Raw genomic sequence first — 113,251 nt, forward strand, 5'->3', positions numbered from 1 at the left:
CAATCGTGGTGCTTCAAAAGACGTATATAAGATTGTAACAGGTGACGAATCATGGATATATGCATATGAGCCGGAACGTAAACAGCCGTCGACTGTTTGGGTGTTTCAAGATGAACCCAATCCAACAAAAGTTGTTCGCGCTCGAAGCACATCGAAACAAATGGTCGCCTGTTTTTCGGGAAAACTGGTCATGTGGCAACTGTGCCTTTAGAGGAACGTAGGACGGTCAACTCTGAATGGTACAAAACAATTTGTTTGCCAGAGGTCTTCGATCAAATACGGAAAACAAACAAACGCCGTCGGATCATTCTTCATCAAGACAATGCCAGCTGTCACACATCTCATCTAACAACAGACTTTATGAACAGTCAAAAAATCGAATTGATGGGTCATCCACCATACAGTCCTGATTTGGCACCCAATGACTTCTTCTTGTTCCCGAATGTCAAGAATAAATTGCGTGGACAACGATTTTCGTCGGCGGAAGATGCCGTTGATGCATTCAAAAACCATATTATGGAGGTGTCTCAAGAAGATTGGAAAAACTGCTTTGACAAATGGTTCGAACGAATGCAAAAGTGTATTGACCATAAAGGAGAATACTTCGAAAAACAATAAAGCAGTTTTCAATGCCAAATTCCTGTTTTTTCATTGTTAGGCTCAAAATATAAATAGGGACCCTCGTAATAACCGTAAACTACAAGAAAATAACTAAATAATTAGTTTCATATTACTGTCAGTATGCAAATCTAAGCAGAAGCAATCCAAAACAATGCCTAGCACTTTGTAGCTTCTTCGTTGGGTGATGAATGATCAGCACATGCAGTCCCCTTGCTACCTTTTACTGGGTTTCAAGACCAAAGCCCACTACTTCTTTTCAAGCAGCTCCCCAATTCTCCTCATGATGTTGGGTCAATGCTGAAATTTTGGGGGCTCCCACCTGGAATCAAACCCAGGACCACTCACACCAAGGGCAAGAGCACTAATCATTTGGTTATGCAGGAGCCCCCTAGCAATACTAGTGGAGTGTAATAATGTCTCATGTAAAGTGATCACACTTTTTGCTTTCAATTTCGTATGGTACAATTTGAGTAAATAACAGATAAGTAACTCTAAATGCTTGGGAAACAATACACCTGACCTGCCACCCAAAAATGTACCCTGTGCATATAACACCCTACCATGAAGGCACACTTAGGGGATGTGAGGGTAGGGCAGGATGCATAAGAATCATGATTTTTATTTAAAAAATAATTTTTGTTGATTTTTCTTTATTTAAATCGATTTTCTTAAAAAACACACTTAAAACTGCTTGTGTTTTTTTGGTACCATACATATAGATATACGAGGGGGTACCCAAAGAAAACAGGAATAGCGCTGCCCTGGGAGGAGCTTCCGTAGTAAAATTTTTTTCCGCTAAGCAAGCGTCGAGCAACTCTTTGCGAGTTCAGTGCACCCAGTGGCTTCACCGGGGAAGGTTGTCTCTGGTCAAGGTGATTTTTTTTCGTAAAAGCAGTTTAGCTTGCACCTAGTTTTTTGTGATGGCCGATGTAAGAGAACAGCGTGTGGCTGTGAAATTTTGTTTCCTAATCGAGATAAATGCCGCAGAAACTGTTGGAACACAGCTTAAAAGGACAGCGCTATGGGGAAAACTCAAGTGTACGAATGGTTCTTCGCTTCAAAAAAGGTGACATGTCGATTGACGACAAACCTCGTTCTGGACGTCCGTCAACTCCCAGAACGGACAAAAATGACGACAAAATTCGTGCTCAAAGACTAACGACCATTGAAGAGCTGGGGACGTTACCTGGACTAGGTTGCTTAACAGTGTGCGACAAAAAAGACCTGATTTGTGGCAGATGGGGGACTGGTGTTTCCACCACGACAATGCACCTGCGCACACAGTCATCTCAGTGCACAAGTTTTTGGCAAAAAACAGCATGACTCTCTTGCTCCATGCCCCTTACTCACCTGACCTCGCTCTGTGCAACTTCCCCCCCTCCCAGAATGAAGAGGGACAGCAAAGGTGAAGAAAGAAACGAAAGGAGCTGTCAGCCATCACAACAGATGAGTTTAAAAAATGTTTCCAAGAATGGAATCACAGATTGGACAAATGTATTACGTGTCATGTACAGTACTTTGAACATAATAAGGTTATTTTGTAAAAAAAAAATATCCGGTTCCAGTTTGGGTGCAACCTTGTATGTTTTTTATAGAAAGGCTTTATCTAGTAATCGGTTCTGTAAAATATTTGAACAGTTTGATTAAAGCAATTAAAAAAATTACATGTATAAACATTTTTTTTCTGTTTCTACAAGGGTTGATCAAATGAAAAGGTACGAAACGTCGTAACAACGGAATCGTTTATATAATACCGATGCCGCGATGGGAGAACGTAGCGTGATATGTAGGGGTGCGATTAGAGTCACCACGTGGCATCGGAGCACGCAGGGGAACGCGCATGCGCAGGAGAGAGCAGAGGCTCCGATACAGAGCGCGGTCCAAGTGGAAGCATTCCTCGTCACCTCCCCCTAAAAAGTTCAAAGCCGTGACGTCAGCAGGCAAGGTGTTGCTTACCGTGTTTTTCGATGTGCAAGGTCCGCTACTTGTGGAATTCCTTGAACACAGACGAACCATTAACTCTGATGTGTACTGTGAGACACTCCGCAGCCTAGGCAGGTCCATCAAGAACAAACGACCGGGGCTGCTCATGGAGGGTGTGGTTCTGCTCCATGATAACGCACGTCCACACGTCTCCAGGGTCACACACACGGAACTTGCCAGGTTCAAGTGGGAGCAGCTAGACCATCCACCCTACAGTCCGGACTTATCCCCCTGTGACTTCCATGTGTTGGTCCCCTGAAAAAGCATCTCAAAGGAAAGCGCTTCACCTCGGGCGATGAACTCAAGGACGCTGTGAAGGACTGGGTCGCGTCACGGCCAAAGGAATTCTGGGAAAAAGGAATCATTCGGCTCGTTCATCAATGGGATCAATGTGCTCAGGCCTATCGAGGATACTTTGAATAAAGTATTCATTTACACCGACAGTGTCGTTTTGTACCTTTTCATTTCATCAACCCTTGTAATACTGTATATATGAACCTACTATGGAAATATTTGTTGAATGTATTAATGAAACTACAATAATTTTCAGTAACTTTTCTTCCAGTAATAAACATTCTGGATCTGCTCTATAAGTGTAACTTAAAATATTAACTTAAATACTTTTATAGTCTTTGCAGCTAACTTTTGGAGAATCTTTTAATGCTAGTTTCAAAAGTTTCAACTGCCATGTTTATTTACAGTTCAATGATAATGACAATATTTTTGGTTTAACATGATTAGTATTTTGTACTCTATTGGTATCAGCCGATATAGGCATATATAACGATAAATATTTGATAATTTAGTGCAAAATTCTGCCATTTTGTTGTAATTTTTATGGATAATCTCCATGCCCTACTTTTTTTTTTAAAAAAAAAGCTAAATGTCTAAATATGCAACTTCTCTTGCACTGCAGTCACCTTGAAACACACATTTATTAAGGAGGTCAATGAACCTTTCAGGTTCTTCAAGGACCATTTCTAATTTTGTATCAGATTGGTAGAATATCGGTATCTGAAAATTTTATATCGGTACTTTATCGGTATCGGTCCATCCCTAGTATTTTGTATACTTTTCTACACAAAATGTTTACTATTTTTGCCTATAAAAGTTATTGAATTTTAAATCAAGAGAAATGTGCGTTTACATTTCCCTTCGTATGAGCTTTACACCATCAGTACATATATTTTGTTTCCTTTATTTTCCTATCTTCGAGTCTAATAAACACCATTAAATGATTACGAGATTAATGTACTTTCTCCAAAAGTAATTGTGATATCTAAAAATTATTCATTTAAGTGATTTAAATTAGTGTTTTTTTTTTTTTTAAATCAATCCACCTTGGGGTAGGGAAATTTTGGAGGTGATGTGATCAGCAACATGCTCTGGCCACCTTTACTTCCCCCACCCCCCAGGTACCCATTGATTTGAAGCTGGGTTAGTCCAGAGCCACTTTATGCGAGGACACGGCCAGATAAATTTCGGCCTTAGATCATACACCATGGGTCTAGAGTATAGCAGCCAGATACCCTACCAACTAACTATGTTGGCTCTCCACAAATGCACCTGTAAATGTAATACCAAATAACTTACATTGTGTGTCCGTGTGTACTTTTTCATGAGCAATGCAAACATTATAATGTTTCACTATCCATCAGCATATAAAAAATAATCATAGTTAACATTCATGAACATTACAAAGGTGCGTTTTACTCACTATCAATTCAAATAAAAATATATAAATAACTTACGTGAGTGAGTAGGAATGTTTCAGAATGACATTTCAGAAGTCTGTACTACTTCCTTCATCAGGTAATAAAATAAAAAAACTTTAGATGCCAAACATGGTACCGTGTTGTTAAATCGTAAGTTGAGGATTCAGGTTGAGGATAGAAAAGGTAAAAAAACTTACGGTGACAGCATAAAAACTCCAATGGAAGTCTTCGCTGGTTAAAAATTCCCTATGTTAAAAACAAAAACCACAACTAAAACAAATAAAAATTGAAGACCTATTACAGTCCCCTAGTGACTTCTGTCAGTGTTGGGTAGAACTCTTGGACCTCCATTCAACAGCAAATTTTAAAGAGCTCAAAAATAATTTATTCTTTATTCAAATGCACACATATAAACAAATATCAAGGTAAAACATCACTCTGATTAAAAAAAATAATACTATACACAAGATTGTTACGTGACTTAAAATAACTTCATAACTGTATCTATAAAAGGTGTACATGAACATTATCACAGAATGATTTCTGTCTTGGTAAATTTGCAAAATCACACTGAATCAAGTTCATATATTGAATATACTTTCTGCACTTGTATCACAGCAGAATCAATCACAAGTTACAGTGGCTAAACATTTCTCACAGTACATAAGTGATGTGGAATGTATTTTGTCAAACACACGAATTGTCTACAGATATTTTGCCTTTAACATAAGTAATGCACATAGGTGTATAATTAAATACAAACATCACACTGCATTCTTAAAATATCAGGAAAAAATCCATTTCAACTACTTCACAAAGCAATATTTGCAAAACTCATCCATTGGTACTATTAGATTGTGGTAAATCAGTGGCTTATTGTCCCATGTTCTTTGGTTTACTGCTCGTAATCCAACTTTCTTTCACACATATAGACATTTCTGGACTTCTGTTTTGGTCTTATTCATTTCTATTATATCAAAATAATACATACATATAATAAATACAAAATAAGAATTGTTGCGGTAAACCATGCCAATATTACAGAAAAATACCACTGGGGAAAATAGGCAATTCCTTCCATGTAAATTTTTGAATTTTGCATTTATGCATTTGCAACTGAACCACTCTGCACATCTTACTAATGAATTACATGATTTGCATTGTAAAAAATAAACACTAATGTGATTCTGAACATAAAAATACATGTTCCATTTTCAAGGTCACACAGAAATCAAACTACCTGCATTTTCTTTTCTTGCAATGATGCTGTTTGAACCATTTTGTGTTATTTTTTAAATTGACAAGATGTGCATTGTAATACAAAAAAACAGTCAGTCATGCAATCACTTAATTTAAAAGTACTTTAGCAGGTAAGATATGTGGAATGCATGGGAACAAACGTGAAATTTACAGGATCCTTGTTAAGAAATCTATTGGTAGGAAGCCCGCGAAAAAGCATAAAGAAAATTTTGAGATGGACTGGATTGATCTTTGGCCTTACAGTTCAGTGGGATCCAAACCACTATGTGCCTCTGAGTATCGAACCTGGGCCCCCCTTGCTTACAAGGCAACAACATTACCATAATACCATCAGACACACCTGAGAGCCTTTGGTAGCTGTGGCAATAACTACTGGGGATTAGGAATTGCAGACAGTTGGTTATAAAGAAAAAATTAGCATAATCACTGATCCCAATTTTCCACAATAGTAAGAAAATGTAGCTGGAATTATAACTGAAGACTTTGAAGTTACAATGGAGAATGGGAAGCAGATGTAAAGGGAAGGTGTTTGGGGTGTAATTTCAGTGCAATTAGTACGGTCCGGACATTTCATTTAAGTTGGAACTTTTAGTTTTACAGGGTGTTACAAAAAATAAAATTTAACAAAGTACGTTTTGCATACTTCGCAACACCCTATATTATAAGTAGGACTGAGCTGATACTGATGTACTGAATTAGTTTTAAGTCCACGTTATGCACATATAGGCTAATCGAAACTGACCTTACAGTTTAGTGGGATCTGAACCACAATGTGCCTCCACCAGGTATCGAACTCAGGTTCCCTTTATTACAGGGTGACAACGTTACCACTACACCATCGTGGAGGCTGCTGATGTGTTGATATTGGCCAATACTTGGTATTATAATACTTTGATTATCTCATGTGTGAAATTATCATCTTCAGAAAATATAAATGGCAGATTAATATGGTATAGTTCAAATGGAATATATGCATATTAAAATATATAAATATCCTGAATTATTTTAAGTTGTTGGAATGTTTAGGTATCAATATTGCTGGGAACTGGAAAGAGTAACAGCATCTGTATCAGTACAGGTTTAAGCTGGCATTGACTCAGCTCTACTTTAAGTACATTGTATTATAAAATTTTTAAAAATGCCAACAGGCGATGATAACCATAATAATTTTTTGGTATCAGGCATTTCAAGTACATACAACACTGCAGGATTGCATTTGACAAACAGAACAAATAGTGATGAGAGATCTGTTTTTTGTTACTGTTCTGTTGTTACTATACCAACTAAACAAATATAAACATGGTTACAATTGAAAAATCATACTTCCGGATAATGAATAAATCATACAATTTCATCTAGTTCTATTCAACAAATACTGAATTTGCTTTATCAACAGACTTAACAAAATAAATAAATCTTCATCTTGAATAAATATTCCCTAGTCAGAAAGACAACTCTTATAATCACAAACAAATCTACCTTCAATACAGGGTGATTACAAAAAACTTAACACTTTTAGAGAATTAACTGTGGAATTTTATTTCAAAGAAGAATGTCATGTTGAACAGTAACTCTGAAAGTTTTGTATTGAATGTGGTGGTGGTGTTTCAAGTTCTTCTCATTAGTTGGTGCTAATTGCTGACTTTTCAGGCAAAGACATTCTTTTGCTACATCCACCAGGTCTCAAAAATAGCAACTACTGCTATGGATAGCTAGAAACAAGAAACTGCATTTGCAAAGGCAGAAACAATTGCTTGAGTTAATGTGGATTTCCTACAAGCATGAAGAAGTCAAGTTAGTTATTTACCTTTTTCGGAAATGGCCATCCCTATCCACTGAATGATCACATGTGGTTTCTTTTTGTGAGGTTACATACACGATAGAATGTGGAATAGTCCACTTCCCAGTTATCCAAATAAACTAAAGATCATCATTACTGCTGCACTGTCGACAGCACTAGAATACTGAAAAGGTTCAGACTGGTTGATTTCCTGCCAATTTTGGTTAATGCTGTGATGAATTGGTGAAGAGATACTCACAAAAAACGCCCATGCCCCGGTCGAGATTCTGCCCCTTGCATAGCATCGTGCTGTGATAAAAACCCTGATACAGAGGTCAGCAAAAGCTTGAAAGGGTCCAAGCTGTGAGTATTTGAAGCCATTGAAAATTTGTCAACGTCCAAAAAGATCAACAAACTTTCAGAATTCCTATTCAACATATTGTTTTTTACAGGATAGGACATCAGCCGTAAAGTTCCAAAAGTGTCCAATTCTTTTGTAATTATTCTGTATATTGAAATTTACTGCAGTTAAAAATCAAGTCCAGAATTGTCATTTCTATTAATTAGGAACTTCATTGGAGATTCTTGACTATTAACAGAAATAAAAATTGTGTACCCATAACTACCTAAGAAAACATAAAATTTGATTAATGACATATTTGAGAAACACAATTTTCTCAATTAATGCAACATTCTTCTTGCACCACATTACATACTGTGGTACTTATTGGTACCCTTTCAACAATTTCTGCACTGACTGAAACTTAATGCTTTGAAGAGTTTGGGCACCTCACAGATATTCAAAATTCTGACTAACAATTTTATGAACTTGAAAAAATCTGTAAATTGTGCAATACACATTTTTGTGGTGATAAAATCATTTTGCAAAATAAGTATTGGCAGCACAGTTTTAACTTTCTCTCCCATTTTAATACATTTGACGTGACATTTTCATATGTTTTAAGCTTCTGGGAAAACCTGAGGGAGACCCTGAAGCAGGGCCGAAAAATCAGAAAAAAAATCGGGATCACTCTGTACGCTTTTTTTATTATATGTTCTCACTGTTGTATCTTGAAAAGTTGTGATGTAATAAGTAATACTACATAAATACTAGTCATAACTAGTGATCATATTCAGATAAAAAAAAAATTAGTACCCTTCAAAACTGGTTTGTTATGGAGACATGAAAATTATCCATAGTTGTTCTTAAGTTCTATTAAAAATACTGTAGTATGTTCATAAATGATTATGCATTTGTGCATATTTCTTTGCATTTGTTTCATCGACACGAACAATTACAGCGAAACCTTGATTGTATGTTCTTCAGGGAACCAAGCTAAAAAAAAACCTCAAAATGCAGAAAAACGTAAAATCGAGGAAAGTATTTAATATGTTGTGACCATCAAGATTGAATGCATAATGCAGGAATATGTTAAATTCAGGAATGTGAAATCGGGGTTTCCACTGTACTTGTTGATATTTATCAGTTATTAAAAAGGCAACAGTACATCATACCACTATATACTAAAAAAAAAACAGATTATAACTAACTCTGAAAAATGTTTCAATGCTCCAATGTTGAAGAATTGGTATCAATGTCAATCAGTAACAGAATCAGCATGGTATAATCAGTATCAAATCAGCTCTAAAATACATACGTATAAGAAAAAGTGATTGTCACATGATGAATGCAAGTCAACTATAAGGGACAAAAAACAGTAAAAATATCACCACATAAAAATCGAATCTCAAAATTATTTCATCTTACCTTTTGTTACTACTCAACCGTAAGCATGTGCAATACTGCAAATACAAGGTGTAGCAAATCTTACAGTAGTGTAAACTGTAGTTCATTCAAAACAGCCACAAAAACTACAAATGCAAATCAATCGTTATCCCTATCATCGACATCATCGATGGGTGGAAACTCATAAGGATTCTCCAACTGTTGTTCTTCGACACCAAGCAAGTGGACGATTTCTCTGTAAACAAGATGAGTTCTATGTGATACTTATGTTACTGGTGAACCTATATGAAATTTAATGACAACAATCAAGCACTGTCATAAAATCATGTTAAACTCTGACTTACCTTGGAGCCAGAAAGTTAAGAGACAGCACAAAACATATTAAAAATTCAAATCATTAGGGAGGAAGACATACAGGTTGGGGCAGGAAGGAAGTGTTGGGGGCATCATCTTAAAAACTGTATACTCACATATTCCTTCATTACAGCTACCATACATCTTTGACACAGCCCTCTTAATACTCAAGGGTAATCATTGAATTTGTAAAAAAAAACCCTGAGAAGGGATTGAAAGTTTGAAATTTGAGTTTTTAATTTGTTTCATACTGTATCTTTTAACAGTGTGGTTGGTTACAAGGTAATTCATATCTTAACATGACTGTCCTGGCATGTGTGCAAGATTTTTTTAAAAAAAATTCAACTGCTATACATGTTTAAAAACTTCATATCAATGAGAGAAAAAAAACAGAAAGAAAATATTGTACAGGGCGAGCGAAAAGTCACCGGACTGAAGTTTAAAAAATCATTTTCAAAGTTTGGTTCCGTTGCGTAGGACCAAACGTGCACGACTTGTTTGGACAACCCTTGGGAAGGGGAGGAGCCTATTTTGAAAGCGAGGCTGGCGTTGTAACTGCAGCAGTGGCTGTTTGTTGACCGTGCAGTGCAAGGTGATTTTTATTGGCGAGAGGCATGTTGCTTTGTTGGAGGCTTACTTTGAGCTGTAGACATATACTTTGTGTGTGGATTTCATTTTGTGCATTTGTTTTCTTTATTATCTTATCTTTTTATTTATCACACTAAGATCTATATTAATAATAGTAATAATAACAATAACAATAAATAGCAAATTTCAGGAACATGACATATTATTGAATACAGGAAGATACATCCTACATTGTGCATATTTCAATCTGTTGAATTTATAATTTATAAATAATTAGCTATGAAAAAAAATCTGTAGAGTCTGGTGACTTTTCGCTTACCCTGTATTAACCTACATCTTCATTTCTCAATATTCTTCAAAACATTTCTAAATTACTATTTAATAAGGACTGACTTCCAAATAATGACTGTATCCAGTAAATAGCAAAATATGATTTATTCAATTACTTCATTACTTTATGGGTGATTCAGATGTATTTTGTTTCAGAAAAAGAAGTTGCATATTACGAAGGTATTTTACATAATCAGGAAAGATGAATTAAGTGCATACATGCATAAAAACAGTTACATCATCACAGAATTGTACTCATCAATTTTTTTTTTGGGTTGGACCAACATAATTTTTTTTTTTTCAGATATTTATAAAATGTCAATATAAACTTTACTGATATTGGTAGCCTTAATGTTTTTGGGACAACACCCTCTCTGGATGCAAAGTTTCCAAGTGCTAGCTTTTCAAATGTACAGGGCTGCCAAAAAATAATACACGGAAAACTATTTACCATATTCAGTTTTTTTTTTTTCTCCCTCTCTCTCTCACAAAGAACTGTGCTCTCATGAGAAAGGAAATTCTGGTATCCCTTCCCAAAAAACACAGAAGAAGAAAATTTTAATTTCAAAAAGTTTAGACACTTCTGAGCAAATAAAAAATTTAGAAACAACAATTCAATTAGCATTATTAATTCTCTTATGAATTCTCTAACATGATCCCAGATAAAACGTACCGTAACATTTTGCCTTCCTTGGTGTCCTCACTCCAATCACTGACATCAGGGTAGTCAATTTTATCAGCAAGTAGCTTTCCCAATCGTGATCTTAGATCCTGAATTAAAAATAAAATGAAAGTGAAATAAATAGATTACAAAAAAAATCCCAGGTTTATTCACACATAGCAACAGCAAATACTTCACACAAGTTTACTTTGCCATTAATATTAAATACAATAAGCTGCTACAATTATGTACAGTATTTTCCTTTAATTTGACATTCTGGTTCTTCACATGTTAACCTTCATCAGGAACTCCCCCCCCCCCCCAACTCAGGCCCGTAGCTAGAATTGATTGCCAGGGGGTGCTCATGTGTTATCAGGGGGGCGGGGGGCTTTGTAAACCAAGTCCATTTTTCAAAAGTTTAACAGTGTTAAATAAAGGTAAATTATGTGTATGGGGGAGGGGGTCATTAAGTTGCATAAAGTTTAGAAATATTACGCAAATACTACATTTTTCTATTTTATAAAATATCGCTTGAAGTGTTAATTGGCTTCTACTGAAAGCATACCTTTCTACACACCCATACTACGTTTGATGATACACATATTTATATTACACAAGAAAAATGGACAATATTCAGTCATACCGTCTATAGTGTGTCTCAACCTTAAAAATTTGTATGGAAGTAAATGGAGTACTTCCCTCCCTCTCTAATACGTGAGTTTTGCCAATAGCTCTGGCCTTCTCTACCACCGCTGCATTACGAGATGTTACAAAATTTACAAAATGTAAAAGTCAAAAATTTCAAACAGTGAAATAATTATCCTGTAGAGTTTTTTTATGCTCTATTTACTGACGGCATTATAAAACCTATCATAAATTCATGTGATCTGAATTTTTCATAATTATGCAATTTTGCAAAACACTTAATTTTTTTCTAGTAAATACTTCAAAAGCCATAAATATCAAACTGCTTGAACAACTTCGCCAGTTTTTTTTCTACAGGATCTATGATGATTGTACATATGATATTCTTTGCCTGAGTGAATTAATTTGTTTACGAGGAGAGTTATATATATATATATATATATACACATTGGATATTTTGTATAAATCATCAGACCGTAACACGAAAAAGTTGGTTAGCGAGAAACTTTTCGGTTTGTCGCGATACACGTGCAGACCAAGCAAGAAAAGTGTTGACCATTGTTTGAAGTTATTTTTAGAATGCATTGTTACTCCACGGCACAGTTATTTATTAATGTTTGTTTTTGCATTTATTTAATTCTGTTTATGTAAAGGATACAACATTCAACGAAAGAAGTAACAATAGTTGCATGTATTACACATATAAAAGAAATGTAAAATAGTAGTTACGTCGAAATATAAACATTTACATGCAAATCTTAACTATGGTTTCTTTTTCCAAAATGCATGAAATACATAGATTTTGATGATTTCCTATACGATATTAAGGAAGTAATTTTGTCGCAATCATTAGCAATTAACAGCAACTCGATGCGACTCAGTTTGTTGATCTGGCAACGCCGCGCTCCATTTAACCCATACTGACTTTTAAGGTTGAGACGCTCTATAGCGCACATTCCATTCCCCCGGCCGAAACAATAAAACTCCCCTTCGTTCCCAAAACTTGGGAGCTGTTGACCTTTGACATAGATGCAGAGGGAATTAGCATAATGACGTCAGTCACAGATTTCTGTATAAATGGGAGGTCGCAACAGGGGCAATGAAGGTACAGATAAAGAAGCTCCCCTATCGAAGAACTTTCTAATGCCTAAAGAATCTTCTAAATGCTTGCCACTACTTACACTTCTTATAAATAAGATGAACGAATGTAATAGCTGCTGTTCATGCTCTGTGAATTTATCCTTCACCAAAGTTGTGAGCAAAATAATATCAGCGATCAACGTTTTCACTCTTCACTGCAAACAAATTACGCAAAATAGTTTTACCTAATGTCAAGGGGGGCAGACCTCAGTGCCAGGGGGGCTCAGCCCCACCTGGTACCTGCCTGGCTACAAGCCTGCCCCAACTATAAGATAAAGTTTAAGAAAGCTGTAAAGCAAGTTTAACATGTTCTCCGACAGGGTGGTTTTATCAATTTTTTTCCTCCTGCACCAAAGTGGTTATTGGACTTCTATTTCGCAAATTTCTCTTTTTTCCTGTAAAGAATAGAAGAGCCAAAGCCTTTTTATGTGCATGCCTTATGCGCATCATTGTTATATTCATGATCGATGGCACGTTAGGAAAACCGAAGTCCAAGCCACATGCTTCGGTCATAATGACCAACATGGGATGATTGGTGTGTGTGCCAGTTTCGGTCATTATGACCGGCGTGGGAGAGAATGTGTTAAAAAACCTTAGATAGGAAATCCTGATGTTTATAATTTGTCCATATGTTGCACTGGCCTGCTTCACTAGGTGCGTTGTTCATCAGATAAGTAAGCCAACCTCTGTGGCAGAGTGGTTAGCACAACTTACAATTCCAGGCATCCTGGGAATGGGTGTTCTTTGTAAGCAAGGTGCGTAACCAGGGGTCCGGACCCCCCAAATTCCTTTATTATTTAGTGGATTCTGAAAATAACATCCACAGGGTGGATACAAACAAGGAGAAATTAAATTCCCTGACTTTTCCACGTTTTCCAGGACAAAATTTACAATTTTCCCTGACAATTATAAACTAAGTAAAATAAATTACTACTGACATTCTTGTATGTTCAATGAAATGTGATACCACAGCAGACAAACTCAGATGTACAAAGCTCTGTTTATGCATGCCATTTTCGTCAGATGTTGCAGTCTGAAGACATCCAAAAGTTCAATGTTAGTCGGACGGCGATATCCGACAAGAACCATATGCATCAACCGAGCCTAAACTGTTCATCTGACAAATGCTGTACCACAACATTCGACAAATTACAGGGTTGCATATTACCTTTATTTGTTTCCATGTTCCTTCAGAATGTCCGACAAAATGCCATACTACGATGTCCAACAACTATCAGATGGTGCTACAGTGGTATGCCCCCCCACCCTCCAACCCCTATATTTGTTGACAGTCCTGTTCCCTTACTACTCCCATACAGACAAGAAAAAATGATAATTCAATGCATTTTCCACGCAATATTTAGGGGCTTATTATAGTTTCTGCCCCTCCGAAAATCAATCTATCTATCTATCTATCTATCTATCTATCTCTCTCTCTCTCCCTCCCTCCCCACCTCCCATCACTAATTTCTGGCACTGTAATTGTTGCCACGTCCCGGAGAGGGTGACACCAGTCCGGCTTAGGCCAGGGTAAAACATGAGATTCTCAGGGCAACTAAAAGTGATTGATAACTTATTTTAGAAGGAAGAAAAAAAAAAACTTGTTTAACCTACTACGGAAGGTATATTCTTAATTTTCACATTACATTAAATTTATATACAGGATTGTATCTAAAGATGTCTCTTTGTTTCTTGGTCACATATATCTCTATTCAACATATTTCAACCACTGAAATGCTTCTTCTTCTTCTTTCTGGATACGTGATGAACTACTTCTTCTATTTGGCTAACAAGCTTCTTCTTCTCCTTTCTGGATACGTGATGGACTTCTTCTTCTATTTGGCTAACGAGTTCCTTCTTCTTCTTCTTTCTGGATACGTGAAAGACATCCTCTTCTTCTATCAATTAATCGGCTGATTCATCTATTGGTTAAGAGGCTTCTTCTTCTACTAGTTGATAGTCATCTTCTTCTACTAATCAATATACTTATTCTTCCATTCGTTAGTAGTCTTCTTCTTCTATAAACTTATTCTTCTATTGTTCAATATACTTATTCTTAACTTCTTCTTCGGGCCTCCCAGATGGCGCAGTGGTAATCAAGGGGTCCCGGGTTCGATACCCGGTGGAGGCACAAGTGGTTCGGATCCCACTTTAAACTGTAGGTCCAGTCCCGATTAGCCTTACTGTGCATAAAGTGGACTTAAAACACCAAATCAATCAATCAATCTTAACTTCTTCTTCTATTAATATACTTATTCTTCTATTTGTTAGTAGACTTCTTCTACTAATCAATATACTTATTCTTCTATTTGTTAGTAGACTTCTTCTACTAATCAATATACTTATTCTAGTTTTATTCTTCTAGTAAATATATCTCTTATTTACAAAGGCACCTCTATCCAAAATTCCTTCATCTATTAGACATTGGATTGATTCCCGTATCTTCCCTGCTATATTTCCCTTCTTTTTTTGGGCTTTATCAAAGATACAACAATAATTCAAATCAATATTTTGCTGCGCAATAGCCTAATACAAGCAGAAAAAAAGGGGATTAATCGAAGGGTGCCGCCTGTCCTGCACTCAACCTCGATCCGGGTCAGCAATAGATGCACCGCAACGGAAGTGCTTGGGGGCCGCCACTGGGTTGGCGCCGCACCGGGGAAAATAACCAAAAAGGTCTAGTGGGAAAACTCCTTCCCACTAAGAAAGTAGAGATATAAAATTGTAATCGCTTGTTAACTTCATTAATCTTTACATAGAATCACATATGCTGCACGTGTCGATCATTTCTTTATCTCACCTTTATCCATCTCCATTGTTTATCTCAGTTCATAAATTTATGTAAGCACAATTAATTTCAGTTCACCAAACATATTCATTCAATTCGCGTGCGCATTGTTACTATAATCTGCGATCCTAATATTTCTTACACGTGCTGCCATCTATGATTCCTTATTTCAATCATTGGCCATATGGTTTACATGCGCAGGTACGTAACATTGTGTCATGCATAAAAGAGCCCTAAAAGTTGATGCTCAGACTTAGCAACAAGATTTCCTGTTCCCATGTAGCGCTCCATAACGACATCTTACAAAACAAACGCCTGGCACATTCATTCCATCGCATAAAAAAAAAAGTCGATCAAAACAAAATTCCCTGACCTTTTTTGACCTCATAAATTCCCTGACTTTTCCTGGTTTTCCAGGTCTGTCACCACCCTGCACTTTCTTAATTGTACTCTATCTGAGAAATGTTTTTCCGTTTTACTGTATGGTCGTCAAAGTATTGAGAGCCCTCATCACAATTTAGCCTCTGCTCATTCTTACCCAAGAGACATAACAGAACTGATTCAGACGTCGTGAAATTTCAAATGAAGAGTTCAGTGAAATATTTCATACTGCTTCTGAAAAGTGTCAACAGACATTCAATTCTGAAATTACGATTCGAAGAATAACAAAACACAATAATAATAATAAACGAGATACTATCATCATATTAGGGGGACATGCCATTGGCCTTGGAGGAAGGGCACCCCTGGCTGGATGGCTCCCCCCATTTTCTTTCTGTATACGCCCATTTGTAAGTGTCCCTCCATCAATTTCATCACTCATCCTCATCATTGCGATTAGCCAAAAGTGGCAGAAGTCACCAAAAGCAACACGAAGTAAGAAAGAAGTTCACCAGTACAGAATCATCTGCATAAGACTGTAGGATGCAAGATAAAAATGAATGAATATACTAATGGGCGAATTGTGTCCATACATCTTTGAATCTGACTGTACTAACGACTAGCATACAACTTTGGACTGCCACCACCTGCTTATTCAAAATGTAATTATCTTCAGTATAATTATCCTGAAAGTTATGTAAAATTTGAACTTTCCATTTATTTTGCACTAATATTGTGTGAAAACCTGTTTTGTGATTATGTAACAGAATATTTTAAAGCAAAACTAGTGGGTTGATGCTTCTTATTGCAGTGGAATATTCACCCATTGAAATTTATCATAATCACCATAATCTTTATTTATCCGTTGACCCATTTTTCGTGGGTATGGATATCCTCAGATACAGTAAATATAGATAAGATATAGTATAAGAGATATTACAGTATAAAAACAGTATAACGCACATATGTAATACACAAATTTACATAAATTGAACATTTACAATATTAAAAACAATGATAAACAGGTATGACCATAATAAAAATATATAGTGTATGCATGATTTTTTTCCTTAACTTAGATACATTATTCCTTAAATTTATGTGATAGTATTTATAAACACTAAGGTCTATGAGATTATTAAAGACAGTCAAAAAAGTTTTGCATCAGAACGGAAAATGACAAAACATATATGAAGCAGAAGGTTTATTGCCAATGACAGTGAGAATACAAAAGAAAAGATGAAGAACAAGACATGTTGGATGAAAAGGGAACAAAAAACGTACAATTTTCTCAGAAATGTGTTTAAAACGAAAATGGAACAATTCATGATGGAGGTGAAAAAACAAAGAACTGTCACAAGAAGACTGTTCGTCATAGCGGATCCACCAGAAACATTGTCTACCACCTGGTGTGTCCTCGCCTGGCTGCAAAAAGGTTTTGAACACGCTGTGGCATACTGAGGATGAGACGATCAAGGTGATCTTGCAGTAAGCGATCCCATTCGTCCTGTGCCGCAAGAAGAACTTCACGAAGATTGGTGAGAGCCACAGGACGGTTTGCAATGGCATTTTTTAGCATTGCCCATGCATGTTCGATGGAATTCATGTTGGGACCTTGCGCTGGCCAGAGCATGCGACGGATATTCGCCGCCTGCAGATAATCGTGCACCATATGTGCGTGGTGTGGACGGGCATTGTCATCTACCAAGACAAATTCGTCACCAATTTCCTGATGAAATGGTTCCACAGTCGTCTGGAGAATGTCCCTGACATAACGAACAGCTGTTTGTGTCCCTTTAATTGGAATTAGGGGCATTCGACGTCCGAGCATGATCTCTGCCCACACCATGATTCCTCCTCCTTGGTATGGATGGACCCCTTGGACACCATAAAGCCACTCCTGCAGTCCAGGGCCTCGCCACACCCGTCCTCTTCGTGAATCTGGCCTTAGACATAGCCTACATTCATCGGTGAAGAGCACATGGGCCCTATGACCAGGTCCCCAATTTCGATATGCATGGGCCCAATGCACACGGTCGCGCCGATGTCGTGGCAACAGGTACTGGCACCGGAGAGGTCTTCTGGAACGTAAACCTCTTTTTGGGAGTCTGTTACGGACAGTTCGGTTTGACACAAGCACACCAGAGGCTGCCTGGAGGGCATGAGTAATGTTCCTTGCCATCATGGTATTCTGTCGCCGAGCTGAGAGTCGCACATAGCGGTCTTGTGCTGGTGTTGTGACCCGTGGACGACCTGTCAGTTGATGATCTGCTACTGTTCCTGTGTCTGTATACCGCCTCCAGGTCCTACAGACATCGCTTTGCACCACTCCAACAGCCCTAGCTACAGCCAGTTGTGACATGCCAGTCTGCAGTAGCGTGATGATCCTGGCCCGATCAAACTGCACTATCGTAAGCCTAGGCATGCCTTGCACACAGCTGCACTCGCTTGCCTTCGCTAACTGGACACAAGGAACACCTAACTAACCTCCGCCGACTACCGTGGTGCTACGCTCGAACACACGCATGCGCTTGCCGACTCCGGTAGTCGTCTGTGGTGATCGGTATTGCACGTCGACCACGTTACTTCGAACAATGAGCTCTACTTCATCGTTTCTTGTCTGCTTTGGCATGTTGTGGATGCTATTTTCATCACTTCTCGGGTGATGCAAAACTTTTTTGACTGTGTTTATATGTATATTTTTATTTACATATTTGACAGTTGTGCCCAATCTATTTTACAATTCATTTATGTCATACAGAGCTCTTTCTGAGAGATATTGCTTGACTAACTGCATTTTTTTAAAAAAGGAATGATATTTTTCAGCCAAGAAGGAAGTTTGTTGTAAAATTTTACATCTGCAGAATGTGGTGATCTGTCTGTCAGAGTTTGCCTGGCCATGGACATTAAAGTTTTTTTCTTTGTCTTGTATTATGTCTAGGGACACTGAAATTTCGCGAACACTTTAAACGCGAAATTATTTTAAAGTGTGTATAATTTTGTTTAGAGTCAAGTGGATGTGAGTTATGACCATTTTGGGCTCCAATTTATTCACGTAGTTCCGCGAAATACAAATCAAAATGCGAAATGAAACGAAAAGTGTCGAAGTTCACGAAATAACACCGAAATTCAGTTGTCAAAACAAAAAAAACAACATTGATTTACCTTCTTTCATAATAAACATTGGAATGTTATTTTGTTGTGAAAGTTCAACATTTCATTACAGGTGACAATGACTGCATGAAGTAGTTTTACATCATCAGAAGCGCAAAGCTACAGCGCCTGTAGCAAAGCCGCACAGTGCAAACGGTGTCAGTGATAAGTATTTAGCCTCTTTCTTCTCCGTTTGTTCATTTCTCCATTCCTGCAACTCAGGCTATCTCGCTCCAACGTAATGCGTAAATATGTTGCTGTCATGCAGAAAATATGGAAATTAGTTTTCTGCTGTTAATGTTATGTTTTTGTAGCTAAAACACAAATGTTTTAGTACGACTATTTTATTTCAGCCAAAGTTCGCGGTCCAAAAAGTTCCAATCAGAGGCCTACAGAAGATCGTGTGTAGTCTGAGTCTCCATTACGCGACACACAAAAATACGAGTTTTAAAGATTTTCGTGACCGTGCTTCTTGTGCGCTTGTTCATAGTTTCTTTACATCCCCAGTCTCTTTGATAGTTTCTTTGGCGAATTACAATGCCCAAAGTTATTTCAGTATCTGAACGTGCTCGAGAGTTCGAGGAAGAAGGATTCTATGTCACAGACAAGTTTAAAAAAATTCTGATGTGCCGATACTGCGATCAACGAATTGACTGGTCACGGCAAGATACATGCATAAAACATTGCACTAGTAGCAATACACACAAAGAGAAAAAAGCTTCAGCACTCAAAATTGGTAACAAGAGGCAGGTAACTCTGACAAAATGTGTGGATAGAGCAGGCCCATCAAAAGCAGCTAAATCGGATAAGAAGGACTTCGTGCTATCAATCATAAAGGCTTTCATGGCAGCAAACATACCACTAGAAAAGTTAGATAATCCTGCACTCCGGGAATGGTTGGATGAACATGTTGAAGGTAGGTAAATTTTCAATCTTTAAATCTTTTTTCTTTTATTGGGTTTTCCAATGACGAAGAACTCACCTTTGCTTTTTTTTTTTCCTGAGGTGGTACGGAACAGTGGCGACGTAGTTTTCGAGGTGCAAAAATGAATAGTGAGGAAACTATACATGTCCGATATTGGGACAAAACATTGTTTTTCAAGCATTTACATCAAGCGACTTTTGATCCTTTCTTTCTCTGTTGCCGGGTGGTATGTGGAACATATAAGCAACGATTTTACCTCAAGTGTAATTAGGTTAGATATGTCAGGTTTTTTTTATATAGTAATGTAAATTAGGCACACATGAATTACCACCTTTTGTGGATAGCAAACTAGACCTGCCTGATCTAACCTAACCTAATGGTAAGGTAAATAGAGTGTGTATACTTGAAAACTTATATATTTTATTTTTTATTTTAAAGGGTGCTGTAGAGAATATTCCATTTCAGCTTAGTAAAATACTTCATGTTGAAACAGTTTTTTTTTTGTTTTGTTTTTCTGGTGATTACCAAAAAGTGCAACTCTCAGGCACCTGAAATTCATGCTCAGCAGGATGCTGATGTTAAAAGCAAAATTAAGGGGAAAAGGTAGCTGTATGCTGTGATGAAACAACAGACCGAAAAGGACAATGTGTGTTCATAATTTTGTTCAAAACTTTGTGTCCAGAACCTGAACTATTTGTTGCTGGTGTGAAAGTGTTAAATAGTGCAACAGCAACAGAATGTGCATGAACATTAATGGATTGCTTCCACAAATATGAAATAGCTTAGGAGGACATTGTGTGCAGTGACGAAGTGTATAGACTCCCTGAAGGTGCTGCTCTCTGAGGAATTTATTCATGTTCAATGTTGGGATAAACTGAACCTTGTACAGTCACAGTGGCCTTCAGCATTACCTGAACTGAATGAGTGTATTTCCAAATGTAAGCTAGCTTTTCAAAATACTCGCAAAAGAAAACAATTATGTTACTTTCTTAAGAGAGAAGTATCCTAATGGTGAAAAAGCCCCTAATATGTTTCCATCCCCAGTTTTAACAGGATGGAATTCCTGGTATCATGCTGTTAAATATATTGAAGTATATCTTACAGATTTGGTTCAATACTTGTGCTCACTTCATGGTGAAAGTTCTAGTGCAATTGATTATTTCAAGAATCTTATTCAGACTGAAATTTGTGCCATAGAATGCCAAGCCACTTTTTTGGTAGAACATTTTCAGCAGTTTGCTGCAACCATTACAGAATTTGAAACATCCAAGAAGCCAATGTGTCACAGACTTGTGAGTGAAGTTGGTGAGCTAAAAAATACAGCCCAGTTTGTGGCTGATGGTGTGTTAGGAGAAAGAACATCAAAGGTTCTAAACAAAATTTCTACGCTGAAAGCGGCTGCTCTAAAGGGGCAATTAAGATGTTAGGCAACAAGGCTTGTACAAAATTAAATGACTTGCTCCGCGAAGATCCAGGAAATATTTTTTTTGAAAATGTTAATGTTTTATTCAGTATGCGAAATGTTGCAAGAAATATTGTCAATGAAGACTTGTACGACATTTGCAAGAATGTGCCTATTCGAAGAGCATGTTCACAATTAGATTTTTTGAGAGGGTACAAACCTTTTCAGGATATGGTAAAGAGTGATGTGAAAGAGTCAGGTGCATCTTTGAATATGCTGCTAGCACTTAAAGAGGATCACGAAAGGTTTGTGTCACTAGCTGTGCAAGTGTTGTGGTTTCCTGTTAGTAATGTTGACTGTGAGTGTGCTTTTTCAGCTCATGACCAACCAGAGATATAATTTAAAACCATGCAATGCAGAGGTTATGTTAAGAGTACACTTTAACTGATAAAAGGTAGGTGCAGACTACTTAACTTTGACTTATATTTACCGCTTTTCCAATGAAATGATCTTTTTTCACCGCTTTTATATACCAAAATTGTAACTTTTTAAATGCGAAATTCATTAATTTTATTTACCATAAATCATTGTCCCTAGTTATGTCCATGGATGTGTTCATTTCTAACTTGTGTCTCGTCATTTAGTATGAAAATAATAGATTTATAAACATGCAATGAATATAAAGTCAAAATTTTGTTTTCGCGGGCAATTCTGCATGTGGATCTGGATGGTATTTTGTGTATAAGTCTAACAGCCCTTTTCTGTAGTGTAAATACTCTTTTTGTATGTACGCGAGCTGCTCCTCCAAGCTGTAATACAGTACTCTAAGTGAGTACTAGATAAGACCATAATATAGATTCATGTCGATTTCCTTGATATGATACTGCGAAAGGATTTTCAGCAGGTATAGGTTTTTGGTGAGTTTATCAGAGATATAGTTAGTATGACATGCCCAATTTAGTTTATCATTGAATCCTAGAAATTTTACCTGGTTAACATACTCTATTTCATTTTTATCTAAGTAGACCATCAAGTTATCGAAATTCTTCTTCTTGCCAGGGTTTAAAATCATGGAATTTGTTTTTGATGGTTCACATTTAGGTTATTAGTGCTTAAGTACTGGGTTACTTCATTAATCGAGATGTAAGCTTGGATTTCTAATTGTTCTTTTGTTTTTGCCCTACATATTATGTTAGTGTCATCTGCATAGGTGATAGTTTGAGTCATGTTGTTCTTCGGTATGTCATTGACGTAAAGGATGAATAAGAACGGGCCAAGTATAGATCCTTGAGGGACACCTACCTTTGACGATTTAAAGCTGGAAAAGGTTTTGATAGATGAATTATCTATGTGGTCAATATGAGTGCATTGTATTTGATCAGAGAGAAATGACTTAATTAGGTTAAATATGCCACCTTGGATACCTAAACTATATAGTTTATGCATGTGTGTTGTGGTTGAGAGAGTCAAATGCTTTAGACAGATCTAGAAAAACTGTGCTTGGAATTCCATTGTCCTCCAAGGCTTCGGTAATTATTTTTATAAATTGTACAGTTGCAGAATTCGTTGATTTGTCTTTTTGAAAACAGTGTTCATATTGATTTATAATACTAAATTTGGAGCAAAAAGCATGAATTTTATTGCAATTTTTTTTTTTTGTATTTTCGAGAAAGGTGACGTAATTGCTATTGGTCTGTAATTTAAGGGGTCCGTTTTATGCCTCTTTTTGTATACCGGTTTTAGGACACACTTTTTCAAGATCTTCGGGAATATGCCATTCCTTCTTGATGCATTTATAGCAAATTGCAGAGACAGAAGCAGAGAATGTGTACCCTTTTTTGTTAGTTGGTTAGACCAACCATCTATATCACATGATTTCTTGTTATTTAGGGAATTAATAGTTTTTCCTAGGTTGATAATACGTATTTCATATAGAATGATAGTTTTGAATGCTATTTGTGAATCGGCTCAAATTGTTAGCATATTTCATTTGCAATCTAGTGTTTGGGATAACATTCACGCTTCGGTATTAGTGGAATTGGTAAGATTATGGGCATCTGTCTGGGTCTCGGCTCAGTCCTACTTTAACCCATTAGTGCCCATTGCCCCTAAAAATAGGGGGTGCACTCTGTAGTGAGTTTTGTTTTCCGTTCTTCAGGGATGCAAGTCTTGCGGCTTTTATACTTCTGTTCTGGCATCACTGAATGCACATAGCACATTGCACTAGTGATTTGTTTCTTACTTAGAGTGTGGGGCTGACTGCACGTTTTGTGTTATCGTCAGTAATAATGGCTGAGCAGAAAAGGCGAGTGTATAGGAGTGTTCATTTGCCTTATGTTAGAACTTACGTAGTTTAGATGTTGGTTTTTCCCACTTAATCAGACTTGGAAGATGCCCAATGGCACATCCGGATATATTAAATCTTAATAAATACCAACAGATATCGCCAAACATGTACTCAAGTTCGATGTGCACAATGTCACGAAAATACCACAAAGAAATGCAGAAAATGTATTGTACGATGCCATATCAATTGTTTTTCATCCACTCATAACTTTTATATGTAGTGATAAATATATAGAAGTTTAATTTTAAATTTAGTTTTAAGTATTTTTGACTACAAGAAAATATATTAAAAACACAACAAATAAAAAGATTTACGCAATATTTCACAACTAATATGTTTTAATTTCCAAAATCCTCATGCTTAAAATGTCCATCCCTTTCATGCCCACTGCCCCTATTTAGGGGCACCTTATATTATACAATATAACAATTCATTTTCAGTTTTTATGTCAGGACTATGTTACATACCTTACCTACATGTAAAAAAAAGTGTTGTGAACAAAATTCACCCATAAATAAAAAGTTGGGCAGTAATGGGTTAAACGTATCTAATCTGCTATAAAATTGATGGAATATCAATCAACAGCCTTCTGTAAATAGAGGCTACATGTAAACAAAATCAACAAGTGAGCAAATTATGTTTTTTCACAACTTAAACAGAATTATTATAAATTTGTGTAAGAAATGAATAAATTATTACCTCTGTAGCCTGGACTGTGCTCAAATCACAGCTGAACCTTAGAAACTTGTCCGCTTGAATGTCAACCTTTGAAGGTGTTTGTTTCTTCCTTTGTATGGACTTTGCAAAGAAGAGAAGAGGCACCGACGACACGTTCGTCACATCATAAAGAAACACATCACTTGTTTTCATCTTGTTGTAGTACACCAAAAACTTGTAAGTAAGTTTGTATGGATCAACAACAGATGACATCTTGTGAATTCGAACGGAACCATCCTCCATGTCAAACACTTTTCTGTAGAGACAAAAACTATATAAATCACACTGCCACGTGCATCTTAATTTTTGCATTGTTGGAAGTGACAAGCTGTATAAACATATAAAGTATATGTTTTTCCAGATTACTGTTCCCCTATTCCCTTAAATGGTTAAAAATGTCAGATAAATGATACCTTATGGGAAATGAACCCGGGTCCCCTGGAGCCAATGAACTGGTAAGCAAATATTCACCAAAATTTATCCCCTTAAGTGTGGATGGCATGGCATATTAATACCCTTTGAGTGTCAGTGGCATATATATTCACACACACGTTGAGAACATAGCAATCACATTAGGTGAGATTATGCTAGGTGTAGTAAAAACAGAGACAGAAGAATGAAAAAGAAGAAGAAGAAGCAGAAGAATAAAGAGAAAAATAATATAAATGAGACATAAGAAAACTTGTGTGGTGTATTTCATGCGTAATAGAAAATCAAAATATGGCTCACAAATGACGTTCGCGTGACACAGACATTAAGTTGCACTTGTTTCAAATACTTCTATACCAGAACAAATTATTCTGCATGAGCCTGAAGTACATACATGGGTCGACATGTTGTGTATTATTGTATAATTGTATTTGCGTATTATTGTTTTATTTACATTTGTTATGGAACATGAAAGCAATTCTATATTAAAAAAATACTGCACAAAAGACGAATTATAACACCATTAAGCCTTGTTTCCATGATTATGAAAAAATAAATATGCTGACCAAGGCAATAAAGAATGGAAGAAGGTGTTAGAAAGAGTGGAAAGGACAAGAGAGAAAGAGGAGAGGAGAAGGAAGAAAATGAAGGAAAAAGAGCGTGAGATATAAAGCCCAACCACTTTCTATATGGAAGTAAATATGTTTAGCCTTTTAGGTGAAAGTACAGTTGACAAGTGAAAGCCACCTGCTAGAAAGTTCCAGAACAACTTTCTAATAGTCTGGAGGGAGTAATGTTTTGTGTATATATAATGCCCTGTTTTTGTATCTTGTTACTTTTGTACTTGATACAGAGTCTGAAGAAGACCTTGCTAGAAGGTTGAAACGTTACGTTTAGTTTATGTTTTTAATCAAATAAATTACTGCCTTGGTCAGCATATTTATTTTTTCACAAAAGACGAATGCTGACAAATAATGGGTGTTTTATTTAAGTTAATTTTGTTCAACAGAATTCTGCTTTGAACCTACATTTTCGAGTGCAGACTTGTTCAGAAAATTCCACTTATTAATAAAATGTAGAGACTCAGTGGTCCAGTTGATAAGGTGCCTTGGAAGTATCACCAGCCTCAATATAAGGTACCTGCAAGGGGGGGGTTAAAACTGGCTAGAGCATGGTGCTAATCACATTACTTCCACAGTGGCTGAGATTGTTATACACTGTTACAACCAGGTGTAGAAAAACTTAAAATAATTCAGGCACCAGCCCCTTTTACTCAGGAGTCAGCCTTTCATTTTTCTTCAAATAGAGTCAAAGAAGACGTGAATTCAATGAACAAAGCTACATATTTTGAAATATTATCTTAAAATATTTAGATTTATTAATTACTACAATGCTGGATTAAAAGTAATTAATTCTTGTGCTAGAGTGACCTTCCTACAGAATGCTCTACTGGTACCAGCATGAATAACTAGATTATACATTGTACTATATGGCAGACTCTACCATATCACCACAGATTTTAAAATTCGGCTACCAACAGTGCAAAATTTCATAAAGCACATATTGTACTAGTTATTTTTTTAAAAAAAAAATATAATGGAAATTTCCATTACCGAACTCCAAATTAAATATATATATATATATTTTAGAACTGAATTTGAGAATTCAGGCATGATGGTGACTGGGTGTCCTGTATTTTTCTACATGTGGTTATAACTGTAAGATTAATCAACTAAAAATAAATGTCTGATGAAGGAAGCGTGTGTTCTCCTGAAACATTACATTGAAAATTGTGTTTATGTGCTTATGAGAACCTTAAAGTAAAAGAGAAATAATTCTAATTCCAAGCATACATACAAGAAAAATTATCAAAATGTTATTTCTATTACACAGCATAGCTACACATCAAAAGTAGAAGAAGAAGTGTTCAGCAATGAATATTTCACGACTGTGTTAAATGAAAAACAACACAATTCTCTTGGATTGGTTGATTTGGTGTTTTAAGTCCACTTTATGCACATTAAGGCTAATCGGGACTGGACCTACAGTTTAAAGTGGGATCCGAAGGATCCGAATCACTATGTGCCTCCACTGGTATAGAGCCTGGGACCCCTTGATTACAAGGAGACAATGCTACCACTGAGCCATCGGGGAGGCTCACATTTCTGTTGGAATGCAGCATATGACTCTCTCAGATGATTGTTACCACATGAAATGCTTTGAAGTCAGGAACAATGCCTATGTATCAATTCCTCAAATTTATAAGCTTCTTTGGTATTTGGGTCTTCCTTACTATAGACCAGTAGCGCACGCAGGATTTCATCAAGGGGGGTGTTATTTCGAAAAATTTCTACAAATTCACATTACCATTGTTTTATTATACTTTAATTAATTAATAATAATAATAAATTATTTAATAATTCTTATAATTAATTAATTAGTTTAATTACTACTAATAATTACTATTAATGCAGTTGCTATTTATGAAAGAAATAGAACAAAATTACATTTCTTTTGTTTCTTTGTTACAAAATAATTGTCTAGTCAACGGTTATTTGTATATGATAAGTGAGACATTTTAAGTGTGAAGAAAATCCATAAAAACAAGCAAATATATTACATTTATTGAAATAATCGAAATATGAAACTCATTCAAGGAGCCTCGCTGGTCTAGTCTGACAACTTCGTGGGATATCCGGGTTCGATTCCCGGAATTGGTTGGAATTTATCCAGCCTTGTCTCCGCACCCAGCCTCATATCAATGGGTACCTGAGAGCAACCCTGGGCGATGAAGGCTGCCGGAGCATGATGCTGATCACATCACCTGCAAAATCGTTCGAGATCGAGAATCTTTGGGGCCCAACACACCACTACGTGTGCCTTCATGGCACGGTGCTATATGCACGGGAGAATTTACATTACCTTTACCTATGAAACTCGCCCAGGATGATGATGAAGCGCGAGAATACATGTTGCTAAATTCCACTGAGTCTATGTTTTCATTGAATAGTAAGTTTATAGACATTCCAACACATTTATCACTTCTAGGTGATTCACAAAGCACTTCTTCAACAGTACCGGGAAGAACGTTTGCAATAAGGTCGGCACACTGCGACGAAGCAAGGAATTTTCACAATTCTCACGAGTCACTGCGCGACTTTTTGCAAAAAAATTGCAAAATTGAACTTTGCGGTCGCTTAGATTGTGTTTGGAATGTTGTGTTTTTCTTCATGCTGCATGGAAATAATAATTCAAAATATTATTATTAGTAGTAGACTATTGTTATTATTATTCTTACTGTCGCAGATCTTTGACTTATAATAAATTAGCCATTTTTAATTTTTTCTACAGCCTTTTCCATAATATTTCAAAAGCTCAAGGGGGGGGGGTTAAACCCGGTAACCCCCCACCTTGCGTATGCCACTGCTATAGACCACCCATCCCAATGGTGAGAACAAATGATGATTAGGTGAAGGGACTTCTTACAAAGGAATACAATATCCAGACAAACATTCGAACCTGGAACCTCTGCCAACGACACTACGGCCACTGATGATGCAATAACTTGCTCGAAAATGAACGCAGAGCGATGGGACTAGGTTTCCTGTGATGGCCACGTGGTGCTCTACCATGTGGTTTTATGAGTAACAATTACATGAAGGGTCTCCCTGATGGCATAGTGGTAACATCCTCACCTTGTAATCAAGGACTCCCAGGTTCGATACCTGGTGGAGGAACGTGGCACAGTGGTTCGGATCACGCTTTAAGCTGTATGTTCAGTCTGGATTAGCCTTTCTGTGCATGAAGCGGACTTAAAACAAACTCAATTCAAATCAACAATTATACCTAGGTATGAAGCCAATAAATATGATTCTCAATTTATTTATGAAATATAAATAAGTTGCCCAAACATTTTTGGGGTTTTACTATTATTATTATTATTTTTGGTCAAAGTTATGTACCCAAGATACCACAGGCTATTAAGTTAATGGGTTAAACTACAGAAATCAAGCTATCAACCTACGAGGTGTGGCTAGAAAAAAACCCGGACTGTTGCTACAAAATCTTTTATTGGTTATTTTGTACAATATGAACGTTATCCCCTTCAAAGTACTCCCCTGCACTATCGATACACCGCTCCATACGAATCGTCCATTGCTGGAGACAGTGCTGGGAATCATTTTGCGAAACCACGTTCATGACCTTCATCAATTTTGTTTTCACACATTCTACGGTTACCCCCACACCCCCTATACGTCTTCATGGCGTGGTGCTATGCACAGGGAAGCACTTTACTCTTTTTTTTTTACTTTACATTCTACGGTCTTAAATCTGGTTCCTTTCAGTGCTGATTTGACCTTTGGGAATAAAAAAAGTTGCATGGAGTGAGATCAGGTGAATAGGGTGGATGTTCTAACACTGGGATCCCATACTTGGCCAATAAAGCCTTGACTGACAATGCCGTGTGGGCAGAAACATTGTCCTGATGAAGAATCCATGATTTGCTTTTCCACAAATAAGGTCGTCGTCTTCTTACTTGACCACGAAGGGTCGTCAACATCGTAATGAAATATTGTTGGTTGACAGTTTGACCTTCGGGTACACAATTCGAATCAATTCACCGACATTTGCAATGTTTGATTCCATTTTTGACGTGCAAGACCGTCCAGGATGCTTGTCATTCACAATCACTTCTTGTCCCTCTCTAAACCTTTGAAACCACTCAAATACTTGAGTGCGTGATCAACACACATCTCCGTACACTTTCTTCAACAAACCATAACTTTCTGTGGCGGATTTTCAGAGTTTGATAAGAAACTTGAGATTGATACACTGTTCCACTTTCACACTTAATTTCCTTTCCGACGGAGCACCGATGTACGGTTCACTTCATCCACAAACTACAGAAGAACTGAGCACCGTGCACCCTGGGCAATCACACAGCTGGTAGGCAAGATATCATGTTATACACCCATGCACCGCTTATCCTTGACGCGCTTGCCGTTTGTCGACAGCAACATCAATCCGGTTTTTTTCTAGCGACACCTCGTATCTTAACAATAGATACTGATATATTTATGAGAACTGTTTGATAAAGAAGTATGCATAAGATTAAAAAATTAGTTTCAGGCATAGAACTAATACACAATTACACATAAAAAATTGAAATTAATATTTTAACATGACTTACTCCTTCTTAAGATCATAATTTCCACTATCTAAGGCAACGTTTGGATACAACCCAGCACATATGATTGCCTTAACAAGAGGCACATTGTAGGAGTTCATATTATGAGTTGGGTCCTTAGGATTTATGCTCTTAAGAATGCGAAGGCGGTACAAGTATTCACAGAAGTCCCACTTCATGAAACTGATAAAGAATAAAGGTATTAAGTATAAAAACTGTGGCAATTACAGGGTGCGAAATCATTGGAGATTGGGGGGGGGGATCTTAATTCACACACAGATATATAAATTGTTATTATATGTTATACATATTTATTATTACATGCAAATGTAAATCACAAAATGTTTAATATGTATATTGTTAAATATATATATAAATATAAAATAATTCACTTGAAACTTTCATACATATCACATATTTATAAGTGGCAAAGTAATTAATTTACCAACTGGTCAAAAATGTCAATAAATTACAAAATAATTGAAATAGTTTCATTGTATATATGTTTTTGTTTTCTATTAATATTAGGGATGGGACCGATTAATCAGTACTCTATCGGTATCAGCCGATATAGGCATATTGGTGTATTGGTAAAATTAGCGATTATTTTACCGATCCGATATATCGAGAAATATCTGATAATTTAGTGTAAAATTCTGCTATTTTGTTGTAATTTTTATGGATAATCTCCATGCCCTACTTTTTAAAATAGTAAATATCTAAATATGCAATTTCTTTTTCACTGCAGTCACCTTGAAACACATTTATTAACAAGGTTAATGAACCTTTCAGGTTCTTCAAGGACCATTTCTAATTTTATATCGGATCGGTAAATTTTATATTGGTACTTTATCCAGGGGCGGTTACTGATATTGTTACAGTGTTGCACAATGACCGGATCTTTTACCATGAAATTTCATGCTTTTTGTTGTATTTTTTCATTGTTTTCCTATAAACTATATTGAACGTAAACAAATATGTTTACCCTTGATTGCTTCAAAAACGCAATTATGATCCGTTAAAAAGAAGAAACCAACCTGCAAGATTTCACAGTATATGTATGAGTAGACGTACAGGTCGAAGTTGCAGTGCCGAAGCAACGGCCTGTTCTCTACAGCGAGGAGTGTTGGAGCGAGGTTCTACACCGTTGTTCTTATCCTTGTGCCTAAGCCGACTCATCATTGCAGAGACTGTGCAACTAACCAAGATCACCCACCAGGCACAGACAAGGAAGAAGACTTCACGATGGACCGGCAGGAAACGCTGCGCTGGGTTGCTAATTATTTTTTTACGCTGTTAGAGAGCAACAGCGTGCGAACAGTAGGCAAGGTCTTACTGTCCCGTGTCAAAATGTCCACGTTAGGCAAGGATAAAAATTTTCCTTTGGGGAGAATTTTAACCTAATTTACTAACCTTACCACCAATCACCAATCAAAATTCAGTTTAAAATATAACTTATCGTATATAAATCGAGTACTAGTTATTTTCCCTGATCTTGTGGCGTTGGTGCTGGACTAATAGTCTATTGTTATAGTTGCGATATGTTGTGTACTGCTGTTAAGTCGTGTTCCAACCGGTACCGATACCAATGCTTGAAAATTGGATTGAATCAGAACATTAAAGTACTTCTTACGTAACACAAAAAACACAATTCTGCATAATATTGTTGCCGAATATATGGAACTTCAATTTTGCATGAACATTATTAATTATACTCCTCGAAAATGTCACGTGGCATTTTGCGGATCCTGCGAAAGACCAAAATGCCTGAAAAGTATCGGTGAACAAAATACAACCAATACTATCCGATACCGATACATCGACATCGGCTCAGCCCGAATATAAACCAATCCTTTTCATAAAAACACTCTTGCAATTCTTTTTGGTGTGAATGCACCTAGCATAACATATAATTACATTATAAATATATAAAGTTAAAATTATATATAAATATTATGCTATATACAGAGGTTGTTTCCAATCTATGGTGACAAAATTGCACACCTTGTGCAGCACCACCAAGCGGGAAGAGAACGAAGCTTCCAGTCGTGTGGGCACGTTGGACCGTTGACTGTGCGTGACAAGTGTGGTCATTGCATATCGGAAAGAATGCCGCAGAAAATCAGTGCATATTGGGAGGGTTACATAACTGCACTTTCCGACATAAACTACAGTTATAGTGCCATTATAAAACTGTGCAAGGAGTGTGGATTCACTGTGTCCAAAAATGGCATATCACAGGTGTTGAAAGGGGCAGGTAAGGCGAGGTGTGAGATGATTTCTGTGGGGCAGAAACAGGCCTACCCCCAGCCTGCCACTAGCCGCACAGCAGCTACAATTCGGGACTTCAGGGCGCTGGTCACCAGGAAGAATCCAGCCACACAGAGAAGTATCGCAAACTGGATACAGTGCACACCATCATTCACCGCAATTTGGGTTTGGAAAAGCAACACAAGGGCGTATGGGTGCATCAAGACAAGGGGTCAAGTCACACATCTTGCTCAACCTGCCTCTTCCTCTAACAAATGGCAGAAGAAACTGGAATTCATGCCATTCCCCTTTCACAGACATTCCAGTGAAGTCACCTGATGCCTCACCGATGGACTTTTGCACCTTCGGCCTACTGAAATGAGCCTTGTCTCAAAGGAGACCCCGCACCATTGAAGGGCTATGGAAAGCCTGTCAGGAGGAGTACTTGAGGCTGGACTTGACTGCACTTCGTGCCAGTCTCCTACAGTGGAAACTTCACTGTCGGGCACCAAATAGAGCTCTCTCGGTAGTGGTGACATGGTTTCTCTTAAGGTAGGTGGTTTGAAATCGTCACCATAGATCGGAAACAACCTCTGTATTCGCTGCAATTCCCAACATTCCAAACCACGAACCGCCACTGACTTTAGTGGAATTGGCCAAAATTTCATATAGATTTATCCCTAATTAATATATATATCAATTAGATTGTACACTTTTATCTGCATTTTCGTTTCACTTTTATCTTCGCGTTAGCCAAAAGTGGAAGAAAAGTGAAGTAAAATAAAGCCGATTTACTTTTTATTATGCATGTTTTGTTAATAGTTCAGATCTTCGATCTGCCCACTCGATTTCCTCCCCTTTTCTGCCACCATGTATGGCTTCACTCCACAGATTCCATGGACAGAGTATACAGCTGCAATGATATGCTTCCTTAGGTCTGTGATATCGGTGGGACGAATATCCTCTCCTTGATAAAACCTCACAAAAAAAAAAGTCATGGTGTAAGGTCCGGTGATCTTGGGGTCCAAAACACTGAACAAAAAAAAAACACTGCAAGTGATGTGGGTGTCACATAGTGGCAGGAATGTGAACTCTCGGCTTGACAAAACAGACACACACAAACTGTTTGCATTCCTTGTTCATTCTGGACTAGTTTCATTAACATACGTTCAATAGTTTACTTGCAATAAATTTTTGTAACCCCTCAAGTATTTCTGAAACACCTGGTACTGTAGAAAGATATTACTCAATACCCAGGTTTAGCATACAAATGAAGTACATTTTTCTAAATCAAAACCTACTGTAGTCACCTGACTACATATATTACATAAGGAAGTGAATGTACTATGGATGGGACAGATTAATCGGTACTATATCGGTATTGACCTACATCGGCCTATCAGTGTATCGGTTTATTGGAAAAATTACCGATAATTCTACTGATTCGATATATCTATAAATATCTTACAATTTAGTGCAATATTGTGCTATTTTGTTATAATTTTTATGGATGTAAATATATAATCTCCATTCTTCAGTTTTTTAAAAAGTAAATGTCAAAATACCCAGCTTCTTTTGCATTGCAATAGTTTGGTTCACATTTTCATTAAGAAGGTCAAAATTGCAATTTTATCCTGGATTAGTAGAATATTGGTTATCGTGAATTTTATATTGGTACTGTATCAGTATTGGCCAAAATTTCATATCGGTCCATCACTAGCATGTACCATTCAGCTTCTACATCACATCAGTGAGATATCACTCATAAGTAAATTTGATATGGGTACTTCATCGGTATTGACAAAAATTTCTCCAGTGTTCCTTCCTAATAAATACGAGGGGGGAAAAATAATAATAAAAATCAACAAAACAACAACAACACATCATTTTAGTGCAACACAAACACAACCATGTGCAATGATGGGATCAACAAACTAGTATCACACTATGGTAAATGCTTGAATGGGTATGGCGAATATGTGGAGCCGGCCCCCGTGGCAGAGTGGTTAGCACATCATGCTACAATGCCAGGGGTACCGGGTTTGAATCCTGGCCTGGGCATGGATGTTTGCGAGTGTCCATTCATCAATGTCATCATATTATCACTCATCCCCATCTTCGCAAATTTGCCAGAAAGTGGCACAAAAGGCGAAGTAAAATAAAGCAAATCAATGGTGATGTGTGGAAAAGTAGAGTAATGTAGTTTCTGTATCATAAATATTTCGCACACATCATTTGTCGTTTTTACACCAAAACGTTCCTTTTTTTCTGGATAACCCTCGTAGTTCATTTGTTTCCAATAATTTTGTTACAGGTTCTACAAGTATAATGTCTATCATGCCAGTGACCCAGAGTGATTGTTGTGGTGTTGGTTGTTGTCTTATTCATTGTTACTACTACTACCATTACTAAAATAATGACTTACCACAGCATTTGTGAGGTCTCGTGGGATAAATAATACTTCTTGCAGAATTTCTTGGCAATTTCTTCACCTTGCTTATTAGCTTCCTCCCAACCCAACACAGCTACAGCCATGGTTAGGTGGTCACTTTTGGCTTCGGGAATTAAACTCTTGCGGATCTCAAGTGCCTTCCCTTCCTCTTCCTTGCTCTGAAACATGAAATAATTACTTTTAACTAATAACAGTCATTATTAATCAATAATAAGAAGGTACACAATCTCCAAGCTTTAGGTAACATGATCGTCAACATGCTCTGGCCACCTTTACATTTTCAAGTGAGTTTTATGTAGAGACATTATCACAAATAGCCACGCCTAAGATCACCCAGCACAGGACGTGAATCTGAGTATCCCATGTGGCATTCAGATGTTCTACCGATTCGACCTCTGTGACTCTATTGACCAATAATGGCATTTCTAATTCTTTTTAGCTTCAGTGCTACACAATGGCAATATACAGAGGCTGATCGGGTTATATCCGACTGATATGTAAAGTGTACTTACCGTATGAAAAGATGTTGCCGCCACCACCGGTTGTGTTCTATGGGACCACAAGCATAATGGACTATCACCCGACATCACAATTTCCACTGCAACAAACTACGAGGGACATTCCAAAAGTAAGTTTCGTCATTTTTTTTTCCACAGAGAAGCTGTATTACAAAGTGAGAAAACACATTGCCGTAACAAAAGACAATCTTTCCTGTATTCACGACGGGAGGAGCGAGAGCAGAGGAGCGATGGCGCATGTGCAGAGTGCCGAAGAATAGAGATAAGCAGCAGACCGACGTGCCCGAGCTCATTCGAGTGCAAACCAGTAAAGCAGAAAGATGTGTGCTGGAAATGTGGTCACAAATGGAAGTGCGGTACGCTATTGCCACACACTAAGGAAACTGAAGTCCGTCATTCGACACAAGAGACTAGGGCTCTTGAGTCGAGAGGTTTTGTTCTTGGACAACAATGCAAGACCCCACACAGCAAGGGTCACTGCAGAACACATTCGTCGTCTGGGATGGAAGAGATTGAATCACCCGGTCTACAGCCCCGATCTTGCCCCATCAGACTTCCACCTTGCTCCTGCGTTGAAGTCAGCACTATCAGGATGTCACTTCAGAAGCAACGAAGAGATGCAACATGCTGTGAAGAACTTCCTTAAATCGATGGGCACCGATTTGTACCAGGAGGGTTTCTTGAAATTGATTTCACGGTACGACAAATGTATCAATGTCGGTGGCGACTATGTGGAAAAATAGCCAAAAGATTGTATTTTGTTATGACATTGTATTCCTCTCCCTGTAATGAAGCTTCCCTGTGGAAAAAAAAATGACGAAACTTACTTTCCGAACATCCCTCATATGTTGGAGCACATGGATAGGAATTCCATCCCATTCCTCCTTACAGGCTTTCCATAGGCCTGTGAAGGTGCAGGGGCGGCAATATTATAGATGTCGTTTTAACAGTCCAAATGCGCAGAAATCCATTGGGCTTTTGACAGGAATGTCATGAAAGGGAATAACACGGATTCCTATTTCCTGCCCCGTGTCCTGATAAAATCGGAGGGTTGATCTAGCGATGTGACTGTATACTTTTTCTATGTGGATCCGCACCTTGTTCTTTTTGGCTCCGTACAAACGAGGGATGTCTGTCCGATATATTTGGGCCATAATGGATTACTGGAAGAAGCAGCATTCACCATTATGTTTTTCTCCACCTTACATACCTCTCTCCAAATTAATTCTCGTAACCGTATCTGGTGACAATCATGATTCCCCGCAGGAAACTTTCTCAGTACTGGTGGTAATAATCGGTACGTCCCTTGCCAGATGTGTCATGGTATGTAATTGCCCTAATATTACCATTACGCGTGAGATAATTGTAGGTCTCGTGACAACTGTCTTCCACTTTGACCCCGTCCAAGTGTCTTTTGTACAGTTTGCGGCAGTTGGTCTTCCTTTGATAGATTGATTTTTTTTTTATTTTACTTCGCTTCTTGTGCCACTTTTGGCTATTTTGCGAAGATGGGGATGAGTGATGATATGATGAATGGACATTCACAAACATCCATGCCAAGGCTAGGATTTGAACCTGGGACCCGCCCAGCCCTTACATACACACCGCAAGGCCAAGATGGCGATGAATGGTGTTGCTGAGTGGACTGTGCCACATTGAACCTCTGGGCCATTTCAAGTTGGGGTGGTGGATTCTCCTGGACTGCAATTCACCGAATTCCACGAAGCACCTCAGGCATCACTTTCGCTGGCAACCTCGAACAGGCCCCTTTTGTTGGTGAATGTTTCTGCATGAGCACCGTTTGAGTTTGCCTGGCCATGATATCTTTAGCTGTGGTCACTCGATTGGTTAAACCATTTTCTCGACACTGTTTCACTATTCGGTTGTACGGAAAATGTGCATGGAAAAGAGCCATGATAAACGATTAATTTTCGTTGGCATTTCACTAGCACGAACAGGAACAGTCAGTGAACTGCAAGTTCAGACACAACATTAGTTTCAATTCTGGTTTCAAGGTTCTGGCGCAACTACACACGTAGCAGCAGCGTTGCCAAATTGGTCAGATATAGCTCGATCAGCCTTCTCTAATAATAAGAGATCTAGAAATTCATTGCCTTTCTAGAGTTCATCAATGAATACAGTACACACGCAAACTTTAAACATCAAACCAATGTAATGCTATTGTGGTTGAGAGATATGTAAAAAGACAAACTGACTGCGTTCCCAATCATTTTGTCAAAACATGTTTACTCATAGGTTGATTTCCCTGACTTTTCCAGGTTTCCTGGGCGAGTGGAGACCATGAAATACTTACCACCCTATTCCGCTTTTGATTGATTGATTGATTTGTTTTATTTTACTTCACGTTTCCGCCAGTTTTAGCTAATTGTGAAGATGAGGATGAATGGTGATATGATGAAATAAATGAAGGGAAAATCATAAACATATATGGACACCATATATAGAGGTTTATACTGGAGATCAGGGTGCAAAATCATTGAATAGGGTGGGGGTGGGGAGATCTTAATCTACACACATGCACATATGACATAATATTTATGTTATTAAATATAAAATTATATAAATCACCAAGTAGTTGAAATAGTTTTTGTTGAGGTTATACCTTCTATTAACATAAAGCAATTACGAGTTCCCACCTATATTTGCCTTGCATATTGTTTTATTTATATTGTGCATATATTGCTATTCATCAGCCCTTGTGGCGGAGTGGTTAGCACATCGCACTACGATGCCAGGGGTCTCACGTCCGAATCCCGGCATGGGTATGGATGTTTGTGAGTGTCTATTCATCAATTTCATCATGTCATCACTCATCCCCATCTTCGCAAATTAGCCAAAAGTAGCACAAAAAGCAAAGTAAAATAAAGCAAATCAATCATATATTGCTATTGGTGTAGATCTATTAATGAAAGAAAGTGATAGTATGTGTTTTCAATATTATCTTTAGTAAAGTATTTTTGAAGTCAAAACCAAAGCTTGTCTTTTGTTGTTAAAAATAAAACTCTCCCCTTCCCCACTAGATTTTTTTGAGGCCAAGATTGTTTGTTGGAGGAAATTTCCCATGTCCCCCAAACCCCTCTCCAGGATTTATCACCCTGCTGACCATGTGCCCAGACGGCAGAGCCTAGATAGTCTGCAAAATGCCATCCAAGGTGTACTATGTGGAAGTGAGGTCGACATTTGGGTGTCTTCTAACCAATGAATGAGTCATACAAAACTGCTTACCCTCGGCAAGACGAAAGGCTCCTTAAAATTCAGTGAGGCTGCTGCAGAGAATACAGGATCAACACACCCAAATATGGCAGCGAGGAGAACCATTTTTGCAGTGAACGGATCCAGGGGTAGCTGTGCCAAGAACTGACCCAAAGGAGTCAAGTTCTCCTTCTCATCCAAGGCACTCAGCATTTCGAGCAACTACGGGAACAAGATTAGTAAATTTTCAATAAAAACACAAATATACACGGTGAGCCTAAATGAAATAGATAGATTAAACTCTATATAAACTCAAATATTGTTTTTGTTTTTTTTCAGGAAGCATTTAGTGCTGTATAGAGAAAGCCTTCAAGTTTACGACCCTCCACTTTTAGTTCGTTTTAGTGATGTCAACATCATGTGAGCGCCCTTCAGCAATATGGCCACTAGCCAGGTAGATACAGCTTTCTGTGTGCTTGAATTTGCAAAAACAAATTCTGTTACTGTCGTACGGAGTCATTTTAGAACACAGTATGGCAAACAACCACCCGCAAGTCAGTCCATCTACGATTGGAGCTAGAAATTAGAGGAAACTGATTGACTGCGCATGGGGAAAAGTCGTGTTTTGGGAGAATTGGACTATCACATTGATATGTGTCATGTTACAACTTCTTCTTCTTCTTTTCCCTTATGCCCACTTAGGCGTCGGGTCCTTTCAGCCACTTCTTGAAAGAAGTTCTATCCTGTGCCAGTCTTTTCACTTCGTCCGGTGTCTTCCCTCTCTTCTGTGCCAGTCCATAAATGTACTGGTTCCAGTTCAACCTGGGTCGTCCCCTTCCTCTCTTTCCTTCTGGTCGGGCCTCAAATATTTGTTTCGGTTTACGCTCTTCCTCCATCCTAATAAGATGTCCCAGCCAGCCTAATTCCCTCTTCTCGATGATTTCAATTAGTGGTTCCTGATTCAGGCATTCTCTTCTTATTGTTGTGTTTCGTATCATATCTCTCCTTGTCTTTCCTACAGTTTTTCTTAAGAATTTCATTTCAGTAGCAGTAAGTCTGCTCTCCAATTTAGTTTGCATTATCCAGCTTTCTGATCCATATAATAGCGTGGGGAGATAGACTGTTTTATATATTTTCATTTTTGTTTCTTTACTAATCTCCTTTTTACCTATAATGGTGTTACTAATATTATAGTACAGATTATTTGCTTTCTGAATTCTGTGATTAATTTCAGAATCCATTTTACCGTCCGCAGTTAGTATGGTTCCTAAATATTCAAACTGTTCTACTTGTTCTAAGGTCTTATTATTCCAATGAATGTGCATCCTTGCTGGTTCTTGTTTAGTGAAGTGCATGACTTTCGTTTTGCTAACATTGATTTCCATCTTTCGTTCTTTGAATGCTCGGCCCCACTCTAGGACAGCATTTTGTAGGCTGTTGCTATCTTTTGCTAGGAGAACAATATCATCAGCGTATACTAATGTTTGTACCCATACCGGTTTCATCTTATAATTTCCAATTTTGCATTTTCTTGTTCTTCTTTTGCATTGCTTTATAATTTGATCCATGAATAATATGAAAAGAAGAGGACTAAGCCCATCACCTTGTTTTACTCCTTTTCCCATATTAAATTCCTTGGAGGATTGTCCATTTATTCTAACCGTTCCTTTAACGTTCTTATATAGACTTTGAATTATTCTAGTCAGTTTTGACGTTACTTGGAACTGATGAAGGGCCTTCCATATTTGTGCTCTTGGTACTCTGTCGAAGGCAGACTTTAAGTCAATAAAAGCTGTAAATATTTCCCCTCCTCTGCTTAATATCTTCTCTATTGCGTTCCTCAGGGAGAAGATTAGATCTTGAGTTTGACGATGGGGCCTGAAACCTGCTTGTTCTTCTTCCAATTTATCTTCCACTTGTTGCCTTAATCTTTTTTCTATAATGTGTGAATATAGTTTCTGGGCCACTGGCGCTAAGCATATTGCTCTATAGTTTGAGCAATCGAGGGTACTTCCTTTTTTATGTATAGGAATTATTACATTCTGTTCCCAATCTTTTGGTATTCTCTCTGTTGCCCATATTAGTCTGTATAAATCCCATATCCATTTTACTATTTCCTTTCCTCCATATTTTATAAATTCTGGATGTATATTATCCCAACCGGGTGCTTTACCAGTTTTTAAGGATTTAATTGCCTCTTGTACTTCTTTTAGTTGGATTTCTTCCTCAGCTTCCACGTTCTCATTTTCTTCCCTCATGGGTCTTTCCTCATACAATTCCTCTTCTTCTCTAAAGGTTTCCGCATAATATTCATTCCACGTATCTAAAATTTCCTTCATATTGGTTTTCACCTCGTTATTCTTATTTTTGATATTCCTTATTTTCTTTCCTCGTTTTCCTTTCAGATTTTTCAGCACATGCCAAAATTTTCTTGGATTATTTTTATGATTTTCTTCTATTTCCTTTCCAAATTGTTCCCAGGTTTCCTTCTTCGCTGTTCTCACTATCCGTTTTGCTGTATCTCTTGCCTGTATATAAGCTTCTTTGTCCTCCATTCTTTTGGTCTTTAAGTATTTTAGCCATGCTTTCTTTTTAATTGAAACTTTTTCTTTCACATTATCGCTCCACCATCTTGTCTGCTTCTTTTTATTTGTTATCTTTACTATTCCACATATTTCTGTTGCAACTTCATTGAGGCTTTCTTTCATTACTTTCCATTTATTTTCCAGATTCCATTCTTGTCCATGGTTTTGTTCTTTTTCTCTAAGTTTTTCTTTCAGTTTCCTCTGAAACTCCTTTCTTTTATTTTGGGTTTCTAATGTTGATATTTTAAGTTTAGTAAGGTTTATCTTAATTGGTGCAGGTAGTGGTTTGAATCGGGTCGTCATTACTAGTAGTCTATGTTGAGTACTGAGCTCGGCACTGCAAAAAACTCTTACATCAATTACATCATAATGGGTGTTTTTTGTATACACGCAGTAATCTATTGTGCTTTGTGCTCCTCTGCTAATTGCTTCAAAGGTAATTTGATGTATTCTTTTATGCGGGAAGAAGGAGTTTCCGATGCGGAGCTCGTTATCAATACAGAACTCCAACATTTTATCTCCATTGCTGTTTCGGGTCTTTTCAGCACCATACCTTCCCAAACTTCCATGTCCTCGTCTAATTTCATTTCCCACTCTAGCATTCCAATCTCCCATTATAATAACGTTTTCCGTTACATTTCTAGCCTCATCTAATATTTGTTGGAGGGAGTTGTAATATAGTTCTTTTTCTAGTTCATCTTTATCCTCTGTAGGAGCGTATACTTGTATAATGGTAATCCTACGGTTTAATTCCAATTCCAAATTCAGTCCTATTATCCTAGAATTAACTGCTTTCCAGTCAGTTACTCTAGTGTTCAGTCTTTCGCTAACAATAATTCCCACACCTTCTTTTGCTCTACTCCTTCTTTCTACTCCTGAATACCTGAGAACATATCCTTTTTCCATGTCAACCTCTCCTGATCCTTTCTTTTTGACTTCACTAATTCCTAATATTTCTAATTTATATTTCTCCATTTCCTTTACAATCTCCACTTCCTTTCCTGAGAGGGAGGTGATGTTCCAGGTTCCAAATCTCATAGTCCGTTTTACCTTGCATTGTCGTCGTTGTTTACTCTGTTCGGCTTCTATTCCTGTGTTTCTCTGAATATGTATTATTTCACTTCATGTGGGTTATTAGCCCTACGATGAAGCTAGGGCAGTGGGAGGAGTGCTCCCTTTAAGCCTCTGCCCTTGCTTGGTTTTCTTTCTGGGTTTGCTCCCATAGCCTTCGGGTCAAAACCCTTACCACAAGGCAGTGGGGTTGTAGCTCTTCCGCCTCTTAGGATGTTGGGACTCTACAGTCTTTTCCATCTCTAGAGCCGTTGGCCGGTTTTCTGTTAGGGTTCCTTCCCTTAGCCTTTGGGGATCCCTCCCCTCCCTACAAGGCAGTAGGGGCAGTGCTTATTTGATGGCGGCAGGGTTACAACAGGATCACATATAAAACATTTGTAACTTAGCCATGTAAACTTCAGGACATACTCTTCCAACCTTGTAAGTATTTCAGCATGTTATTAAAACTCTTGTTTCTGTAAAACTTTGAAACTGTCTACTTCTATTATGCTCACCCTGTATATTTGCAAAATTACATGCTCACCCTGTATATTTGCAAAATAATTTCATCTTAACATCTTATACTAAAAAGTAGCTAAACTTAGTTTTATGAGGTATCATCCACAATTTTTGGGACTGGTGCAGTTATAGTAGCATAATGCAACGGTAGATGGTAGTACTAGCATATCTTTGAAGTCGGTGGACAAAATTTCATGCAGGTGGATGAACATGACAACTGTTTACATTACTTCTTTTTAACTCTCTTTCTCTAGTCATGATTGTGGTGTGTCAATCTTGAGATGGATCAGAGAAAGGAACAGTGAGTGTGCAACAAATTTTTTGCAAATCTTGGGATTTTTTCTCTCCCCCCTCTCTCTCTTTTCTTTAATCTCTCTCTCTCAACCCCCCCCCCCCCCCCCGCATGGATCTTCTTCTTCTCCCTCCTTCCTGAGAGAGAGGGAGAGAGGGGGGGGGACAAAAAGTTCAACAAACACCCTGGCAATGATTACACAAGTGTTCCAGGAAGATAGCACGAGGTGTATAAGAGTGTTTGAATAAAATGCATACTTCATCTTCCCAACAAAGATGAAATTCAAATAGACCATTTCAACTCACAAGATTGGGACCAGTTTCACTCATCATACAGTCTCCCATGCTTGAGCATGATACACTCGAGTGTATAGAATCAAATATCATTTCAATGAGACAATAATTGAAGAAATATTAGGGTAAATCAAAAACTAAAGGCAATTTTGAGTTCTCGCAGGAATAAACGAAGACTGGGTGTGTCTGACGTCACCACGTGTATACTTGGAGTGACGTGGAAGTAGGAGTATCCATCACTGCCCCATTCAGTCGAGTGTCGCAGAGCAAAAAGGTCACACGTATGGACGCACCACTCCACAAATGCACCATCGAGAAACAGCATGCCGTAGTGCACTTTCTGTGGTCGGAGGGAGTCAAACCAGCAGACATCCACCGTCGGCTGTTAGCGCAGTATGGAGCAAGCACCATGACTCAACGAAAGGTGTATGAGTGGGTGTACCGCTTTAAAGCGGGCTGCACAAGTGTAACAGACGAAAGTTGAAGTGGACGCCCAACGGGTGGATACCATTATCAGGGACGATCGAAAAATCACAATAGCACAAGTGGCGGAACTCTTCGACATAAGTTTCGGATCATCATTTGGAATAGTGAATTAGTGTACCAAAAAGTTTGTTCGTGGTCGTCGGTTCAGGTCAGATGACGAGGCCCAGCAGGCGGTGCAGACGTGGCTTCGTGAGCAAACAAAAACCTTCCTTGCGGACGGGATACAGAAGCTGATTACACAATACCAAAAGTGCATTGCCGTTCAAGGGGCATATGTGGAAAAGTGACATGTGTAGTTCTTCTTCTTGTGTGGAAATAAAGATGTTATGTGAAAATTGCCTTTACTTTTTTGATTTACCTAGTACATCTGTAAAAATCAAGTATTTCATTTTCATACATCGCTATGTATTGGTAAGATAGACAAAACTACATTTTAACATGGAGATAATGACTATGTTCACTTAAGTTTCAATTTGATTGCATCTTTCACTTCATGATCCACAGACAAATTATGGTTTAACGTACACTACTGGGCTTCAAGTGTATAACGATCATTTTACCCATTTAAGCATTTTTTGTTCGAGCAAAGCAGCTGTCTATTCCATAATATACTATCTAGTGTCGTCCGTGCGAAGTGTTAAGACACTCGAGCAAAAAGCCCTGCAGCGTGCACATTGTTTTGGGACAGAAAGTGCATTCTGCTTGTGGACTTCTTGCCTTAAGAATACACCCTCAATCAGGGTGTCGTGTGTGATACACGTAAAAAATTGCATCATGTAATCCAGAACAAGTGACATGGCATGGCTTTCAGCATGGGTGTTGTGATCATGACAATGCCCATCCACACTGCAGCTGTAAGATCTCATCACGACATTTGGCTGACAACAATTCAATCACCGTAGCACTAAGTGATTTTCATGAGTTCCTGCATCTGAAATTCTTCCATCCCGACAAGTGGTTCCATGATGAAAGTGAAGTTTGCATCACGAAGAGATACAAAAACTGATGGCTCAAAATGATGAAGTGCCTCAACAATGGTAGCAACTATGTCAAAAAATACTACTGTATGGCTTCATTCTTGGACAAGATTCAGCAAATGTTGATTCACTACCAAACACCATGAAAGATAAAAATATGGTGCAGTATGTGAAAATTATGGAACACTACATGTCAATAAATATATTCTTGTTTCTTCTTAATAGCCCCCTCAAACTTACTTTGTGGATAATCCTCATAAAATATAATATATATTTCTTATAAAATCATAAGCACCTAAAATGCTTTAAACATATGAAAAACCATAACAATTTTTAACCCCTTCCAACAAATGTGCTAAAATCTCACCTTTTTTTCAGCACAGAGAGAATGCATGACTGAAGCTTACATTGTGTAATTTAAAATTTCTGCACTGTCTGTACCTCACATTGAGTAACTTACGGTTTAGCCACCACAGGTTTCAGGGTCTCTTATTTTTAATTTCATATAATAGGTCATTCCATGACAAATCAAACAATATTTTTTTTTTGAACTTTTAGTATTCAGATTTTTAAGATTTTTTTTTCTTTATTCATAGTACCTATCAAGAGGACGAAAACTACAAGTTTCAGATTTTTTGGGCTCTTAGTTCTTGAGTTATTGATTTTCAAAAATGCAAAAATCCCAAACTTTTACATCATTTTAAAATCTTTAAACAGCTGTAGATCAAAAACTATTTGACCTAGGGGGTTCAAATTGGTTTTATTCTCTTCTGCTTTTATAGATGGTGTAATTTGAAATGCAACATGACTGTGTTACTTGAATTTTGTAATTTTTCACAAACTCGAAAAAAAGTTGTTGTTTTTTTAAATCTCAAAAACACCCAATTTAATTTTTCTTGAAAAATTATGTTTTGAACACATCAATTGACTTTTTGTGTACAAAATTTCATAATGGAACGGTAATGGGTTCCTATGAAAATTAAATTTTTTGTGTTGTAATATGTGTGAAATATGTTGTTGACTTCCATGTTAAAACCATAATTATAAGCTGACTGGTTGATGTTCAAATCTTCATCTTAATCTATTTTATAATTTTTGAACTACAAATAATATGAAAATTTATAATATTTATCACTTTTAATATCAGGTAAGCAAATTAAAAAATGTATATTTGTGTTTACATTTTAAAATAGGATACAAATACATGGTCTTAATATAAAAAAATATATACATATCTACATAATATTTATAATAAACTAAACAGCCATTTTTATCAACCGCACAGTAATTTAATAACAATTCATTTCAATTAATTTACTTTAAAAGCATCACTTTGAGAGTATAAAACACAGCTACTTCACTGAGCATTTCACAAAAGACAACTGACTGAAGATTGCAGTAAACAAGTGGTGATGTTCACTAAGGTATACTGAATCTAGCAGTGATAGATCAATTGCTCTCACATTTCTAATTGCAGTATTCATTGCCTTGTCAAAGGCACATTACATAAGTGACATTCTTTTGGTTATGATTTGTTTTTATTTTACTTCGTTTTTTGTGACATTTTTGGCTAATTTGCAAAGATGGGGATGAGTGATGATATGATGAAATTGATGAATGGACACTCACAAACATCCATGCCCAGGCCAGGATTCGAACCTGGGACCCCTGGCATCGTAGCATGATGTGCTAACCACTCCGCCACAGGGACCAGCTCGACATTCTTTTTTCACGTGCTTGTTAACCCCCGCTACGATAAGCTGGCAGACTGAAAGGTGCTACTCAGCAGCCTTTTCGACAATCTGCCACCAAAGGAAAACTGAAATTTCTATTTTCACCTCCGATGCTCCCTCACCTTCAACCCACCAGCCACTACAAATATTGAAAAGTTGCAACAAATTGCAATATTCAGGTCACAAATTTTATTGAAACAATGCAGTCTACCCATTTGTGTGTGTGCGGAAGGGGAAGATTGGACGATGCACTAAAGATTACCCACAATCAGTTGCTACCACTTATGACTGTAAACACTCAAGAAATATATCTAGTTATTCCTCTTGAGACTTGTTCATTTACTGTTATGACTCTGTAAAACTGACTGGAATACCTCACATATCTTGCCTCTCATCTATCATTATATTGTATTAACCCTTAGTACGCTGCACGGTCTGACGAAAGTAAGCCCAGTGTAGCCGAGGCTTTGAGCGCGAAATTTGAATTCGTATACGTAATGGAGAAAAATTGTAATAACTCTGGCACTATGGGACCAATCTACTTCGGATAACTTTTGTTTTACAGGTAGAACATCAGTGCATGCAACCATGTAAAATTTGGATGCCCCAACTGCGGTGGGGTTACGGGCGGGGGCTGCATCCCCCGAATTTCAATGAAAAAGACATAAAAATGTGGAGTTTGCCCCCTCTTCTCCAGCTACTTTGGGGAGAAAACTGGAACTTTTGCTTTTTTTCAAAGAATGGACCTTCCGCAACAGAATGAAACTTGATTCATGTTTGTGGGTGCAATACAATTTGAATAATAAGGCAAAACGTTAAACTCTGTTTCTTTACTCAAAACAGCGAATTTTAGCCAATTTGCATATTATTCATAAAATTGTTATAACTCGGACACTATGGGACCTATCTACTTCGGATAACTTTTGTTTTGCAAGTAGAACATCAGTGCATGTAACTATGTAAAATTTGGATGGGGGCTGCATCCCCCGAATTTCAATGAAAAAAAACATAAAAATGTGGAGTTTGCCCCAGCTACTTTTGGAATTTTCGTAAACACGATTGCAAAACATATTCCCGAACGAACTGTCAGTGTTTCAACCTCAATAAACAAATATAAGTGTGGCAAACCCTCGATAATTGTATCTAAAGCTGTTTGTTGCATATCTGCAACAGCGGCTACAATGGGCATACTTTTTTTGTTGCAAATATGCAACGGCGGACTAAGGGTTTTAAGAGGCATGATTTAAATGCTTTTTATTCTTCAAATACCTATAAGGGGAATTTCAGACTGAAACAACAAGTGGCAATTGACAAGCGACAGCGAGTGTTCACGCTGAAGTGACAAACAACAAGCAACATGGGGCCCCTTCAGCAAGCATTAGCCAAGCATGGATGATCAACAGCAACAGACTGAGGCAACATGATGCGCTTTATTGAGAAATGACTCAGTCCAAGCAACATGCAAGGGACAAGTAATGTGTCGCTTGTCCCTTCGGTCTGAAAGTTCCTTAAATCTTAATAATATCATACATTTACACACTGTATTAAGGTTGTTATATGCCATGATATTTTTATGCAACATGTACCATTACATTATTATTAGAAGTGATAAATATTATAAATATTCATATTATTTCTAGTCCAAAAATTATAAAGTAAGCTGCTCGTCAAGTCAACCTTGCAGCAGGTTTTCGCATATGTAGTTCCAAACGTGCGCGCAAGAACATAGTTCCACTGAGACGGGTTCTATTCCGACACAACTGCATACTTGCAAGAAAACAGTTATTTAATTTGTAATATACAGACAAAATAGTACATCCATTAGCAGGTAAGGACTTAATTGGTTGCAATCACTGTGCAGACGAACTTAGAACCGTAGATTCGCCAACTGCAATGTGTAGTGCGTTGAAGAGGCACTGAAACTTTAGAGCGAGTCGAGCGAGACTGAATGCGTTGCAGAACGCGTGAAATCGGCGATACCAGTGTTGCACATCCCACTATTTTAACCCTATGTTTATTGTAGAGCGGCGAGAATGGCTGAATCTACTGTTCAGCGCGCGGTTTTACCCGAATGTTATTTTGGACTTCGTCCGAAGGGAAATTTTCTTCAAAGACAAGCAAGTTGTTTTGAATGCATAATCCTCCTTGCGGCAACAAGATCAAAGTAAAACAGGGCGTGAGGTGATTTGCCGTCAATGTGTGCACGAATTGTATCACGGGTGTTGAATGATTTGCTGTTTGAGTTTAGCAAGAGGAAACGATTGTTTGTTTTTTGACGACAAAAGAATCTCCGCGGTATTAAAAGATATCGCAGTGAGAAGAAACATGTTTATTATTTGGACGAGACGTCCTTCAACTCGGTGGGTGGGGGAAGGGGGAATAAAACATGGAAGGATACCAGCATGCAAAACCACGCCAGGGCTGAAGAAACCAACGATGAGGGGAAGGGGGAGGCTTATTGTTTCACCCACTGGCGGCAATGAAAGCTTTGTTGAAGGTGCATATTTACTGTTCCGCGCAAAGAAAGGGAAGGGTGATTATCCACAAGAAATGGACAGACCAAGATTTGAATCCTGGTTTAGTGAAGTGATTCATAAATTGAAACCAGAGTAATAGCGACAGACAATGCACCTGATTGTATATATCACCAATAACAAATCATGCTTTTTTGGTGGTATAACTTGAATTGCGTGTGTCTTACAGGAACGGATGTATTGCGGACGAAGCAACCACGTTTTTCATAAATGTATTTCTTTCTAAACCAAAAAAAAAAAATTGTCATTAAATTCAAGAGGGCCTATCGTTGTTTACTTTTATCTTTGTTCATTTTTATTTTTGCGTACTCGAAATATACACACACGCTCTCATGTTTCGAAGATATTTCGCATTTATATTAAGTAATGACACATTTATTAAATAATCTATGCGCAGAAAGTACTTTTAAAATTTTATGTTTCAGGAGACAAAGAGAAGCAAAAATACATTCCACTTGACATGCATGCGGGTTTTGATGTGTTGTGCGGTTGGCAATACTGTGGATTTTCTCAGTGTCTGCGATGTAAGCAGTAGAGGTCTGCACGGGCCTAAATTGTAAGGCCCGAGTCCGGCCCGGCCTGAGGAAAAGAAACCCGAACCCGACCCGAGTCCGATAATAAGTAAATATGAGCCCGGCCCGAGCCCGAAAACATAATTAAAATTACTTTCCAATTCAGCATTCAAAAAAAAAATGGGCACTGTTGTACTTCGTTAACGCTGTTATAAAAAAATGTATTCTCATTCTCGAAGTAAACCATAATTTCAATAATTAAAAATTATTTTTCGATGACAATATTCGCTAACAAAATAGCGACGAGGCCCGGGCCCGACCCGAGCCCGAGAAGTTCTGGTTATTTATGGCCCGAGCCCGTGCAGACCTCTAGTAAGCAGTTCGGCGGTTGAGGAAAGACTGGCACGGAAGATTCTGAGCTCAGTTCTCGCGCGGATTGATACATAAAACCTGCTGCAAGGTTGACTTGACGAGCAGCTTAGATTGATATGAAGACTTGAACATGAACCCGTCACCTTATAATTATGGTTTTAACATGGTAGTCAACAAATTTAGCAAACTTCACATACATTAGAATACAAAACAATTAATTTCCATAGGAACCCATTGCCGTCCCATTATGAAATTTTGCACACAAATAGTCAATTGATGTCTTCAAAACATAATTTTTTAAGAAGAATTAAAGGGGGTGTTTTTGAGATTATCAAAAAAACTTTTTATCGATTTTATGAAAAATTACAAAATTCTAGTAACACAGGCTGCATTTCAAATTAAAGCTCATTAAAAGCAGAAGAGAATGACACCAATTTGAGCTCTCGAAGTCAAATAGTTTTTGATCTACAGCTGTTTAAATATTTCAAAATGTCGTCTAATTTTGATGTTTTTGCTTTCTTGAAAGTCAATAACTCAAAAAATCTGAAATTTGGAAGTTTTTGTCAACTTTACTGGTACTACCGTACCAAAATCTATCAATTTCTGAGATGTCAAGGTTCAGACCATTGGTTGATTTGACATGGAATGACCCTAATCATCATTCACCCTTATTGTCTTGATTAGCCAAATGTAGCTTGAAAGCAGAGTTGTTCAAGGTCCAGGAATTTTAAATAAATTCATTTCCGGTCCAGGAGAGAAAATCAGCAAGCGTAAATGGACTGTAAAGAATCTATTTACCTCTAAGGTATTTCAATTTGGTCCAGCAACCTTTTCCCCAGATCAATTTAAATATGGTCCAGGAACCTTTTTCCCAGATGAATTTAAATATGGTCCAGGAACCTTTTTCCAAGATGAATTTAAATATGGTCCAGGAACCTTTTTCCCAGATGAATTTAAATATGGTCCAGGAACCTTTTTCCAAGATGAATTTAAATATGGTCCAGGAACCTTTTTCCCAGATGAATTTAAATATGGTCCAGGAACCTTTTTCCCAGATGAATTTAAATATGGTCCAGGAACCTTTTTCCCAGATGAATTTAAATATGGTCCAGGAACCTTTTTCCCAGATCAATTTAAATATGGTCCAGGAACCTTTTTCCCAGATCAATTTAAATATGGTCCAGGAACCTTTTTCCCAGATCAATTTAAATATGGTCCAGGAACCTTTTTCCCAGATCAATTTAAATATGGTCCAGGAACCTTTTTCCCAGATCAATTTAAATATGGTCCAGGAACCTTTTTCCTAGATGAATTTAAATATGGTCCAGGAACCTTTTTCCCAGATCAATTTAAATATGGTCCAGGAACCTTTTTCCTAGATGAATTTAAATATGGTCCAGGAACCTTTTTCCCAGATCAATTTAAATATGGTCCAGGAACCTTTTCCCCAGATCAATTTAAATATGGTCCAGATGAATTTAAATATGGTCCAGCAACCTTTTTCCCAAATGAATTTAAATATGGTCCAGAAACCTTTTTTCCAGATGAATTTAAATATGGTCCAGGAACCTTCTTTTCTGAATCAATTTAAATACGGTCCAGGAACATTTTTTCCAGATCAATTTAAATACAGTCCAGGAACTTTTTTCAATGAAACTTGGATTGAATTTAAATTGTGTGAGGAAAAAGTTTCCAGTCCTGTTGCGGAACCCCAATAGAACCAATTAACAACAATACTTGAAAGCACTGTAAGAAAAATACAAAGTATGCACCTCAATAGAAATCCTGACTGCATCAGCACTAGGCGGACTCATAACTTTTCTCAGAAATGTTCTGATTTTGCCACTTCGCAGGTACTTTATCTGCAGTATCACCTCTTCCAGTCTGCTACGAGTCATTTCAGGAACTATAAATGGCTGAAGATGTTTCTCACGTTCCTTTATGTACAAGTGGTAGCACACTCCTGGTTTTACCCTGCAAAACACAAGGGCAGGATGTTCCCACGTTATTAAGATATAATGGCACATGCGGGAATGGACATACTGACTTTCTATAATTTCTATATTTTTCTGAATTACATCAGGATGTATCCAATTTCATAAAAACAAAATTTCCTGACTTTTCCGAGCCACTAAAAACAAAATTTTCCAGCCTAAACCCATCAGGGCAATTCATGTACTTAAGAATGCATGTCACAAGGTCAATATATTTTAGCTAACACCACACTTACAATCCAAGTTATTAGTAAAAGTGAGAAGGGAAACTGAATAGAAATGACTGTTTGCAAAGGGGTATCAGGGGGTGAGATTTTACCTAATACTTTGCGCTTATTGCCTTATGATTATGGTTTTATAAAAAAATGATACAAATATAGCATAAATAATACACAATTATAGTAAAACTTATATATACATTTCTGTATTAATCCTAATATCTAACAAGCACAATCCACAAATTGCAAAAGGAAGTGGGATATTCCAATAGTCACTTACTGTAATATATTTTTAAATGAAAATATTTGAAAACATGACTTTTCATAGACTATTTAATATACAATTTTACTGTAACTACCGGTAATACTCAGTATGTATATCAAATTGAAACACAGTTTGTCCACAAATTTTAAATTTTCTTCTTTGTTTCAAAACCTACCATTTTTCCAGAAAAACAGTAAATTTCCCTGCCATTTCCATAACTTTTCCAGAAAAAGTAAATATATTACCTACGAGTCTATAATAACCCATGGTGCGACAGCCCTCGAAGGGCCTTGGCCTCTATCTCCCAACTACCAGTCTGCCTCCCACATTCCTACCAAGAGGTGTGCGAGATCTTCAACCAGTAATGGGGCGACGTGTAGTCAGCACGTGAAACACCATCCGTTATAGGAGATAATCTGTGACCGGGTTACGTTACTCACTCGTAGCTCCCCAATTCCCTCACGATGGTGGGTTGCCACCAGTCCTATACACAGGCCGAGAACCCAGGTAGACTCGAACCCATGCCGTCCGGCATTCGGAGCTCAAAGCACAACACCTTAGACCACACGGCCACGGAGGACGACACCTACGGGTCTATGTAGAACCGAAATTTAAAAGAACCATAATTTTGCACTAGACTGAGAATCATAAGAACAAAAGGAACAAGTTTCTGAACTGAATCTTTTTGGGGAGTGGAATCACAAAAACAGAATCCAGACATTGAAATGAACCATTTGTTTATTTTGCAACTTTTTCTCTTACAGACTCCAAAATGCACATAAATTACGAATGATCTGCAAAATTCCATGACATTTCCCTGTTTCCAGAGGCGTAGCAACCCTGAATACATATCGGCTAAAATTTCTTATCAATCTATACCTAATACCTATAAATATTCTTAGTTATCTCTAAAAATGCAGCTGCTGTTAAAAATATACATCACCTTCCTGCTCGTCCTTTCCTTTGTCTTGCACTTGCTTGTGTAACAAACTCATCTTCCAGAAAATAAATTTTCCACCTAGTTCTAAAATACCTTACTTTGACTCTCGCACAGTCAATAACAAATACTACATCGTCAATTGTTATGCTAGTTTCTGCAATGTTGGTAGCCAGGATAATCTTACGAACTCCTGGAAGAAAGAAAGAAAAAAGGAAAAACATTACTCTGGGGTTGAAACTTGTCAATGGCGAAGTTACCAAACTTAGGTCTTTCGCTGCGGGATTTTGGAATGCTGATATAGCTTTCATTGCTTTTGCGGAAATATTCGGAATTACTTAACCTTGTAAGAAAAAAATACTTATAAGAATTCTTCCCCCTTTCTTTGAAAAAGGGCCTTTACCCTTGGTGTTAGATTATCATTGTTATTGAAGTGGATATGGTGACATGCCCAAGGAAGATGGGGAGCAAGGGGGAGGGGGATGGTAGGCTCATAACCCTTTCTTTTTGACCTTCATTCATAAAAAAAAATGTACTCTAACCCCTTTCACAAATCTTGGGCACGCCACCAAGCAGATAAATGATACTTGTTGCCATTGTTGTTAACATACACACAGCTTTAGGGGAAGGAAGGGTAAAGTGGCCAGTGCGGGCAAAGTGGCCATAAGAGTTTTCTTCGCTGTATAGTGCTTCTGCCACGCGGGAGCCGATCGAAATAGTCGCCACGGATGCTGTCAGTGTTGTCTGTGACTTTGAAGCAGGAGGCTGCACTTTTCTAGATGCGAGCTCATTTTATTGTTTTTTCGTAGATGTGAACTCATTTTATTGTTTTTTCACAAGTCTGATTTTAGCTAAGTGGTACAAATTGATTATAGCTAAATAATAACTAACTAACTAACTAACTAACTCTCTAGCCTTCTTAAACCCGAAGGTTTATGGCTGCAGCAACACAGGCCTTCCATCTGTCCCTATCTTGAGCAAGATCTATATACTCTTTTCCATCCCTACCGATTTCCTTTAGGTCCATCTCAACGTTGTCCCTCCATCTTCGTCTTGGCCTTCCTACAGGTCTCTTACCATCTGGTTTCCCAACAAGAATCCTGTAAACTCCTCTTTCCTCTCCCATTCGTGCCACATGGCCTGCCCACCTAAGTCTTCTTGATTTAATTATTCTAATAATATCTGGACATGAATACAAATTATGTAGTTCTAAATTATGTAACCTTCTCCACTCACCTGTCTCCTCATCCCTTTTAGGTCCAAAGATTTTCCTAAGAATCTTATTTTCAAATACTCTCAATTTATGTTCCTCTTTTAATGTAAGGGACCAAGTTTCACACCCGTATAATACTACAGGCAAAATTACTGTTTTGTATATTTTAACTTTTAGTTTCTTAGATATTAAACGAGAAGACAAAAGTTTATGAAGAGAGAAGTAACATGCATTTCCTGAATTAAGCCTACTTTTTATTTCCTCTTTAATATAATTTTCATTTGTTAATATTACTCCTAAGTATTTGAATTTGGAAACTGGTTCAAACGAGTTGTTATCAATAATTAGATTTTGATTATTACCTAACACTTGGTTTCGGCCTGTAAGCATATATTTAGTTTTCTCTTTGTTAACTTCCAAACCTATCTCTTTAGCAGTTTTGAAAAATATTTTAGCATTATTCTTAATCGTATTTATATCATCCCCCAGTAAGTCTACATCATCTGCATATGCTAACAACTGAGTCACACCATTTAATTTTAGTCCTTCTTTAGTTTCTTTTACCTTCCTTACAGCATATTCTAAGGCAAAATTAAAGAGCAATGGAGATAATGCATCTCCTTGTTTTAACCCATCATGAATTATAAATTTGTCAGACATATTATTACCCACACGAATTTTACTTTCTGTTTCACTGGTGCATATTTTTATCATACTAACAAGCTTCTTAGGTATTCCAAACTCTACTAATATATTATATAATTTATCTCTTTTGACCGAATCATATGCTTTTTTGAAATCAATGAATAGCTGATGGACATTTTGATTATATTCCCACTTTTTTTCAAGTGTCTGTCTGATGTGAAAAATTTGATCTGTAGTTGATCTGTTACGTTTAAATCCACATTGATAATCACCTATAATTTCATTAGCATATGGGGTTAGTCTTGTTAAAAGAATGTTAGACAATATTTTGTATGTTGTTGAGAGTAGAGAAATTCCACGGTAATTATTGCAGTTCATTTTATCACCTTTTTTAAACACAGGAACAATTATGGATTCTTTCCACTGTTGAGGGATTTCTTCTTTATTCCATATTAAACAAATTAATTTATGAATTTGACATATTAATGAATTTCCACCATATTTAATTAACTCAGCTGGTATTAAATCAATGCCAGGTGCTTTGTTATTCTTAAGCCTTTTAATAGCATCTTTAACTTCAGTCAAGTTAGGTTCTGGAACTAAAGGTTCTGCTGTGTGGACTTCATTTACTTCTGATTTATCTCCTACATGGACATTTAAAAGGTCATTAAAGTAGTTCTTCCATCTATTTAGAATATCGCTTGGGTCAGCTAGAAAATCACCGTCTTTATCTTTTATCAAGTTTACTTTAGGTTGCCACCCCTTTCTAAATTCATTTACACCTTTATATAAATCTCTGATATTTTTATTTTTGCTGTTTGTTTCAATTTCGTTAATTTTGCTTTTCAAGTAATCTCTTTTTTTACTTCTAAACGTGCGGTTAACTTCTCGCTTTATTGTATTATAATTGCTTAGATTTGTATCATCCGAGTTATTTAACCACCTAAGTCTAGCCTGATTTCTTATTTCTATTAGATTATGACATTCATTATCAAACCATGGCTTACTTTTTCTTGGTTTATGGTATCCTATAGTTTCTTTAGCTGCTGATTCTATTGCATTACGTATGTGCTCCCAATTCTTATTTACGTCTGTTTCATTTATATTTTCATCATCATTTAAATCCTGCAAAACCTCAAATCTATTTGACAGTTTAATTTGGTAATCTTTCTTAATTCTTTCATCAGCAAACTTTCCTGTATCAAATTTTATAACTTTTAGATTTTGTTGCTTATGATTTATCACTGAGAGTCTTTCTCTTAATTTAGCAATTACTAAATAATGGTCACTGGCACAGTCAGCACCTCTATGTGTACGAACGTCAATTATACTAGTATGCCTTCTCTTATCAATGAGAATATGGTCTATCTGATTATGAGTTTTACCATCTGGAGAAGACCAGGTATATTTATGGATATCTTTATGTTTAAAAGTGGTACTTTTCACAATTAAATTCTTTGAGGTTGCAAAAGTAATCAATCTTATACCATTATCATTACTTAATTCATGAAGACTTTCTTTACCAATCGTGGGTTTAAATGTCTCTTCTTTGCCAATCTGTGCATTACAGTCACCTAACAGAATTTTCATATCATACTGAGAAAATTTATCAAAGACCTGTTCTAACTCGGCATAAAAATCATCTTTAGTATTATCATCTTTATCTTCCGTTGGTGCATGTATGTTTATTAAAATAATTTTACACCACCTACCCTGTAAAACTGCATATGATATCCTATCATTAATAAATTCTATTGTTTTAAGAGCCGAGATAATTCTATTATTTATGAAAAAGCCTGTTCCAAAATTATGATTTTCAGTACCACCATAGAAAAAAGTATAATTTTTAGTTTTACAATTCCCTTCTCCTGGCCACCTAACTTCCTGGACAGCTACTACATCTAATTTATACTTCACTATCTCATTAACTGTACACTGAAATGCCCCAGGCCGGTAAAGGCTCAGAACATTCCAGGTGCCTAATTTAATATCCTTATTCCTAACGTAGATCTTATCCTTAGTCCAGGGACCTCCCAAAGTAGTCCCCACCCGGAGATCCGAATGGGGGACTATTTTACCTCCGGAATATTTTACCTTGGGAACATCCATGGCCTTATATTTCTGTTTCTTGACATGTCTTTTTACAGTGCAGAGTTGTCAGCTCTACGCCTAACCCCCGATATGAATGGAGGAACTACTACACAAAACAAACACAAACATATTAGACAGCACAATTACTACACAAGACGAACACAAACACATTAGACAGCATAACTACTACACAAGACACACACAAACACATCACAACTACTACACATATATTTAAAAAATACTGTTAATAGTAAGTGTTATAATTATATGCTCTTGTGCTGTTTGATCAGCGTGAAATAACCTTTTAAATGATGTGTGTTTCAAAATACTGTAATGTAGGTTAGATGTTAAACCACAGTTTTTGTAATGGCATTATTCCGGGCAAAGTGGCCACGAAACAGACAGACTCAAAAGGCAATGAAGGATGGTTTAGCTGTTTAAAATGTTAGAAGTGGGCACATGAAGAGTGTGCCGGTTGTGACGAAGAAAATGATGAGTTTGAGTGCGAAATTTGCAAATAGGCCTACACCTAATCCTTTATTGATAAGACTATTGATTACAAATTACTATTTACTTTATCTTGTAAAGATTTCATACTCAAGATAATACTTAAAATACATAATACTTATTCTGAATGTGTATTACTTCAGCTTGTGTTGATAAATACACACTCTGAATCAATGTGATTTGTTCATTTACTTATGCAGGTAAAATGGGAAGGGGCTGGCCACTTTACCCAACCTAGGTAACCAACCTAGGTGGGCAAATTGGCCACTTCGTACTTTTTTTTTAGAAAAAGTAACGTGTAAATTTCTAAACAACAAGAATTAAAAAAATAGAAATTGGAAGTAAAGTTATTATACTTACTATTGGTCTATGTTTCTATAACTTTGATGATTAAAAAGGTATGATAAGAATTCATCAAACCTTAGAGTGGCCACTTTACCCTTCCTTCCCCTACATGTTTCTCATTTGTTCAGAACAAAAGCAAGTTATTTCCTTCGAAAGTAGCAAATAACAGAGACTAGATGGCAGCATGTTCTGGTAAAGTTTTTCCTTGTGGAGCAACTTTGCTTGACACTAGCAGCGACGAGAATATTCGAAATACACTGCAGTCGCTTTCCGTAAGTTACACATATTGAAGCAAATCAACTGAAGTCACTTGCTGCAGCGAAATAGTTAACTGACCAATTTAATTACAGCCTATAAATTGATTGATTTGCATTAGTTTACTTCGCTTGTTGTGCCACTTTTGGCTAATTTGCGAAGGAGATGCGTGATGATATGATGGACACTCACAAACATCCATGTCCAGGCTGGGATTCGAACCCAGGGACCCCTGGCATCGTAGTGCGATGTGCTAACCACTCTGCCACAGGAGCCGGCAATTACAGCCTATCCCAAAATAATATTTTTAATAATGAAACTGGTATTTCATTTTAAAAAAAAATCTGGCAACCAACCTGGCACATCTTTTTATGGAACACAAAACTTAAGGACAATGTTTTAATTTTATACTACAAACAATCAACATCAATGCACTGTAAGCAAATGTTATTTGGTAACATGATGTGGCAAATAACATAGTAGGAAGCAAGAAGAAAACATTGTTCTCAAACCGTGATATTCAAATTTTTCAGCATTTTTGGAGATTCAATGCTCAAGAAATGATTTTATAACTGGGTTACATTCTCAATGCAATAATAGTTATTATTGGGCTTATGTAGTAGATCAGCATTTGCTGAACCTTGCCCAAGAATAAAGACTATTGAATTAAACTGAACTGAATCAAGCTAGGAAAAGTGATACAAATAATGTCTTATCTCTAATTTAAGAAACTGTCATCTTACTGGGATGATGTCAATTATCCCTAAAAATGCAATACCAAAAACTAACACACACAAAAAAAATCCAGAGGACACACATGGATGTGGAGGTATGGCCATGCACATTCACAATCTCTGCCATTTTTGAGAGGTGGTCTTACTAATTTTGCATCTAACAATGCTCAAAACCACAGGTTTGAATACTGAATTTGTTCAACAGGTCCACTAATTCATGCAAGGAAATACTGTTGAATACAATACCTTCCAATTTCTGAAACACTGCCTCCTGTTCTTCCATGTCAACTTTTGAATACAGTAGAAAGAATTCATATTCCCCTGCAATTCAAAAAGAAATAGCTTCATTTGATAGTCACACAATAACAATGCAGCCAATAGCGATGGCATGCTTAAGATCTGTTGCACGTAGAAGTAAATACAAAGGAAAAGTTTGTGAAACATTACAATTAGTAATTTATAAAATATATTACTTGCGTAATAAACAACATACATGTACACACACTTTAATAGCTGATAACTCACATAATTTTTTGACATTTTCAAGTTTAATCAATTTGAAATAATGGGTAAAGCCAGACTAAGCTTTGAACAAAGGAAATGTAGGAAGTTTGAAAATGCAATTGAAATGCAAAGACAGCTTAGGAGAGAATTTTAAGCAGATCCACCTATGATGAAGGGCCAGGGCCAGCCTATCAGGCCACTTTTCATTGTGTGACACGTGGTCAGTGCAATGAGTCCCACTGTTGCTGTTTCCTGGCTTTCGAGACTGGAGTCCACAATTTTGGAGCTCCCACTGGGATACTGAACTATGGTACTACTTAGCTACGTAACTAATAATTTAAACATAATTTTAATTATTGGAATGAACTTGCTGTTATTTCATTTGTTGGAGTCATATATTAGTCAAATTATGCTTTAATAAAATAAATACATCCCCAATTCAACAGAAATAGAGTTTAGCACTTTCATTCAGTGATAATTTCACTTATGTTTGTGTTTATACTAGCATATTATACAATAATGTCCTTCCTTCATCACTTCTATCAGTTCGTTAACCAATATCTTTGCTAATAAATTTAAAAGTCAGATAAATGTACAAAGACAAAAATGCAGTAGTAATTTTGTATTCTGTAACAAGACAAAAAAAGTTTTCATTCATATATTAGTATTTTCTTTTTGAACTGACGAATAATTTACCAACTTCGTTTAATGCATTAGGAGCCAATTGAATACCATGGTCTGGCTTCAAATACTGATACAGGGTTATGAAAAAATATAAATATGCTGACCAAGGCAGTAATTTATTTTATTAAAAACATAAACTAAACGTAATGTTTCAACCTTCTAGCAAGGTCTTCATCAGACTCTGTATCAAGTACAAAAGTAACAAGATACCAAAAACAGGGCATTATATATACACAAAACATTACTCTCTCCAGACTATTAGAAAGTTTTTAGCCTTTTAGGTGAAAGTAGTTCACTAGTGAAAGCCACCTGCTAGAAAGTTGAAAAACAACTTTCTAATAGTCTGGAGGGAGAAATGTTTTGTGTGTATATATAATGCCCTGTTTTTGGTATCTTGTTACTTTTGTACTTGATACAGAGACTGATGAAGACCTTGCTCGAAGGTTGAAACGTTACGTTTAGTTTATGTTTTTAATAAAATAAATTACTGCCTTGGTCAGCATATTTATATTTTTTCATAATCATGGAAACAAGGCTTAATGGTGTTATAATTGATACAGGGTGGTTCAAAAAGGACTTTACAACTTTGTAAGTGAACAAAAAATTATTCATAAAAGTTACAGAATTGGTTGTGGGGTCATTTTGTAATGAAATACACCAATTTTTAGCTAAAAAGCTATTTCAGTTCAATATGGCTTTCACTGGTAATATGGCAGACATCCCATCTGAAGTCTATTGCTTGCCAAACCTGCAGCAACATATCAGGCATCACTTCTTCGACTGCAGTGTAGGTTTGTGCTCTGTCAGCTAGATTAGCAGGTGAGGGTGGAATGTACAATAGATCTTTAATGAAACCCCAAATGGCACCTAGCTCTGAAGAAGATTCTGCGAGCACTGCTTATAATATATATTCTTTTTTGTCAAACAAGTCGGGCAATTCATGTTTCTGGGAAAGTAACAGTGGCGTACGCAAGGGGGGGGGGTTGCCGGGTTTAAACCCCCCCCTTGAGCTCTTGAAATATTATGGAAAATGCTGTAGAAAAAATTAAAAAATGGCTAATTTATCACAGTCAAAGATCTGCGACAGTAATAATAATAATAATAATAATAATAATAATAATTTGGATTATTATTTCCATGCAGCATGAAGAAAAACAGAACATTCCAAACACAATCTAAGCGGCCGCAAAGTTCAATTTTGCAATTTTCTTTTGCAAAAAGTCGCGCAGTGACTCTTGCGAGAATTGTGAAAATTCCTTGCTTCGTCCTTATTGCAAACGTTCTTCCCGGTACTGATTTCACATCCCCTTGTGAACTCTCAAGTGATGCTGAGTCTACATCCACATCATTAAATAATGTCGAAGAAGTCTTTTGTGAATCACCTAGAAGGGATACATGTGTTGGAATGTCTATAAACTTACTTTACAACGAAAACATAGACTCAGTGGAATTTAGCAACATGTATTCTCGCGATTCATCATCACCCTGGGTGAGTTCCATAGGTAAAGGTAATGTAAATTCCCCCGTGTATATAGCACCGTGCCATGAAGTCACACATAGTGGTGTGGTGGGCCCCAAAGATTCTTGATCTCGAACTATTTTGCAGGTGATGTGATCAGCACCATGCTCCGGCAGCCTTCATCCCCCAAGGTTGCTCTCAGATACCCATAGGCTGGGTGCGGAGACAAGGCTGGATAAATTCCAACCAATTCCGGGAATCGAACCCGGATATCCCACGAAGTTGTCAGACTAGACCAGCGCGGCTCCTTGAATGAGTTTCATATTTCGATTATTTCAATAAATTTAATATATTTGCTTGTTTTTATGGATTTTCTTCACACTTAAAATGTCTCACTTATCATATACAAATAACCGTTGACTAGACAATTATTTTGAAACAAAAGAATTGTAATTTTGTTCTATTTCTTTCATAAATAGCAGCTGCATTAGTAGTAATTAAACTAATTAATTAATTATAAGAATTATTAATTAATTTATTATTATTATTAATTAATTAAAGTATAATAAAACAATGTTAATGTGAATTTGTAGAAAGTTTTCGAGATAACACCCCCCTTGATGAAATCCTGCGTACGCTACTGGAAAGTAAGATAAAGTAGTGGTAAAAATTCAGAGGCAATACAAGTTTTTCTTTTTTCTTTTCCAAGATAAGGTGTAAGTATTTTTTCAACAAGCTCCTTAACAACGATTTTCTTCTGACTGTAGAACACATACCATACTGGGGTGGCCACTCTAAGATCATGATAAAATGTAGCTATAATTCCCAGTTTTCAAGGTGAACTTTCCAAACATTTAGGGGTACAAGCAGATGCTTTCTCCATTTTAACTAGGGCTGAACCAATACCGATGTATCGATATCGGAAAGTATTGGTTGGAATTTATTTACTGATACCGGCCAATACTTTTCCAACATAATGTCGCACGACACTTTCACGGTGTCCAATTATACTTGAAATTACTCAAAATTCTAAGTTTCTTTCTATTTTGCACCAATTCTGTGTCAAAAATTGAATTTTGTAATAACATAACATTTAATTTAATAGTCTGACATAATTCTTGAATATTTTAAGCAAACGTGTTGGTAAATTCATGGAAACACTTAATATCAAGCAATATCTTGAAAAACTTCCCATTCTTTCCAGCACCAGTATCGGTGGGAATCGGTGCGAGTATCAGCATCGGTTCAAAGTGATATTGGCTCAGCCCTAATTTCAACCTTACGTATTACCGCCTCTCACCACACACACATATACAAACAAAGCATTTTAACAATATACAGGATCTCTCTCATTTCATTGTATCCAAAACTTCTAATTCAATCTGGTTAAACAGTATTTATACTAGGGATGGGTCGATATGAAATTTTGGGTGATACCGATAAAGTACCGATATACAATTTACCGATACCGATATTCTACCGATCCGATATAAAATTAGAAATGGTCCTTGAAGAACCTGAAAGGTACACAGACCTCTTTAATAAATGTGTGTTTCAAGGTGACTGCAGTGCAAGATAAATTGCATATTTAGACATTTACTTCTTTAGAAAATAGGGCATGGATATTATCCATAAAAATTACAACAAAATGGCAGAATTTTGCACTAAATTATCAGATAATAATCGATATATCGGATCGGTAAAATAATCAGTAATTTTACCGATAAACCGATATGCCTATATTGGCTGATACCGATAGAGTACCGATTAATCGGTCCCATCCCTAATTTATACAAAATATTTAATTTATGGTGCGTAGTTTACATTTGCCATTTCACATACTCAGACCTGAAATGCATCTACAAACACAAGTCAAAAATGTTATGCGATAAACTAAACTATAAAAAATTGTTGATTGTATAAGAATTTCAAACTTAAATTTAACTAATCAACTTCAAGATATCTTGCAATAATTTCCATCTGTCAGATTGTTCTTGCAAAGGACGCTAACTAAATAAACAGATTGAGAGAATTCTGTTTTCATTTTCCATGCATCTTTCATTTCTTTCCTCGATAAAAACAAAGGCTCAACTCTGAAAAACTTGTGTCAGGGCATTCATAAATATGTATACATCAGCGGCGTAGTGCCCACGTAAGGCTTGTAAGTCCACCTTACAAGTTGAAATTATTGAAGAAAAAGTATTTCATTCCCGTATTTATCGCTTGAACACACATCAGACTTCAAGTAGAACTTTTAACGAAACAATTGAGGACTTGTTTTGATTCGAGTTGTTTCTCTGTAAGGCTTCTTGAGAGAACTTACGTGCGAGTGAATGGAAGAAATGATTTGGACTCGCCCATGGCGGGTGTGTTTGCTTATGTAGTATCTTCTCAACCAATGACAGGGCGCCCCGATCCTCATGCACTGTAATGCGCATTACTAACTGGCGAGATTTGTCCTCGCTGCGTCTGTTTGCCACGGTCGGAAGAGAACCAAGAAAATCGACTCCCGTGTTGTTTCAACAACGCTTGATGGGAGGTGTAGCTAACAAAACGGGTGTCATTTTAAATGTGTAAACTAACTATTAAGTTCACAAAGAGATGGTTTAATATTGGATATTACCCTCATTAGAAGCAGCGAGGAGGAATGTCTGGCAATCCTAGATCCGGCAGCGCCCGCAAAGTTAGGACCCTGCATGATATGCTTTTCAAAATGTGCGCAAATATCGTAACCATGATAATGAGTAATATTCTCGAATGCATTGCATTTGCAAATTGTATCCTAAGCATTTCCCTCAAATGGCTTTTAGTGAAAGAAAAAGAATAATAAGAATAAAAATATGACATGTGTCCTTATGCGAAATTTGTCAATTGCTACCAGTTGAAAGTTGAGCTACAGGTAATTTATTCTGAAGCCGAATATCGAGTAAAGAGTGTGTTTGAACTTCATGAGTACTTGTGTACTACCAATTTGAATGAAGCTGTTGAACAAGTGTACAAACTAACAGAATTCTTCCTCACTGTTCCTGCCTCAAGCTCGTTGGTGGAAAAGTAGTTTTCTGCACTGAAGAGGATTCATACATTTCAACGCAGCACACAGATTCAGGCAAGGAAAACTGACTTGGGACTAATATCCATTGAAAAGGAGCTGCCAAAGACATTGACCAGAAACTCCCAATTCTACGATGACGTGATGGATGTCTTCAGACTAAAGGATCATCGGATCGAGTTACAGTATAAATGAGAATTTTCATTAAGTAATACATACATATGCTATTATTGTTAACATAAAGTGTGTGCATTTTGTGTTTGAAATCGAGTATGCAGATGCATGACTTACATTCAAATAGATTCTATTTAGTTAAAATATCTTTGGGTTTTCTTTATCCAATATTCAGATCAGGTTTATCTAAGGAAGCCTTACACCTTTCATAGAAGCACGCTACGCCACTGGTATACATTCGAAGGGATTTGGATTAATAAAAGTTGCATTTTTCACGTCTACGGAGAAAAATTCATGCAGAATTTGTGCATAATTCCTTGAGCCATAATTCATGCAGACTTTCCGGAATTCAAGTACTTCCCGATGAGTAGCTAAGCCACCGTGCATACTTTCTTAAATGAGAGTAATCAGAAAAATCTTTAGGACAGGTATGATACTCACTTGATTTGAACGTGGGGTCCTTTGTGAGCTTTTCCTGCAAGTCTCTAATGTCATACCATCCTGGCAGAAACACGAGAATGGCTCCCTCACCCTCATTCAGGCAAATGTGCTTAATCAGGAGAAAGACCAAATCAAGAGATAGTCTCTCAGCTCCTTGCTTTTGTAGGCTGTCTATTACGTGCTTCGAATACTTTCCTTCCGCTTCTAGTTTTCTGGAATAGGTATTTACCATTATAAACTGTTTTCATAATTGGAAAAAGAGAGACGCGGTAGTATATAAATATGGAGAAACTAGTACTCACTTCTATCCGCGAAGCTGTTTTTCTTTAATTAATTGCTGTACTGTACAGAAAGTTCCAATGAGGATGGTGGCAGTGGCCACTGAAATTAATCGAAGAAGAAAAAACAGCTTCGCGAATAAAAGTGAGTAATAGTTTCTCCGTATTTATGAACTGTTTGTTCTTGCTTTAACGTATATTTGATCTTTATAACTTCTTTTCTTTTCCTGTAAACATTGCTGTGCCATTCTCTGCTTGCATCGAAGAACAGAGCAGTGATCCAGTCTTTGTGGCCTCAAGTTATACCAGGAGCCATAGGCGTAACTTGGCAGGGGTAAGGGCACTCCCCCCCCCCCAAAAAAAAATGCAATTTCAAATTTACAACTTAATGGTACTTTTGTTAACTTCCTCGGACCTGAGAAGCAAGGTAATGAGTAACTTTTATGATTTTTGTAAAATTGAACAGTTTTTGGCAAAATAGTTGTGGATTTTTATGGGATCGATTTTTTTTTACTCTACGCCCCCTCCCCCAAACTTAGGTCCCAAGTTACACCCATGTCAATGGCCAAAATCCACCGAAGACTCTTTACTATGCACCACAGAATGTATCAAAATGTGGGGAAAATGCTTGAATAGTTTAAGAAGTTAAAACATGAAAGAGGAGCATGACACCCCTTCACATCTACCATTCGTCAAGTCCATGCCATGACTCTAACAAAACATTAAGTGCTTATCACTGAAGGCAAGTTATCTGAATATTAGTCCTCCATATTGTAATGCAAGAATGAAACTTGAGACTTGGACAATGACAGAGAGAGACAAAAGAAAGATGCAGGCAGTGAAGATGAAATTTTTAAGGAGTATATTGGGGAAGACTAGAAGGGATAGAATAAGGAATGAGGAGATCCGACAGACAGTGGGTGTGGTGAACTTCAGGACAGGACGGATCAGGCACAGATGAGATGGTTTGGACACATGAAGAGGATGGATTCAGAAAGACTACCAGTAAGAGCGTACAATGCACAAGGATTGGGAATAAGGCCAAGGGGGAGACCAAGATGTAGAGGAGAGTGTAAGGAGAAGAGGACAAGATTGGAACACCGTGGAAAGAGAGGAGTGGTGGAAGACCAGGAAAAAATCGAGAGGCTTGACTTCCAGCCAGAGGCAGGAAACTGCGAAGGATGATGATGATTGTAATGTAAGTTTACAGGACTCTTGTTGGGAAATGCAATGGTATGAGACGGGTAGGAAGGCCAAGACGAAGATGGATGGATAATGTTGAGATGGACCTAAAGGAAATCGGTAAGTACGGAAAAATTGGATTGATCTAGCACAGGATAGGGACAGATGGAAGGCTTGTGTTGCTGCTGCCATAAACTTTCGGGTTTAAGAAGACTAAAGAGTTAGCCTACAGTGGATTGTGGCCCGTGGCACACCTTCCAACCATAAAAAAGAATCACTGCTCGCCATTTTTGGTACAAAGGTGGAGTGGCAAGGCCATGTTTGCCATGCAAAAAGAAGACAGGAAAATGAGAGATGACGGTTCACTATAGCAATTATAAATGTACACTCTAGTGACACACACATGTAAAAGCCAGTACCAGTAAAGAAAATTAGAGCAAAAGTATGGGTAATTATTAAATAACCCTACAATTACTCTTTAACCCATCCGCTTACCATTTAAATGCCAATTTTGTTACCATGAAATACCATTTAAATTTGGCTATCTCCCGTGAAGGTTGCACAGCAAGACAAGATGTCAAATACTGTTTAAACTATCCAAGCAATTTACGTGAAAATTTTATATATTGAAGTGGAAGTATAGTAATAAGTAGAGCCCGGAAGTTCAGGCATTTATTTTCGTTAAAATGGGCAGGCAAAAAGGCATTTATAATGTGGTAAATAGGCACTAAAAATGAAAAAAAAGGCAAAATAAACCAAAAAAAGGCACATTTAGAAGTCGCTTACTTTTATCTATAATTTCCGGCAAAATGTTAAAATCTAAATTGGGAAGAGCATTTCAATTTTCTCCGTCTTGATTGCACATAACTACAAGGTGCTTTTTAATTCTCAACATTCATGGATAGTCGTCTGTCAGAGAGAATGTTTTTCATAATAGAATATGATCTTTCTACTTCGACAGAAGTTATTGGAGCATACATATAACAAGCTAATGTAGCTGGACTCATTTTGGTAACAGCATTTTCACCTTTTAGAATATCACAAATTGTTTTCAATTGTTTCAAGTCCTCATTTGCACTCACTACCCGTTTGCACTTTTCCGCAACAGCTGACCCCTTTTCTCCTGGCACTTCCATCATCTGCTGCATGGATTCCTTGAAGATTTTCATGGATGCTATAATTGTAATTGTCTCTGGCAATGCACCATAATGTGCAAAAGTAAACTTGAATAGCACAGGAGTTTTTTCACTTCACGAATTGAAGCCGCTTCATTTTCTGGAAGAGCATCGATCACCTCACTGATTTTTTGAAGGATGTTAGCATAATATATAGCTGCTGATATCCAGGTTCCCTATCTTGTCAAGACTGGTTGCTGAGGTAAACTAAGCTCAATCGCAACTTCCTGAAATTTTCGGGTTCAAGAGGGAGATTTCAGAAATATTTTCTTTGTGTTCGAAATCAACCTGTCCACTTCAGCAGTCAATCATGCACAAGAAATGTTAACCGAAAGGCAATATCCTGACTCAGCATGAAATACTTTTTTCTCACACTTTTCTCCTTCAGCAATGTTGAAACATGCGTGAGTTCAATATTACTTAAATAAGGCGAAAATTATTCACATAATAAACGGAAGAAAAATAAATGCCAACAACGTTTTTTGGGAGAAAAATAATTTATATACACATTTCTTTTTAAAAAAAATGTCAAATTTCATTGAAAAAGGCAAAAAAAAAGGCATTATAATTAAAAATAGGCAGTGGGGTCGCAAATAGGCAAAATAGGCAAAATGAAAAGGCTTCCAAAACATTCGAAACAACATAAGAAACATATATCCGGAAAAATTTTATCAATATATGCAGTAGATAAAAAGAAGCATTTTGCCAAACTTCCGGACTCTAGTAATAAGTATGCACATATGCAGTTTACTTGAAAGATAATTAGAAACTCACCTAATAAATTTGATCACACACATCATTGCATTCCATTTCCATTCCTCAACCTTTTATATTTTTCCTGCCACAGCCACCTCTTCCTCACTTTCACTACATTCTTCAATTTCACTAACATAAAATGAACCCCTGTGTTCATCTCCCCTTCCAAAATCCACATTTTCCTTTTCATCGCTATCGAAAAGCAACTTTTCAATCGCAGAATCATCTACAACATTCTTATGCAACATGTTTGCAAGACGTAACAAATGAAGGTTTGTTTACATGAGAAATTACTGAACAAAACACGCTTGAAATGGTATGAAAAACTTAGCAGCACAAACATACACGTCATAGATTTGAAAGATCATACAACCTCTGCCATCTATTGAATGAAAAAGGAACTACATGATGAAAATCGGGAACCCGTCGATTCGACGACTAGGTATGGGAAGCAAACGTCTGGTCAGGCCGTCGATTCGACGACTAGGTAAGCGGATGGGTTAATGTACCAACTGACAAAAATGAACAGCCTACCCGATGGGGCACTGGTAACATCTTCGACTTGTAATCAAGGGGTCCCAGGTTCAATACCCGGCACATAGTGGTTCGGATCCCACTTTAAACTGTAGGTCCAGTCCTGATTAGCCTTACTGTGCATAAAGTGGACTTAAAATACCAACTCAACTTGACAACAATGAAGCACGTAAGCAAATACAATGCAAATTATACATATTCTTGACAACGGCAGCAGGTGACTGAATTAGGAGGAGGGCTGGTAGGAAAAAAATGGGGTAATAGAGAAAATTAAATTAATAGTTACACATACTAGATCAATAGTAATACATACTTCTTAGGAAATGGAGGTTTCTAATAAAACACACACTAATAAGTATGCCTAACTATTGCCATTTTTCTAAATTTTTTCCTACTTACTCTTCATCCGATTCAGCAGCTGCTGGCCATCATTTGATATCATTACATTTCAATTTGGTGCATTATCAAGTTTGATAAAAATTTTAAAAGTCATCCATAATTACAACAAACTTTGATCATTATTTGTCTGAATACTTACTTTATGTATGGTTCCAGATGATTCACATACATTTCGTATTCTTCTTTATTCTTGTGCTTAGGATGCATGCTTTGTGGCAAGCCCTCAAATTTATAACTACAAAAACAGAAAATTTCACAATAATGTAGCATAATAATAATAATAAACTTATTTTTTCAATAACTTTTGAACTTATTTAAATGGATATAAGGCACGTACATGCAAGAACATATTGTGATTATTGACTTAGTTGATTTCATGATCTTGACTGCAAAAAAATATCAACTTCTTTTTCTTATGAATAGAGGCATGCATATTTCATTTTTGACGAAAATGCAAAATGTGAAATAACACATTGTAATGTCAATTTTTCATGTCTCTGAAAGGTGTATTTTACTATCCTTTTCTGTCACAAAATGAACTGCACAATGCGAAATGGACTTCTAAACAAGAAATTTCGAGTTTATTTACCAACGTGACACTTTTTGAAGTTTAAATTATCTGTTCGTTATGTAATTCACGGAAAACTGATTAATTCTGCTGTAAATAACAGAAGCAAGAATGGACCCTTTTATACAGGAATAAACTTAATATATTACTTGGAAATGTACTATTAGAAGGGAAATGTTTATTTTGTGTAATAAGTGCAGTTTCTAAAACATATTTAGGTTTCAATTTTATAACCAAAATGTCATTTCACATACCACTTTTGATCTGATTTTTCACTGCTATAACAATGAAATACTATTTTATTTATCGCTTTCGAACCCGAAATTGACCGTTTTTGTACCGAAATTTTTTCTTTATTTACCAAAAATATGTGCCTCTACTTATGAAACAAAAAATGTGAAATTCCACTTATATATAATTTCATCTTTACCCTGTGATTTCTAGAGCATCCTCAAGATAATATTCCTTCACTGGAAATAATTCTCCTGGAATATTAATGTAAGGGCAGTTCCCAAAGTAATCTGAAAATGCTTCTGCATTTATAGTTGCACTCATCAGTATCACTTTCAAGTCTGGTCGCTGAAAATACAAGACATATACATATATACACAATTCACAGATCAATTTAAAAAGAAAAACATTTAGTTTACAACCTGATTTATAAAAAGGCTGTCGCAGAGAAGGTGAGACAAAATTCTGTATAGGAAAACAGCGAACTCCATTGGCTAGCAAATGTACTAGGGTGAAAATTTGGTTCATTAGCTGTCGATTGAGACCAAAATGAGCGCAATAGATCAAAAAGTCGTGACTGCGTAGCAGTTAAAAGACTAGCATGTACATGGACCCCTCCAAGAATCATTAAAATGAAACAAAAAAATTACAAACCACAATTTTTTTATTCAGAATCATCCATATTGAGTAGACATACATCCTTTTCAAAATAGGCAAAATTGACAGCTAAGCAAGCGTTCATACGCTCCTGCCACTTTGTGAATGTCTTTGAAAATTCGTCGTCAGGTAGCGAACTGAAGAAAACTTGCGCTGAGGTGATCACTTCTTTGTTCGTCATGAAATGACGACCACGTAAAGTGGCCTTTAAAAGTGAAAATAGCCAAAAATCGCAGGGTGCAAGGTCCGCGCTGTATGCTGTATGCGGGAAAATTTCAATTTTTCTCTTCGTCACGTAATCCTGAAAAGCCAGAGCGGTATGCGGGCATGCGTTATCGTGGCGCAATATGAAGGAGTTCTTCAAGTGTGGCCTCTTTTTTGCTACGTGCTGGTGCAGAGTCTCAGTCTGTCTTGATCGGCATATGCCTGTTGAAACATTGCATATGTTTCTGCAGCACTTTTCCCTAAACGCCAACAAACTTTTATGGCATGTCGCTGTTCATCTTGAATACTCATCACGAAAAGCAATGTTATACGAGGTTCACTATTTATATTTTGAGCCTAACAATGAAAAACAGGAATTTGGCATTGAAAACTGCTTTATTGTTTTTCGAAGTATTCTCCTTTATGGTCAATACACTTTTGCATTCGTTCGAACCATTTGTCAAAGCAGTTTTTCAAATCTTCTTGAGTCACCTCCATAATATGGTTTTTGAACGCATCAACGGCATCTTCCGCCGACGAAAATCATTGTCCATGTAATTTATTCTTGACATTCAGGAACAAGAAGAAGTCATTGGGTGCCAAATCAGGACTGTACGGCGGATGACCCATCAATTCGATTTTTTGACTGTTCATAAAGTCGGTTGTTAGACGAGATGTGTGACAGCTAGCATTGTCTTGATGAAGAATGATCCGACGGCGTTTGTTTGTTTTCCGTATTTGACCGAAGACCTCTGGCAAACAAATTGATGTGTACCATTCAGAGTTGACCGTTCTACGTTCCTCTAAAGGCACAGTTGCCACATGACCAGTTTTCCCGAAAAAACAGGCGACCATTTGTTTCGATGTGCTTCGAGCGCAAACAACTTTTGTTGGATTGGGTTCACCTTGAAACACCCATACAGTCGACTGCTGTTTACGTTCCGGCTCATATGCATATATCCATGATTCGTCATCTGTTACAATCTTATATACGTCTTTTGAAGCACCTCAATTGTATTTATTGAGCATTTGTTTGCACCAATTGACGCGAGCGTCTTTTTGAGTTTTTGTCAAATTTTGTGGGATCCAACGAGAACATACCTTTCTCACAGCTAAATGATCATGTAATATTTTATATATGCTGGTGGAACTAATGCCTATGGTTGCCTCAATCTCACAGTATGTCACATGACGATCTTGCAGTATTAGATTTTGCACAGCATCAATGTTTTCTTGAACAACAGTTGATTTTCGACGACCTTCGCGAATCTCGTCGGTGAGCGAATGGCGGTCACGATTAAATTCGTTATACCAGCGTTTCACAGTGGCAAAGGATGGGGCTTCATCGCCAAATGTGGAAGTAAGTTGATCGGTGCACTCTTGTCTTGATAATCCACGTCGAAAATCGTAAAAAATCATTGCACGAAAATGTTCACGAGTTAATTCCATTTTATTGTTGTCGCGCAATCTCCAAGGCAACATAAACAACACAAATCAAGCTATTGACAAAACATTTTAAGTATGTTATGGTCAATAATGCCAGACGATTCCGTGCAAACATCAAATCGCGCCTAACTTCAATCAGTGTTGCCAAGGCCAAAATATAAATAGTGGCCCTCATACACAAAAACTTGGAGGGGAAACGAAACATGTTCCACGTAAATTAACACAGCTGCTCACTAACGTGGTTTCGCAACATGTGACAACTTGCTACGGAAACAGAATGAGTCATCCTACACAACGCGACTAGTTCCGAAACCATAGGCAGTGTTGCCAAGCCAGGAAAAAATCTGTCTCACCTTCTCTGCGACAGCCTTTGTATGTATCTCCATCTTCTTAATGTACAGGGCGAGTCATAAATATTGCTACACATTTGAGGTAAATGTAATGTGTTCTTGCACAATGTAGAGGGAGGTGGTGAATGGTATATTAAATTGAAACTCCATTTTATCATTTCAGATAAGAGTCAGGCACTTGTGCTTAAGTTGTTAGACAAGATGGCTCTGAACATGCAGCGGCAAGATACAGTTGCAGCATGGGAAATTATATACCAGAATGATCCCGAGACTGCCGAGACGTGATTTTAATGTAATATTGTTGTCGTTGACCATCAAATTATTGATTAGTTTAAGTCCACTGCTGTGCCCACGGACCTCACGATCATTCTGGTATACAATTGCCTATGCTGTAACTTGCTATATGTTAAGCGCCATCGTGGCTAATAATGTAAGCTCGGGCATGTCACACTTATCTGAAATGGAAAAATGAAGTATCAAGTTTAACCTTTACTCTGCCGAGGGGGTCGTCAAAAAGATACCCTGGCTTCGCCAAGGCCTTTGGAGCGAATTTTAAATTCATACACTTATTTGACAAAAAATGTTATAACTCGTACACTATTTGACCAGTCTACTTCGGGTAACTTTTGTTTTGCAGCTAAAACACAAGGGCATGCAACCGTGCAGAAATCAAAACGCCAAAGCCAATAAGAGGGGTTGGGTGGGCCACAGTCCCCAACTTTCAATCAAAAAAAATCATAAAAATGGGGAGTTTGTTTCACATATTTGATAATGTAATGCACCGAGGAACATGAAATGACTTTCATTCGGTTGAGAAAGGACCATTCTTTGAAAATAATGCTAAAGTTTGCATCCCTTTCTCAAAATAGTGGGGAAGAGGGGGCAAACTACCCATTTTTATGATTTTTTTCATTGAAAGTTGGGGGCCACGGCCCACCCAACCCCTCTTATTGGCTTTGGCATTTTGATTTCTACACGGTTGCATGCCCTGATGTTTTAGCTCCAAAACAAAAGTTACCCGAAGTAGATTGGTCAAATAGTCTACGAGTTATAACATTTTTTGTCAAATAAGTCTACGAATTTAAAATTCACGCCATCTTCCATACGTGAATTTGGAGTCAGGGGGAGGGGTGCATCCACATGACATGCCAAAGCTTCGTTTAAACCACTGTAAGTGTTTCTGATCTAACAGAACAGTATCAAGATAATAAAAAAACAGGAATTTTGTAATCAGCTGCATGGTCGAAAAATCGACCAAATTCGAGTAGGGGTTAACATACCATTCACCATTTCCCTCTACATTGTACAGTAACACACTATATTTACTTCAAACATGTAACTATATTTTTGACTCACCCTGTATATAGCCTGGAGTAAGGTTACCAGACATCCAGTTTTTCTTGGACATGTCCTACATTTTAGTCTTATGTTTGGCATCCGGGAGGAATTTGAAAATTACCAAAAATGTCCTACATTTTGAGCATCACATAATATCAATTAGGAAAATATGTATTTCAGTTGAAAAATGATAAATCATGCAAGTTACAAGTCTGTGGACTGCGCTCTCAAACTCAATAGTGAAAATTATTTTGATTCAGTCATTGCCCAAAAAGAAAAGAAAAGTTCATCATGCTACAAGCAAAACGGAAGCAATTAATGAACCAAGATTTGGGACCACATTCTGATGATATAACTGTTCAATGTCTGAACGGAATTTCTTGCCTCGGGGTTTATACTGATGGAACAAGGTGTTTCCCATTCTTATTCAATATTTTGATTGTAAAGCAGGGGGTGTAAAGAACAAAGTTATTGTACTAAACACTATCTAAGATGAAACTGCTGAAACCATTTTAAATAACGTTAATTGCTAAATGTTGAGAGACAACTTTTATTATTATCAGCCAGGGAGGATAAAAATTATGATTTTTATTAAATAAAAATAGATCTTTTTAATTTTTTTAAAAAATCACGTATTGCTTGTATGGTTTTTGGCACCATACATATATATGAGAAATACATTCAAACTCTCAAATCCTATTAGTACACATATTTCCATCCTTTGTCTATGGTAGTGGCTCCTCAAGTAAAGATGAAGTGAAATTGAAAAATAAGTGAACATAGTCATCATCTCCATGTTAAAATGCAGTTTTGTGTATCTTACAGAGATATGTGAAAATGAAATAGATGATTATGGGCTGAAACTACCTAGACTGACATTTTGTTTCTACGATTATTTTCACATTGAAATGATGTTCGATCAAATGTTATAACTGCATTTTATTATTTCGCAGAATATGATTATCCTTTTCGGTAAGTGAACAGTGATGTACACGTATTTGTTGCACTGTGATATGATGTTTGTAATTTCTTAGGCAGGTCTGTCACCATGTAATCCATTTTACGTTTCGGTCTGTAGATATTGCATACTTTCATATACATTGCATTTGAGCCTTACATAATAATATACGGAATTATTATTTAGAATTGTAATTGCATAGAGAGGTTTCCATCCATGTATAGGTTTTATGTTGGCAGTGCTGCTTACTAGTACTTTAATATAGATATGTGAATCATATAGAAATGCTTTTTCTAGTAAACGGCCCTGTAAAATATTTAAACAGTTTGATTAAAGTAAATAAAAAATATAATATACATTTTATCGTTTCTGATACTGCATATATATGAACCTACTACGGAAATGTTCATTGAGTATGTCATTGAAACTATAATAATTTCAGTAATTTTTCTTCCAGTGAAAATAAAACATTCTATTAATTGTAACTTTAAATATTTTTGTAGATTTGTACCTGAATTTTGACATCTTTTAATAATAGTTTGCAAAATATCAGCTGCCATGTTTATTTACAGTTTAATGATAATTATACTTTTCTTTTGAAAATTGCACACTTTTTTCCCTGTATCGGTATATATATTCATCTTGAATATTTAAGTCGCACCTGCATCAATATGAATATATATCAGGGTGGCGAAAGACCTGGAAAACCGGGAAAAGTCAGGGAATTTGTTGGAGGAAGGAGGGAAAGAGGGGAGGGATGGGGAGGGGAGGGAGGAGAGAGGGAGAGAGAGGGGGAGGATCTGTGTGATTCCAGTCTTATCAAAATATTCCAATTTAATTCAATTAAAGAGTACATTTTATACATAATATTTAATTTAAGGCACGGAGTTTACATTTGCCATTTCACATACTCAGACTCGAAATGCATCTACAAACACAAGTCTCAAATGTTACAAGATATACTAATCTACGAAAAATTGTTAATTGTATAAGAATTTCACACTCAAATTTACCTAATCAACTTCAAGATATATTAATATCTTCCAGTAATCTTCTGCCTGTCAGATAGATTATTCTGCAAAAGACACTAACAAAGTAAGCAGATTGAGAGAATTTTATTTTCAAAGCAGCTTTCATTTCTTTCCTCTATAAAAATAAAAGCTAAAGTGTGAAAACTTAACTCAGGAATTTATAAATATGGGATTTGGATTAATAAAAAATGCATTTTTCACGTCTACGGAGAAAAATTCACGCATAATTCCCAGAGGCAATAATTCATGCATAATTCATGGAATTCCCAGAAAGTAGTTACCCTGGATTCACATTTACTTTCCCTGGACATATATCAGAAGAGCAACACACCTCTGGACCATGGCATGTGTAACCAACCATGCCAATTTAGATTCGAACAGGTGTTAGCCCGATCTGAGTGCAGTTGCCAAGTGCCCTGCCTAAGGGTGTATCCAAGGTGTTGGGAACTCCCTCAAATTCCCTGCTCTTTGAAAATACTATGGTAGATTCAACATACTTTTCCATGAGACACCTGATATAGCATTGATTCTGTGTGTGTGCACGGTTTGTGGATTTTGAAAATAACATCCACTAAATGTTTTTTTAGTTTCATGCTGGGTAGTGATATATCAGCTGAAAATCTGACTTCAGTGACGTTTGTGTTTTTCTAGAAATAATACATGCAGAGGTGAAATACTAAAAACAAATTGCATTATGTACCAGACAGTAAAAACAAAATATTGTCAGCGAGTGAAACTCGATTTATAGAAAATGTTTATTCACTTCATGTTTTTGTTAGATTTCTTCAACGTTATCAGTTTTGATTGAGATTTGGTGTTTTAAGTCTACACTATGCACAGTAAGGCTAATCGGGACTGGACCTACAGTTTAAAGTGGGATCAGAACCCCTATGTATCTCCACCGGGTATCAAACCTGGGACCCCTTGATTACAAGGCGATGTGGCATGGGGGAGGACCAACCTTGTCAGTTAAGAGGAGCTGTCTGAGAACCATCGGAAGCAAGTGATATTTTACTTGAAGTTGAAAAAGGGGCCCTTCTTAATTGAAATCTTTTTATCTGTGAAACGGTTTTCAGTTTTACTGTACAGTTGTCAAAGTATTAATGCCCTCATCACAATTTAGCACTCTGCTATTTCTTACCAAAGACATGTCACAGAACTGCTTCAGAGACTTAGAGAGATTTCACATGAAAAGTTCAGCCAAATATTTCAAACTGGTTCTGAAAAGTATCAACAGACATTCAATTCTGAAATTACGATTATATAAAAAACTATCCTTGTACTATTATAGAGAGGGGACACGCCATTAGTCAAATCTTTCTGGATACACCCCTGGCCTTGCCAATGCTCTATGCCACCGAGGTTGGTGGTGTAGCTTTAGTGTCCTGGAGTCGGTAAAAATAACTTTCTGTGCAAATATGACAGATCGGTAAATCAATAACATATTTGCATGTAGTGCGTGTTACTCACTATATAATATAATCAATACTAAATTAGTATAAAATTGGACTTACGTGAGTGAGTATGAGGTTTTAAACAACGTTTCGGGGTACAACTGCCCCCTTCTTCAGGTTCTTATTTTCTCTAGGCACTAATCATTATGCCACGTCACGAAGTGTTAAAAAGGATTAGGTTAGAGGTTGGGTTAAGTAACACTTAAAATAATCACTGCCAACATTCCTGCTATAAACCACCAGTTAAAAATCCCGTTATAAAAAAAGTTCGCATTTCCCGTGAGACCTCTTAAAACCGGGGTCCTATAAAATCGGTAAAACACGTTCTGTTGCCCAGCCAGCCCTGGCGATCAACTCCAGTTCGAGAAGTCGTGAAGGTTATCTCCCCTCCTTTGCTGTTTCACTTTCCCCTCCATTACGTCATCATTCCAACTTGAACTCTCGTTCCACTCCGGCCGCTCGGACCACTTCCGGAGCAACATGGAATCCTATCTTTCGATCTTTTTTCATTGTTCTGTCCCATTCTTTGAAAAGTTTTACCCATTCTTCCTCTAAATTACCATCATCCCTGTTTAGTTTTATATTTCTCCTAGTGCAAATGCTCGCGGTCTCGTAGATGTTTCTATTCAATTTCTTGTCTTCTTTTCTAATAACCTCTTTCTTTGACACCTTCTTTAGTCAAAAGAACATGATTTAACTACCAGAGCAAATAATAAGTTCACATGAAAGACTCGAAAGCATACACGTGATGCCTCTCAGGGTATGGGGTAATATCTCTCTTCGTTGTTCAAACCAAATAAAAATCAACGTTAAGTTTGCACTAAGAAAAAGGAAGTCTATTTTACTTCATTGCAAACTAAATACTTATATTTCTAACATATAATCCATGTCACTCAAAGAAATCAAACTTCTTATAATTCAACTTGATCACTCTATTTCAAAAACCGAGCCCGAACTTCCAAGTCAAGACAAAAGACACTCGTAATTGCCATGGTAACAGCCCTTGCAAGATAAGTATATACAGGTTAGTCACTATTCTGACATTATCAGTGATAGGTAAATTACAGAAATTAATATTAAAGAACAATAAACATTTGCACAAGAGAAAAGATAATTAATAACAATAAATATTTATGCAATTGGAAAGGACGTGTCATCTTATTGATTATATGTTCGGATAATCCAGTTTTGGGGACTCCTTCTCTAATATCGTCCTCGTGTTCCCCCCATCTTATAAGCATGCTTCTTCCAGTTTGTCCGATATACTCTTTACCACATTCATATTTAATTCTATATATGCGTTTAGATTCCTCTGAGTTTCCTTTTCCTTTCTTTTTATATATAGTAAAATGTTTCTCTATATTCCGAGAGGCCTTCGTCCCACACCTAATCCCGTATTTCCTTACTGTTTTCTCAATTTTTGCTGATACCCCTTTAAACTACGGAATCCCTACAAAACCAACTTTCTCCATACTTTTTCTTCCCCCCCCCCCCATTGTTTCCTCATTCTTATCTATGTTTGTCCCTCTGTTGATAATTTTCTGCGCATTCCTGAGTATTCTTTTCATTTTGTTGTTCTTAAAACCATTTTTCCTTCCCACTTCCATTATCCATTCTTCTTTTTCTCTTTCCTCCTCTCCATTACATAATCTTCCTGCCCTAATGAAGAAATTAAGGACTACGTTCGTTTTAATCCTGGGTGTTCCAATTTTTTATTGATATACAGGTCCCCGGCTAACTGTTTATGATATACCCCCATTCTTCTTTTCTTACCAGTTTTGGTGATACTAAGATCCAAGAAATTAATCTTATCATCAACAATTTTTTCCCAAGTGAATTTGATCCGTTTGCCTTGCTTTCCTAACCCTTCAAATACCAATTTAGCCCTTCCTTCTGTCCTATTATTAGAATGTCATCTATGTATCTCCCATAAAATTTGATATCATCCCCAACTTGCTCCAGGGCCACCTTTTTTACATAATGCATCAAAATGCTGGCTATGATTCCGGATACCGGGTTACCCATTGCGAACCCATCCTTCTGCCTATATATGTTATCGTTAACATAGAAGTAGTTATACCCAGTTACCAGGGTGAACCACCCAATATACTCCCATGCTATTAAAATATCAACCCCTTTTTCTAACAACCATATCTGTAGGCAATCTGCAGCTTTTTCACTGGGTACATTCTGGTACAAATTAACCACATCGAAACTGATGATTTCGTTCTCTTTTTTGAGTTTTAACTTTCCTATAACTATTTTAACTTCCAAGCAGTTTTTAACGCTGAACTGTATAACTTCATTCATTTTCTTAATCTGTTTTACTAATACTTTGGCTAAACCTTATCCTGGATGTTCATACATTGGAATTATGGGTCTTAAAGGGATGCCTTCTTTGTGTGTTTTGGGTATACCAATGAAAAAAGATCGAAAGATAGGATTCCATGTTGCTCCGGACATGGTCCGAGCAGCAGGAGTGGAACGAGAGTTCAAGTTGGAATGATGACGTAATGGAGGGGAAAGTGAAACAGCAAAAGAGGGGAGATAACCTTCACGACTTCTCGAACTGGAGTTGATCGCCAGGGCTGGCTGGGCAACAGAACGTGTTTTACTGATTTTATAGGACCCCGGTTTTAAGAGGTCTCACGGGAAATGCAAACTTTTTTTATAATGGGATTTTTAACTGGTGGTTTATAGACAGGAATGTTGGCAGTGATTATTTTAAGTGTTACTTAACCCAACCTCTAACCTAATCCTTTTTAACACTTCGTGACGTGGCATAATGATTAGCACCTAGAGAAAAAAGAACCTGAAGAATGGAGCAGTTGTACCCCGAAACGTTTTCAAAACCTCATACTCACTCACGTACGTAAGTCCAATTTTATTCTAATTTAGTATTGATTATATTCTAGTAAATCAATATATGGTTACAATTAGTACCAACCACTGGCAAGAGATCCCTTATCAGTGCCATCAGACAATCTATATGAACATCCCTCTCGTGAACCTCATCAAGAATTATGTGAGAAATGTTCTTGATTTTAGGGTCAGACTGCATCCACTGAAGAACAACTCCTGTTGTGCAGTAAGTTATTGTTCCTCTCTTCTCATTGGGCAGTTCTCTGTAATAAACAAAATAACAGAGGTGGTAAAAAGGAAGTATATCTAGAGAATTGATATAGTAAGTCAAGGATTCTCATCATAAATTGTGTAAATCCTTTGTAAGTTAGGCTAATCCAGGGGTTCCCAAACTTTTCTGTTTTGTGGCACCCTTAGTGTTTCAAGATCCTTCTGCAGCACCCAAGTCAGAATGTAGGCCTAACACTTGCAACACTCAGTTAGTGTAGTTAGGCTGCTTGCCTTAAGTTAAAACATAAACACACATTTCTAGTTCAGAAACATGTAAAAAATACAAAATAAGCACATATCTGGAATAGGTGCCACTTCAGTGAAAATATCGGAAGATTTCACGGTGCCCCTGTAAGCCGGCCATGGGAAACACTGGGCTACTCCATTTTATTACATACATCTTATATAGTCACTAATTTCTTTACAAAAAATTCAGATCACAAACATCTGAATAATAAAAATTTCAATTTTTAAAAATCAAACATCTAAGCCCACATGTTGGCACAGCATTGTTTAGCTGGCCTTGTAAAAAAAACTGCACCAGCACAAAATAGTATTATTTATTAGGGAGACAGATTATATCGGTACTCTATCGATATCAGCAGATATAGCCATATCGGTAAAATTACAGATTATTTTACCAATCTGATATATCTATAAATATCTTACAATCTAGTTCAATATTGTTCCATTTTGTTATAATTTTTATGCATATAAACATATAATCTCTATTTCATATGGGCCTTCCTGATGGCTCAGTGGTAGCATAGTTGCCTTGCAACCAAGGGGTTCCGGGTTTGATATGCAGTGGATGCACATAGTTCAGTTCCCACTTTAAACTGTAGGTCCAGTTCCGATTAGCCTTAATGTGCATAAAGTGGACTTAAAACACCAACTCAATCAATCTATTCCATACGTTTTTTTCTAAGTAAGTATCTAAATATGCAGTTTCTCTTACTTTGCAAAATTTGGTTTACCTGGTAGCATACATTTATTAACAGGTCAGTGAACCATCTGGAACTACATATCGGATCAGTAGAATATTGGTTATTGGCATCGGTAAATTTTATATCGGTATCTGGCAAAAATTTCATATTGGCCCATCTATATTATTTATATATGAAATATAGATATGTTTATATTTTTTACACACAAGGGTCCCCACTCATTTTCGTTAAATTTTAATAAACTTCCAGACTATTCTTAAAACTTTACCATGTGAATTACTAATCTTAAAAAGTTCATCTGCACAATATATTCAAAAGAATCAACAGTGTACACAATAAATTAACAAAACAATATATAAAACATTTCATATGGTATATCAGATACCACGTAGCTATTTCAAGAAAAAAAGTTAATTAATTTTTTTTCAGGTTTTTAGGAACATTGGCATATAATAAATATTGAGCTAACAAACAATTATTTAAGTAATTTGTATTTACATCTTTCTTACTGTGCAACACTTTCCCACAACTCTATACTCTGTCCCAGCTAACTGTGGAGCAGGCAAACGAAAACAAGTTCCTGCGCAAGTAGTGACGCGAGAAGGCTCCACCAATGAACACGTGTGAGGGAACGAGATTGTATGGATTGGGGGTAAAGCGACTTCAGCAGCGTGTACTGCTTCGCTCTGGCCACTCGATTTCCTTCGCTTCTCTGACGCCATGCGCGGCCTTGTTCCACAGTTAGCTGGACAGGGTATAAATTAATTGAAATGATGCGAATGAATGATAAAATTCTGATATAGGTGAAGGGACAATTACATGATGCTTTAGTCAGGATCCGAACCTAGAACGTCTGGCACTGTATACGCTTTGTCCCAGAGACTGACACAAGTAATTTCTAACTTCAGCATTAAATTAAGAATACTCAACTTGCAACGTGCCTCTTTCACACACGAGGGTTCATATATCCTGGCTTTAAATCAGGGTGGATAAAAATTATTGAACAGTTTGATTAAAGCAAATAAAAAATATTTATAAATTTACATTTTTCTGTTTCTGATGCTGTATATATGAACCTACTATGGAAATGTTTGTTGTTTTAATGAAACATTAATAATTTCAGTAACTTTCGTTCCAGTGAAAATAAAACATTCTGGATGTACTTGCTACATAATTGTAACTTCAAATATGTTCTATAGTCTTCGTTGCTGAATTTTGGTGATTTTTTTAATGAAAGTTTGCAAAATATCAGTTGGCATGTTTGATTGATTGATTTAGTTTATTTTACTTCGCGTTTTGTGCCTCTTGGCTAATTTGCGAAGATGGGGATGAGGGATGAAATTGATGAATGGACATTTACAAACAACCAAGCCTGAGTGGGATTCGAACCCGGGACCCCTAGCATCGCAGCACGATGTGCTAACCACTCTGCCACAGGGGCCGGCACATGTTTATTTACATCTTACTGATAAGGACACTATTTATGGTCTACACAAAATTTTTACTATTTTTGCCTATAAAAATTCTTGAATTTTAAATCAAGAAAAAGTCTGTTTCCAGTTTACATATTAAATTTCCTTTGGTATGAGCCTCACCCCATCAGTACTGTTTCCTTTCTTACAGTCTAACAAACAGCATTCAATGATTACAAGTTTAATATACTTTCACCAAAAGTAATTCTGATATCTACAAAATCCTTATGTACATTACTCTACAAATTATCTCCTTAAAAAATCACCTGAATTAAATCAATCCACGTCATCTTAAATATGATCATAAATAGCATTACACGCAGTACTTTCGGTGTGGCTCAATTTCGCTGACAATCTAATATATTATAGCAACACGTGCGTGAAAATTTTATAATGTGACTTTATAAAACTTCAACTTACTTTGCACAACGTATTTGATAGCCAACAGAATTTTTGCCAATTTCCTGAACACGTTCCTCTGCAACTCTCTTGGCAACTGTCACGGCACTGATTCTCCTTGGTTGTGTGCAAACCACATGGCAAAGGGATCCTTTGCTCTTGGTGATGTAGTCATCAAGAAGAAACTGGGATACTTGGGTAGTTTTCCCACAACCTAGCAGGGTAAACAAAGAAAAATTCATCATTGTATAGAAAAAATCATCATTGAAGTTGTTTAATAAAAATATACAAATGTCATTAGTACAAATGTATAATGTACAGAGCATTCCCTGACATTCGCTACGACACTCTGCGGCAAGCGACCCGGTGTCAGCGCTTGTCTTCCCTGGTGAACGGGGTCCGCAACAGTCGCTAGAGTCGGCTACTAAAATTACAGTTTTCATATTGTGTACTAACCTTGACTACAGAAGGTGTTGAAAATGATGTCCCTCTGCTGCAACACATTCCTGGCATCTCCAAAGGAAATTGGCATTTACACGTGCAAGTTCGTTTACTGTAATGCTCCCGATTTCTCGTACAATACTGTTTTTTAACACACGGATGGTGTGCGGATTGTCTTTGTATAGTTTATTTTTTAGATTTCCCCATAATTAAAAATCGCAGGCTGACAAATTGGGGGACCTACAGGGCCATAATCCTCTACTAACAACCCTGTCCTCGAAAATTTCCTTTATCAAATTCAAGAATTTTAGCGGCTCTAAATGCTGTGGTTTTTGAAACACCCGTTTCTTGTGAGAGGCGGCGGATAGATTTCCGAGGAGACTGTTCTAACCTTAGTCCTATCTCATTGAGTTTTTCCTCAGTAAGTACACGTGGGTTTTTCTTTCCACTTTTATTCAGAACTGACCCTGTTACTCTAAACTTTTTTTACGAGGTTTAATATAGTGGTCCTATGTAGAACAGGAACACAAGGAAATTTCGTTGCAAAACGTCATTGCAGTTCTCCACAATTACTCTTTCCAAAGTAACACTCGACAAGATAAATCCTTTGTTGTAATGTAAACTTTTGTGGTGCCATATTAAGCCACAATCTTCAACACACGGACACGACACAACACAACTTCCGAGGGAGGATTATACTGGCGTCAGTCTGCAACGTCAACAGAAAGGGAAAGAGAGCGAAAAAAAAACAGACTGTAGCGTGCGACTGTCACGGACCCGTTCACCGGAAAAGACAAGCGCTGACGCCAGACCGCTTGCCGCCGAGTCTCGTAGCGAATGTCAGGGAATGCTCTGTATATACAGTATGTTTCGCTGTCTCTTCTGTGTCTGTCGATGGCCCGCTTGGCAGCTGGACAGGTCACAACTCCAGGCAAATCCCAAGTAATATCTCCACTATGGAAACCGCTAGCTTCAAGTTCTCATAATTACAGTTACAATTACATTCAAAATAAGCATGTTAATTGTCACAGGGGACATTGGCAATGTTGTCCTTGTCCACATTTCTGGCATGTTTTTAGGAAATTTCACGGAGCTTTAGTAACAAGACACGCTAAAAGGACAATTACGTTTCCTAACAGCTCACGGCGCCAGAGAGGCAACTGAAACACATGGCTTTATGCATAACTTGTGAATTTCTTAACCCCATTCCATTTCAGTAACTTCACGATTTCAGTTTAGTCACATTTTAAAGTTTTTACGTGTTACAAATATTCTTGTGATTTGCTAATTAATTGTTAATTAAGTGTTTAGTGTTCCAAGTATTATTTGTGTCTTGCTATAGTTTTAAACATGACAAAAAGTTTTTATGTATAATCTGTATGTGATTACAAATTCTTACAGGGATGTTCATACACGATTTTCAACAGAATTCCCAGGTGGGCCTGTTCCACACAGAAATACCATTTGAAACCTTGTGAACAAATTGAGGGAAACAGGATCTATACTTTACAAGAAGAGAATGGTAAAACGGCATGTACTTACTGAGGAGAAATTGGACGAAGGAGGAAAAAGATTAGAACATACTCCTCAAAAATTGCTCCCATGAGCTGGAGCATGGCGCTGATCACATCACCTTGTGGTGAATCGGGACTTGTTTATCCCGTTTCGCCACATTCTTCGGCCCACCCTGTATAGAGGAATTAGACCGATGCGTGGGATCGTCAGTTCGCGGAGAAACTTCGTTTGTTTTCCCAAGAAACCATTGGGCGACGAAACTGCCACCTAGCGAAGCTTCTCGGGGTAGACGTTTTTCCTTGCTGGGCAAACCAGTGTTCTCCCCGGGCCGATTCCGATAACAGCAACTCCAGCAACGGTGTTCCACGGCGTGATAGCTGGCTGAGTCAAAGTGGAGTGACTCAGCTCTTATCTTCCGGTACACCTGTGAGCCTTGACTAGAACGTGGAAACCTTGCGGATATGGAGTTAAGTATTATTACAAGAATGGTTTATTTTATCGCGTTACCTTAATAGACATTATTTTTTTTAATCTTTCATCTCCTTTTTTTTTACTAAAAAATTTTGTGGGAAAAGATCGTAATTTCATTTTTTTTTTTGATAACAATTTCCTATCGCCGGGGTCTAATTCCTCCAAAGTATATATGTAGTCAAAAAGAAGGAATGATCATGGACTTAGTTTTGGTAGCATAAGTGATGTAGAGATAGTGGGAATCCAAAGTAAAAATGAATCGATGACGTGGATCGTCATTGTAAAAAAAGTTTTTGTAAAAATCTGTCAAGAAGGGGGGGGGGGTAATTGGTAATTGTTTTTTCTGGTAAGAAACGACTTATTTAAATGAGAACACGTTGTTAATACAGTTGTAAGAAATCAAATACTCTGCACTTCTTAAGCAAAAATAAAAAGTATTTTGAGAAAATATCTAACCTTACTATTCATGTAATTACGCAAAGCGCTGGGCGCTGTTTAAGATAACTTCACCCCTTCCAGTATAATTTCTTGCGTAGCAGATTTATTATTATTATTATTATTTTTTTTTTTTTTTTGGCAAAGGGTCACAAAAAAAGGGGAGTTGTATTTTTTGGTTGCTCATATACACGTCAGTTCGTCGGGAGTGGGACTAGACGAGCCCGCTATAAAACTCCGGACCAGCTGGCGGTATATGCAAGATCTTGGAGCGACGCACTATTTAATACCAAAAAAAAAGTAAAACTGGGATTAGTAGTTTTGACTTGTGCCCATTTTGATTGTCAGATCCTTTTGGTTTTCTCCCTACAGCACCGTAGCCACCCGTGGTTGAAAAAATTAATATATATATATATATATATATATATATATATTGTAAGTATTTTCTTTTGTGGAGGGTGTGTTATTTATTTCTTTTACAGGGAGATAGCCAGGGAAAAAAAGCACGTACTTCCAAAATAAATAATGGGGTGTGATGGATTTTTCCAAACAACATCGAAATTGAGCAAGACGTCACATACTCCTCAAAAATTGCTCCCATGAGCTGGAGCATGGTGCTGATCACATCACCTCCAGAATTCCAAAAGTCCAAGATCGAGAATGTGTGGGGTCCTACCTAAACATTCCCCTATATATGCCCCATGGCATGAAGCAAAGTGCACGGGAAACTTTACCTACCTTACATTAGTTGAACATAGCCAAAGCAATGTATGGAAATTTTGATATGAGAGTTGCTTGCTAAGTTGCCCATTCATCTTGCAGGAGAAGGGTGGAACAATCTTGCTGTGACCACTGAAGTTGTCAAATGTCTACCACCGAGGTTCGTACCAGGGTACAGCCTGAACGGTGCATGCTACATTAAAAACTTGAGCACTTTAGATTGAAATTGACATATTTCCAACAACTTTCCCCTCTTTCCATTTTTTGCTATGTGCACTAATAATGGAGTTTCGTATGGTAGTGGAATTTTGAATTACTATGGATTTCTAAAAACTAGGAATGTAAATATCAGTTTCATGTATATCAATTGAAACAATATTGTCTTTATACAAAATTTTAAATTTCTGTTCGACTTTTACTTATGAATTATATGAATTTGTCAAAATATTTGGTAAATGTCTGTTATATCAGAGACACATTTCTATCGGATATTTTCAGTTTTAAATGGTTCGTACTTACCAATTGTGTATTGCGGAACATAGTTGAAGGTGCCATTATGCTTTTTACACGAAAATAACTTTGATTTTTCACATTACGAGTAATTCTTTTGGGTCCTTTCTTCCTTTGCGGAACATCACGCTTTGTGCTTGTGTTTTGTCGATTTGGAGTGGGTATGCAGTGTTGCAACCTTCTTAACCGAAAAATACCTACTTTCGTGTTCATTATGTCATCACAAACCATTGACGGATAGCCCCAAAAACCATTCCCGTTAGCCCAAAAAACCATTCACGATAGCCCCAAAAACCATTGATGGATAGCCCCAAAAACCATTCACGATAGCCCCAAAAACCATCACGATAGCCCCAAAAACCACGAACCATTTCCGGCTGGGTTAGGTTAGGTTGGGTTAGGTTAGGTAAGTATAGTTAAAAAAAGGGAAAAAAGGGAAGTTTGGAAACACTGGCAAGACCACGTGACTTTCGACGCTCGCGCCATCTGCAGGTACATAATGGAAACAACAGCATAATGTTGTCGCTTTGCACAAAATGCAAGTTTATTATATCAAAAGTGCTTATTTCTTGTTGTGCAGCATTCTACGGTGAGAAAATACCTCCATGAACTTTCAAAATACTACAGAAACTCATTTCCGTAACTAGTTTCTTCTGTAAAAATGAAGAAATGTGTCTCCGATATAACAGACATTTACCAAATATTTTATCTATTACCTAACCTAACTCGAATCTCAGATCCCATTGCATCTTATTTTTAAATTTTGTACAGTTATTGAGCAATAGTGCATATATGGTACATATTTCTTTGGAAAAAAAGAAAAAACTCACCACCGAGAAAATGGATACCAAAATTTTGATTACACCATCTTCTCAAAATTTTCCGCCCTCGTGTGAAAGAACCCTTCAAGACTTTTCCAATGGTATCTGAATCACTACTGTTATTATTAACAATATGGTGAAGAAAAAAATGGTCCCAATCACACATTTTGCACCCCTGTAATTTTGAAAATATGAAAGATATGGATCTGCAACTGTGCATAGGTTCCTAGCTCAGGTGACCCCTTCAGTATGCCAAATTAATCAAAATATATGAGGTTGAAAAGTGCCTCTTCATTGGTTGATTTCACATGGAATGACCCAATGTCCTAATGTAGGATTCCCAGATATTTCGGGAAAAAGTACAGGACACTCATTTTTCAAGGCAACGATGCACAATACGTCCTTCATCTAATGGAACGTGTTATACGTTGTTTGAAAGCTTGACTACTTATTACATCTTCTATGAAAAAATTAGGGTAATGATACTTGCATATATGAAGTTTTTCACATTAAATTATGGTAATTTTTAATATTTTAATTCAATTTTCTAGTATTATCACTGAAAGTCACTGATTCACACTTTCTTTTCGGCATTTGCAGTTGAAAAACAAAATTCATTCATTCCTATTTTCTCTCTCTCTGTCTCTCTCTCTCTCTCTCTCTCTCTCTCTCTCTCTCTCTCTCGCTCGTAAGCAGTGGGTGGAGGGTTCAAGTCACGGGAAAGGTTTCATTCAAGTATGAAAAAGTTAAGAAAGGAAAAGATTTATCTTCCCCTTTCTCTCTCTCTCTGCCTTGCTTCTCTATTTTATTTCAACTCTCCACAACTACAATGATTTTACACTCAATGGAATCAGGTCGACGCTCTCTATTTAGGGGACGAGAAGGACATTGTCTTTTAGTTTCTTAACTGGAAACTCTCATAACAATAAAGTAAACAATCTAGAATCAACCCTTTCCCGTGACTCGCAAGTGGGAGCCCTCTCTCCCTCTCACACTCACTCACTCAACACAAACCACAGTGAACTTGCAACAACCAGTCTTACTCGTGGCTCACGTTAGCATGGATAGCTAAATTAATTTTAGCCGAGGAGTTTCGTTGTGTGCGTAGAACACCAAGTCAGCGGAGTTTTAGTCGTCCTCATAATTAGATTCTCTGCAACACTTCTAGTAAGTGTGGTGTAAAGTGCTCCCATCTGCATTGCACCATGCCATAAAGGCGAATAGGGGGTGCAGGGTTAGGGCTCCACACTTTCTTGATCTCGGCCAAGCTGGGGGTGATGTGATCAGCACCATGCCCCTGTCCACCTTTACTCCCCAGAGTTTCCTCCAGGTACCCACTTTATATGATGCTGGGTGGGTGCCGGAGCCACTTGACCATGTTGAAGAAGTCCCGGGTCTCCCCCACCGGGGATCGAACCCAGGTCTCTCGCATGGTAGTCAGATGCCCTAACAACTGAGCTACCAAGGCTTTTAACGTTTCTAAGCCTTTCTTATTTTGGCTTACCACAGTGGATTAAACTTCTCCAGTACGGGTGAAAATAGTAATGACAGGTTGATTCAACGATTTCTCTCGTTGAAATATGGGACAAAAAGCTGCCCCGAGGACTTTTATCGGAACAACAGGATGCCTTAACCAAAAAATGGGATGACCCTATCCTAATGAAAAAAAAAAATGTGCTGAGGCTAAATGAATCTGCTCACTGCAGAAAGGCAACTAGTCCAATATTTACACATTTCGTTTTGTGTGACGATAATAGTTTGTAATAGCTCAATGGATCGTTTATCGCAGAAATGACACCTGTCCGCTCGATAACAATGGACATGGCAACGCCTTCAATTTTCCGTTTACTGCAGAAAGGGAACTTGTGCCAGACTAGTTCCCTGTCTGCAGTAAATGAGATTTCATAGTGGCACTAAGGTGGCCAGTTTACAAACTATGCTCTGTTCTTTGACAGTACAGCTCAAACCCTCGGTGTGGACATTTATTGCAGTGTTTTCTCTTCGTTGATTGTGAATCATATTGTGATTTCAGAAAATGAGCACCTCTGCTGACGAAGGAAAAGTAGTTAAGAAAAGGAAGGGAGTCTTGAACTTAGAAATGTACCGAAAGAATGTAATTAAAAAACCAAAAGTTTCAGGGAAAGAGCACGTCAATTGGAAAGGGTAAATCATACCGGCTAAAACACCAGGGTTAAATGACTACACTTCTTGGTGGCCTGAATTTTACAAAAAACCTGTCTGAGCGATGACTCTTATGGTAAAAATGTTCCTAAACACCTGAAAAAGACTCAGTATTTCAAAATACCGTTAGATGACCTTCTCATCTCAAACTCCACATAGTGTTAAGTGTAACATGAATATTGGTGGCTTCATAGTAGACACTTTTCGGCTGAGGAAGTCTGCTGAACAACTTGAACTGCCTTCCAGACAAGCCTATAACTCTTTACTGCCCTTAAACAACAACAAAATGGATGACATCACAAAAACGTTGGTCTACATACCTGAAGACAAGATGCTGTTTTGGCTTATCAAAATGGATAAATTTCATTGTGTTTTTCTGTAATCAATTCAATCCAAAATTCGTTTGAACACTCAATTTACTGCAGAAAGGGAACATGTCCAAAACACAAAACAAATTTTGCATTCGTATTTTCATCACGTATACTTCTATTAAGATAGGAAAAATACATGTCATGATGGAAATATCATAAAGATAGTTTTATGCAGTTTTTGCCTCTCCTGAAAACTTGTGAAATGTGGACATGTTGCCTTTCTCCAGTGAGCGATTCAAATAAGATGTGGGAGATATCAAATGTTCTCTAAAACAGTGATTTTGAGAATATATATTTATTTTAATCAAAATTACACTATTCAAATTGACTTGCCACACCGAATGCACATCCAATACAGAATGAAGTAGTTGAAAAAATATACACTAGGAATGAAAATATTAATGGAACAGTCGCATACTCACCTGTCTCTCCACTAATCACAACAACTTGATGTTTTCCCAAGGTATCCAAAATCTCTTGCTTCTTTTTGAAAACTGGTAGTGCTTTCCGCACTTCCAAGAAGTTTCTATATTTCACATCAAGCTCATTGTTCTGCAATTCACTCTTTAATTTCAGATCTAGTTTCTTGTCACGTAACAAAGAACATGATTCAGGGATAACTTTAGCATCTGATTCTGTTTCAACAATGTCTTCCTCTTCTGCAGCAAGTTTTGCATCGCGAACACTACATGCTATAAATGATTCCTTTAACAGTCTTTCGGTTTCTTTGTCCAGTTGCACAGTAGGAGGCTACAAATGTAAGAAACAATAACTTGTATTACAAAAAATAAAATTTTAAAGAGAAAAACTATTTATTTCAATCTAAAGTGCACCTTTTCTCACGTTTTGGATGTTGAAAATTTACTTGCATCTTGGGATTCAACGGTGTCTTGGATCTGAGTATATATATATACCAGGTGGTTATAATTAAAGTGACGGTGTTCAGAGTGGTACAGCACGGGCTGTAATGAGAGTAGCAGTCTGAAACTTCGTAGATATGCTAATGAAGCAATGCGCTCGCGAATTATGCAAAAAAAAAAAAAAAAAAAAAATAGTTCCAATTCTCGCCACCAGGGTAAAAAATGGCACTGTAAGCAGTCAAAACGTGGCATTTTCCGTAACTCTGACGTCAAAGTCGGTGACATTGCCTAACCATTGTGTGAGCTCCCTGGTTGTTGTTGGTGACGCTTGTTGCTTTTTCCTTTAGTAATGTTCATGTAATTCGAATAGTGAAATTGTAGCCATATTTCATTACAAAGAGTATTGTTTTCTGCGATTTATAGTGTTTTCCTGTAACTATACCAAGTTTTGACTGCTTACAGCGCCATTTTTTACCCTGGTGGCGAGAATTGGAACTTTTTTTTTTTCTTTTTTTTTTTTTTTTTTTTTTTTTCATAATTCGCGATCGTATTGCTTCATTAGCATATCTACGAAGTTTCAGACTGCTACTCTCATTACAGCACGTGCTGTACCACTCTGAACACCGTCACTTTAATTATAACCACCTTGTATGTATGTGGGGAAAGTGAAAAGTTGTGAGCCTCACAGACAAGGGGTGTTTCATCTAGTTTCTCATTATGATTTCTCTACATAATCACATAATCTCTATAATCACCCCCAGATCAAATGCATAAGCAATGCACTTATGCATTCTGTGCTGCAATTTGGTTACAGCCATCTGGTAGAATGATCTGTCCTGAGTCTCACACCACTGAATGACAGCCTTCGTCCGTGTGGAAGTGACGTCCTCGAAGTGAATTCTTCATAGCAGGGAAAAGATGAAAATCTGACAGGGGGCAGGTCAGGGGAATAAGGTGGATGGGGATGTGCGGTGAAGCCACACTCGACCAAAGCAGCCTATGCAGCCTCTCTCCTCTGACACTTCATTCATTTTCAACCTGACTAAAAAAAAATAGAAGAAAGCATGAGAATTTTATAAAAGTTCTGACAGAGTGTCCTAAAACTCAAACCTTACATCCTCCAAAATTTTAACTACCTAGCATCATTCCTTCCATGTGAGGCTCAAAACTTTTCACTCTCCCCTCGTATAAATGTACCACAGCATTAGTGAATAAAAGGAAGAGGAAACACTCAAAATTTTCGCAGACTCGAGCGACATCATCAGTAGTAAAAGAAAAGGCAAAAAGAGACGGAATACATCAATTGCATGGACATCAGGATTGGAAGGTGGGGGGAATGAATGTTTTCTTAAATTACTTATATCACACATGAAATTTAATTTCAGCCACAGCAATTTGCAGTTATTATTAAAGGGACTGAGAATTACTAGTAAGGCAGTTCCTTGAGGAGGCAGCATTCCTTTGGTGGGAATACATTTCTCTCCTCCTTCCCCCTAGAAAAAAGATTTGCTTGCTCCTCCCTGAAAATAAAAATCTCGTGACATCCATGGCAAATGGACAAGAGCTTTCAAATCTGTAGTAAATTTTCATTTCAATGAAATTTTAGCAAATTTAATAATTTAAATTTTAGCAAATGTTAACAGTTTTCAAGTTTCTGGCTCATCATTTGGTAACAAACCTGATGCAAGCTGATTGCATCGTACTTTATGTCAGTTACAGTCACCCACAGTAATGCTACATTTGTTTCTAAAGTGCAATTATTTACTATTTCCAAATCTTAGTTTCTGTTCGTTAGTGGTTATTAAAAGTTGATGAAGTTCAAAACTATTTTCCAAAATTGGATATTGATTGTTAACTTAAAAAAGGTATGGTTCTCAGTGAAATAATCACCTTATGATGAGTCATAGTTATAATATCATGGGAAATGGAAGGGGATTAAGGAAATTCTGTTACAGTTGCACTCCGGTGAGTCTATGAGGTACTATTTTAGGGGCACGAAAATTATACTCTGCTTACTTTTGATTGTTATGTTAAGACCTGTAAAGGTCTAATCACACGGAACTGGATTTCCAGTAGAAATGCCCTAGTTGGTGCTCGACTGGCTACCCATCTGTTAGTCTTCACCTACTTGCTACCGTACTTGTCAGTATGCATTTGTTCCCATAAGACATTGTGAAGAAAAGACAATTTAACAGATTGACAAGCAATTTGAAGAACGTTCTAGAATTACAGCTGTTACTAAAAATTAAAAAACCAAACTATGGACTGGAAATTGGCTCGAAAGAAAATATGGTAATCAAAAAATACTAAACAATATTTTTAATGAACTCGGGCATGCATATTCATACATCGGATTCACAGGATTCATTCATAAAAAAATATTTTGTTCAACTAAATATATCGAACATTTGTAATAATAAGGATTTTCATTATCCGGCTAATCATATTTGTCATGTACACATCTCATCACTTTGTGCAAATACGTAAATATTAATATACTGAACACGAATACACATCATCCCTGTTATCTTTTCTTTTATCACGAAGTGAACAAAAAGAACCAACATTTGGAGACCACAGTCAAAAACGGTCCTTTGCAAACTTGCAATTATCTTCACATGGCCAAACTTCGCTCTGATTGGCTGTTCCACAGAATCCAGTCGATTGGATTGGATTGACTTGTTGTTTTAAGTCCACTTTATGCACAATAAGGCTAATCGGGACTGGACCTACAGTTTAAAGTGGGATCCGAACCACTATGTGCCTCCACCAGGTATCGAACCCGGGACCCCTTGATTACAAGTTGACGACGCTACCACTGCGACATCAGGGAGGCCAGAATCCAGTCGAGGAAAGCCAGTTGCAATTAAAACAGGCGACCATGTTTCCACCCAGGTAGCCAGTTCAGTGCCAAGTAGGGCATTCCTACTGGAAATTCAGTTCCGTGTGATTTGGCCTTTAGTTAGCACTGTACAGTTATGTTTGTTCAATGTATATTTGGTCTGGAATGAACTTAGCTTTAAAGAAATCTTCTTCATAACATATTGCACAATGTTTACAAATCGTAAGAGAGGAAAATGAAAGCATTCATTATGTAGGTGGGAATTGTGAAATAATATTTTAAACATGCATACGAAGAGAAAATTAATGTAGAAAATCTAATGTAACTTAACTTCCACTACAAATAAATGCTAAACCAACTCTTTATCACAGTAAAATATCTCCAAAGTTGGGTGTGGATCCATGGGAAGGGCGAAAGGGGCGACTGGCCCTCCCAACTGCCATGTTTTGGATATATTATAACAGGCTCGAGAAGTCCACTGTACGCTCACGATAGGCTAATCGGAACTGGACCTACAGTTTAAATTTGGATCAGAACGAGTCTACAAGGTGCCTTAAAAGGGCATCAGACCTGAGACCACTGCAGAGAATGGAGTTTTCTTTCTTTGTATATTCCTTTTACTCCTCATATCTGACCTTCAGTTTACTGTGACAATGGGAGGAATTTTGATAACAACAAAGGCATAGCAAAGGGTGGGTGAAGGGGCCTGGCATCACATGGGCTTATTATTTCTTTTTAAATATTTAATAAATACAGGTGAGAAAAATAGATGGAAAGGGCTAATTTTGTGGGCGATAAACCTACAACATTATGTTTTTAACTGGTTATAAATTCTAGTGAAACATTACAATTTGAATGAATATGTCAACTATTTAGTATTTTAAATAAACTGTGTGGTAGCAATCTGATTTTAGAATAATGAGGAAGCCAAATAAGAACAATGAAACGTTCTCTTAAACAGGTTGATAAGGACAAACACAATTTTTGACTTCTCATAATTTAGCAGTTCGAGAACATTGAGAAACATTATACAGAGCAGAAAAACAAAAAAAATCAGGAAACTTCACGTATTTCGTGAACATTTCAGACGTACGCAATAAAATGAGATTCACAATAATTATCCACGTTCCGAAATTCAAAATGAACTGATACAGGTAAAGAGCAACGATGTCAAACTGGCTATATTAAAAAAATATATTAAAATTAGCTAAGTCCAGAGATTTACTAACTTCACGTTCAGTTTCAATATTTACTTTCTTTAAGTACAAAACTTCTTCTTTTACATTCTAGACTATTTTGTAAATGAATGTGACCTAACACAAAACAGCACAACAATGTTTAACATGCAACAGTGATTGTTCACTGTTGAAGCTTGTTACAGTAGCTATGAAACTACTTCCAAAAACTGACAACCAGACATAAGAATTATATTGTAATAAAGCTCCAATATCGGATTTCCATTCAAAAGTGGAGAGTTGCTGGCAGCTGCAAGATACTACGTAAGTTTTTGAATTTTATTATTTTCAGTTACTTTTCTGTAATTTCTGGCTAATAGTGACAATGCAAATTTAGTGATGATGTGATTAAATTAAAGAAAGGAAACTTACAAGGACACCCATGCCCGGATCTAGATTTGAACTCGGGAACTCCTGTGGCAAGATAGAAAATCGGCCACTTAACACACTCGGTCACCAAACTGCTACATTGAATTGACTTATATTACTTCACTTTTCTGCCACTTTTGGCTACTCGCGAAGATGAAGGGACAGTCACAAAGAACACCCAATCCCAGGCCAGCATTCAAACCAGAGATCCTCATTAATGCTATATATGTTCAAAGGTGTTTGTCTGTAAAATAAATAAAACCTGTGGCCAACAGATCTTTAAAGTGTCAAAGCCTGCCAACCAGATTTCAGTTAGACGGTGCCTAGTGAACTCATAGGAATCCCATCGCCGCTGCTGTATACAGCTTCATAGATAATATTGCAGAATGATTGCTGGTTATTCTCCTTCTCTGCTATTTTATCTACTAGTTATATCCTGTGTGCAGTAGCAGCTTTTGCAGCGCAAGTGCATACCAAAATAAATCTGTAATGCAAAACATTATTATTATTATACTTATTCATTGAACTCTGTATACTTATTCACTGAACTCTGTCTCCTTCGAAACATCAAGTGTTCCCATGCTGCTTCGCCAAGAGAGGTGGTGGAGAAGCCCGCGATCAGTGACCACGTAGACTGAGCTGCGCTAGGGGCTTGGCTTGAGCGTAATGTTAGTTTCGCTCCCTATGACGCTGTTGCATCAGTCACGCAGAGGACGCTGAATGGGTCTTTTGGCTTGAGCACCGTGTGAGGGTAGGTTGCATCATTTAGGAACGTGGCAAACACAGCGATCGGTGAGCTAGCAATGTAGTGCTAAAACCATACCAATAGAGATCGTGTGACAGAGTCGAGGCAACCCATACATCATTGCAAATTGAGGGATTTTTTTTAGAAAAGGGAAACTTCGATGGTCCCTCCGATTCTGTCCCGAGCATGAAGGGGAAGAAAAGGGTGAAGGGAAGGGAGGCACCTGAAAGCGAGACGGGTGTTTTAAACATACCTGGTATTGCCTTTGCATACCTGGTATTGCCGAATTATCAACCCACACGGAGGGAGCATACACCAATCAATCAGCTGTTTTGCATTGTGTTTTTCTGTTACCAAGTTGCAAAATTGTTTAGCACTGTCAAATGCACGTACCTGTTTCAGTGCAAACTTTTTGATTTCATGATGAGTAGGGAAACTGTACATAGCGAAAGCAGAGACTTAATATTTAACATTGTTGAATTTTTGGAGGGAAGTTAGCTACAAAGCCTGTAGCAACTGCAGCAATATATGGATACGGCGGAAGGGAAGGAAAAATTCTGAAGTAAGAAGTAGGGCAGCGTGGACTGAGTGAGTACTGTAATTTTCTTTAACATTTATTATTCTCTTGATTTCGCTTGATTTCATCAGCTTGTCATTAGAAATAAACAATGGCTAGATACGTTACAACTGATTTCCTCCATGTGGTAGTTGGATCGGCTTCTTTGGTGTACGCCAATGTTATTATTCTCCTTGTTCATTAATATCAGGAGAGCTGAGGAGGAAGTTTTTATGAAATATTTTGCAAATCGACAATAGTATTGATATTGTTTATCGGTATTTCTATGTTTTGAGTGATTTTGTCAGATTATCGAATGTTGAATTACATATTGCACAATAACATCGCTCTTCTCGTGATTGGCTGAATGATTTCAGAAATATTTGAATTTTTTAAAAATCAGTGTTAAAAAAATTTTGAAACATAACTCTGTCATAACCTCTTTTTCAGTGAAAGGTGATCCAAACTTGGGTTTCCAATATATTAAGCATCATTATGTACGCAAAAACATGTGCGAGTATTTGACAGGGGTGGTATAACACTTCTGGACGCAAGACTAAAGTGCACACCCATAGAGGCAGACCACAAGCCGCCACTGCCTGTGTGTTATATTTTGTGCTAACAAAATATAAAACACAGGATTTTCCTGAAGTAATTTGGATTCTTGCTGTAACACGATTATGCCTTGTTTCCATATGAAACACACTACAGTTGCTAATCAAGGCAGTCTTTTTTAAAATTAAAAGCACTTTACACGTTATGTTTCCACCCTATATCTCATGGATTCCTGTTATTCGGATGGCAAGAAAAACTGTAGGATCTCTCCCGATAAGGTTTTCCCTACCGCTTGGTAGGAGACCTCGTGGAAGGACAATGGGCCTGCCTCTGCATTGGTGGCCCTATACTGCGTGTGATAGTACATGAGGTTTTCCGAACTAGTATGAGTTCGTCTGCTCTGGAATATTGCTGGATCGGGAAGGTCCTATGTTTGCTCAGCATCCACTGTTGTTATGCTGGGGTGAACTTGGCCTGGTTGCCACAGTAAAATTATAGTAATAACAGAAATCCCTGAGATTTTTCCATGTCACTTCAGGTAAATGTAGGTGTGTATTAAGTAAGTGTTGATATCCAGTGTGTATGTAGGTATGCAGATAGTAGGTATATAATGTTAAGGTTCTTCCTTTTGGGTTTGCGAAGTAATTCCTTAAGATTGTAGGTTGAGTGATAGGTATTTCAGGTGCTTTGTGCAATTTTTATAACCTTAGATTTAAACATTCAGTATATTTATTCATATCATTCAGTATTTGCAGACTCAAAAGGAAGAATGGCGTATTACAAGAGATCGCTGTGGACATGAAAGCGAGATTTTGTTATACAGACGCAATCGACATTTATATCGAGTGTATTTGCAAGCGATATATCAAGTTGATTGCAGTTGTTTCTCCGGTGCAGGGCTGTAAGGTACAAATGGCCTTGCGTCCCTCTTCCAACTAAAAAAAGAGGACCTCACATATGGTTGACCCATATCAGATGGAAAGCACATTAGATGTCTAACTTCACGGCCTCAAAACCAACAACGCAAATATCCATTCTAGGTGCCAAATTGTAGAATCTAAACTTGGAGCCATCTCTCAAAAAGTTAGAAAATATATTTCGGAGAACAAAAACACAATAGACTTTGCAGAGCACGTAATTGTTATGGAAGGTAATTCAAGAACAGAATTGGAAAGAAAGTCCAGTATTACGACTCTCTAGAGGACTTGTGTGATACGGCGAAATTGACGATTGCCATCCAGAAGACCCACTTTATAATCCTAAAGGATAAGCTGAATGCTAATAAACACCCACAATAAAACTCAGAGAAAAATCTTAGAAGAGTTAAGGAAGCTAAATATCTAGGTGTGAAATCACGAGAAATGCAATGGTGACATGGCTTACATATCTTCAAAAGTGAGCCTGTAATAAATAAATTGGTAGCAATAGGTTCGAACACATTCAGACTCCGCATGTTGCTTATAAACCCATACATATTCATAATCTACAACGTGAGTTTCTTTCGATGGACCAATCTGAGAAGAATACCTAAAATATACAACATATGTAACAAAAATAATATAATCACAAATGAAGACCAAATAATCAAACACAGAACTACCATATACTGGTGCAAGGAAGGCCAAGAAGAGAGAATTTACAAAGTAATTGGCAGATATGCCCCTACCATTGCAGAATTAACTCTCAGATCATCCAGGAGTAGAAGGAAGAATGGATTAACAGCCTCCACGGCAGGAGACTGTACCAATTGTTCCCATGTATAAGAAAGAGGCTGATAACGACAGATTGCTGTCGTTGACGTCTTCAACGACGAATGGACACTTCACTTACGGTAAATGGTCGACTGGATTCACAGTTTCCAAATTCCTCAGCACACAAAAATAACTTTCTGTTTAAGTGCTGCATCATATGAGTGATGCTTCTGTCTCGTCACTTTTAATGTCCGTTTGGTGTGCACTTTGCAAAAGCTAGCTCACTGACCACCTATTTACAGGAATACCAGCATAAGAACAAATCACAGAGCTCACTACTAAAAATAGACTGACTCTTTGTTGTGAAATGTTGATTGTTCTAACACAACAAATTTAAAGGAAACAAAATTTCATTAAGGGTGATTTTTTTCATCAATACTTGTACTTTGGTAAAACATCGAGGAGAAAACTTGATTACTGAAATTTGCAAATACTTCATTCTACATTACACTAATACAATGGTATATTTACCCACAATCCAACTAAGATAAAACTACATTTGAAATAATATAATCCTAAAAACATTTGTTATCTTCATTGGACTGGATTAAAAGTAATTAATTCTTGCACCAGAGTGGCCTTCGAGAAGGCTCAACTGGTAACAACATGAAAAACTATGCAATAATTCTAATATATAGCCGACTCTACCATATCGCCATATTCGGCTAGCTACAGTGAAAAAAATATATATAATGGAATGTTTATTATTATGATAATGTTACACGTGATACAGAAAACACACAAACATTAAAAATTAAAATACACATACTGTGCTCGTTATTTTTAAAAAAAGTAATGGAAATTTCCATAAGCAAACTAGAAATTTTAAAAGAAAACCATTTTTTAGCACTGAATTTGAAACTTCAAGCAGCAGGTGCAAATTTTCAGGCATCCTATATTTATTTACCCCTGTTTATGCACACATACTCTGATCAATATGCCATCGAATCCAAAGTTCACCTAAATTTTCAAGATCAAATGCCCGAGAAAAAGGTGCACCTGGAATTCGAAGAAATACGGTATTAAAATTTCATAATACCTTTGCTGACGTATGCCTGAATATTTTGTATCTATGCATTTTCAGATGTAAATTTTAAAGAACAACATGCATTCTAATCTCGCCCAGGTCCCGCAATATGTTACTACGCCAATGGATAACAATGTACAATAATAACAATCTATTCCGCCCTGGACCCCTTAAAATTGCTAATCCTCAGAACACAGTTGTCTCCTGCTAAAAGAACCATATAGCTATTGTTCATATAAAACAGTGTGATTGTAGCCTCCCCGATGGCACAGTGGTAGCATCAACGCCTTGTAATCAAGGGGTCCCAGGTTCGATACCCGGTGGAGGCACATAGTGGTTCGGATTCCACTTTAAGCTGTAGGTCCACTCCCAATTAGCCTGTCTGTGCATAAAGTGAACTTAAAACAATTCATACCATATCAGTGCGATTGTAGGTTAGCTGAGGCACCAGACACTGAAATTTGCCCTTCCCAACAGTAATTTCTGGATCCAGTATTAAACTATAAAATTGTCCAATAACAAGCATGTAAAAACACTGTATATGCCTACCCATGCATACAAGATAATAAGTATATATCATACAGAGGTGCACACAGGCATGTAACATTGATATAATGAAGAATAGAGTATTTATATGGAAAATATCATCTTATAACATACAACAGACCAGCCACAAAATCCTATATTAAATGTATCATATGCTGCACTAAAATAGAAATGTTTTAAATACAAATTAATTATACATACCCCAACACCATACTCCATTGTAGAAAGATTTGTCCTGAAACAAAGAGGAAATCTTGGAATACACAGAATAGTAGATACAGAATGAAATTACAAACAGTAGGATAAAAAAATATTTCAACTCCTTGTAGAGTTAATTTAAATCCACATTAAACACAGATCATACGCTAATTAGGACTGGACCTACAGTTTCAAGTGAGTTTGGAACCAATGCAATGGGCCTCAACTGGAAATCAAACCTTGGACCTTCATTAGACGGTGGTAATGTTCGGAACTAAATTATTGAGGAGGCCCTTAAGCTGCTTGTGTAATTAGATTAATATCAAATTGGTGTAGATTAAAAGTATACAATGGCTATTATACATGAACAATGCTTTGAGTAGCAGTGTGTAGGATCCCTAAAACTTGGTATGAGATGGTGAAAATATTTCACATTCCGATACTGAATTCCAAATGATCCAAGTGGTTAATTCTCTCTCTTTTTTTTTTTAGTCTTTTTTACATTATTAGTGTCTGAAACATCTGGCGTGTGTGTGTATATATATATGTAGAAATTGCCAGAAAATTTGAAGTTGTCAGACTTCTGTTTATTTTTACTTGCATGCCTATGTTAGTGTTTTATTTCTATAATTATTATATAATAAATATATACAATAAATAAGAATTGTTGAAGTAAACCAAGTCAAATTTTCAGAATATGACACTGTTTTACACACCAGGTTCCCATTTATAAGAAGCTGGATGAACCCCACAGCCCTTTATGCAGGGACTGGGATGAAAACTAAGATCACCGATGTGAAAAATTTTTACTTCAGATAACCAAAAAAATAATCAAACCCAGGTCTCCTGCATAGCAGTATGATACTGTACACAATTAAACAAAAACACAAATCACTGTATCCTGCACACACATATAACATCTCACTGTAAAATAAGGCCATTCTATCCACATATCAAGAACATAGATGGTGTCATGTGGATCTTCTGAAGAACAGTACTATTATGATTTTAACTGATTAAAGCAATTAATTTCATTTTCATGCATTAATCTGCACTGAACTGTTCTTCGAAAACTTTATTCGGAAAAAGGCATCTCAAAATTTAAGGTTGGTTGGTTGATTTGGTGTTGTAAGTCCACTTTATGCACAGTAATTGGGACTGGACATACAGTTTAAAGTGGGTATCCGAACCACTATGTGCCTCCAGCGTCACAAAATTTATGACACTATACAAACCTTTGTCAGACAAAAATTCTCCATACTAAACACATTGCCTGCCTGCAAAATTCCTCTTATTTACACCTCTACTGTAATACAAGCTTTGTTCAATAAATACGGTGAAAGATTGAATGATTGATTTCACGATTTATTTGCAGGAAAGGCAGTACATTATGCAGGAATACAGCTTACTGTCCTTCAAAATAATCACCTCCAATGGTAATGCCACATTCAATGTTGTGCCTTCTGGCCGATATTCTTTATGAATAATCCCTCCAACATCAAAAAAGGTAATAAGCATTGTCTTGATGCATGACTTCTCGCACCTAATCTTTTTGGATTTTGGTGACCATGGGCTGCGTCACTCCATGCTTTGCCTCTTCGATTCTGTGTCGTACTTCAGGCACCACGACTCATCACTCGTAACGAGCCATTCAGGAAAGGTGGGGCCACTACCCACCTTGTCGATAAAGTCTCCACACACCTCCATCCTGTCTTGTTTCTGAGAATCAAGTCATGAGGCACTAACCGTGCACACAGTTTACATCCCGAATGATAACTGACAGACCTAGGGGTTCACTGATCTGCCAACCAGTAGTACCAACTACACCACACGCCAGCAATTCATTCTCCGTATTTATTGAACAAAGGTTGTATGATTACTGTATCAGTGGTCAGGTCAAATTTTGATCCTCATCTAAGAACTTTTATCAGATCTCTTCTCTTACAATTGTTACCAGCAAGTAAACCTTTTCTGATGTGAGGATTTAAGCATGGAGATTAATTTTATGACAATGTTACCTAGTAAAATATACTAATATCTTTTTGCATGAGTTGTTAGTTTGGGCAGTTAGGTTCTCTCTACATATTGCATGAGAAATGATTATGATGATAGGTTAGGCAGGTATGTCCAGTCTCTCTAATAACATTTGATAGCAAATTACTAAGGTTGGTAGTTAGATCTATTCTCTCTAAAAACAACTGGTGGAAAATCTCTACGCTAAATATATTTGTGACAACATTAGGCAGTCAAGTTCAGTCCCTCTCTACATACTTTTGATGAGAAATGCTTCTGGTATGTTAGATAGTTAAGTTTAACTTCTCTCTGGAACCATTTGGTGGGAAATTAATATGGTGCGTAGGTTAGGCAAATAGGGCCATAAGTTCCAATTGTTTAATTTCAAATTTATCATGGTGTATGGGTATTTTTACATGGCTTGATTTCTAATTATTTTTGTCTACACATACTTCAGTGTCTCAGTGGTTACTTACTGCGTGTTATATGGAAAACGATTTTTCTCTTCCATGTACTTGTACATGATTTTTTGTTTGAGAGCAGCCACTCGTTTACTATTGTCTTGGATACAGACCACATGGGAGTGGTATTTTGTAGCCAAATGCTTTCGGGTTAGGTTAGGTGATTCAGGTTTACAGCTCTTAGCATTAATAAGATATCCCCAAATCCTTGTCAAGTTACATGGACCTATTAGCATCAGTGATTTATCCACACACCACAACACCCCAAAAATTTTTACAAAGGTTCAATTTATGATAATTTTGGTTCTAAATTTGTACTTACACTCCCCAGATAGAAAATTCTGGATAAATCCATGCATAGCATTAAGATGGCATCCCTAAATGTTCTAAAAACCTGATCACGAAACACCAGTCAAGCCTCGCATGAAAATCTGGGAACAGTTGTCTCCCAGTCGAAAGGAAACCAAGAATGCCTGATCACATAAGATAAAATTCCAAATATCTCTGGTAAATAATATTTAATGAAAGTATTAAGTGTGCTAATTAGTTTCTCCCAACTTCAATCTTACCACCACAAGCATTTCCAGTATTCTAAAACACTTTCAAGTACTCTATAAAATGTGTGAAAATCATTACCCAGTTGGGTTCAATGGAAATAATGGTCTTCATACTACCATTGTCCCATACTTTACACTGCAGTGTAAGAGGTTGAAGAATCAATAAATATGAGTCTAATTACACGAAAAATGCAAAAGAAATTGAAATTTCACATCTATCACTTCACGATCCATATTTGAAGGCCCTCAGTGAAATTGAAACTGAAATGAACAGTCATCATCTCCATATTAAAATGTAATTTAGTCTACCTTACCAATATATGAAAATGAACACATGACTTTGGGCTGAAACTATTTACCAGGACGAATTTTTACTACGGTTGAGTCAATACCGGCGGTATCAGCATCGGTTGATTTTCTTTTGCCGATACCATCTGATACCAAAGATTTTCAGTGGCAAAGGCAACAGCTCAACTCAACATTTGTCCTTTTTAAAAGTTCATTCACCCTTCCTTGTGACAGTTTGGGAGGCCAGCACAGGAAGTTCCACAGATTTTCCTAGAAACACTAGATGAAACCCCACCCTCCTGGGAAGCAGATGGCAAGATCAAAGGTATGCGTAAGTGAAAGCTGAACCCAAACGTGACTATGAAGGCATCTAACTGCTTAGTTAACGCTGTGGGAAATAAACCATTCATTGACAATTCTTGCTTGAAGCTCGTGGTGGTAAGATAGGGTGATGAGATAGTTGTGGAGTTCTTGGAAAAGAGGGTTGAAGGACACTGTGAAATTAGCTTTGTTTTATCTACATTCATGCGCGAATGGGAATCAGCAATCTATTCTTATCCTCTTTACTTCTGTCTTTCGTGTGACTGCCGGTATCGGCCAATGATGGCTATTTATTTCTGCCGAAAGCCGGCCCCCGTGGCGGAGTGGTTAGAACATCGCGCTACGATGCCTGGGTTCGAATCCCAGCCTTTGCATGGATGTTTGGGAGTGTCCATTCATCAATTTCATCACATCATTACTCATCCCCATCTTCGCAAATTAGCCAAAACTGGCACAAAAAGCAAAGTAAAATACAGCAAATCAATCAATAATTTCTGACGAGATTAGATTGGGAACATACGGCTTTGAATGACAGTACTAAGAAAGATATGGTAATCGGGACTGGACCTACATTTTAAAATGGACCCGAGCCACTATGTACCTCCACTGAGTATCGAACCTGCGATCTATTGATTACAAGACGATGACGACACCTTCGGAGAGGACCCTCTAAGGATTTATGTACACAACTACTTACAATAATGTACATAAAATATGTATCAGGAACTTTACTTTTCATCAAATGGAAGTACCATGATTCTTTCTGTTATTATTTATTGGCTCGGTAACTAGCCTTTGTTACTTTGTACTGGAATGATACAAGTATCGGCATCGGTACCGGCTCAGCTCTAATTTTTACACATACGTTTCTACTATTATTGTCCCATTGAAATGATATTTGATATTCTATATATTCGAGTGTATCACTCTGAAGCGTGGGAGGTTTGATCGAAAGTGATCCAATGCAGTACTCTAGTTCCTACATTAAAATTCAAAGCGCTTTGCCTCAAAACTGTGTGTATATATAATTTTCCAATTTTTAATTGCAGAATACAAGACACTGTGAGCACTGAAGAAAGTAGTAACCATTTGGTACCAAGTTCCTTTTGTTTTATTGCGATTTCATCATGCTACGAATGTAATTTTTACATGGTTTGATTTCACACCTACTGCGGAATTTTGGTATGATTTTACAATACCGGACCCTTCTCCAATTTCGTCCATATTCCGCATACTCACTAATTTTGAGCTCCTAATCACAAATCTGCAGTTAAAATTTGGCACTTTCGTGTGGAACTTTCAAAATAACATGTAAAAGGTTGTGATTTTACAATACCAAAAAAGGGCCTTATTCACTAATTATGTAGTTAAGATTTGGTGGTTACGTGTAGAAATTGTAAATAAACGTGCAGAAGTTCGGGAATGTAGTTTTTATCCTTTCCAACCCCAATTCATGTTTTCTTCTGGAAAAATATCTCTCCAACACGGAATTGCTGTTGCTGCCATTTGCTTTCTGCACGTGAACACGATGTTCAGTGTTTTAGATGATGTAACCCCCAATAAGTGTTGCAAACCACGCAGTTTTTTCATAAGAAGATGACGTGTCTAGGATGCATCCTGAAGTTTTTTTTAACTGTGTTTACCGGAAATGGTTTGTGGGGCTAAAGAGGTATTAGCATAATTTCCAATCCGGCCACGAAATTAGGTATATTTCGGTGAATAAGGTTGCATTCACACTCCAAATCGACAAAACACTGCCACATCGTGCGATGAACCAGTACGCTATCCCCATATTGGGTGTTAGAGAACAGAGAAAATGAAGAACAGTAAATGTAAGAAATATACATTATTTTCGTTACAAATTCATTATTACACCTAAAGAAATGTTCCACAATGCAGAATTGTACGTTAGCAATGTAAAAAAGTGTGAAATAAATTATTTCTAGGTGTCTCCACTATACTGAACTAGTACCTTCGTAAATTTTGCTTTGAAAAAAGCTAATTTTTAGTCACTTTCATTTGGGTAAATATTAATAATACGGGGGTATTCGTTCATATTTCGCATACTCAATAATTTAGGACATTTAATGACGATTGTGTAGTTATTGACGCTCAAGTACTACGAAACTGACATTTTTTTACGGTGCCTGGTCGGAATTAGCCTTCAACCCCCACAATGATGCAAGGTTAGGTTAGGTAAACATAGTTAAAATTTGGGGTCGTAGTAATATCAGGAATATATATTTCGTTCTTAGTATTCAAAATGCAAAAATCTTGCGATAAATAATGAGCAATCGCACATTGCCGGTTGAGATCACGGACACCCTTTTTTTTGCAAATTCAACACATGAGCGCCAAATTTTAACTTCAGATTCGTGATTAAGAGCCCTAAATTAGTGAGTATGCGAGATATGAACAAAATTGGAGAAGGGTCCGGTATTGTAAAATCGCTCCTGAATTTTAGCGATGACTTAAGATTTTGTTCAATATATGCTTTCGTGATTAGGTTAGGCAGGTCAGGTTTGGTTCTCTTAGTATTAAAATTAATAAAGTCCCTGAATGCATTCTACTAAGGTTCCAATTTACTTTACATTCATTCCCACTCTTCTATGATATCTACTGTCTCTTGTCAACAGAAAATACCTTGTTTATGGGAAGCATGCATGTTTGCGTAAGGTAATTTTTAAGTAATTTTTTTCAACATAAATAACTTTTTTTCAAGTCCAAACAGTGTACATTACTTTAAGTTTCAAATTTTGTGTGACAATGATTTGCAATATTCTACGATAATTATAGTCTTTGTGCTAGGAGAATTTGAAAAAAAATATCATAAAACAATCGGAACCGTTACCACTATGGTAAAATTTTCAAAGCCGGGAAACGGATTTCTTGAAATTTACAGGAGAAAGTATTTACGTAATTGAGTTTCTGTAGACTTGTGATAGGTCGTACTAGTGTCCTCTCTCAACGGTCAAGTTATTTCACCGTTAATTCATGTTTGTATGCGAGTGCTAATGGGACCTAACCTACCCCGTATGCATTCCTCGTCCCTGTAATGGTTCGTGGGGCTATCGTGAATTTTTGGGGCTACCCGTGGATGGTTTTTGGGGCTAACGTCAGTGCTAATGGAACCTAACCTAACCTTGTAGGCATACCTCTTACCCGTAATGGTTCGTGGGGCTATCGTGAATTTTTGGGGCTAACGTCAATGGTTTCTGGGGCTATCGTGAATTTTTGGGGCTAACGTCAATGGTTTGTGGGGCTACCCATGGATGGTTTTTGGGGCTAACATCAACCATCCATGGGTAGCCCCACTAACAATCATGGGGACGAGGTATGCCTACGAGGTTAGGTTAGGGGTAAAAGATTCAAAGATCGGAGACACATTAAAATTCCATATTTTGTGTTTCGCATGGTTCGTACTTACCAATTGCGTATTGCGGAACATAGTTCAAGGTGCCATTATGCTTTTTACATAGAAACAAACGCAATTTATCACATTATGAGTATTTTTTTTATTCCTTTTTTTCGCTTCCGGAACACACAATATGGCGGGCACATCTTGACTCACGGGTACTAGTTAGATATAGCGGAAACACATTTAACTCATTCATTTTGAAATAAAATTAATTTCTACTTACCTCATATACATAGCGAAACATTTTTCAACTAGGGATTACTCTTTTTTCAATGAAAAAAGCGTTATTTTTAACATTATAAGTATTTATTGGTCGTTGCTAATTGGCGGCCAAATTTTGACTCACGTTGTCTACTATTCACGGAAAGTTAGGTTAGGCAAACCCAGAAAATTGAATTGGAAAAAAAAAAAGCTCACACATCATCTTGTAAAACTACTGCGTGGTTGTTACACTAACACTTACTAACCGAAAAATGATTGTTTTTAATCCACAAACCATTCCCGGAAGGTTAGGTTAAGCAAACAGAAAATTAAATTGAAAAAAAAATCCCGCTCACACGTCATCTTGTAAAACTACCGCATGGTTGCTACACTGACAGGGGGTTACGTAATCAAACGCACGGAACATTTGATTCACAAAGTCGATAGTAATGGTGGCACGAGCTATCGTGCAACGGAGATACATGAATGTTGTGGGAATGCAGTGTTTCAACCTTCTTCACCAAAAAAATACCTACTATCTTGTTTGTCACCAGTGGAAATTATACATTATGCACGGGTAGCTGACGTATAGCCTGGGTAGCTGATGAATAGCCCCACAAACCATTATGCACGGTAGCTGACCGATAACTCCATGAACCATTCAAGGATAGCCCCACAAACCATTTCCAATAAGGTTAGGTTACGTTAGGCAAGCATAGTAAAAAAAAGGGGGTTTGAAACACTGACAGGGGCTTACGTCATCAAACGTACGCAGCATCCGGTTGTCGTAGCAAATGAAAGCAATGGCAATTGTGCGTCGGTGAGATATTTCTCTTGAAAAATACATGATTTCCCGGTCAAATATATTCCACGATGAAAGAAAATACCTCGACGAACGTTGTAAACCTTGGAGAAACTCATTTCCGTAAGTAGTTTCTTGTTTAAAATTGAAGAAATGTGTCTCCGATGTATGAAACTGTTACTAGGTTGGGTTCCATGAGCATTCATTTTCACCGAAAAATACCTACGGAAGGGGGAAAACAAGGAAGATTATTTACTCGTTATCTCGAAAATGGAAATTATTTTCGTTCAAAAAAGCTAAATCTCTTGTTAAACAATCATTCGCAATGCAGACTAGGTAAGTACGAATGTCAACAATTACAGAATAAACGAGTTAGACGTTTCCCGGCTTTCAATTAATATATTTCGTGACAGTGCCACTCGCGAAATTGCCTCTTTCTTTCCCTTCTACATTTATAATCCCTATCGTAGAAGAATACTCAAACTGGAAAGTAAATTTACAGCTCGTGAGACAAGGGGGAATGTTTTCATTCAAGAACATAATTTTCTCCGTTGAGTTCTACTTCTATTTTTGTCAATTTACGTATTTTGTTGCCTTGATAGTCTATCATGTTAATCATATCTTCAAAATAACGATACTTACCTTCTTTTAGAAGGTACTCCACGATTTTCCCTCAAATCGTTTTTGTTTTAAGGTACTCACTACCACAAACAATATAACTATTCTATTCTCTCAATGGAATGAAATAGCAGAGAACATTCGGAAACTGTTGATTGGTCAATTGCTGAAAGGGATTTTCCCTACGATGCGCACAGATACTGCTGATAACGTAAACAGTATATTTTACGAAAATATTTTTATTTCATTTTTGTGTACTTCATTCTAATATAAGGGGAAGAAGAAACGTCCAATTTTCCTTTCGTTGCCTCTGGATCCCAAGTCTATGATCCCAAGGAGCACCATTGACAAATCCATAGACGGACAAATCCCACGGCGCGCAATTTTGAAATGTGTCTTGCCGCTTGCCGGCTTCACCCTTCACCCTTCAAGTTGTGTGTGAGGGGGAGAGGGAAGAATGGCGAATCAAAACAATGGGCCAGTCACAATCGCTTGGGTTTTACAGGCAGAAAACAGTACGTAGACAGATGTGCATGGAGGTAAGAAGATGCGTCACCAGAGAATATGTACTGGGATCCCGAAAAGTCGGAACCGGGATCGGGAAAAAAAAATCATCCCGACTTCGGGAAATGACTTTTCGGGATCCCGGGCAGTAGGGAAATAACGAATGGTCATTTTAAAAACTTGTGAATTCTCGACGTTTTGCATTGCAAGTGTCTGGGACGTATCGGAAATTGTTTGTTTTTATTCCAGAACAGTGGCGCAACCACAGAGGGGGGCAGGGGGCATTGCCCCTCCCAACCCTGGACCGATATGAGTTCAAGGGGACAAACATTGACGGCCAAGTGTACCTGCAGGGGGCAATTACCGCCCACAACTTCAAATTTTATGCAAATAAAAATACTTTTCAAAAAATCTTCTTGATCGCTTCGCTCGCAATGCCTGCTTTTCTTAACCTTATCAAGTTCAGAACCGTAGCTAGCAGCGGGAGACGGTCCTGGGCGCCGCATGATCTAAATGAAAGTAAGTTGTAAGATTGATTGATTTGTGGTTGTAAGTCCACTTTACGCACAGAAAGGCTAATCGGGACTGGACCTACAGTTTAAATTGGGATCCAAATCACTGTGCCTCCACCGGGTACCCCTTGATCACACGGCGACGATGTTACCATTACACCATCGGGGAGGCACAAAAGTTGTAAAAGAGAGAATGCATTGGCGTCCCGTGAAATTATTTGCACCCTATTAAATCAATATTGATTTCAGGGTGCAAAAAAATTTGATTCAAAAATTTTCTTGCTCGCGATTTATCATTGTTCTCTGTAATGCATTGTAAATTACCAGACAGAGAAATACCAGGTGGTTATAATTAAAGTGACGGTGTTCAGAGTGGTACAGCACGGGCTGTAATGAGAGTAGCAGTCTGAAACTTCGTAGATATGCTAATGAAGCAATGCGCTCGCGAATTGTGGGGGGGAAAAAATAGTTCCAATTCTCGCCACCATGGTAAAAATAGCGCTGTAAGCAGTCAAAACGTGGAATTTTCCGTAACTCTGACGTCAAAGTCGGTGATATTGCCTAACCATTGTGTGAGCTCCCTGGTTGTTGTTGGTGACGCTTGTTGCTTTTTCCTTTAGTAATGTTCATGTAATTCGAATGGTGAAATTTTAGCGATATTTTATTACAAAGAGTATTGTTTTCTGCGATTTATAGTGCCTTTTTCCTGTAACTATACCACGTTTTGACTGCATGTTCTAAAATGTTCTAAATGCATGAACAATTGTTTCGAGGAAAGGGAGTGTGCACATTTGAGACCATTTATGTATTGATTGATTGATTTGATTTGTTATACTTCGCGTCTTGTGCTAGGCTACTTTTGGCTAATTTGCGAAAATGTGGATGAGTAATGAAACTGATTAATGGACACGCACAAACATCCATGCTCAGGCCAGGATCCGAACCCCTGGCGTCGTAGCGCGATGTGCTAACCACTCCGCCACGGCGGCCGGCTGACAATTTATGTAATTTTTGTTGTTGGATGTTGTGAGATGCATGAATAGGTTGTGTAATATATTTAAATAATATATGTTGTATATAATATGTATTAAAGAAACTTTGAATACATACACAATTTAGTGTCCACGTCGCTCCATGTTGCATAGGCCTATATGTGAAACATATCGTGCATGAAAGTTATACGTACATGTTAATGTAAAAAGAATTATATTTGGAATGCATTTATGAAGCACTTCTGTCTTTCAAAAATAGTTTGCGTGCTTGTTTTCCATTATTAATGTGAAATTGAACGTGTTGAAAAAATAATTCAAATCGTTTGTTCGAACACAAATGATTTAGCACCAACTTCTACCCCTTTTTTGCATAATTTACGAGGGTAGAGTAAGGTGGGGTAAGACTGCGCGGCGGGTAAGACTGCGCACCGGTTTTTTGAGGTGAAAAT

General features: G+C 37.2%; 2 protein-coding genes across 2 annotated transcripts; both read right to left on the bottom strand.

Moving 5' to 3' along the window:
* Nucleotides 1–7,792: 7,792 nt before the first annotated feature.
* LOC145981555 (ATP-dependent DNA/RNA helicase DHX36-like) lies at nucleotides 7,793–24,787 on the bottom strand. The gene is made up of 3 exons (XM_083114877.1): nucleotides 24,520–24,787; nucleotides 11,052–11,149; nucleotides 7,793–9,341 (listed from the first exon to the last, which is right to left on the bottom strand). Exons 1-3 carry the CDS (start codon nucleotides 24,778–24,780, stop codon nucleotides 9,245–9,247), a joined length of 456 nt encoding a protein of 151 aa, XP_082971003.1. The 5' UTR covers nucleotides 24,781–24,787; the 3' UTR covers nucleotides 7,793–9,244.
* Nucleotides 24,788–30,153: 5,366 nt separating this feature from the next.
* On the bottom strand, nucleotides 30,154–110,959 carry LOC145981419 (ATP-dependent DNA/RNA helicase DHX36-like). Its single transcript, XM_083114655.1, has 14 exons — nucleotides 110,819–110,959; nucleotides 102,119–102,152; nucleotides 91,854–92,181; nucleotides 83,988–84,180; nucleotides 80,964–81,141; nucleotides 70,778–70,926; nucleotides 69,919–70,014; nucleotides 65,456–65,667; nucleotides 59,391–59,465; nucleotides 53,361–53,547; nucleotides 51,713–51,914; nucleotides 38,621–38,809; nucleotides 34,830–35,014; nucleotides 30,154–30,337 (listed from the first exon to the last, which is right to left on the bottom strand). Exons 2-14 carry the CDS (start codon nucleotides 102,134–102,136, stop codon nucleotides 30,154–30,156), a joined length of 2,196 nt encoding a protein of 731 aa, XP_082970781.1. The 5' UTR covers nucleotides 102,137–102,152; nucleotides 110,819–110,959.
* Nucleotides 110,960–113,251: the final 2,292 nt, after the last annotated feature.

This window comes from Lepisma saccharinum, chromosome 29 (genome assembly GCF_977018435.1).
Source record: "Lepisma saccharinum chromosome 29, izLepSacc3.1, whole genome shotgun sequence".
Classification (NCBI taxonomy): Eukaryota; Metazoa; Arthropoda; class Insecta; order Zygentoma; family Lepismatidae; genus Lepisma; species Lepisma saccharinum.

Coding starts and splice junctions, on each gene's coding strand:
- LOC145981555 (XM_083114877.1), bottom strand. CDS start 24,780: ATGGAGGATGGTTCCGTTCGAATTCACAAGATGTCATCTGTTGTTGAT. Junction 11,150..24,519: donor GCACAGTCCAGGCTACAGAG/GTAATAATTTAT, acceptor TTTTTAATTCAG/GATCTAAGATCACGATTGGG. Junction 9,342..11,051: donor AAGGAAGGCAAAATGTTACG/GTACGTTTTATC, acceptor TCTTGTTTACAG/AGAAATCGTCCACTTGCTTG.
- LOC145981419 (XM_083114655.1), bottom strand. Junction 59,466..65,455: donor GGACCCCACGTTCAAATCAA/GTGAGTATCATA, acceptor TTTGAATTGCAG/GGGAATATGAATTCTTTCTA. Junction 35,015..38,620: donor AGCCTTTCGTCTTGCCGAGG/GTAAGCAGTTTT, acceptor TTCATGTTTCAG/AGCAAGGAAGAGGAAGGGAA.